At 32.3% G+C, this 144179-nt stretch overlaps 2 protein-coding genes across 2 annotated transcripts; one reads left to right on the forward strand and one right to left on the reverse strand.

Annotated features, from left to right (window-relative positions):
- Nucleotides 1-7519: 7519 nt before the first annotated feature.
- Nucleotides 7520-105264, forward strand: TECRL (trans-2,3-enoyl-CoA reductase like). The gene is made up of 12 exons (XM_030313783.1): nucleotides 7520-7817; nucleotides 33961-34012; nucleotides 61779-61823; nucleotides 67486-67589; nucleotides 77502-77617; nucleotides 81582-81687; nucleotides 82993-83065; nucleotides 87425-87468; nucleotides 99892-99949; nucleotides 103390-103475; nucleotides 104019-104064; nucleotides 104918-105264. Exons 1-12 carry the CDS (start codon nucleotides 7584-7586, stop codon nucleotides 105043-105045), a joined length of 1092 nt encoding a protein of 363 aa, XP_030169643.1. The 5' UTR covers nucleotides 7520-7583; the 3' UTR covers nucleotides 105046-105264.
- LOC115511683 (exosome complex component RRP43-like) lies at nucleotides 69238-70106 on the reverse strand (the record flags this gene model as incomplete). The annotated part of the gene is given in 3 exon segments (XM_032593030.1): nucleotides 69238-69464; nucleotides 69467-69676; nucleotides 69678-70106. Coding segments are annotated over 3 exon segments (780 nt in total), but the record flags the coding sequence as incomplete, so codon positions are not given.
- Nucleotides 105265-144179: the final 38915 nt, after the last annotated feature.

The following is a 144179-nucleotide window of genomic DNA, read 5'->3' on the forward strand; positions in this document are numbered from 1 at the left end:
TGCTTTTGAAAAGTGTGTATGTGTCTACCATTTTTCAGTCACAAGCATTGAATGTAAAAGTAAATAAGAGTCCCCTAGCTCTATATACTTGGCTATGTACCTGTATGTATGTAGTCATGAAAAGTGATACTGGGAAGCGATCAGGAACTTAGACTGGTTAGTGACCACTTTTTGACTATCACTTTGGTCAATTTACTTAAACTCTCTCTCTCTCTCTCTCAGTTTCTGCAATTAGGATAAAAACCACCCTATCCAGTTGCTATGTGGATAAGCATGGAGTACACTGCCTGGACCATAATAAGCCTGGCATGAATAAGCATTGGCTTTTATTCTGTGAATACCACCTACTTCAGCACTGATGTAACCTTTTCTAAGTAGATTAAATTATGTAAATATTCTGGTGTAAAATGCATCAAAATGAAAACAATATGACAATCCCACAGAATCATAAAATAAGATGGTGTTTCAAATATTGATAGTCAATCATTCTGCTCCCAGTTGAAAATGCACTTCAAACATCTCATTTTTAAGGATTTGTTTTACATGTGCATTTAAATGATAAGGATAGTTAATACCCTCACTCTGTACTGCCTCATTCTCATCTCTGTGATGTACTTTAGGTTTTCGTGAAGATCTATGAAACAAAAGAAGGGCACCTGCCTCAATCTCCCACCAGAATGAAAAAAGCAGCTGCATGTAATAAAAAATAAACAAACTGAGTTCTCAATTCTCACACTGAACCTTAAATTTTTGTGTGACCATGATTTCCCCACAACCTACCAAAGTAGAGGAAACAATAATTGTATAGGAATTGTTCAGTCCTTCTTTGAACTTTGAGGAAAAAAGGTCTATGGTCCACACCATTCCTGACAGAGAATTCGTGAAAGAAAGAGGCACACTTATGAGCTTGGCTCCCAAAATAAAGGGTGGCCTGTGTCACCACACATCACAGAACAACTGCAATCTTAAGACAAGCTCTGGGGAAGGACAGGCCTGAATGATCTGGAAACTCTCCAGGAATGATTCAAAGAACACAAGAGAGAGCCTAGCCAGCTGTCCTAATAAAAGCACAGTCTGCAATGAAGGGGAGTGAAGCAGAGCTGAAGTAATGACTGAAATTGAATGGTTTGTGATAAGTTTGTAATTTGTATTAATAATCCAAAGAAACATTTTAGTAAATAGTCATATCTAAATTTAAGAAAAATAAATAAATAAACACGGGGTGCCTGGGTGGCTCAGTCAGTTGAGCCACTGACCCTTGATTTCTGCTCAGGTTGTGATCCTGGGGTTGTGGGATTGAGCCCCACATAGGGCTCTGCACTGAGGGTGGGACCTGCTTGGGCTTTTCTCTCTCTCTCTCTCTCTCTCTCTCTCTCTCTCTCTCTCTCTTCCCTGCCCTTTCCTGCTCATGTGCACTCTCTCTCTCTCTTTCGCTAAAATAAAATTTTTAAAAATATAAATAAATAAATACATAAATACATAAATAAATACAATAAAGGTAAACAGAAATGCATAGTTTGCTTGAAACCATGAAATTAAATTGTATCCCCTCCTTTTCATTTTTCCTCTTCCATGGATGGATATTTTGATTTTACAAAAAATTTGAGCCTTGTACTCAAAAGATGAGACTTTGTTTTACCCAAATTTCTTTACAAAAATTAAATCTCAGACCAACGGATGTGCCTTTCAGAAAACCATTAATTTCACCATAGCACTTGGTGAAGTAGAGATATTTGTACTCCAGTCTGATTTAAGAGTAACATCACAGATTCACAAGCATTACTTAACTGTCCAGTAGTATTGTGAGGGAAAACTATTATGGAGATTCTATTTCTTCTTTTCTCTTATGGCTGATTTTAAACAGGAAACAGTCTTTTAACTATTATTTGGATACAGTGTACTGTTACTTTCAGGTGTGGAATTGAATGATTCATCACCCACATACTGGAATTTCAATTACAAAACTTGAAAGAAAGAAAAATCAATCAATCAATAAATATGACTTAGAAATCATAGTCATAAAAGTCATTTGAGAATGTACTCATTTTGTGAACGTTCGTTATAACTACTTTTGAGAGAGGTTACCTAGTGTAGCCAATATCACACAGCTCACTCTGGCAGAGTTAGAATAATACACATCTCTTTCTTTAATATCAGACCTCTTCCCCCTACATTTCACCCACACTGCCTTTTTGAATACAGCAACTAGGATTTATCTGTAATTTGAACTGATTCATTTATCATTATTTTTTTACTGATAATTGGTTTAGATCTGCTATCCTAATCTGTTGGTCAAAAATGTAAAATGGAAACTTCATAATAACACCTGCTTTGCTCTTATGTCCCTTTACTTCTATTATAAGTGATTTATTTCATGTGGCCAAAATAGTTTTTCAGTTACTATGTATATTTTTTCATTTATTATGTATTAGTTGAAATGTTAATATCAGTGGTTTCAGCCACTTAGTAGTTTCAGGACTTTCAGAAAATTTGTATAATAGATCAGGATATAAAATATTATTTTGGGAAAGTTCATATCCTCTGGGGAGTCAGAAAACAATTTATTTTTGTATTACTAAGGTTCTTCCTATCTGCTTTTGGCTTGCTGATTCAGAGCCCATTTCATAGTTCATTGGTATCACTAAAATTGGGAAAGTTGGAGAAAAAATAAGACCATATAAACTTCACAGGGGAAGAGTATAATATGCTTGCAGACATTTGTTGGTGTTAATGGAACTAGAACACTGCCTGTTACTGTGATTATTATGAATAAATTTCATTTTCCTGTGAACTAGTATTATAACTACTCAGGTTTAGAAAGGTAGAAGATAACATAGGGAAAATCCAGGTAATCTGTAGTTTAGTGATAACTTTTTAGATACCACACCAAAAGCATGATCCATGAATGAAGAAAAAAAAAAGATAAGTTGGGACTCACTGAAATTGAAAGCTTTTACCCTGCAAAAGATAATGTTAAGAGAGTGAGAAGGTGAGCCACAGACTGGAAGAAGATTTTTGGAAAACACGTATCTGATAAGGGACTTATATCTAAAATATACAAAGAGCTCTTAAAACTCAACAGTAAGAAGAAAAATTACAAATTGGACAAAAAACCTGAACAGACATTTCACCATAGAAGATATATAGATGGCAAATAAACATAAAAAAAGGTGCTCCCCAAAAATGTTTCACATTTGCCATTAGAAAATTGCATATTAAAACAATGACATACTATGTCTCACCTATTAAAATGGCCAAAATCAAAAACACTGACAACATCTTCATCAAATTCTGATAAAGAGATGGAGCAAGAGTAACTCTCATTTATTGCTGGTGGGAATGCAAAATCGTACAACCACTTTGGAAGGCAGTCTGATAGGGTCATATAAAGCTGAACATAGGCCTATCATTCCATCCAGGATTAATACGCCTAGTTACTTGCCTCAATAAATTAAAAATTATATTCACACAAAAACCTGAACATACATGTTTATAGCAGTAGCCAAGACGTCCTTCAATAAATGGATGAATAAATAAACTGTGGTATACCCATACACGAAGGGATTATTCACACACACACACACACACACACACACACACACACGAGACAGAGAGAGAGAGAGAGAGAGAGAGAGAAATCAAACTATGAAAAAGTGTGGAGGAAACTTAAAAGCCTACTGCCAAATGAAAAAAGCCACTCTCAAAATACTACATATTATATAATTTTAATTAATGATATTCTGGAAAAAGTGAAACTTTGAAGATAGCACCAAGATCAGTTGTGACCAATGGGTTTGGAACAGGGGAACAGTGGAGGTTGGAACTCAGGACATGTTCAAGTCAGTGAAGCTATTCTGTACGATCTTATCAAGGTGGAGACATGACTTTATACATTTGTCAAAACTCAAAGAACTGTAAAACACAAAGACTAAGTATGCACTTTAATTAATAAATATCTGTCAATATTGGTTCAGTTGTAGCAAAATTCCACACTAATGAAGAAATTGTGTTGCAGAAGAGGAAGAGTATATAGGAATTCTGCACATTCAATTATGTATTTTTTTCTGTAAACTAGAACTGCTCCAAAAAATTAGCCTGTTAATTGTTTAAAATAATCTAATATTTTAAAATGGTACTTCAAATGGAAAATATACTGAAATGGGTAACTTTCTGTCAAAAATGAATGAAAAATATGGAGGTAAAGAACAATAGTATCTTAACTCTTCTCCTTCACACTTTATTATAAATAAATGCAATTAGAATAAAGGTTCTGATTTGAGATTGCATCTTTTTGTAATCCTTTTTTTTCTATTTTAAATATATTTTAAATTGAAATCTAGTTCACAAAGTGATATTCTAGGTCTAGTATTAAACAAATATTAATTAAGGGTGTTATTTTTATTATGATCTATTTAGCAATAATCTTGTGAGAACACCATAGCAAATATAAATCACTTTATTTTTAAAACTACTTCCAAAATACATAATGAAATAATAAGTAGCATAATATCTAAAGTGATTTTTATTCTCTTCCAAAATTTTTAACTTGAGTGATTGACACAGATGAAAATATGAAAGTTTCTTATTTTAAATGTCTTTCACTTCCATTTTTCTCTTTATCTATTCCTTATTTTATGTGTTGGGATGGGTGTGTATTTATTTTATACTTTTCATTTTGGAGTAATTTTACAAAAACATTGAAAAGGAGGTACAGAGAGGTTTTTCTGTGTGTGTACTTTTACCCAGCTTCCCCTAATTTTAACATCTTAGATAGCAATGGTATATTCATCAAAATTCAGAAATTAGCATTGATAAAACACTATTAATTAATGTACAAATGTTATTCTTACTTCACAGGTTTTTCCACTGATTTCTTTTTCTGTTCCAGGAAAGAGGACACCATTGAATTTTTTAGTCATGTTACCACAGATTCTCTTTTGATCCGTTACAGTCTCTCAGTTTTTCCTTCTTTTTCAAATTCTTGAGAGTTTTTCAGAATAGTAAGTATTTTGTAGACTGTCTCTCAATTTGTGTTTGTCTTGATTTTTCTCAAGGTTAGACTGAGGAAGTGAACTTTTGGAAGAGTACCACAGAGGTGAAATGTCTTCACCTCGTGATATCATTGGGTACATGATATCACCATGACTTTTCATGGTGATCTTAAACTTGGCCTCTTGGTTAAAATGCTCTCTACCTTCCAGTTTTCACCTCCATAACATTTCTATTTTCCCTTCCATTCATTATTTTTGTAAGTGTGTCACTAAGTGAAATCCACATGCAGCAAGAGAGTATCTATATATACTATCTGGAATTCTTGTGTAAGGAAAACCCACCTTTTATCTTTATTTATTTATTTATCATTTATCCATAACAGTATGGACTCATGGATATTTATATTGTTCTTTGAGTTAGAATCCATTGTCATCAGCATTTATTTTCTTGCTTGTATTTTTCCAACTTTGGCAATGGGAGCTCTTTCAGTTCAACTCCCGTGTCTTTTAGACTACTCCTTTTTTTAAATAGAAACTATATCTGAAGAGACCTACAGGATATGTTTATGTCATTTTAGTATAAGACGGTAGTTTACCTGAGCATGCTATTAGCATCACCCCATTCTGCTACACCTTTAAGATACATTTACTGATGTTTGTTTAATATATATTTATTGGGCACCTAATGTGTACCAGACACTGTGCTAGGCACCGTAGATAGATAGATTAAGGGATGAGATCAGAAATATAATAAGGTGCTGATGATGCAGATCCTACAGACCTTTGCAGAGAACTTTGGAGTTTTTGTTACATAAAATAGAAAGACTCTGCAGTGTGTTGAGCAGATTATTGCAAGGTCTGCTTTTGCATAGAGCCTGATCAATCTAGCTGCTATATTAAAATGATAATAGATCGGTCAGTATTGACACAGAAAGACTAGTTTGGAAAAGCAACACAGGTGAGGTTGATGCTTTGAAGGTCGCTGTGGGATGGTGAGAAGACTGTTCTGGGTTTCTAATGGATTAGATCTGAGCTGTGGGAGAAAAGGGATGGAGTGTTGTGCAACTTGGGTGGTGAAATTGCACAACACGTGTGTATGTGTAACAGGCACACATATATATATTTTTGTCTTCTCTGTTTTTAAAATTTTTTTTCAACGTTTTTTATTTATTTTTGGGACAGAGAGAGACAGAGCATGAACGGGGGAGGGGCAGAGTGAGAGGGAGACACAGAATCGGAAACAGGCTCCAGGCTCTGAGCCATCAGCCCAGAGCCCGACGCGGGGCTCGAACTCACAGACCGCGAGATCATGACCTGGCTGATGTCGGACGCTTAACCGACTGCGCCACCCAGGCGCCCCTGTCTTCTCTGTTTTTAAAAGATTACATATTGAGTGTAATGGTTGTCTAGAATATGAAAATGATAACTGCACAATGTGTAAGTGGATCTTCATTGCATAATGTTTGGTCACAATTAAAAATCATTATGTTATTTTGTTTAATTATAACAGTAAATATTAGCCTCGTATATATATTCACTTCTCTATAATTTTAGCCACTTGACTCTTCATGTCTTCATTGTAAATAACATATCAGAATATTTTCCTGTAATATCCCTTTGAATCAGTGACAATATATTTTGGATATTTTTCAGTTGTTTCTTCACTAGATATATAGGTATCCAAGTGCTTTGAGTCTTTTCAACAAACCCCTCTTTCCAGGTTGTTTAACATTCTTCATTGTTTATAATGATAGTATTTGAATTTGTCATAACTTAGTGCTGTGGTAAATGTAATGTTTAGTATAAATTTTTTATATAAATTCAAAGATTTGCCAATAACATATAATGTTTAGAAATGTTAAAATGAGATTTACTTATTTTTCCTTAAGTTATAAAATTGCTTTCTACATATTCCAATCTCATGGATGATGTTCCATCTTTCTATTCCCTGTACAGTGAAGAATTCATCCTTTTTGTAACATATATATGTTTATTTGTATATATAATTTATATTATATTATATTGTGCTATATAACATTTAATATTTATATATTAAGTATATATTTATATATTTATATTTATTTATATCTATTTAAAACATGCCACAAATCTTTCTCTTAAGCAACACTTATAAAAAATTTTGTTATGTAATTATGTACTAGGTATTTTTTAATTTACCTATAAGATATCCCTATGCTAATTTTAAATACATCTAAATGTGAATGTGTCAATAATAATATATTTGTTTAAGGTGCATGCAGAATTCAGAGATAAAAACTCTGTCTATTCTTTTCTTGCTTTGGAATTTCAGATACTAGTGGCCATATTAAGAAGCAGAGATAAAAGGAGAAAGCAAGAAATAATTGGAATGCTGGTAAAGTAATCCTCTACACTGCAGCAATTTACAATAGTGTGTTATATATAGAAATAGATCAGTCATTGTTTTCAAGCCTGCTAAATAAAACTGAACTCTTGGAATGGCATGGCACTTGACCTTTCCTGGTTTCACCCGCAGTATTTAAACTGGTGCAAAGGGAACACACTGGCAAGTGTCTTCTGTTGACATGACAGATTCTCCTGGTAGTTCACACAATGTTCAAAAGGCACAAGTCCCTTGCTTCAGAACGCAAGAGAGAAATATTTTCCCGAGGAGCTACACGGTCCATCCTGAAGAATGACTTGAGAAACTTCCACTGTTTGTCGCATTTTGTGCTCTCAGCGGGCCCTCTAAAATCAATTCCAGTAGTTAAACATTCAAAAACTACGCACTTTGAGATTGAAGTACTTGATGCTCAAACAAGAAAGCAGATATGTATTGTGGATAAGGTAAGTTATATTTGTTCACTTAAATTTCTCTTATCTGCACCAAAGATTATTGGCCACTTGATTAAATGCTGACGAAGTTGTATCAAAACATGACTGTATCAAAACTGACTTTTAACGTTAGTTTTATGATGAGTAGGATAGATACTTCATATACTATTTCAGTGGAATATATTCATAGTCAGTTTAAATAGTAGCTAATTATTATGTCTGTTTTTTCTGTTAAGGTGGACCATTGTCGAGAGGTAAAATTTCCAGTGCTCAGCTTCTCAGCCTTCACAGCAAAATTTCCCTAGGTTTTTCTCTCTGTATACTTCATTACGTATTCAAATTATCATAGAGTTTATTAGTGTTCACAGAAAATAGCAAGCAAAAGGCGACAAACTTACTAAAAATGATATTTAGCATATATGATAGTCTAGTCATTTAAAAATTATTTAGAATTCATTGTCTTGAAAAATGAACATCTCACTTTTTATGGAAAGTTTACTTATTTCAAAATTACAGTGTTTAAATTCCTTAAAAAAAGTCTCGCTTAATATGTTGAACATTTTTATATTCACGTCAAAGATGTTTCATTCAGAAAAGATAAAATACATACTTCTTGGATAAGAAAATTAGCACATAAATATACGTGTACATCATGGATATACATATGTGTATACAATATTTCATCCATTGTCTGTTTTTCATTGGCTTGAAAGGTCACTAGCAGTTTAATTTATTGAGAAAGATTGACATTTTTTACAACAATATATTTTCATTTATTTTGCTATACAGACATGTCAAATAAGCTTTTTTCTATTGTTCTAAAAATAAAATTCAGTCACTGATTTCATTTAACTATACTCTAGCTATGTTTCTGGATAAGAGGGAGAGACAAAACTGTTCCTGCTTTTAATTGCAGAAGATCATACGTACTTTCTCACTTAGTAATTGTAAATCTATGACCAACCTATTAACTAGTAACAGTAACTTTTATTTACATATGGAAATAAAAGATAAAGAACTTTACAAGTTCATAAAGTTCATAAGTGGAGTGCAAGAGATTCAAAACTATTTGTATGGAATTCCAAATCACATTATTTTTCAATACTACCACTAGAGTCATATATAAATGAATATATATTGTGGTAATAGAATTTTAACATAAATTTCATGCATGTTGTAATTTACTTCTATTTTAATACCTCAATAAGGTTTTTGGGTTTTTTTTATATCATACAAGACTAATACAAGACTAAGAGAAAACAAAACAAAAAATCACCCAGAGGTTACTGATGTTTGTATTATTTCACTCTTAAAAATTTAAAACTCATCAGAAAAATACAATTAAATTAAAGGAAAGAAGGTAGTGAATGGATACTGAATTGGTCAAGGATTTTCAAAGATCAAGATTCTAAAATGAGACTGGCTTTTGTGTCCTTTCTGACTTGTGTCTAAACCTTGATGCAAAATCCATCTCAGAGTAATGAGAAACCACTAATGGGCTGCTAATTATTTTTTCCCATATATTTAAATTTTGATATTGAGATTGTATTTGAAGGTAAGACATGGGGGTTTACATTTTCAATTATTAATTAAATTGTGAAATAAATTAAGCATGCAGAAAGCCAATATTCTTTAGAGACAAAGATTTGGTTTAGGAATTTTGGTTTAAAGGCAGACAGTCTCTCTGCTGTCTTGTTACCCCTCCTTTGTGGTCTATTCAATAATCTTCTATCTCCTTTAAAAAGAAAAGGAATTTTGGTATAGAAATTTTGCTTACATTTCAGTAATTCTTGTAATTGCACTACCAGTAGCAAACCTTTAGGGAAACTCAGTAGGCCACATAGGGGATTATTTCTGGATTCCTCACCAGCCTTTATTGCACAATTAACACCAGATGATGTGGAAGTTAAAACATCCAAGTCTTTGACTTGTCAGTAAAACTGGATTTTGTTTTGTCTTGTTTTAGTTTGGTAGCTTGATAAATTGTCCCAACAATGCAAGACATTTAAAAGAAAAAAATCTGGATTAATTCACATTTTTTTGCTTCATGATTCCTAAAAGTTCAAATTTGTAAATATGAGAAAGATTGATTTTGTTTATTGTTCAGGATACTGTTTTGCCTAGACAAAGTAACAGCTATCTTAGCAGTAAGGTCATGTTAAGTGCCTTTCATTGTACTTGGCTCTACTCAACATACTAAATAAGTATTGCTTATGACAGTCCCTATCTTTCAGTAAGCACTGTGTTACAAAGCAGTAAAAGTTAAAAGTCACGGACGTTGGAATTAAATATATCTGGACCAAATCCCTGCTGCATCAATCTTATTTATCAAGGTGCAGAAAACTCGCTGACATGCTGATCACCAGGACCCTTATTTAGAAAATAGGTTAATAAAATCCGTATGTAAGCTTGGAATGAAAACTAAAAATAATATAGTTAACATATTTGTCATGATGCCTTGAACACAATGTATAAACTAATACATATATATATATATATTAGTTTTAATAGTCATTTGGAGAGATTAATGTGTATAAATGTAAAAGAAAAAATAAGTGATGAACCTTGTGATACTGGCAGAGTTTAAATTTGACTCCTTGATAATTGCCCATTGACATGATTTCTTATAATGCATAGATTAGATATAAATATTCAAATAGTTTGAGCAGAATATATGTATTTTAGTAATATATGCTGACCTCTAGTAGAAAGTTAGTTTTCATCTAGATACTATAATTTAAACTTCAATATAGACAATGTATCTACTAAAGATATTCATGAAACAAAAACATCAAAAGAATGCCTGGGATTAAAGAAAATATACTGAGTCATGTTCTTTTACTTAATATCACATACACATGTACATGCATGCACACATACACACACACATGCATGCATAGACACATGCCTGCATGCACACACACACACCCAAACAAGCAAAAACCTCTTGCCTTCACTATCTTCTCCAGCTTCTGCTTTATTTCTGTGATTACTTTCATCCTCTTCATATTGTCTATCCACATTTCTCTTTTCATTCGATCCTAAAACTACTCCATTTAGGCATTTGCCTCCATACCTTTTCAGTTTGATTTTGCCACAGCAAAAACTCCTTGCTAAAATCCAAAGGTCAATTCTAATGCTTTATCTTAGTGTATCAGCAACATTTGCCACTGATAGGCACTTCTTCCTCTTTTGCTATATGAGTTCAGGATAATAGACATATTTAAAAAAAAAAAAAACAAACTTATTTCATTGCTTCTCCATTTTCTCTTGCTGCTTCTTCATCATCTGACTTACTAGGTGTGGACTGTCACCAACTCAGTCATTGAAACTTCTCCCAATATTTACTCATTTACCTTTTTGAATCCCATAGCTTCAAATATTATCTATTGATGACTTATATATTATATGTAACTGTAGCTTATCTTTTTCTCCTCAACTGTCAATCCATTTATCTATGTATGCATACATCTCTGTATGTATCTCTATCTATCTATCTATCTATCTATCTATCTACATTTACCTATGCATCTATCTATGTATCTAGTTATGTATCTACCCACCCATCTATCTGGATGTTTACTAGGAATCTCAAACTTAGTATATCTAAAATTGAACACTTGGTCTTACCTCAAAATTTTATCACAGAGTTTCCGAAGTCAATAAGTGGCAACTGCATCCTTCGAATACCTCAAGTCAAACACTTAGAGGCATCATAACTCATATCTTAATCTCATACCCCACATATAATCCATCGTCTCAGTGATACTTTCAAATATATCCAAACTGACAAATTTTCACCACCTCTACTGCTAGCGCTCCTAAATCTTTCCTCTGTTTCCGTTCTTAGCACTTTCAGTATATTCCTTACATAGTAACTAGAGCTATCAGGTCAGATCATAACATTTGCTTCATAAAACTAGTCAGTGTCTTATTTGGGTCCACTTAATTGTCACTTTTTCTTTGGGAGAATTTGCTGACTACTTATTTAAAGTGGTAAAATCTGCCAACATTCTCTATTACCCTATCCTGTTCTATTTCTTTACTACAAGTTATTACCATTTAATATACTGTTTATTTTCCCTTTTTTTCATTTTGTTTATTATTTGGCCTACCCTGTTATTCCACCTTTGCAAAATCAGGGATCTGGTTTTGTTTTGTTATCATTCCTGTATCTGCAACATTTAGAACAAAGATAAGTGTTTAACCAAAATGTATTGAATAAATTATACCTGTTCAAAAGTTTTGTGGATTTCACAATGCACTCATATTTAGCAGTGATAGTTTTGGGGTGAAGGAGTAGGATATTTGAAAATACTTTTTACTGTTCTCTAAATCAAAATATCATTAAAATAAATATAAATATATTCACAGAGAAAGACATTTGATTAAACCATTTCACTAAATGCCCAAATTCTTCTGGGTTTTCTCCCGAGAAAGATGTATAGAATTTAACTTTGTATTAGTGTATAATTTACTGACCATCATATTCTGATTATAAAAAGCTAATAAGGTTTTTATAAGGCAGACAATACAGATGGGGCTATTTATTTAACTAATTTATTTATATCCCATATGTAAGTAAAATAATATGACTAATGTAGGATGAAAAGTTGGAGAGCTGGTAGCTGAATTAAAATGTAAATATCATTCTTGTTTTTATTGGAACATAAAAAATATATAAAAAATAATTTTTAAAACTTTAACAATGAGTTATTTTCAGTTGCTCACTATCCCTGTCTCACTTCTATTTTGTAAAATGTCAAAAGCTTATCTAGTGATATATTGATGGTTCAAGAGCACAGCAAGAACTTTAAAAGCTAGGATTGATAAATGTTCCCAATATCATCCCATACTTTTCTCTTTAATCTTTTCTCCAAGGAACTTGACCTCAAGAACCCTCTTTCTCCTATTATTTTATTTGCTTTATGTCAAAACTCTAAAAAGCATTTTAAAAACTACTTATAGGAGTGCACTTGTTGTGATGAGCACTGGGTGATGTATGGATTGTTGAATCACTATATTGTGCACCTGAAACTAATAGAACACTGTATGTATGTAAAAAAAAGACTGTATAAATAAAAGAAAGCACTCAGTAATTCTCCAAACCTTCTAATGATAAAAATATCAGTTTTAACCAGAAAATAGTAGAGAGAATTATAGGGTAGATAGACTAACTAAAAACTTCACTATTGATATTCTAGTTAGAAATTTTGAAAATACTTAATTTCTAATATTGTCATTTTTAATACTTTACCTTGGATGGCATGCAACTTAGCAAATATTTGTCTCCATTCATTTGAAAAAGGAGAATGGCATCTGTCTTAAAATATCGTCATGGCAGCTTTCACAATTTCATGTGTATAGAAATGACAAGATCTTTTTCTTCCACTCCTCTCCTTCTTCCTCTCCCTTCTCTTTTTTCATCCTCTTTCCTCCTCTATCCTTCCCCTCTTCCTTCCATCCTTGTCCCCGTTTTCTTTCCTTCCACCTCAGTCCCCTTCCTCCCATTTCTTCTTAGAGCATGTTATAATTGAAAGGGTATGAGCTTCGAATTCACATAGAATAGAATTTTAATATGAATCTGATTGATTTTACGTTTCCTTGGACATAATCCAATATCTCTGCCCTTTATTACAATTTTCCGTAAAAGGATTTAGATATTGTTATCCATCCGTTTATAAAGTAAGAACGGTGGTACAGAGATTTGAAATGAAGAACTTAGTGTGTATTAGAATCAAGCTTTGAACTGGCCAATATTTGTTCTGGGCTTTGCTCTTAACTGCCATACACTACCACCTGACATATACTAACGACTTTCATTAGCCCAAATTCTCACATTCTGTTTTCATTTCATGACTGGGACAGGACATCTGACTTCCCATACAGACAATATGTTTCAAGACAGAAATGCTATTTTCTTTTCTTTTTTCATTTATGGTTTCTCTCTCTCTCTCTCTCTCTCTCTCTCTCCTTCTCTCTCTCTCTCCTTTCTCTCTCTCTCCCTCTCTCCTTTCTCTCTCTCTCTCTATTTTTTCTTTCCCCTATGTTCATCTGTTTTGTTAGAGGTGCTATTTTTGAAGGATGTCTACTTCCCTTCCATTTGATACAAAAGAAAGTTCCAAAGTATTCTTCAGTTTTTTTATATACAGACATAAAATAACATTAATTAACATTCAAATCTAGAAATTAAAAATACCTTTGGAGTCTCTATAATAATAAATGAAGCAACAAACATGCACAAAGTGTTTATATCATTAAAAATTAAGAAATTAAAATGGATTATTCCTCCACAAAGAGGGGATTAATGTAGTCATTTTCTGTGAGTCCTGAAGAGCCTCAATGCCTACTCCTCTCTTTGCATACACTTCAGAATTCCATAATACAACATGCATGTCTTATTTCATAGAATCAGTGTATTTGATATTAATATATTTTAAATCATCTGCCCTTAGATTTCCCTCAGAAAAAGTAGTCCTACCATATTGAACAAATGCATACTGTCATGAGAAGAAATGTAGTGTAGAGGTTTATGCTCAGAAGTCAGACATACTTGTGTCTGCAGCTGAGCTTTGCAAATTATTAATATTTTATCATCTTAACATGTTACCTAACTACTCTGACTCTTGCTTTTCCATGTAAGGTAAATATCAAATCAAAATACAGTAAATATCTATCTTCCATGAGTATCTAGGACTTTTATATTTGTGAAATGTGCAAAATATACCACCATGTACCACATTATTGGTTTTCTGTAAATTAAAGCTGTATTTTAGATAATGGAAGTATGTAAGTAATATTATTATTCCATTGGCACAGGAAAATAATTGAATTAATACTTTTTGGCTGGGACTATGACAATTTAGTCATTATATAGTAACAAATATAAACTATTATGTGTATTCCTTTAAATTATGTCTACATTTTTCCATTTTCTAAATATATCACCATGTAAGAAAACCATTTTTGTTTATGGGCAAGCTATAAAGAAGATGTCATTTTATCTTCTGTAAAATACGAGATACAATGACACTCTTTTTAGAAGGTCAACATAGATGAATAAGTTTTAGAAGATGCATCTTGAAAGAAAAGAGTTGAAATTTACCAGATTCAGTGTTTCTCCAGCTCTATGTTTTGCCATCTTATAGTGACCATTTATTAACTCAATAGATATCTGCTAAGATATTTGTCTAGTTTTCTATTATATGTTTGAGATAATGCATTAACTCAAACAGATGCAATTCCTGTTCTCATAGATTCTATACTCTCCGGTGGAAGCCAAACACTGTACAAGTAATTTTAAGTGCAAAGATACCTACACAGTGAGAGGGGGGGAAATGGTAGTTTGGGATAGTAAACAAAGGGAGATAATCTGTGAAACAGCAGAATCTCCTTGGAGAAATTATGTTAATATGTGGCCCAGACAGTGGATAAGATGGAAGAGAAATAGGGGGATATGACAGATAAAGGAGGTAGAAAGAACAAGACTTGTTTGGTTGTGAAGAATGAAGGTTAGGGAGGATTCAAGTATGATGTTGAATTGCTGTTTAAACTACTGGGATCCTAAGAACAGTATAAGTTATGAAGTCCTTTATGTGTTTTTGTTTATTTGTTTGCTTGCTTTTCTTTCTTTTTCAAGTTTTTACTTGAATTCTAGTTAGTTAACATACAGTCTGATATTGGTTTCAGGTTTAGCATTGTTTGCTTTCTTATTTTTGGTGCAGACAAGTACAGAGGCAGGTAGAAAACAAGTACTCAGTTTTGCTCATTTTAAGTTAGAGATCTCCATGAAATACCCAAGAAGAAATAACTAGTAGGCATTTGGGTGTGAAGATGTAGGACTCAGGAGAGTGGTCATGATTCAATACGTTGACTTGGGAATTAGAAATGTGTAAGTGATCTTTGAAGCCATTACAGTATAGAAGAGAAAATTTCAAAAGAACAATATAATGAATAAAGGAAAGAACCAACTATAGAGGCCTGAGGAATTCCAATATGTAAAGATGTTAAATAAAGGGAGGTTTGAAAAGGAAACTAAGAGAAGTTTCCAGAAGGACAGCAGAAAGGTAACTGTTTCATCACAGAAGCCTAAGAAAGAATATTTGAGTGAGAAGGGAAAGATCAGTAGATGTGACTAAAAAGCACAAAGAAATACAATAAGTATCCCTTGAATTAAGTGGTATAATGCTCATGTTTAGTTTAATTAGATTGCTTTAGGTACAGTGATTTGGGGGAAACCCAGTCTAGAATGGGGATGACTGTCAATGGGTAACAAGAAATTTGACTTTCCTAGAAAAGCGTTCTTTTATAGGCAGCAAAAGTCTTGAAAAACTTAAGTGTTTCAAACTCTTCATTCTTCAACTCTATATTAACTCCTATGTAGTCCAATTCACATACTTTGGGTTACTGTTTACCCCTTCTTTATTACTCCATTTTTCATCAATCTATACTACTCACCAATCCCAAAATAATATTGTAATTTCCATTCCTTGAGTTTGGGTAAAATTTGATCCCTCTGCCTAGAGTGTTCTGTTACAATCTTCTGTCTAATTCACAACCATTCCTCATAATCAAACTGAAATGACAACTTCTTTGTGTGCCACTTATGATCTATAAGCAGATGTGTTATTTGTCCTAGAAACAGTTGATTGAAATTTCCACTATAGAAGTTATATAGTCTAGTCATTGGAAATGAGCATTTGTAAGCTATCTTGACAACTTGAGAGAGTAATTTTGTGTTTGTTCAAACAAATAATTTTTTAAATTAAAATTGTAAATAGTTCATCAGTATTTCATTTTTCTAGCAATTTATTTTCATTGTATTTTAAAAATGTATCATAGAATTTTTTTAAGAAGTGATGTTTTATCCTACATAGTTGGGAAGCATTGAACTAGAGGACATGGGAATGACCTAAATGCTATTATACAATAAATATGCTTTGGATGCAAAATTAGTACATGTCATATCGAGGCTCCTCTTGGATTTTGTTCTAAAAGTGTAGGTTCTTTACAGGTAAGATAAAATAATAATGCTCAAATATTTGCATTGTAAATATAGAAGAAAAATTATAGCTGAAATGACATGCTTTTAGATCAGTGAAAGTGAATAATATGGGAGTTTAACACAAATTATACACTAAGGTGGCTAGGGAAACGATACTTTACCATCTGATAGAGGTTTAAGCATGAGGATGAGAAATAAAGCTAAAGTGACTGGAAGGAGGCACCCAAAAGGATTTTATATATTTATATAACAATTGTTTATATATATATATATATATATATATATATATATATATATAACAATCAATTAGCAAAGGTGGGCTAGAAAGAACATCCCAGGAAGAATTAACATACTAAAAGTATTACAATCTCAGATTTCAAGATATACTACATAGCTGCAGCAGTCAAAACAGTAAGGCAATGGCACAAACATAAACACAAATCAATGGAACAGAACAGAGATCCCAGAAATAAGCCTATGACAAAGGAGGCAAGAATGTACAATGAGGAAAGGACAGTCTCTTCAATAAATGGTTTTGGAAAACTGAACAGCTGCATGCAGATTAATGAAACTGGACCACTTTCTCACACCATACACAGGAACAAACTCAAAATGGATTGAAGACCTAAATGTAAGACCTGAAAACATAAAACTCTTAGAAGAAAACATAAACAGTAAACTCTTGGACATTGGCCTTACCAATATTTTTTTTTTTTTTTGGATCTGTCTGCTCAGGCAAGGGAAACAATTAGGACTATACCAAACTAAAAAGCTTTGGCAACTGCCAGAGTCCAGCTCCAGCAGGTCCAGGGGTTCCTGAAGGAAGAACGACGTCGGTGAAAATAAAACAAAACTAAAATAAAAAACTAGAAAATAAAAAACTAAAATAAAAAACTAAAACTAGAATAAAAATGGACACAGACAACAGCAGTGTGTTGAACTGGCCGACTTATTGTAGTAAACGTGACATTATATATGCTAGTGATTTCCTTGTAACATATGTCATCTATGTTTTTCTAGCATTACCTAATTTTGAAAATGTTCCTGTGTGTAAACAACCTTTAAGAAATAACATGGCGATTTTCCCCTAACTTTCCCGCATACCCTTTGATTATAGATTCATTTCTTGCATTATTCGATTATGCATCTGTGTTTATCTATAATCTACAAAGCATTTGCTTTGCTGTTCTTGTGAAAGGACCTCCATTTCTCAACACCTCAAGTGGAACAGTTACAGGGACATGACCTCCCAACCACACGGGGCCAGAAGAACAATGTGTTTGCCTCGGTCCGAGGTGCCAGGAAGGGGCTGAAAAGGCCTTAGAAACCCATGCCTCATACATTCTCAGAGACACAATGCACCTAGGAACCAATGAACCATTCTGTACCTTAACCGACTAGGTTCAGTCATCATCTGAAATGCCTCCGGGGGGCCAGGTGGGGCTATGGGTTGAAGTCACCTGTGCCCAGAGATACACTCCTTAGTTGCTGGAGTGAGGCTTTCAAATCCTTATGTCTCTCCTTTACAGGCCCTCTTTGCTGGCAAATGCATGAGGCTATCCTTCCTGTAAGTAGAGGAGTCTCCATAGGGGATGGCAAGGGCTAAACGTAAGGCTGCACAATTTCTTGCGGAACCTTATTTTCTTCCCTAGTGGTTCTTTTCCCAGAGGGCCTGTCGAGGGCAATTCCCCAACAGACAATACCCCAGGTTGTTTTAAGGCCGAATTACCTAAAAGCGGGAGTGTAAGAAGCTTCCGTGTCGGTGGGCCACCTTGCAGTCACCAATCCGTCCACAGCCTGGGCTTTGCCACTCAGGCTGGGATAGCTCGGCTTCCAGCAGGCAACAAAACAAAAAGGCAACTTACTGAACGAAAGAAGATATATATAAATGATATATCAAAGAAAGGGTTAATATTCAAATACATAAAGAACTCCTACAATTCAATAACATAAAGCAAATAATCTGATTAAAATTGGTCAGAAGATCTTTTTCTCCCAAAGGAGCCATACAAATAGCCAACAAACACATGAAAATACGTTCAACATCACTAATCATCAGAGAAATGAAAATCAAAATCACAATAAGTTATCACCTCAAACCAGTCAGAATGGTCAGTATCAAAAGGACAAGAAATAAGAAATGTTGGTGAGGATATGGAAAACGGGAAACCCTCATGCATTATTTGTGGGAATTTAAATTGGTGCACCCACTGTAGAAAGTAGAAATTCCATACGATCCAGTAATTCTGCTATGGGGTATTTATCCAAAGAAAACAAAACACTAATTCACAAAAACATATGCTGTCCTATGTTTATTGCAGCATTATTTACAATAGCCAAGATCAGGAAGTGTCCATGAATAGATGAATGGATAAGGATGTTGTGTACACACGTACACACACACACACACACACACACACACACACACTGTAATAGTACTCAGCCATGAAAAAGAATGAAATCTTGGCATTTGCTGCAACAAGGATGAAGCTAGAGGGTATTATGCTGAGTGAAATAAGTGAGACAAAAATAAATGCCATGTGATTTAATTTATGAGAGGAATCTAAAAACAAAACAAAAGAAACAGAAACAGACTCATAAATTCAGAGAACAAATGTGGTTGTCACAGGGTAGGGGGATGGGCAAAACAGGTGAAGCAGATTACGATGTACAAACGTCTAGTTGTAAAATAAATAAGTCATAGGAATTAAAAGTACATCATAGGAAATATAGTTGATAACATTATAATAACTTTGTATGGTGACAGATAGTATTGATGCTTATTATGGTAATCATTTCATAATATATATAAATTGTCCAAATACTATGTTGTACACCAGAAACTAATATATATTGTATGTCAACTATACTTCAATTTATATACACATTACAAAACAATAGCATGAATGGTGTACAAAGAGCATCCCAGGAAGAAGAATTAGCATATTAAAGGCAAAGAAGCAGAACAGTAACAATAAGCCTTCTGGCCTACTGTAATTAAGTTCGTGATGTGATGTTGCAGAATGGAACAAACTGAGAATAGATAGTGTGGTTAGCACTGATGGTAGAGTCCCAGATGACTGCCTAGCATCTGGACTTTTTCTTTTCTTTCAGATCAGGGGGTAGTATTTGCCATTCAGCAAATTAAATCTGGTAACAATATGGAAGATAGAATGGGCAGTAGAGAGTCTGAAGACAGAGAGCTCCGTAAAACTGAGAAGCAAATCTCTTTTTAAGTTTATTTATTTAGAGGGGAAGAGAGAGCAGGTATGAACAAGCGAGCAGGGGAAGGTCAGAGAGGGAGAGAAAAAAAATCCCAAGCAGGTCCTGTGCTGTCAGCCCAGAGCCCAACACGTATGCTGGATCCCAGGAACCATGAGATTATGACCTGAGCCGAAATCAGGAGTTGGTCACTTAACTGACTGAGCCACCCAGGTGCCCCAAGAAGTAAATCTTTTGGGGAACTTACTCAGGACTGCCACATTTGGGAGGCAATGTAGTATCAAGGGCTCTGCTTAGGTTTTGAGGGTACTCAGCCACCCCGCACACTTAACCAGCTTGTGACTTTGGGCGATGTCCTTATTTTCTTTTCCCTTAAATTTTATGTGAGTTATCTCACTGGGGTCATCTGAACAAATACCATTGTCTAGTAGGTTTTTCCGTAAGGAAATATCTATGGCACAGAGCCTTGAATAAGTAGGACATTGCTAAACAAATTGAAATCTACAAATGTAATAATAACATAAAATTTGGGGGAACCTGGGTGACTCAGTCGGTTAAGCATTGGACTCTTGATTTTGGCTTAGGTCATGACCACGGTTCGTGAGTTTGAGCCCCACACGGGGCTTCAAGCTAACAGCGCAGAATCTACCTGGGATTCTCTCCCTCTCTCTCTGCCCCTCCTCTGCTCACTCTCTGTCTCTCTCTCAAATAAATAAACTTAAGTTTTTTAAAAATAATAATCTAAAAATGTTTCACATCATTTAAGTATGTTAAAAACTACAAAATAAAGGAAGGTTTAACAAAATTTTCAAAATGTAATAAAAGTATTGAAGTTATTTTTTTTTCTTTTGGTATGTGTATATAACTCATATTTGGAGAGTAAGTAAAATAATTCAAATAAAATATAAATCAAAGGACACATCTTTAGGACACCATGGAAACTTTAAGAAATATATATATATATATATATACACACACACATATATATATATGTATATATATATATATATATATATATATATACGCATTTATTTCTAATTTAAACTTTACTCGACAGGGGCGCCTGGGTGGCGCAGTCGGTTAAGTGTCCGACTTCAGCCAGGTCACGATCTCACGGTCCGTGAGTTCGAGCCCCGCGTCGGGCTCTGGGCTGATGGCTCAGAGCCTGGAGCCTGTTTCCGATTCTGTGTCTCCCTCTCTCTCTGCCCCTCCCCCGTTCATGCTCTGTCTCTCTCTGTCCCAAAAAAAAAAAAAAAAAAAAAAAATTAAAAAAAATAAATAAACTTTACTCGACAACACCCTTTTTGTAACAAAGCAGAATAATTATGCAATAAATATACTGTAGCTCCTATCAAATGTGGTTACAGTCCATGTAGGTTAGAAAAATGTACATATCCGGTACATTAGAATTGAATGTTGTATTAAAGGTAAAAGGAATATGATACTCCATTACTATTTTATTTCAGTTAAGTTTGGTTTAACAGGGATTTTGCTGTTTGAACTTGTAATGAATCAAGGCAATTTTCTGTATATAAACATGCTATGAATTTGTCAAATTAACCCATGGCAACCCATGGGTGCCAGATGGAGAGCCAAGGTTCAACAACAGACCATAAGAGGTATGAAAATAGAGAAGTCTATCACCCACAGGTTCTGGAGTAAGTATCTACAGGCTTCAAGGAGCCACATGGGGAGGTGAGGGAAGACAGGGTACAGAGAAAGACAGGACCTAAGGCATATGCCTTTAATAGGGTCTGTGAGTAGAGTGCTAGGGGGTTCCTGGACTAAGGCCAAATTAGCCAATTCAAACCAAAAGAGGGGGATTTTGGTAAGCCCCAAGGAAGCCTTATCTTAGGGGCACATAAAGAGAAGCCATTGGGAAACAGGGGAAACCGTTGGTCCGAAGGGCTGCCGTAAAGTCATATCAGAGTGCATATTTACTTAGGACTATGAGGGCTGCTATCCTGGGCAGGTCCTTGTCTGAGGGGCTAACGTCAGGTTAAGGTCACTGCAGGCTGCTTGGTCAAACAAAACAGATGGCAGAACAGCATTATCATGAAGTAGCTTAGCTAAATTCTTGATAAAACCTGCAGATGAACATAGTGTATTAGTTCTTATGAAGTTCATGATGAAGGAATTCTTAGTCTTTTCATGATCTAACAGTTCAAACAAACAAAAAAAATAAAGATTATGCTTACATAATGATGTGTTTCTGGGAAATAATTTTGGTTTGGTATTTGGTATGCTTCTCTTTGATTTTTTTTTTAAAGAAATTATATTTTAGGCATGTACCTTGTCCAGATTAACATTTTATAGTTACTTTTGGGTAGCCTGATAAAGAGCTATTAAAATCATCACATATCTCGTTGCTGTGATCTTAACGTTACTTAAGTGTAACATATTTTTCATCGCTCCTTTTATAGGCCTTCCCGCTCAGAATTATCTAGTAACAACCCTCTTTCTTGTACTATTACTCATAACATTAGTATTTAACAAATGAGCGGTAATTTAAGGCAACATTGAGAAATAAACATTCCACTTTTTGTTTTGTTTTTTAATTATCTAAAGGCTTCAGGGAAAGAAGTCTGAAGGTGCAATATCACAGATAGTGAAAACTGATACTGATATCATATAAAGCCTTTTAATATCCTCACAACACAAATTTGTGGGCACACATTTTTGCTTCTTAACAACACAGAATATAGCTGTGATGAAATTTATATTTTTGCTAGAATCAGTGCAATGACAGAATGTAAGTTCCATGCAGTCCCAAATTATATTATAAAAAGTCAGTAATCTTAGATTTATGTATGCTTATACTGTGTCTTACCTTCTGCTGTGAAAACTATGCTGTTTGCTTGGCTACATGATCAGACCTCAAAGGTTTGGAGAGGCAACCATTGTTTGAAAGTGATAGTACTCTTAAACTGTGTTCAATTGATCATTACATTCCCCTAAGAATATCTTGCAAGGACATTATCCTAGAACATCATCTGCCTTTCTCTTCCCTCCCTCCTTCTTTCTTTCCTTCCTTCCTTCCTTCCTTCCTTCCTTCCTTCCTTCCTTCCTTCCTTCCTTCCTTCCTGTTTTTGTTGTTTTTCATATACGTTGAAGAATATCGATCTTCCACTGTAATAAACCCTAGGAACACCAGCATGAAAAACAAATCAAACCAAACAAAATATGTTCTTTCCTCTTCAGACATTCGCTATAATTTGATGGATAATCACATGTAAATAGTCCAACACAAGATAATATAATACAAGCCAAAACAGAGGAATGAACAAGGTGCTGACTGAGTCCAAGGGGATGATGTTCTTTTTTACTGCAGAAATTGAGAGAGGCTTTAGAAACCTCCTCCAGTTATAAACAGACCTGGCACACTGACGGATCATCCTGAGGATATCTCTAACAGTAAAGGGCAATCTCCTAAAGTAGAAATTATCTCTTCTAAATGCCTTATATCCTCAGCTTTTCAGGCTTTAACAGAAGGCATATGGCTATAGAGACACCTCTAGAGAATTTAAGAAGGAAGGCAAAGATGAATTCTCTACTCACTTAACAGTTTTCAAATGTGCAAACTTTTCGGGTTTTGTAACATTAGTATGTTATATTTTATTAGTGGATTTTTAAACTGACAGTCATCAAATAATTTCCAATCCCCAGTGATCTACTGGGATTCAACTAAGTAACCTGAACCCACCGGTCACCACATAAAGCCTATGAATGTCACACTCATTTATTTTCCTATAAGAAGTTAGTTCCCTTTTAGAAAGATTTATTGTAAACTGCCTACTACATCTACATATAGAATATTTTATTTGAGAACTGATCTTACTCTTAAGTCAAGAATGTTGTACCTCTGCCTTCTTATAAACTCATCATTTTAACATCATTTTGTGTGAGGTGTAAATTATCATCTGTCTTTTTTCTTACTGCAGTTTAACTTTTCTTATCACACATTTTCACTGCCTCCAAAATAAACATTTAATATTACTTCATGTTTGGGTGGTTCTGACTTTGCAATTACTGGTTATTTGATTTCTTAAAAATAAAAATGTAATGTAATTATTCATTTCTTTTAGGAAAACATATGATGAATTTTTGGCTATGCAACTGAGTTTGTCGATACTGGTCTGTGCACCTTTGAATAATATTTTTATTATCTGCTTCTCATTAACTTTATTTAATAAAATCCATTTATAACCTGAACTTAATTTCATAAGGACTTTAACATAGAATCCTGAGACACTCAGATGAATGCTACTTCTTCGGAACAGATAGGAACATTCCAAAAAGCTTTCACTCTAAAATTCCTGAGAAACTGATTTTGCCTTAAGTTCTATTTCATGCAGAATTCTTTTAACTAGCCATTATAAGAAGAACACAAACAGCACGAACAGCCACAAACATTGAGCTCTTGACTATAAAAAATAAAATCTGCTTCATTTCAAAATGGGAAGAACAAATCAGGTGGGTTTTCTTTTTACAACTATAAAAAACAGATCCATAAATGTACTTATTTGTTTTTACTTTCAATCAGCATTTCTGGCATTACCCCGACACACTGTCTTTGTAGGCCTTTGTTGGTAATAGAATTCCTATGACTTAATGGCCCACGTATGTCATAATTTAAGTATGTAGGTACAATTTCACTAAAATTCCTAATTTTTTAGGCTATTTCTTTTTGATTGTGCTGTAATAGACAGAAACCTGGACTGACCACTTAGCTTTGCTTCTGCACACAATGACATGATACCTCTTCTGCCAGATTACATCTCTTCTAATTACCCACATCATCCACCATCACATTCATCCTAAGAGGAAGGACCAACACGTGGAGTCCTATCATACATAATGCATGGGTGACGGAATGTGCTATTTTTTCAGATGTGCCCCTGCTGTTGCCTCATGGTTATTCATTTGGGAGATTGAAGACACCACACTCAGCAAGTGATTGCAAGATGATCGAAGTGTCTCTATCAGTAGAGAATTCATGTGTGGAGCTAATTATTTAATGAGCTGACAGTGAAAGTTTTGCCTTAACACAGTTTATCATTCTGCTTCAATTCTCTGAAATTTCTCCCTATTTGTACTACATTCAAGTAATCAGTAAAATCATTTTATTCTATACATAATATATCCCCTCTCTGAACTTTACCATCCTACTTCAAATCGTCATCGCTTCTAACATACAGACTGATCTACAGATACACAATATATGATACACAATATAAGTAGCAAAACAGTAAATATAGTATAATTTGTATCACCTGTAATTATAGCCCATACATGTTCCACGGTATCACCAGATACTGAATTTGTAATTTGTTATTATAGATGAAATCATTTTATTTTTGCATTATCATTTTGTCACCTAGAGTCTGTTAAATTTACAGAAACCAGATCGATTCTTCTAAGAGTTACATCATGTCACTCCTCTGATGAAAACCCTCCAACAGCTACATATATCACTCAGAAGAAAATCCAAGCTACTCTTCCATATTCTAAAAGGTTATTCATTATCTTCCCACTCTCATCTCTCTCTCTGGTCATGCCTTTAACCAAGCTGTCCCTAACTCACTCTGCTCCAAACACATTGGCCTACTTGCTGTTTCTCAAATAATCTTGATATAGTGATCCCTCAGGGTCTGTGTCTTTGATGTTACCTCTGTCTGAAAGAATCTTCTTCCATCTATCTTCATAGTTTGCTTTGTAGCTTAAGCTTTTGCTCATAACTTTACCTCCCTATCAGAATCATGTTTCTTCTTTCCATCATTCTGATCTCTTACCTCTTTTATGTTTTTTTTCTTAGAATGTATCACCCTCAATGTATGACATATGTATTTCTTAATTGTCTGTCTCATTTCTTGAAAATTGGTTACAATTCAATATTAGTTCAGTGTGTGCCATTATGCCATAGTATTTTAGAAAGTATATTCAGGTGTAAGACTGCGTACATTTAACCCCTGCGTACATTTAATGTTTGCTTCTTATTGGCTGTGTGACAGGACACAGATCTCTTTTTCTTAATTTTTTTAATGCTTACTTATTTTTGAGAGAGAGAGAGACAGAGCACAGTGGAGTAGGGGTAGGGAGAGAGGGAAAAACAATTTGAAGCAGGCTCTAGGCTCTGAGCTGTCAGGACCGAGCCCAACACTGGGCTTGAACTCATGAGCCATGATATCATGACCTGAGCTGAAGTAGGTTGCTTAACCAACTGAGCCATCCAGGGGCTCCTAGAACACAGATCTCTTAACATTTGAGTGCATCAGTCTCCTCTCTGTCAAATGGGGATAACGGTACCTTACTCTGGGTTGTTAGGAATTTAAATGAGCAACTGTTTAGAAAAGTACCCAGTACATATAAGACACTATGTAAATGCTAGCTATTATTTTAACACAGAACTAGAGAAAGAGAAAGAGAGAGAGGTAGTTTTTTCACTCTGACACACACAAAGGTTACTGGTGCATAGTTGGTGCTCAATTAATATTTTTTTAAATGAAACAGCAAACTCCACACATATTTACCATATCATATTTGTTGTTAGCTTGGATCCTTTCTTTATTGCATTTTGTATTTCATGTTAATAAAATACAAATATGATTTGTATTTGTATAATGGATAATAATTGACTTGTTTTTAATTAACAATAATAAATATCTAAGCTATAATGCTTGGAATAAATATTATAAACTGATAGTTTATAAATAATAAATATTATAAACATGATAGTGAACATTTTGTCGAGTTTTTTTTTAACCCATATTAGTTAATTTATCAGTTGTATAGCTTTTGAAAGATGTTCATATTTCATGACCACAGTTTCCTAATTTTTTAGAAAGTCTGTGTCAGGGTACCTGGGTGGCTCAGGGGTTTGACTATCCAACTCTTGATTTCAGCTCAGGTCATGATTTCACAATTCTTGGGATGCGGGCGGCTCTGCACTAAGAATGCCCGGGGGGATGGGGACCTGCTTTAGATTCTCTCTCTCTCTCTCTCTCTCTCTCTCTCTGCCCCTGGTTACATGCATGTGCACACACTCTCTCTAAAACAAAACAAAAAAAAAATTCTCAGTGTCATTACTTCATAAGATTGTTTACAATGTTCCGGTGCCTCCGTGTATAGACCTTAAAGTAGTACCTACAATGGCAAATACTCATTACATTTTCCTCCAGCCCCTACCTTCACCTCTTCTATCTGCCTCCACTACGTGGTGTACCATGGTAAAGAATGAGATTTGAACCGGGCTATTTGCATTCAAAGTCCATTCTTGTACACTTGTTAGCGGTGTCACCCAGACAAATTACTTAAACACTTGGAGTCAAAGTTTTCTTATATGTAAAATGAAAATAATACTATTATATCTAAAGCCATAAAGATGGTGTGTGATTTAAATTATTGAAGAAAGGTAAAGGTCTTGGAATTGTGTTGGACTTTAATTGAGCATTCACTGATGTTACTTATGACGGCTAGCATTATTCCTAATGGCTTTCAAAGTTGTTTCTCCATTACATATGAATTTAAAACAAAAATGAGATAAGAGATTTAATTACAATATAGCACTAGCTAGCAAACACACTTCAGTGATGAAAAATGGTAATTTACATCAAAGTAATAGGGGATAGAATAACAAATAGTATATAGGAAATTGAAATTGACCTAAATTCTAGGTTTCAATAACATTCAGTTTCTTTGAGGTCCATAGTAGGACACTTTACGTCCAGGAGAGAAGTGGTACAACTACTACCCATATCATACTTTTTATCCCAGTTTCCTGGTGGATTTAATAACATTTTGTGTACACTTAAAATTGTCTTCATTGTGATTATAAATTATATGGTTGCCTTTTCTGCAACCATATTTAAGCCTGTGAGAAAAGTACCCTCTAAAAGCCTATATCCTGCATGACTACTTTTGAAAGAAATTGATAAAAGTTATTTTTTTAAAAATACTAGCTCTACAGTAATGGGGACAATGATGTTGTTAGAATCTGCCTTGGAAATAAGCAATGTTCCATATGATGTTGGCTTCATCAGTGTAGATCCCAGAGTGAGGAAAATGCACAGTAGACCCATCAGCCGGTCATAGTTGCCACTTTATACCATGAGGAACAGTGGCTAAGCTGCCTGCCATATTCAGTGGAAGAGAAATTTTGATTATTCTCTGCAGCCATGATTTTATGGACACTAGACACAGCGTGGCACATTGGTGATGGAGGTAATTTTATAATTCACATAACAAAATAGCTAATATTCTATGACAGTGTTAAATCACTATATTGTATACCTGAAGCTAATATAACACTGTATGTTGACTAACTAGAATTAAGAAAAAAAGAAAAAAAAAACAAAAAAAATTGAAAAAGAAACAAAATAGTTGATCTTACATTGATTTAACATCTCATGATATGGCTATTTTTATTTCTTTCATATGCTCAGAAAACTAATGTCTTGGTCAAGTATAGAAAGTATAGACCTTATGTGAAGAAGGGAAACTAAAATTATATTTCAAATCCTACCCCCCTTCCCCCCACACACTAAAGGGACCTGTATTTTCCAACTACTATTATATATACAGATATATGCAATACTATTTGAAATCTGTAATATATAACATATCTACATTTCTATATCTATACCTATCTATCAAGAGGGTAGATAGATAGATGAGGACACAGTGTGTGTATTTGGAATGTAAGGGACAGAGGACCAAATATTTGATAACCAGAAAGGTAAACTCTGGTAAATGTTAGTGTTGTTTATTAAGAACTTTGGCTCATTCTCAACACAGGAAATAGGTAAAATTAAATTTACCTACTTCTTCGAAGTAACTTATTTGTGCTGTGAAATGAAGGTGAAAGGCATGCATTTATTTCCTGAAGGAAGCTTTCAGAACATAATCTAATTTCACCACTTTTTTTTTTTTTTTAACTTCTGCTTTGGAAATAAGCAATGTTCCGTATGATGTCGGCTTTGTCAGTGTAGATCCCAGAGAGAGGAAAGTGCACAGTGGATCCATCAGCCGGTCTGTAATATACTGTGGTGTGTGTGAAAAATAAGCATGTGTTGTTCTAAACCACTATTTGTGGTGCAACCTATTTTGAAAGTATGTTCAATTAAACTTGAATTAAAATGAGTAAATCTTTTTAAAAAGATAATTTAAATAATAGAAATCATTTCTTGATTTTGTCAGTTCTTTATTAATGGTCATTTTATCATTAGAAAAACTTACAACAAAAATAAAGATTTTCTATGTCATTGTCATTTTTTTTCCTCTTCCACTTAAAGCTGTAAGGCGGGACTATATCAAACTTAGGGAAATCATCAACAAAATAAAAAGGCAATGTATGGAATGGAAGAAAACACTTGCAAACCACATATCCAATAAGAGGTTTATATACAAAAATATACAAGGAGTTCATACCACTCAAAGCAAAAGAACAAATAACCCGATATAAAAATGGGCAAAGCAGTTAAAAACAGGTATTTTTTTCCAAAGAAAACATATACATTGTCGACGGACACATGAAAAGATGCCCATCATCACTAATTATCAGGCAAATGCAAATTAAAACCACAATGAGATATCACCTTGGAACTGTTAAAATGGCTATCTTCACAAACACAAAAGATAGTAAGAGTTGGCCAGGATGTGCAGTGAAGGGAACCCTGAACCCTGTATGTATATATGATATAATGAAATATTTTCTACCAACCAAAAAAAGAAATTTTGTGATTTACAATGACATGGATAAAGCTGGAGGGCATTATGCTAAGTTAAATAAGCCAGACAGAGAAAGACAAATACTGTACGGTATTATTTATATATGGAATTTTAATTTTTTTTAACGTTTATTTTTGAGACAGAGAGAGACAGAGCATGAATGGGGGAGCGTCAGAGAGAGAGGGAGACACAGAATCCGAAACAGGCTCCAGGCTCTGAGCGGTCAGCACAGAGCCCGACGTGGGGCTCGAACTCACGGACCGCGAGATCATGACCTGAGCTGAAGTCGGCCGCTTAACCGATTGAGCCACCCAGGCGCCCCTATATATGGAATTTTAAAAAGTGAACTCATAGAACAGAGAGTAGAAAAGCTCTTGCCAGGAGCTGGGGCGACAGGTAGGGGAAATAAGGACAGATTGGTAAAAGGGTACAAAATTTCAGTTATATGATGAATAAAGTCAGAGAATCTTTTATATAACCTGAGGACTATAGCTGATGACCCCGTATCATGTAATTGAAATTAGCTAAGAGAGTAGAACTTAAATGTCCTCAGTAAAGACAAAAAAAAGTAAGCTGATACATGTGTTAATTATCTCAGTGGGGGTAATTCTTTAACAGTGTACAAGTATATCAAATCATTACGTGGTACATTTTATCTTACCATTTAATCTGTCAATTATACCTCAATACAGCTGAAAATTTTTAAATTAAAAATTTGTATTTTAGTTACAATCTGAAGATTACTTATTAGTAAAATAATATTTGTTTACTCTGAAAACTCCCTGTCCACTCTGAGTAAAATATATGAAATATATGCAAGTACCTATTCCATTTACTAATGTAAAACCTTCTAATGGAAATGCTTAGAGGCATATTTTGCACTTTCCTGAATCCACCAATCTAAAAATTGATTCTTTAGGCTAGTATTTTTTCTTAAGTCTCAAAAACCAGGGATGGAAAGCTCATGCCATTTAGCTACCCTGCACTAGATATCGTGTGTGTGTGTGTGTGTGTGTGTGTGTGTGGTGTGTGTGTGTTGTGTGTATTTTCATGCCTCAGCATCTATTCATTTCGATTCAGTTTATCTTTTATTCTGTTTTTCTGTGTCTTTACCGTTGGACACATTTCTTTTCTAAACAAAGTTTACTGACAAATTTTGGTTTGCACATTGCAATTACAGTCAAATGAATTTCAAAGAGGTTGTTGTTTTTCCTTCTCCCTTAATTTTCATTCTTTAAGCAGAATAAACAGTATTCTGAAGACATCTGTTCATTTCAAGGAGTTCCTGAGAAAGTAGCTGAAATATAGTTCTAAAAAGTAGCAATAGTACAAAAATAGGTTTTTTTGTGTGTGTGAAATAATGCAGTATCTTTGTAGGGGGCAAATTCAAACAAATCCTAGATTTCACTTGAACGTGAAAAGCTTTTTCCAACTAAGTCCATCAATTTAAATTGTTGGATAAAGGATAATGACCCAAAACTCAATCATGATCACTTGAAATTTAGAAATAAATATTTCATTCAACTAACAAACACCATTTACCTTGTCTACTTAACATTTTAAGATTAATTTTCTCTAATGAGAGAGAAACATTAATGAAGGGAATTTCAGGATTTCAGATGTTGGAATACTTATGTGTCCCATCTGCACAATCAATTGTGATTTATAAAAGGAATAAATTATTGTGATGATAGTTCATTCTTTTTAAGAGGTATTAAAACTAGCTAAAAAGTAGAAGTTATTATGAATAAACTTCCTGATGGAGCTACAGAGACATCAGTTTTAGTAATCAGAAAGTCTTATATGCTCTGTTAATTATCATCTTATCCTCTCTTTGTGCTCCGAGTGCAGCTGAAGGACTGGAGGAGTTGATCAAACACAGTCTTGTGGCTAATTGAGCATTGCTGTCTGGATCATTTAATAGTTAATTATTTTTTTTTCTTCTGTATTTGACTAAAATTGCTCCATATAGGGCAGTTCTCAAAGATTTATTCAAAATCAGCATTTTTCTAACATGTGAAAGTCAAATATAATTTTTAAAATTGAAAAGTAAACTACAAACTTGGTTAAAAGCTTGCAAAAAAATCCATTTCCACATGTAGGTTTCCTTCAGGAGAATATCATTTTAGTCTTGAAAATTTGCAAATTCAGAGAAAAAAATGCACATATCAAATTAGATTTTTACTTAAGTGATTACACTTGAAGGAAAGCATAGAAGTTTCCACGGAAATCTACTTGAGAAAGATTTCATTCCGAATTAAAAACCTTCTGTTTGGGGGACACCTGGTTGGCTCAATTGGTTGAGCCTCTGACTCTTGGTTTCAGATCAGGTTATGATCTCACAGTTTCCTGTGTTTGAGCCCAGATTCAGGCTTTGTGCTAGCACAGCCTGCTTGGGATTCTCTCTCTCTCTCTCTCTCTCTCTCTCTCTGTCCCTCCCCTGCTTACCCTGTCCCTGTCTTTCTCAAAATAAATAAATAAACTAAAAAAAAATCTGTTTCTATATGACTTTATACTTATAGCTTTATTTTTTATTTCAACAAAAGTGGCTTAAACTTTACTGTATGCTATCTGGTGCACTAAATGTTGAAACATAGACTAAAATAACACCGGGTCATTCTCTTCAAGGATGTGATTGTCGGAACAATCAGCCTGTAAACACAAGATCATATGCCTTCATAAAGTGATAGCAGAGCAACAACAAACTCTAATTGAGGAGCTATTGATCATGAAAATTATTTGTTTTTCCTTATTAGGCGGCCCTTGAAATGTGTGGTGGACAAGTATTAGTTACTCTAGAAAACAGTATGCGGATTTTAGGCATCCTTATCAGAGGAACCCAGGAAGCTGTGAGATAAAACAATGAACAATGTTAAAACAAAGCTCCATGTTTTATAAAATGTAATTCAAATATAAAAATTAAATTATCAAAATTAAAATGAAATATGATATATTCACGTGTATATTCATTGCCCTCTCTAAAAACTGGTTTACAAATATTTTCTATTATCTTCCAAGCAAAAGCAGTATTATAAAATATTTGAAATTTTCATACACACAGCTTCTGTAAGGGCTTTTGTTATATATAGCATATCCAAAATGGGGATTAATATCATCATTCAGTGATTAAATCTTAGAACTTTTTTATTTAGTGGATCATATACGTAGAAGAAATCAGAAAAAAAATTTCTATGAATAGTATAGGATACCATGGTTATAGGTGTATTAATCAGAGTGGATTATGGTAAAATAAATGCATTCCTTGTTATACATTTAATGTTTAATTAAATATTAAATATAATATAATGTTAATAAGAACTGCCTGGGGTATTATTATGGGCCACCCTTCATGCACTTTTATTTTTCACTTCACTTCTCAAAACAGCTATAAGATTTTAATGGAGCAATAAAACAAATCATTGACATAATATTCTATATGTGTTTTGAGAAAGGAAATATATTTTCTTATATGATCATGAATATGTCCTTTGCTGTAGACTTTGAAGTATTTTGGGTTTTTTTCATAAGGAACCAGATGCAGAGGGAAATTGGTTTGCAAGTTTGATGTGAACCAAGTCAGACAGTCAAAAAATGTGATGGCTTGAGGTGTTTAAATAGAACTCTCATCCTCATGAGTTTTGCAATTCTGATGAATCCAAATAATATATCTAACATGAATTTCGATGGACCTATAGCAATTTTGGTTGGGGTTTTAATAACATAACTAATGAGGGGGCTTGGGTAGGATTTTTTTTCTGATGATATGCTGAAATAAACATTTCCCTCTTTGCCCACATACATCAATTTCATATGCTGAAGCCCTCTGCTATATACCTTTTTACCTTCTATCTATCTTGTATATTTATCCATATTTTAATGGAGATTCTCATCAGTTTGGGAACCAGAAATTGAATATTATGGGCAGAGAAGATTAAAAAATATATTTTAGAGACAAACACTTGGATAAACTCATACAATACCACCATTATTGCTATGTACAAAAAAAAAATTAGGAAAAGGCATATTGACTCAATATTTCAAGGTTGTCAAAGCAGTAGTGACTAAAAAGCCAAACAAAACACACTAGTTATTTCATAATAATTTTACACTTTATTATTTTATGTTTGCTTCTCAAATATATAGCAAACAAATAGATCCTTTTTTTCTTACAATTCTTTCTATATGTTTTCTTTTTCTTTTCAGGTGATACAAACATCTACTATTCATGATGTTAAACAAAAATTCCACAAAGCATGTAAGTTTTATATATAATCTAGAATTTATGTTACAGTTTTCTCAATTTGGTTCAAATTTATCTGTAAAAATAAGTTCAATGTTATGATAGAAAGGGTGTATGGAAACCATAATTTTACATGAAATTCAGAAATAGTATGGTAAATACTTCTTGACTATAAATACTGCGTTTTCATATCTAACTCTCTTATCCACAATAGTTTTAGTTTTTCGCAAAATCATTTTCTCTTTTATATTTGAACATATTTATTAAAACAGAAAACATCCTATATATGAGAATTCTTAACTGATAAAAAGTATTTATATGTAAACAAAATACTGAACAAAAGTTTTACTGGGTGTGTTTATACTGGTCAAATCTATTCCACAAAGGAACTCTTTATACAATAAATTAAAATTATACTATTTAATTTTATTAATAGCTAAATTTACCTAATTAAAGGTTTCATTATTACTGGAAATATTTATATGAGGTTTGTTCAAATTCAGGTTTTATTTTTAAACCTTTCCAGTAAAGTTTACTCATAACTTAAACATAGTGAACATGTCTATAATTACTAGGAGGCACTTTTTATATACTCTAATTTTTTTTTTAAATTTTTTTTTTCAACGTTTATTTATTTTTGGGACAGAGAGAGACAGAGCATGAACAGGGGAGGGGCAGAGAGAGAGGGAGACACAGAATCGGAAACAGGCTCCAGGCTCTGAGCCATCAGCCCAGAGCCCGACGCGGGGCTCGAACTCACGGACCGCGAGATCGTGACCTGGCTGAAGTCGGACGCTTAACCGACTGCGCCACCCAGGCGCCCCTATATACTCTAATTTTAAAGCAGTTTTAGATTCATAGCAAAACTAAGCAGAAAATACAGAGTTCTTATATACCCTCAGGTGTCACACATGCACAGCCTCCCCCATCAACATTTCACATCAGAATAGGGTATTTGTTACAATCTGTGAGCCTACACTGACACCTCATTATTTCCCTAAGTCTGTAGTTTATATTAGAGTTCATCCTTCGTATTTTACACTGTGTGGTTTTTGCTAGTGAACATTTTCAATGTCTTGTATTTAGTTGAGCACTATTTCTTTTCTGAAAATATTCTTAAAGTTTACAATTTAATGCTTTAAGCTATTTAAAAATACCTTAGAGTAAAATAGGTAGAATTTTTAATAGGAATAGAAAGCATATACAGTATGGAATAGAATTATTTGAAATATGCTTAACCAGTTAAAAATTCAAGAAGGTAAGTTTTAATATTCACCACAAAGACATGTAAGGTTTGAGTATGCAGAAATAAGCCACAAAAGGATTATGGTAAGGAAAAGAGAACAGTGCAAAGTGCAAAGATTTGTCATGGAATTAATTTTCTAACTTGTAGCATGATAAAATTCCCTGTATATTTATGCTACTTCTAAATTATTGAAAAAATTCTCAAACTCCAAATTTGTGCCTTATCACCTACCATTATGTTAGCCATGTTATCCTGTTATTTACACAAGCATTTCTTTATTTATATATTAATGAATTTGTTTTGGGTTTTTCCTGTCTTCACATAAAATATAGATCTCAAACTAGTAATTGAACTTCCATCTTTGGAAATACTTAGACTAAACTTCTCTAATAAGGTGGTTTCAGAAAGTTTAGATTCTAGCAGTAAGTGAAAAGACACTTGAAAATGATGTTATTACTATAATGTAGAAAGTTGCAAGAAAAATGCTTGTATTTAAGTTAATAATAACAACATAATACATATATGATTTCTATTATTGTCTGGAAATGAAGAAAAGATTCAAAAGCTAATGCATGTGTAGAAGGAATGTGAAGTTATCTTGATTACTATTTTCTGATTCCTTTTATAATAGTCTATAATATATATAGACATAAATAACAGTTACTAGAAATGTTAAAATTTTTGAACCAGAAATTCTGTACTTACGTGGTCCAGAGCCTACTTCTAGTAATAAGTGAAGTTAAGTAGTTTATGAAAAATCTTAGAAATGTCCAGTATCAGAACTGGATAATTAAAAAATATGACAATAATGTGATTAGTTTTAATAGCTATATCAAGACTTGAGGATTTCTTGATGACTATTATTTTACTCGTTTTCCTAGGCATAGTTCTAATCTTTAACAACTTTATGTAAGCTGTGACTTTTTCACTTTTTAAAAATTACTGTTAATATCAAAAGTAGCCCATCACTTAAAAAAAATAATATTCAGTAATTTTGCATTTATTATATGTAGCCAACATGAAAAAATGCTCAACGTCACTAATTATGAAGGCAATGTAAATTATAACCACAATGTCATCACCTCATATCTCTCAGAATGGCTATTATCAAAAAGACAAGAAATAAAAAGTGTTGGTGAGGATTTAGGGTAAAGGGAACCCTCATGCCCTGTCGGTGGGAATGTAAACTGGTGTAGCAACTGTGGAAAATAATACGGAGGTTCTGTGAAAAATTAAAAATAGAAAAAATAGAAATACTCTATGATCCAATAATTCCACTTCTCTGTATTATCTAAATAAAAGTGCTAATTCAAAAAGATAAATGCACCCCTTTACACAGCATTATTTGTAATAGCCAAGATATGAGAGCATAAGTGTCCACCTAAGTATCCATCAGTAGATGATGGATAGAAAAGATATGCTACTCACATACACACTTACACACACACTTACACACACACTTACACACACACACACACTGAAATATTCCTCAGCCATTAAAAAAGAATATCCATTTGTAACAATGGTCTATTTATCTCTGGGTAGACCTAAAAAGAGTATTAAGCTAAGTGAAATAAGTCAGACAAAGACAAATACCATATGATTTCAGCATATGATTCACTTTAAAATCTAAAAACCTCGGGGCGCCTGGGTGGCTTGGTCGGTTGAGCGTCCGACTTTGGCTCAGGTCATGATCTCACCGTCCATGAGTTCGAGCCCCGCGTCGGGCTCTGTGCTGACAGCTCAGAGCCTGGAGCCTGTTTCAGATTCTGTGTCTCCCTCTCTCTCTGCCCCTCCCCTGTTCATGCTCTTTCTCTGTCTCAAAAATAAATAAACGTTAAAAAATTTAAAAAAAAATTATAAAAAAAAAATAAAATCTAAAAACCAAAACAAATGAACAAACACACCAAAACAGGAGACTCATAAATACAGAAAACAAACTGATGGTTGCCAGAGGGATGAACAAAATAGGCGAAAGAGATTAAGAGGTACAATCTTATATTTATGAAATAAATAAGACATGGGGATGTGGTATACAGCACAGGGAATAGTCAATAATATTGTAAAAACATTGTATGGTGACAGGTGGTAACTTTATATATTGTGATTATTTCATAATACATGTAATTATTGAGTCACTATGTTGTATACCTAAAGCTTATATAATATTATGTGTCAATCTTACTGAAATAAAAAAAAGAAATATAATATTCAAGCAATTTGCATTCATTATACTCTATTTCAAAAAAGTATTGGTCTTCAAGTTGTACAAAGCACAAAAACACAATTTTTGCTATATTACATTACAGAGAATTATCTGTTAGTCAATTAAATTGGACATTATGTTTAATATATTTACCAAATAATAAAAAGCAAGCAAAAAAGTGTTGCTAACACTAACAATTTTACAATGCTAAAAATGAAACAAAACAAAGTTATGTGTTGATTGCCTTAATATTTTATGTTTAACATATTTAAATTTTTTTGACGTTTATTTTCACAGACAAAGACAGAGTGTGAGTGGGGGCTGGGGGGGGTGTGGGGCAGAGAGAGGGAGACACAGAATCTGAAGCAGGCTCCAGGCTCTGAGCTGTCAGCACAGAGCCTGATGTGGGGCTTGAATCCATAAACCGTGAAATCATGACCTGAGCCGAAGACGGACGCTTACCCAACTGAGCCACTCAGGCACCCTTATTTAGCATATTTAAAACCCAATAACATTGAATACCTTATTTTCATAAATATATTCCAATAATAACAATCATATATATATATATGTGTGTGTGTATATATATATATATATATATATATATATAAAACTACAATTGTTAGATTTTTTTCAAACTTACTTCTTTACTTTCTGACACCGAATAAATTTTTTATTACAACACTTCTGATGGTGTTTATTTTTAGGCCCTGCAGTTATAATAGGAATTGCTAATCTTGTAAAGAAAAAACCAAACTCATCAGAGGAACTGGGTTTCCTGAGGGGAGAGTTCTCTTATATGTCTTTTATCTCTATTCTGTGTTCTCTTCGGTGTTTTGACTGATCTTGCTTTCTAGTCTCCCTATTATTTCTCTGACTTTGTGTCAACTTTACATTTTTCTTAGGTCTATTTTAAAATTTTCTTTACTGTGATTTTTTTGTCCTGTATATGACTATCTTTTCCTCTCCCAGGGTTTCTAATTTCTTAGTTCTGCTGTATTATAAGAGTCATGTTTTAGATTACCCTGGAGACAGTATGGCCCTCAGACTAGTGAAAGAAATATTGAATAGGGAGAAAATTACAATGCAAATATTAGCAGCAAGGTAAGAGGAAAAGAGGAATGGTTTCATGAAAAAGTGATTCTGATAAAACTTTCAATTACATATATGCACACACACAGTTATCTATTTCTTAATGCACAAAAATTCATGCAATGCCTCCGCTGCAATACTCCACTAGTCTTTCTTTACCTCCATACATTTCTTTACTCACATTTGTAATTATTGCTCTTGATTGTATCTTGAAGCCTCTCCTATAGAGTCTCAAATATCATGCTATATGTTGTGCTCCACTTACATATTTGAGACTCGTGCTCCACTTACTCTCATATTCTCACAAAGATTGTGTAGAAGAATTAAACCTTGTTGTTAAAGCTGAACTGAAAAATTAAGAATCATTCAAGGTCCAGGTGACACTCTGACTAAAACTATGTGAATATTTTCTAAGATTTCAAAGGATTAAAAAAAACCATCCATGTTAAAAACAAAACAAAACCCTATTACATAATCTGAGTAGCATTACCTTATTTCATGTTACTCAATTCAACAACTATTCCATGATTTCTTTATTTTAAGTTAAATTTAATTCTCTCTTGGGGTATAATATGACTTTATTAGAATAATTTTTAATATTTTATGTTCTAAAAAATAATAGAACTTACAAAAAGCCACAGCCAACTGTGTGTATACTAATGTAAATCTGTAATGATGTAATCCATATTGTAGATCTAATCAATTGACAAAGTATTTGCCAGAATGACAAGTAAATTCCAGTGGAAAAATTCTGCCTGAATGTTATAAGTTATTTTGTTATGCTTTATAATACTCAAAATTATTTAAGTTCCTGTAGTCTAGACCTCCATAGAAGTGAGATGTATGCAATAGTTATCATGGACAAAGCAGGAGATATATTAATAAAAATAATTTAAAGATTTGTCAAAGTAAAGGTCTAGTGAATACATTCTTTTGGAGCTGTATCATTACTTGTCTTAGGAAGGAAGCCAAGGAATCTAAACCAGAAATTAGAAAATACCATTGCCGTACAAAGTTGTATAAAGGTAGAATTTCATCTAAACAGCTTTTTTTTAAAGAAAAAAAATCTTTTTTTTCAAATTTTTAAAAACTTTTACTGATTTTGTAGTTAAAGGTGATTTGCAACCACAAGATAAGGTGCTCTGAAAGCTATTACAACATCATCCATAATCTCTAAAAAGAAACTAACCATCAACCACTTATTGTGAATGATGACTTCTATGATTGTTTGGTGGAGGTAAATACCATAATTACAATTAAGATGGATGAGACAAAAGCTCTCTAAAAATCTGATATACAAGGGAAGCCATTTTAGATTTCTTTTGAAGTCAATATGACTGTATACAAACTTTGTTTAAACAAAAAGCCTGATTTATGGCCCATCAAGCATCCATTGTCTACTTGCTTTGTAAATAAGTAGCCTAAAGGAAAACCATCTTGTCCTTAAGATAACAATCAGTCCTCTTACTCCCTGCATTCCTTGATGTTAACACTTGTGATTCCTGCCTATATGCTAATTTAAAAGCTTTTGAGCTTTTGCTAAAAAGTATGTAACTTTATAAAAATTCTTCCTTTTCTAGAACACTTTCTTCCCTGTGAAGAGCACGTTTCCCAGACCACTATTCTAACTTAGGGCAAATAAAGCTCTCTTTCTTATGTTTAGAGACTATAAAAAGTTCGTTCATTTTGTGTTGACACTGTTATGCCCAGAATTCATGATCCCCAAATACCGCCAGGGAGCCGAGTCCGATGTAAAAGCAAAAGAGCCTTTATTCGAGCTAGCTCCAGCTCAATCCCCTACCTGCATCGAGGCAGTGGTGAGATACCTGGGAGAGAGAGCGAGTTTCAAAAGGACAAAGGTTTTATTGGGGCCTAAGGGCAGTTGGTGAGGTAATGGCTGTGGCCTCAGCCAATTGGCTGGGGAAGGGTCTGAGTCCTGTTAGGCAAGTGAGTAGGCGGTTACTCAAAGGGAGGAGGCTGGTCACGGTGAAGGACACAGAACGAGATGGAGTTGGCCGGCGTAGGCCCGATCTTTCAGACACCAGTTTTAACATTGGGTGAGATATAAAATTCAGTGAATATCTGAAGAATATTGAATGTGATCCAATCTTTATGCAGTAACAAATCACATAACGTTCCCTAAATGTTTTTAACGTTACATCATAACTTGTATTTTCAAAGCTTATATCAAAGTTTGTACACAATTGACAAGAATAACCATGTAAAATTTTGATTCATGTGAGCATGTGTACAAATACTTGATGAATAGTTTCTTTCTAGATAATTCATCATAAATATTTTGGATTCTTATGTGAGACTAAAGTTTTAATACTTTTCTATTTTTTAAAAAAACTTCAAGTAGTAAATACTTTTTTAGTGTTTCTAGATCAGGTTTCTTTTGAAATTATCAAAATAAATTAGGATGTGTGATATTTTGTTTTATAATAAGAAATATATATTTGGTTTTCCTCCCAGTTTTTGGCACAGAGCCTCTATAACTGTCCCTTGATACTTAAAACCTCTATTTCTCCTTCAAATGAATGTCACTTTGTTAAATTTCATATTTTCTGTCAATGATTATAGCACCATTTATCGTTGTTCTTTGGACATTTGAATCCCTTTAAAAAAAATTGTTCATTAAGTTTAAATTTTCTCTTAGGCAGAGAATCCCTATTCTTTACCCCATGCTTGCTCATATCTCTTTATATCTTTAAATCTTTCTATCTTTAAAAAATTCTCTAGGGGCGCCTGGGTGGCTCAGTCAGTTAAGCCGACGACTTCGGCTGGGGTCATGATATCGCGGTCCTTGAGTTCAAGCCCCGCATCGGGCTCTGTGCTGACAGCTCAGAGCCTGGAGCCTGTTTCGGATTCTGCGTCTCTCTCTCTGACCCTCCCCTGTTCATGCTCTGTCTCTCTCTGTCTCAAAAATAAATAAACGTTAAAAAAAAATTTTTTTTTAAATATTCGCTAAATTATCAAGACATAAATGACTTTTTGTTCCATATGAGAATCCTTGATTTTTATACTCTCATTTTTAAGTTGAAATTATTATAGCTGATGTCACAGAGCTGTTGCTATCAAATATTGTGCTTTATAATATCTTTGGATGTCCTACTGTAGTTACCTTGCATTAACATTCATAATAAGAAAAATAAATATAGTTAACTTTTATGAAATAGTCACTTTGTTATGAATATCCTAAGATATTTCTGTGCAGCAAATATTTAAAAATATCACAGCAATTTTATGATCATCTTATAGTATTCTGATTTTCATTTTACAGATAAGTCTTTTTAAAAGATTAGATAACTTGCCTGTGGTCACATAGCTAATAAGTGGCAGAGCTGGAATTCAAACTCAGAAAATAGGGCTCTGTAACCTGTATTTGAACCACTAACCCCATCCATTGCCTCTTTTTTACTGAATCATGTTTTTAATTATTTTTTAGGCAGAAATTCGAATGATACTTCTTTATTTTACTTCAGAAATACTATTGTTAGTCCTCATTTGCAAAGAGGAACTAATTCAAGAGTTTGTTTTACAAATTATGTAATGAATAATATTGCTATAAGTCTAAGTATAGTTCACAATTGGCTATAAAAACTGAAATCTCTGGGTAATGTTACATGACACCATAAGATCGACTATGAAATTAAAAACAATGATTAATATGAGTAAGAAGAATGAATGCAAATATGGTTTGTAATTGCTAATGGAATTTTCTCCTGTGAGATTGATCTAAGAATTAGATCAATGATCTAAGAATTAGATCTAAAAGAAGTTTCTGAAAGAAAAATTAAGTCATTTTATCCATGACCTCTGTGTTATCTATTAGTTGACAATACCAAGTTTCAATGATGTTTATAATCCACTTGTCTCTGCAGTTCAGAGCCTGGGGAAGGAGGGGCAGGGGAAGAAGCAAGGGGAAGAAGCAAGGGCAGGGGAAGAAGCAAGAGAAAGAACAGTGGAATTAGCAGACCAATTGTAGTTTCAGCCACATGAAGGGATTTATTTGTGACAGTTGAAATGCATATAATTCTTTGCTGAAAGGCCAGGGAGATATAAACAATGCTAAACTTTGAAAGGTTCAAGGAGAATAACTCAAAACAAAGATAACACAGTAGAAGGATTTATGACACATCATATAGAATAATGAGTATTCTCTAGGCAATCTGAAGGAGCCTCCTGGACAAGGCTGTAGAATTCCCTGATCTCTCAATGAAAGAAGCTAGAAAAATGATAAATGTAACCAAGGGAAGAAGTGGCAGAATTTTTATCTTAAAAAAGCTCTCCACTCCTACCTCTATAAGTGGCTAACGTTCTTTTTCTAATAGTTTCTTCAGCAACAGAAATTATGAGCTTTATCAATAATTTAAATGAAGAAATGGAGTGATCTGGCAGATTATTCAGTCGAGTAACAGTCAATGTTGCATTTTGGGGAAGCTATGGGAATTAAGTGGCTATTTCACTTCTAGAAATCTAATCACCAAAGTCCAGTAAGACCCTTGGCCAGGGGGAGAAATACCACCATTGTTTTAATATTACATGTAGATTTCAAGATTGAGATAAGTTAATAAATTAATAAGTTAACATTGATGCTCTGGTCACTGAAGAACTTCTAACAAATTTGCCAAATGGCACACAAAAAATAGGTTATATGGACAAAAAAGGTCTTTCAGGTAACTGCATTCTTGATGAACCTCATACAAAATATTTCAGGAAAAGAATAAATTTTTATGAAATATATTTAACCCATTTAAAATTTAACAGGATTTTCAAAATATCTCCCCTTTATTTACCATACTGTATACATCATTTGACAATTTTATCCCACATATTGTTAATTTTCCTTCAGTAAAGAAAGAATTGTATAATTTGAAGCCAAATAATAACTTGGTAATTTAAAAAAAAAATTTGTTTCACAGAAAATGTTTTATAAGTTTCCACATGATTACCTCACAAAATAATAGTTTAAATTTTTTTGTATTTTCACTTTTAGCTTTAAGAAAAAATTTTTTTTACTACTTGAGTACCAAAAATTATTTCATTCAACTTAATTCAACAAATACTCATTAATAAATTTAAATGATCAGGTACTATGCTATACTACTAAAGATAATATTCATAGTGTAGCCATTGTCTAGTATGGTTTTTTGGCACACTAAAACACTATGTGTATGCACACAAACATATACACATACATACACAAATTGAATGACTTCCCAGAATTGATTAATGTTGAATTCATTAGTTAAAAATAATTAAAGTTTTATTTTACATTAATGTTAGTAAATGTTACTTTGTGTGTCCACACATGTTCTCTGGATTCTTAAAAGTAGTTGACAGGATATACCTTAACTTTCTTTCCTTTTAGTATATTTCAAAACAGTTTAACAACTTATATATGTTAATGGAGAGAAATGTCAGATCTTTAAAAAAACAAAAGTAATTCTGAAAGAAGATTGCTTCCCTAATCTTGAAATTTTAGAGAAATTGATGATTCATTTTCTGTTAAAGTGGCAGGTTGAGATTAAAAAAAAAAAAAAGAAACTAAAGAATGTATCATCTACCAATATATTAAGGGCTGCAAACATTTTGAGATAAAAATATTTTGAAAAGAAATATCTCAAGTCTATTCTATTATAGTGTATATAGGTACTATAAATCACAACGTGTAGTAATATATTGTTCAAAACATGGTTTTTAATGATACCTCGTTAATGTTTTCTATTATGAAATTCAACTAATGATATATAGAATAATATAATTTTGTTTTCTCTAACTGCCCGTGCTATATGTACCTCTCAATTTTTCTTTTTTTCTTTATTTTATTTTATTTTTTTTTTACTTAAGCCCATATTTTCTTTGTGGTTTCAATTCAAATCATAGTGTAAGCCACTGGCACATATCAATGTCCCAGGTGTTGAAAATAAACCTCTTCTTATTGTAACTACTTTAAAATACTCGTCAAATTTACATTGCTATATACTTAATATCATCAGAAACTCACATAAATGTTGAAAATTCAATTTACCTATGTGATGTATTACTGTTTGCAGAATCTTAGATCAAAGCGTTAGGAAGGGATGGCCATTTTGCCAGTCAAGGTTCATGTAATACAACTGTCATGACTAATACAATTCCTAAAGTGCATGAGGTATGATCCTGTCTGTAAACTGTTTTGTCTCTCATTATGGCACAACTTTTAAACCTGTGTATTGCTATGCAATGTCAGGGCTATATTGATTCATCTTTCATGACATGCTGATATTCCCAAAGCATGATATTATGAAATAGTTTTGTTGTATAATATGCAAACATCAAAATAGTTGGGTTAGCAATGTTGGAACTTGAGCAAGTGCCTACAATATAAATTCACCAAATATCAGAAGAGATAGATTATCTATAGCACATGATTGATTTCCAATTTATATTTGAATATGTGAGTGTGTGAAGAAATTTAAATTCAAAAGGAAACAGATATTGGGACAGTGAAATATCTGGACTGGTTAATATACTGTATAAGGGAATATTCTCAAAATGCGAAACCAGAAAGCACACACAGCACTAAAGCCACTGGTACAAAATCAAAGATCATCTTGCAAACTTTAATGCACAAGCAATGTTTTTTTTTTCTTTTTTTTCTTTTCCTTTATTTCTTCCTCTAAAAATTGTTTTGGCTAACCAAAAAAAAGTTGGTTAAATTGCAATCATTAGCAGGATTATAGATGAGTAATATAAAACAAGGGAATCTATGAATACATAGCTTACTCTTGTAGTATTAATCTCATTTCTGAGAAAATTTTCAGAAAGACATGGAATGCATCACAGTGGAATTTTATGTAAATGATCTAAAAACAAGCACATGAGCTTTTAAAATGGTTTATTAATGACACTTCATCATTACAAGGAAATGTCTAAAATGAGTTATTTGTGCTTATGTATTTTGTCACCTATCTAGCTGGTTTAAAAATATCTTTCACTTTTCAAATTTCATAAAATATGTCATATTCAAAGTTCCTCGGACCCTATTACAAATCCCTTGAAAATATAATCTCCATGTTAAATTCAGATGTGCTAAAATGTACCACAATGTTTTTATAATCCCAAAGATATTAATGTGCCAATTTCTCATTTTCATGTATTATTTTTTGTTTGATTTGTATGTACTTTGTTGGCAAAGCATCATATTCAATAAGTGAGATTATTTTAGCAAGATAACAATAGCTTCACTTTTTAATATAATAAAATAATAAACATACAAGATAAATTTCCAAAAATGCAAAATCTCACAAAGATTAAAGCATTAGCTTCCTAATATAAATGTTTTTAGTAAAGGCTAGAGATACTTTTCTATGCCTATATACACAATTTCACATATTTTTTTTTTATTTTTAAGTTTATTTATTTATTTTGTGAGGGAGAGGGAGCTTGAGAGAGGGCAGTAGCAGGGAGAGAGGGAGAGAGAATCTCAAGCAGGCTGCGTGCTGTCAGTACACAGCTCGACTCTGGGCTTGATCTCAAGAACCATAAGATCATGACCTGAGCTGAAATCAAGAGTCAGACACATAAATGACTGTGCCACCCAGGTGCCACCCCCCCCCCACAATTTCACATATCTTATACATTGGTCTCTAATAGCTTTTCCTATCAACATATTTTCTCAGTGTATTTTTGTGTAAATATATATTGACCTACATGATAAATATTACTGGAGATATACTTTTCTGTGGATGTGCAATACACATTTTCTGGATACACATTCTAATTGCTTCTATAATAAAGAAATATTATGCTTATTTATTCATCACTATTTGTTGAATGTTGAAAATATTTAGCAGACATTTAATATGTACCATGCATCAAGTTATTTATTGACCAGAATAATTCATGTTTGTAAAATTATTTAATTGTATTTGTAAGAATAATAGCAGGGAAAAAAATGCTGTTATAGAGAATAACCTCACTTCAAATCTTAACATGTATGTATTGCCAAATTTTCTCTCCTAATTTGTAGACTTAAAAGAGTACTTCAGAATTTTTCTTCCCTTTCCTAATTAGTACTGTATATTAACAAGTTAATAAGTTTTGATAATTGATGTATGGAAAAAAATAATTTAGCATTAGATTTCATTTGTTGAATCATTAGTGAATTAATTTTTTCATACTCTCCTTTGAGATTTTTATGTATTTTTTTCTGGAAATTGCCTGTTCATAGTGTTCACCCATATCTTGGACTACTTGGATGTTTTTGCTGTCTTAATAATATAGAAAATCTTTATGAATTAGTATATAGGTAACAAACACTTTTCACCATTTTTGGAAGAAAAATCAATTTTATAGATCCAAATTAATCAATTTTTTTATTTTATGTTTTCTGTTTTGTGACCTATTTGAGTATCATTTCATCCTCTAATCTTTGGAAATATTGATTTATGTTTTATTCAAATACTTGTAAGTTATAGTTTTATTTTTCACATAATTTTTTTAATATCTGTAATTGATCTTGGTAGAGGGGATGGAGTGAAGAATTCTCACCATTTTAATTATATTTTTTTGTTTATGATTTTAATTTCTGATCACATATCACGATTAGTGAAATTATATAGCTATTTTCTCCCTTTCTGATTTATTTTTATTATTTTATTCAGTGTTTTACAAAACAATATCTAAATATTAGGGAATTATTTCTACAATTAAAAATGTTTTTTGGTAATTTATCTGGTATCATGATTTCTCCATTCTTTCATTGACAATTTTGGTTAGATAACTTCTTGATATCTCTTTCATGTTTTGTTTGGGCCCATAAATTTGAATTCAAGGAGATTATGTTTTGTATATATTATAATCCACACATTTCTAAAATATGTTTATATTTCATTTTCCAGTAATGACTTTTTTAAGTCAATATTTATTTATTTACAGACCATTACAGTTTACTGTATAAATTGCCAAAAGCATGTAGTATTTTGTTTTCTCAAAAAGAAAAACAAAAGGAAGAAGAAGAAGAAGAAGAAGAAGAACAAGAAGAAGAAAAAGAAGGAGAAGAAGGAGAAGAAAAAGACACCAAAACAAAAACAAAATAACTCCAAAAGTAGATAGGTTAAAGTAGCATTTTGTAGGAATGAATGGAGATTTTAGTCTTTTTCACAAATTGGTTGCTTTCTTTTAGGCCGGTTCTCTAGCATCTCATGCTACTTTAAGATTACTATTGGCTCACTCCTAAAATCAATTTCTTCAGTGCTAAGTATTATACCTATGACATCCTAGAAGCTTGAATTTTCCCCGTGGTCAGAAATTTAATGTTTTCAGCCAAAAATATTAAATGCCTTTTGGAAAAACTAAATCCTGAGTCTGTGCACATTTTAGCAGTAGCAAAGGGTTAAGTAATAAATAAGAATACTACATATTGGAATTAAATGCAATGTCTGTTTAAAAAGAAAAAAAAAACAAGAAAATAAATGAGGATGACCTTCTGAAAATATGACAATATTGACCCTGCATGGCACTCTCATCTTCCCACCAGTTAGTTTAATGAATAATAATTCTTTCTTGAAACAGGTTAGGGTAAAATATCCCCAGAATAAATCCACATTATTAAAGATTTCAGTAATAGTCATCTAAGTGATAATAGGGTGGTAGTAGGTAGTATAAATGTATTTTGTGCATTTTAATATACATATACCTCATGTGTGTGTGTGATTATGTGTATGACATATAAAATATATATGTAGTTATTTTCTTAACTATAGAATATCTTAATTCCCTCTTACGGCATCTTTTGAGCCTAAAAGCTTAATGTTGTAATTTCCAAAAGGTACCTAAATAATCTAAAAAACTCAAAGGAAAAGATTTAATCTACAAAAAATATTTTAGATAGGCATTTCTATAGTATCATTTTGAGGTTGACCAATGTTTATCAAGTGAAATCCATATACTTTGTCACAATCCACAGTACATCATTTATCTAGTATACTTTTAAAATTTAAGCCATAAAGTTTTCTCTAACATGTAATCTCTACCTATTTTAAGATTCATGTCATTCTAGTATATTATCCTTCATTCTTCTTTGTTTTGTACTTACCTACCCTTTCTCTATTTTGAGAGATCTAATAAATTCTGGCTATTAGATTCCCCTTCATTTTAAGCCCCAGCATTACATTGAAAATTACATCTAAAATGATAATCCAATATGATACTTTCAAAACTACTTGCTTTTCCTGGAATTTTCACTTCCACTCTGCTTTAGCTACTTATCACTTATCCATGCCATGAGATTTGACATTAGTTATAACTGAATTTTAATATTTGAAACTAAACAAATCACTTGCCCATGTACCATTTTAAATATCTCACTGTTTTGCTCTAGGACTCACAGTTTCTGAAACTCAGAGAAATATAGTCTCTAAAACACTACCTTTCTTCTGATTTATCATCTAGATTAAAGTTTATGTTGTATATTATCTAAACTGCCCTTTTACTAGTTGATCCATATTTCTCCCTAGCTTAAAACTATTCCACACTTTACCTAAACTGCTCTCTTACAGGTTAATCCATAATAGACTTTTAGGTCCACGAGGCAATTCTCTCTCCAAATCCTTAGATTTACTCTTTTAAGTCTTTTTTTTTCTGTATCTTCAAATGTTGCCTAAAAATTATTTTACCAAGAATTTGCTAACTTACAAACCGCTTATAGCAATTCCATCACTCTTCCTTTCTCCATCACTTAGCCGTCACTTCAGAACACTCTTCTTTGTCCTTTTGCCAAGGACCTTCCTAAGGTCACTAGAGTTTCCCTTTTGCTAGAGCAGTGGATCATCTTTGGTCATGTGTAACCTGAACTCCCAGCTGCACTTGACTGGGTACACCATCCTGTTTGACTCCTTTGGTTTGATTCTAATTCTGTCCACTTGGTTCTAAGATCTAATTTCTTTGTCTTCTCTCTGACCTCTCATTCTCAGACTCTTTGAGGACTTCACATCATTGTTAGGTTTCTTAAAATCTGTCACTACTTAGATTCTGTCTGCGGCATTCTTCTCTTTTAATTCTACATTTTTTCCCCCTCTTTTGTTTGTGCTTTCAACAACTCCCATGGTTTTAAAATTAACACTAATAAATGAATGAAATGAAAGCTGTCTCTTTCCCAGAATTTTGACTCTATAATAAACAGCCAGTGTAGCATCTTAATATCTTGTATTTTTTTGCAGACACTTCAGCATTTTCATCAGAATTTTGACACATAAAACTGAGGGAATAGATTCAATCTGGAAACATTCAACTTTTTTTTTTGTTTGTTTTTGTTTTTGTTTTTTCCATATTCCAAGAATTTGTAAAGACTGAAATGAACTAACTCTTGGAACAATATAAAATGAATGTAGTTCATACTGAATTATTTTGCAATGTAAAAATGCCCAGGGTTTCTTAACATAGATGATTTTAAACTTCTCAACTGTTTATCTGACTCTGCTGAAATTGTTTTTGGACTTCTCAGTATTTGCCACAATTCGTTAATGAGAAACCGTATTCATCCTAACCGTTCTGTTTATATTTGAAGCTACTGGGTTTGGGAAATGGCAAGTTAATGTAAACTTGCCTAACTCTAAAATAAACAGAATATTTCAATAATAAGAGCAACTATTTGTGTATGTATATAGGTGTGTGGTACTATGCACATATGTGTGCATACAGCCATATTCTATTTATTAAAATCCTTGGATTGGGTGTTAAAATGTAGCTTTCTTTCTATTTCTTTTCAATTAAATGATTGACTGTTACTAAAAACAAATAGCAATTCTGTACAATTAGTATATCTGAAATTTGCACATTGCCTTCTCATAATCACAGTACAAGTCTCTGTAATTTTTATTCTAGATACCAATTATAGTTTTGGATATATTTCCTCACACATTGATCTGCTCTAGTATCTTATCCCTACTACCCTGGTACTTCCAGCATCAAGTTCAAGCTCCTCATGGCACATAAGGCCCTCATAATTTTTTCATACTCTATATGTATGTGGGTGGGTATGTTTCTTGGTGGCAGCGAAGAAAAATGTATTTAATAGATAATTTGAAGGGTGGGTGGGGAATGTTTTCTGAGTATTGTTCCTGTTAAATAACAACTACATTTTGACTATGAGATTATTTCTACTTGATTGTTTACTAGGCGTATCTATTTGTGACAAATAATCAGTTTATATAAATTCAGGAATGATATTAGCCTGATGTGGAATTTACAACTGTTCATACCTTTTTTTTTTCTGAGCATAGTATCATTTTGAACCAACCACCAATAGCAGTTTAATGCAGAAAACAACATGAACACATTACATTACAGGCAAATAGATACAATATCACAATATCTTTTTCTTACCTGACTCAATTTGCCCATGTGCTCTGCCTTGAAAGTGTCTATTGTCTTTTTCCACCTTATTATTCAGCTCTTGCAAATATTTCTTACATACAATTCCATCAACTTTTCTTTTACTTTATTAAAACAAGGTAAAGTCTCATTTTCCCGTTATTTATTTTTTTTTTTTTAAACACCTTTTCAGCTGTACTGGTATTTTTATTATGATCATTACTGGTATCTCTTAGTAAACACAATACAGAGTTGTACAGGTTTTAATACTCTGGTCCTAACTACTCTTCATACCTGTTATTTTCAGGGTATGATTTTGCAGAAAAGGTATTCCAAGAATGCAAATATCATTTGTTAGCGAAAATCTTTTATCTGTACAACTACAAGGTTTTATGTTTTCTTTTACAATTAAAGTTAACATAGGGCACCTGGGTGGCTCAGTCTTTTGAGGGGCCAACTTCAGCTCAGGTCATGATCTCATGGTTCGTGGGTTCCAGCCGCATGTGGGGCTCTGTGCTGACAGCTCAGGACCTGCAGCCTGCTTCGGACTATGTGTCTCCCTCTTTCTTCCCCACTCCTGCTCACGCTTTCTCTCTGTCTCTCTCTCAAAATTAAACATTTAAAATGTTAAAATTAAAGTTAACACATTGTGGGGGTGCCTGGGTGGCTCAGTTGTGTTTGACTCTTGATTTTGGCTCAGGTCATGATCTCAATGTCATGAGTTTGAGACCTGCATCAGACTCTGTGCTGGGCATGGAGACTACTTAACATTCTCTTTCTCTCTCTCTCTCTCCCCCTCTCTCCAAAAAAAATTAAAGTTAGTAAAACATTTTAAGGTAGTTTTTAATAGTTTCTGGTACTTCGCAAACATCTCATTTAACACTCACAACATCCCTATTAGATACTTTCGTTATATTTCTATTTCTTTAAATATTTTTGCTTAACAGATGAAAAAAATAAAATTCACAGAGTTAACTTGCCTAGGATAAATAAGATAGCCAGTAGATTTTCGCACCAAGAGTTAAGTCCAGACAGTGATTATCTACTTTGCAGTTAACTAGCAAAGGAATACTGAATTTTATGTAGGAAAAATGATTTATTATATAGTAACTAATTTCACATTTGATTGAATATGCATATATAACTTCTACTAATTCTTCTTCAATAAGAGGCCATATGTTTATTCAAATCCTATAAAATTCCTCTGTGCCTGGCAGTCTTCTAATTAACGCATATACAATGGTAATAAAAATGATTGCATCTGTCTGTTCTTATGGAGGTAGAAGCATCTTTAAGAGTGCATAAATAATTTTAGATAGGAAGACAAAAACAGGGTAATGAAAAAAAATAACTGGAAAATAATACTGGGATCTGCTGCATTGGATAGCAACAGGGAGATTCTCTCTGTACAGGAATCATCCAGAAACTCCGATTTAGACACCAACAATTGAATAATTCAGGGTTTAGTGTTTGCCAGGTAGTGAGAGAGAGGGAGAGTAGTGCAAAGTAGTAGATTTTTCATTAGTGTGTTTTTGGACCCTAGGATTGAGCCTAGAGAGGAATGGACATGTGGGAGAAATAATAACAATAATATGGTAATTGTTGGAAAATATTTGAAGAATCAAAGAATATTTCAGTTTAAAGTTATATTTAAATCACCAACAATAATAAATAAGTAATGGTGGATAGTGTGTTCTCCATGAGTGTTTTAAGTGGAAAGACCAGTCCATCATAGATGGCAACAAGAAGAAATAAAATTAGATAGTAAAGTCTGAATATATGAAATCGACAAGGAGAATGGAGAAAAATGTTTTGGAAACAGCATTTAAAGCAAGGAGGATTCCTTATACATTTTCATGCCCAAAATTGGATAAGTTTAATGTCAATAATAAATACTAGTTGAAAGATATGCAGAGAACTTTTCTATTGAAGTAAGAAGTTAGAGGGACTTTTTTGAGTGATTGATCATTTAGAAGGCTTTGCTGTTGACAGAGTAGGAGTGCCCTAAAATACATCAGGGGAGTATTAGAAGGCATGGAGAAGTGGACAATCAGGTCTGATTAGTGGCTGTGCAAAGCAAAATTGGGAGAAGTCTCATTGTGCTGGTGGATATACTTGGAGACTTGACAGCTGATGGTGTCCAATGTAAATGGGAATATAGGCATGATGATCAATGCTAGTAGTTTCTTAGAAGTTTAGTGGGTAATTTGCTGAACAAACTGGCTGTAAATTTAAGCCAGTGAAGATAACGAATCGGTCTGGTTATACTCTGCGTGTTCTCCGTGCCTCACATTATTCTTGCTTTATGCCTTGCATTTACTATGAAATTGGATTGTTACTTTATGCCTCTTGCTTTCATGCTCTCTTTTATTTTATAATTCTGAATATTTTTTATGCAGCTTTTAAATTTTCCATTTTTAGAACCATGTCTGTTTTCCTGAAGGAGACTTGCTTTGTGATTGCTGATTATACAGTGTGATAGCACTCTGTCTTTCTTATTTGAGCACTTTGTAATAGCAAATTCTTTAGCAGATGCATTTTCTTTTCAAGGTCAGCAAAATTATATTCATTGGTTGGTGCCAGTTTTACTGTTAAAACATTTTGTTGTTGTTGGGGTGAGATAGGAAATGGTTCTTTTATTTTTCAGATATATAAACACTATTCCACATTTCATATCTTACAGGCTTCCTTGATTCTGTTTTAACGTGATCACTTAATTATGTAGGTGGCATTTATAAGACTACAAAGAAATGGTTTACAAGGAAGAGAATGGCCCATTTAGTTTTAGTGAAGTACTGTACTGAATGGATCATTTCTAACAAATAGAACAACTCAACCAACAATATTAAATCAGCAGCCAATATTGTGGTACATAAGAGATTTATATAATATACTTGATGCTTATTTCTTATAAAAAAGGAAGTGGAATTCATGTGTCTGCCCTGTTGTTCAGGCTTGCTTATAGGATTGTATTGTTTGGAAAGACTATGGCAGTACTAAATAATAAAACATTATAAACAAAGTGGTAAGCAAAGTGTACAGGACATTCTGTCATGACATCATGTTTCCTATTTAGGATTCCATTACTTGGTTGACACGTCCTGTACTTTAATTTTATTTTGTACATATGAGAACTTTGTAATCAGAGCACATCTTTTGCCTGACAGGAAAAGAAAAAGTTGTATACTTTGGATACCAGATCAACTAATATATGTGGAAGTTATTAAGAGAAAGTTTGGCTTAATAGAAATAGGAAATTTTACTAATAAACTGTTCAAAGTTAAAAAAAATCCTTTTACCAAAATTTGAGATTGATCAATATTCCTACATTCTTCTGAAATAATCTAAGGTATTTAGAATGCTCTAGTCCAAAGAATGCTTTTCACTTTGTAATTATTGTTATACAGTATTTTGTTTCTGCATATACATATACACTATTATGACTGTTATCTATATTTTTATATAAATGAGTTATATAGATATTATGATATTTTTTATAGAATTATCCATATATATGTCAGTTACTGTACTGAATACTATTTAGTTTATCTTATCTCTTAGTCTTGGTACTTATTTATTTTTATGGAAGTTGATCCTTTAGATGTTTATCTACCAAAAGACAGAAAGGGTCTATAGAGTATAGGATTTCTTACTGTAATACTCCTTATTTTATGTTATCTTTACAAGATACTCCATTTAAAAACTATTTGTCCAATACCTTTTGTTGTTGCTATTTAGAAGTCTGCTGTCAGTTTAATTGCCACATGAAATATGGAAAAATATGAAAATATGTAAAGAAAATAGAAGACTCTGAATGAAACTATCTGCCTCCATAGATGATTTATTTTTTACTTCCTTGGGTAGGAGAGCTGGACCTTGGAGATTACAGATCACTTGAATCCAAACAGGGATTGAGATGATTCAAAATTCAGCTTCATTTCCTATAGGAACTGGTTTATTTCTGATTTGCCCTTATTTTACAATACTAATTGAAATATTGGGCTTTTACCAGGGTTTCTACTTTTCAATTGAGCATAAAGTCTGCTTTTTTGTCCCCTTAAACTTGTGAGTCTGTGGGAAGTCCTGTTCACCTCTTCTAGTACAAGCAGATATCCTTTGGGGAATGTGGCTCCGGTTGTTGGACTCAGTTTTCTGAGCTTCCCTTCCTGCTGGAGCTTGGCTTCATAATTATTCATTTTCTTACTTACTCTGTGGAGATTTTGATAAAATATTTTGCCATACTTTTCTAGTTGTCCTCAATAGGATGAATAAGAAAGAATATATAGTTTACCATTATAATTATAAAATTTTTTGCTTATGCTTGCGTATCCCTAATATATTGTCCAATTTTAGCCCCTATTCTTTTTTTCTCTTTTTCAATGTTCATTTATTTTGAGGGAGAGAGAGACAGAGTGTGAGTGGGGGAAAGGCAGAGAGAGAGGGGACACAGAATCTGAAGCAGGCTCCAGGCTCCAACCTGTCAGCACAGAGCATGATGCAGGGCTTGAACTCACAAACCACAAGATCATGACCTGAGCCAAAGTAGGATGCTTAACCGACTGAGTCCCCGAGGTGCCCCATAGCCCCTATTCTTTTAATCTGCTTTTCACATTTGATTAATCCTTTCATGTTTTTTACTTTCTGAGTAATTTCCTCTGGTCCATATTCCAAATGACTAATTCTCTCTTCTCCCTGGTCTAATTGGCTATACTATCATTCCATAATTTTTTATTACCAGGAATGAGTTGGTGATAAATTTGATTTCTTTCTTTTTAAAGTTTATTTATTTATTTTGAGAGAGAGAGAGACAGAGACAGAGACAGAGACAGAGACAAAGAGAGAGAGAAAGCACATGCACAAGTCGGGGAGGGGCAGAGAGAGAGGGAGAAAGAGAATCCCAAGTAGGCTCCACTCTTATCTGTGCAGAACCCTATGCAGGGCTCAATCCCACAAATTGTGAGATCATGACCTAAGCCTAAATCAAAAGTCTGATGATCAACCAATTGAGGCACCCAGGTGCCTCTGATAAATTTGATTTCTATAAAGTTTATTCATATTTGTCAAATAAGCTTCTATTTATATAAACAACTATAAATTATACAAACATATATACATATATTGCATAGTGTATTATATACTATAATCATATACACATACAATTCACTCTTTCTTTCAAATGGGTTACTACAAAGAACAGTTGATTTACTTTAATTTATAATGCTATGTTGTCTTAGAGCACCTGGCTGGCTCAATTGGTACAGGATGTGACTCTTCATCTTGGCGTTGTGAATTCAAGTGCTACCCTGATCATAGAGATTACTTAAAAAAAATAATGCTACATTTTCTTGAGGCTTATTACCTAAAGGTTTTGTTGACAGGTTTCATTATTTTTCAGACTACTTAGAATCTATTTTATAATAACTTGCATATATCAATTATTTGAAAATAAACCTTCTTTTCTTCTAACTCTCTGGAACTGTCATCTCCAAGATTGGCATTGATCACCACATGTGTATCTAGTGGCAGGTCACAGTGAACCAGCTTGTCAAATTTGCTTATTATTGTCTACATCCAGTTTTGGAATCTTGAGGAATTAAACTGAACCAAGTAGAAACTTGTAGACCTATATCTTTCTTGCACTAAACTCTTGAACAAAGCCAGCTCTGAATAGCATACTTCTCAGTATTATATTCTGCTTCTATTTATTCTTTGTACCATCTCACAACACCAACCACAAAGAAACCAGGATGTAAACAACAAAAATTGATCACCATTTTCTCCATTCCCAGAAGTCTCTATGGTCTACTATGGAGGTTTCATTACTTGAATTAAATTTCCTTAATTCTAAACTGTTCTCAGAACTTCTTCCTAGTGAGACTGGTGAAATCAAGAAAAGAGTAGGAGTAAGGCTGAGGTTTTACCTAGGGTCATAAGTGAGGACATAAGTGTTCTAGGTCATGAAGGATACTTAGTATTTCTGAAAAATTCTGCCAGTCATTTTTCTTCTAAATTTCTCTTTCAGCAATAATATAAACTTAGATTTCAGTTAAATATTTAATACTATCTGTAATCAAGAACTATCAATAATAATTTTTAACATCTTTCAAACTATACCATGCTAATAACTTGATGTATGCTTTAGTCTGTATGACCTATTAATTGGCTCTATATTTTCATATATACAAAGATAGAGTGGATTCTACTAGCAAGTCAAGAAGCAAACATTTCACTTATCTATTACCAATATTTAAAATTGTACCTCTAGAGGCACCTGAGTGGCTCAGTCAGGTAAGTGTCTGACTCTTGGTTTTGGGTCAGGTCATGATCTTGAGGTTCATAAGTATGAGTCCCACATTGGGCTCTGGGCTGACAGCTTGGAGTCTGCTTGGGAGTCTCTCCTCTCCCTCTCTCCCTCTGCCCCTAGCTTGCTTTCACTTGCTCTCTCTCAAAATAAATAAATAAACTTAAAAAAAAGGAATCTTTAAAAAAATAAAATAAAATAAAATTGTACCTCTAAAAATACAAGTGGAGCATTTTTATACTGTTGAACAACATCCAATAAGAGGAATTTAAATCATAATAAAAATGATGGCAAGTAACACAGTCTTACATTACAAGAAAGCAAACGCAGGCATCAGGCACATATTACTTGAGTGAATATGGCTGATGACATATTTTATGTGATATATATCCTATATAATTTGTATTACTGTTCTTCTTAATAATGCAAATTTAAAAATATTTATGAAGAAGTAAAATAATCAAATACTTTGAATCTGTTTAATCTTATGGAATTTAATTCAATCACTAGTTTTTCTTTCTATGTGAATGCTATATACAAATAGAAATTAATTTAGGAAATTGAAATTTTTTAGATTCTTGGATTTCAAAATTTTTTGACTATGAATCAGAATGTGAAATGCTTATTGGTCTTATAAAAATACAATGTATTTACAAAATTTAAAATATTGAATGAAAGTTCATGAAGTAATACTTAACCTATTTAGAGTTTATTCCAATATATTTTAATCAGTGTCATAATGATCCATCTCTACTTATTCTATTCTATTCTATTCTATTCTATTCTATTCTATTCTATTCTATTCTTTTTGTAATGCTAAGAATAATACTGATTCCTTTTTTCCAATTTACTAATGGGTCACAACCAGCAGTTTGGAAAACACTACCTTATTACAATAAGTATATTTAATAAGTATATTAAAATAAGTATATTTGAATTACATACTGAACTACATATATATCAAATCATATATATTACTCATTTAGAATGTTAATCCATTAGTGATATAAACACTTTCAATTATCAAGGAAAGAACTGTAAGTCATGGCTAAAATACAAAAAAAGTTACGCAAATCAAGTTATATATCTTGACAACTTTAGACACACAGATGCATTAGATCTCTTATGTTGTTGTAATTCATCTCTATGCCAGTTGTCTATCTTCAATGTACTAATACATTACAAATAATATTTTAGACTATTCATCCATGCTAAAAATCCTTATGCAACATATGTTCTTTATAATTTATGTTTATAAACTGTCTTTTTCTGCCATTCTTTGAACCTATTCCACCTCACCACAATAAGCACAGAACATTTCAGCAAATGTATGCTTTGCCCTTTGAAAAGGTGACTGAAACTAATCTAAAGACTTATATAGACAGTTAATAACTTTTTCACTAGGACACAATGTTCAAAGGTTATAACCTATAAATGCCAAGTTTATTTCATAAGTAGTTTTATAGCTTATCCATGCTGAGAGACTTGGGACGATATGGATTTCCCTGAAAGTGTTTAGAGCTTCTAACTTCTCTGATGAATCTTTGTGGATTCAACCATTATTCACTCATCTAGATCATAGACATATCTATGGGCTTCAAATGATAATTTTGCATTTCCACTATAGGAGGCATCATGAAATAACTATCAAAAGCAGTGTTTCATGTGAATGTTATTAAAATGGACAGAAATTGACAGCTTATGTTCACCCATCATAGGTGCTCAATGACTAATGTTCAATATAATTGGATTCCCATTAGCTTTGTATTTTCTCCAATACCCATATTGGAAACTCATTTAAACTTATAGAAGCCTCTGCTGTATGCATTTGCATCATATCTTCTTTGACAGCCAATTTTCACTAACAGTAATAAAAGTAAATATTTTAAAAGATTTTTCAGCAAATAATGTTAATACAAATTCCAGAACAAGTGCCTATATAAATAATAATTGTATTAGTAAATACAAAGAAAAGAAAGTGTCTTTATCTGCATATTTTCTAATTTAAAAAAATCAAATGCCAAAGTTAAATTTTGTGCCTGCTTATTTGTCATGCTATTACTGTTTGGTTTAAATATAATCCTAAATAATATTAAACTTGTGATTATAATTTTTGACGTATGAATTATTTGTCCAAGATAATGTACATGTATAAATTGTCTTTTACAGTAAATTTAGATAGAATTTATTGCAATAGTCTAGTTATGTTACATTATCATCACTCTTACTGCCACCTTTAAGAGTAATGTTTTGAAAACAAAAGAGCAATGTGGAATGTTCCTTTGTCAATATTCTTCTGTTAATTTATTACAAATCAAGTTAATTTGCTTAATATTGGATATTAAAGTTAAGAATTAAATTTTCAATACAAACTTTAAAATAATAACAATCATTTTAAGAGAAAATAATTATATTCTGGTAATTATGAGCCAATTTTTCCATTGTGGCTGTGTATAGTAAGTATGTTTTGATTTCCTTATCCAGGTAGAATTCTTTAGTAAACTATGTATTTATTCCTAACAGTAGTAAGAGAAGATACTAAATTAAAGTGATGTTCTGTTATGATCAATAGGCCCATAATTATTAAAAGTCAATAATACATATTATTCCAATTGTGTGCTTTACTCTTGATAAAGAAAATAACCCACTTTCAGGTGCCAATATTTTTTTAAAAATTTAATTTGGGGTTCCTGGGTGGCTCACTTGGTTAAGCGTCCAACTTTAGCTCAGGTCTTGCAGTCCGTGAGTTCGAGCCCCACGTCAGGCCCTGTGTTGACAGCTCAGAGCCTGCTTCGGATTCTATGTCTCCCTCTCTCTCTCTCTGCCCATCCCCTGCTCATGCTCTGTCTCTCTCACTCTCAAAAATGAATAAATGTTAAAAAAAATGTTAAAAAATTAATGAGATCAAAGTTCTTTAGTGTCAAATGAAGATGCTGAAGCATTTTGTTGAAGAATAACTTACTTAAAAGTGCATAAATTCTATGTCATATACCTTGGTACAGGTCGACAAATTGAACACATCTATGTAGCCAGTTCTTAAATTGAAAAACAGAAAATTATCACCAATAAGGCTCACATCATGCTTTCTTCCAGAACTATCCACTACTGCTCATCATCACACTGCAAGAGTAACTACTATCTCCATTTATGACACTGGATAACTTCTTTATGCACTTCCTAGGATCGAATCTGCTGTTCAATAGAAACTATTAGGTTTATTGGGGGAGGGGGTGATGCCTATTCATGTCTTCTGCCCATTTTTAGTTGCATTATTCATTTTTAAAAACTCCATTTAAATTCCATTTAGTTAGCATACGGTGTAATATTAGATTGACATGTACAATTTAGTGATTCAACACTTCCATACAACAGCTGGTACTCATCACTACAAGTATACTCCTTAATCCTCATCATCTATTTAACTCATCACTCTACCCCCCCTCCTCCCTGGCAACCATCAGTTTGTTATCTATAGTTAACAAGTCTGTTGCTTGCTTTGCCTCCCTTTATTTTAGCTTATGATTGTTTTGTTTGTTAAATTCTACATAGGAGTGAAGTTATATGGTATTTGCCTTTCTCTGACTGACTTATTTTACTTAGCATGATACTCTTAGCTCCATCCACATTGCTGCAAATGGAAATATTTCATTCTTTTTATGGTTGAGTAATATTCCATTGTATGTATATACTACTTCTTCTTTACCCATTCATCAGTTGATGGACACTTGGGCTGTTTCCATAATCTGACTATAGTAGACAATGCTGTTATATATAACATATCCATGTATCCCTTTGAATTAGTACTCTTGTGTACTTTGGGTAAATACCTAGTGATGCAATTGCTGGATCATAGAGTTAAAGATGTAAATGTGATACCTGAAACCGTGAAAATCTGAGAAGAACACGGGCAGTAACCTCTTTGACATTAGCTGTAGCAACTTCTTTCTGGATATGTCTCCTGAGTCAAAAGAAACAAAAGCAATAATGAACTATTGGGACTTCATCAAGATAAAAAATTGCACAGGGAAGGAAACAATCAACAAAACTAAAAGGAAACCAGTGGAATGGGAGAAGATATTTGCAAATAACATATCTGATAAAGGATTTGTATTCAAAATATGTAAAGAACTTATCAAACTCAACACCCAAAGATGAATAATCCAAATGAAAAATGGTCAGAAGACATGAATAGACATTTTTCCAAAGAAGACATCGAGATGGCTAACAGACATTTGAAAAGATGCTCAACATCACTCATCATCAGAGAAATGCAAATCAAAACCACAATGAGATATCACTGCACACCACTCAGAATGGCTAAAATTAACAACACAAGAAACAACAGGTGTTGCTGAAGATGTGGAGAAATGGGAACCCTCCTTGCACTGTTGGTGGGAATGCAAACTGATGCAGCCACTCTGGAGAACGATATGAAGTTTCCTCAAAAAAGTTAAAAATAGAACTACCCTATGACCCAGCGTTTGCACTCTAAGTATTTATCCAAAGAAACTATTGGATTTTAAACTGTGTTGACACTTGTGTTGACAACTAAATGCTATTATTTTTCATTGAACAGGTCCGAAGTGGTACCCTTCTAGAGTTGGCCTGCAGCTAGAACGAGGTAAGAAACAATTTCATTGATCTATTTATTTAATTTGGAATCCCTTTTCTCTCATCAATAGCTAATATTTATTTATCACTTACTAAATGACAGGCATTGTAATAAGTGCCGTAAATCAATTATATCAATTGATTCTCCCAATAAGCTAGTGCTCCATTTTTATGGATGAGGAATTTTAGTCTCAAGAAGATAATTTTCACATATTCACTGTCAACATGCATTGGATGCAGGATCTGAATTAACATCTTTCTATCTCTAAAAGTTTTACTGCTTTTTTCTCTCATCTTACTACCTCCTAATAGGTTCTCAGGGATACTGGTCAGCAATTTCTTTTTCTCTCTTTCTTTTTTTCTTTTTCTTTCTTTCTTTCTCTTATTTTCTACTTAAAGCAAAATAAATGAGGTAGTGAGGAGCAGAAATGAATTAATTTTAGGGAAAATATTATATCCAGTATTAAGCCTCAAGTTTCTCAAACTGTCAAATCCTATTTTCCATTCAGAAAATTTATAAATAGATACACTTAAAAGTTAGCTCTCTTAAGAATCATTGTAATTAACATTACATCAACTTGATCTTAAATTTGGACTTGTTCAAGAAGAGCTGTTATAAGTTTTAGAAAATACTTACTTGAAGTCAATTATAGTAAATCTACAATACACATCTGTTAAGGAATTTCAATCTCTAATTATTTTACACTGTAATGAACGGCCTTCTTTTTTTCTTCCTTGTACTTTCGCTAATATTCAGGCCATCTTTTCTCTCATATTACCATTACTCAAGGACAAATGATGATTTCTTTGGATCTAAGCTGTTGTGTTTGCTTTCATTGTTTCTTAGATATTACACCTTTCTTTGAAACCTCTATGCTGAAAACATAGGAATACATAGTATTCTTGGAAGTCACACTTTCCTGATGGTCCCAAATTCTTCCAAGCTCAAATGTCCAAGACAAATTCCTAGAGTCTAAAAGAGAAGACTCATTATCTTGTTTATTTTTGCCTCTGCAGAGCCTAATATATGCCGAGCATATAAATGTAGTTCAACACATAGATGCTAAGTAATATAAAATTATATAGTGATATTGTTTGCTGAACTTGACTAGTATATAATGTATATATATAATGACTAGTGAATATATATATATATATATATATATCTAGTATATATATATATAATGTATATATATAATGACTAGTATGTATATATATTATATAGTATAGTATATATATATAATGACTAGTATATAATGTATATATATAATGACTAGTATATAATGTATATATAACTCTAGAATGCCACAGGCATCAATGTAAAATATAACTCAGTTTGAAGAACACTATAAGGAATTGGAATTTCTGTTATTTCAACCTTCCTGGTGAATGTGACTTTTTACTTTCTCCTCACATGTATTTACTTGATTACTCCTCACATACATTTACAGGGTATAATCTAAATGAAATATAGCCATTAAGTGTCCTTGAATAAAAGTATGATGTCATATTTGAAAAAAAGAGTCAATTAATTTAGCAGGCTAAGCAAGATATGGTAGAAAGAAGTTGTTTGAAGTAATGCAGAATTTTAAACCTTTTACTTAACTATCTATAGGATCTTTTCTTTTGTAAAGGGGAGCTAATAAAGAACCAAACTTACGGTTTGGTTTTTGTTTTATAAGTGTTGAATAAGATTATGTTTATAAAGCACTATAATGGTTGGCATATGGTAGGTGCTTTATCAATCAGTTATAGCTGATTGATGTTATAGCTATTAGTATTAAGGAAATAAAACTTAACACTGAAACAAAGCAGGTCCTCAATATTTACCTATATTTCCTGCTAGAATATATTTGTCAGAATACTTGTACTGTGAGCAATGACATCATGTAAATTTAGTCTTTTACAGTTTCATCACATAAAAGACACCACAAAAACTAAAGAAAATAATAAACATTGCTTTTTGTGGGCAAAAGAGCAAATATTTATTTAGCTTGGGGGTTGTGCTGAGCTGAGCTGGACTTGGCCTTACTTGTGTAGGTTCACTCAATCAGCTGTCATCAGCTGGTAGGTTCTTGGTGACTGGTCTAGGTTGGTCATAACTTCAGCCAATCAAATCCTCTCCACTCTATGTGATTTCTCAGGCTTCAGTGGAATATTATGAGCTTGTTCTCATGGTGGAATCAGGGGTACAAACAAATGAATACAAGAACTCAAGGACTGTTTAGGCCCAGGCTTGGAAGTGTCACATGATCTTTGCCCTACATTCTGTTAGCTAAAGTGAGTGACTAGGCTAACCTATATTCAAGGAAGTGAGGAAATGGACACCAAGTCTTAATAAGAGATACTCGGGGCGCCTGGGTGGCGCAGTCGGTTAAGCGTCCGACTTCAGCCAGGTCACGATCTCGCGGTCCGTGAGTTCGAGCCCCGCGTCAGGCTCTGGGCTGATGGCTCGGAGCCTGGAGCCTGTTTCCGATTCTGTGTCTCCCTCTCTCTCTGCCCCTCCCCCGTTCATGCTCTGTCTCTCTCTGTCCCAAAATAAATAAACGTTGAAAAAAAAAAATTTTTTTTAATAAGAGATACTAAAACTCATATTGCAAATGGTGCAGATATGGGAATGGTAAAGAACTCTGATTTCTGTAATAAATGTCATACAAATTGGTAACTAAAATGTGTTCTCTCTTCTTACCTTGATTAATATACTTAATAATGTTCTGGAAGCACAGAGTTAAATTTCCAAGCCTTAAAATTATTGGATTTCTACAATAGAGAGGTGAAGAGTTAGCCCTGTCCTTCCCATTGCTGGCTCCAATCATCCACACCCTTTATACAACAGCTTTGAAAAACCCCTAGGTACATACCCTAGATTCTGGTCCACTTTGGGAAGAAATGCCCAAGAAAGATGATTTGTTTAAATTAATTTGGGCAGGAAATTCAGGGGCCTTAAGTGGCTGAAGCATGATATATGCTGAAACATGATACAGACAGCATCAGCTCCTGTTTTAGGCATATTTTCTTGGCCCTACATATTCCTCTCCCTTTGGAAAACATACATAGACATAGAACGCCCGGGGCAAAGTTCCTGGATTACTGAGTCTGTGTGGCATTATTAATGATATTCCTGGATTTTCTCGATTCCTTCTATTCAAATGTGATATTGATGGGACATTTAAAAAATATGCCAATAAAAAATAAAAATAATAAAAAATATTCCAATGCTCTGTTCCTTGAAGTCATCAAGTGATACAGGAATAGAAATGAACCCCCTCCTCAAAGGTGACAATACATAGATGTATGTTGTAAAGATGTTTTCAGCATTTTTTTTTGGTGTTACAAGGCTATCATATTCTTTTGTTCCAATTAACATTTCTTGTTGTCATACATGATTGTCAAGATATTATTGACCATTTTTATATCAGTCTTTACCTTGATCTATGTCGCATTAACTTCCTACTGCTGTGTAACAAATTAAAATTAACACTCATTTATTAGCTTGAAGATACAGTATGGTGGCTTCTCTGCTCAGAATATCACAAAGCTGATCAAGGTATTGGTTGAGCTGAATTCTCATCTCAAGACTTCTAGAAAATTCTATTTCCATCTTCATTCTTGTTTGAAGAATTCATGTTGTTTTGTGGTTGTATGACAGAGGTTCCTATTTCCTGGCTAGTTGTCACATCCTATAGGCCATTTCAGTTCCTAGAGACTATTTGCATTCTTGCCATGTGGCCCTCTCCATCTTCATTCCAGAAATCTTTCTAGTACTTTATTCCTAGTACTCTAGTACTTTGAACCTGAATTCCTTTCTCTTATCTATTCATGCAGATTTAAATAATACATGATTAACTCAGACTCACTTGAATAATCTCTCTTATGAAGCCACATAACATAACCTGATCAAGGGAATGATAGCCTATTGTATTCATATTGGATTTATCAAATACAATATTCAAAATTAGTATATATCAATTATATATTTTATCTTACTTTAAGATACCTGTAATTACAAATCAATGTATTGGATTCTGAAAATAATCTAAAATAGTCATAAACTAATATTCAATGTGTCTTGCAAAAAAGAGAATGAAATAACACTTTTCCATGACTGAGGATAATATAAATCACAAATAGATTAGCATAAAGAATAATATAAACAAAACAACAACAATGGCAATAATAATTGCATTATACTTATGAGATTAGTCTAGCTCTAGTGTATTTTCTGTATAGTACATCTTTGAATAAAATAAATTATATTTACCATTATCTCATTTATGAACATTTAAGTCTTTACAATGGTTTTGCAATTATAAATAATTCTAATAAGAATATCTTTGTATATATCTTTTAGTACACACATGCCAGACTTATCTAGTGTTTATTATTAAGAAGGGAACATTTCCTTTACATGTCTTCTAAGACATCGGTTCTGTTTATTTTCCTCCTATTTCATGAGAAACTCCAAGTAATCTTTGCTGTATGTTTCTCTTATTACTTTGAAAGCCTGGAGTGCTAGAAACCTGTCTTAGTTTCCATTCTTTTTCCAAACTGAATACATAAATAATCTCATCAAGCAGCGTGGCTTTAAATGTTAATGACTTTCAGATATCTACAGACATACTTACCCAACTGTCTATTTGAGAGTTCCTACTTGAATGTCTAATAAATATCACACACTTAACATGCCCTAACTTAAATCTTAATTTCCACCCCCAAATTATAATGCACCTAAATGCTCAGGCCAAAATCTAAGAGCTGTCTTTATTTCACTGATATACTCTCCTCTCAAGTTGAACCTGCTTTGTGTTCAAAACAGATCTAAAATTGATGCATTTTTAACATTTCTATCAGTGCCATCTTAATCTAAAAAGTCCCCTGCATGGGGCACCTGGGTGGCTCAGTCAATTAAGCATCCGACTTTGGCTCAGGTCATGATCTCGCAGTTCGTGGGTTCAAGCTCCACATTGGATTGTGTGCTGACAGCTCAGAGCCTGGAGCCTGCTTCAGATTCTGTGTCTCCCTCTCTCTCTGCCCCTCCCCCACTCATTCTCTCTCTCTCTCTCTCTCTCTCTCTCTCTCTCTCTCTCTCTCTCTTCTCTCTCTCTCTCTCTCAAAAATAAAGATAAAAAAAAAGTCCCCTGCTTGATGAATTTGAATTTTTCCTAAGTAATCTTGCTTCCCCTTCCTCCCGGTTTCCACACAGCATCCATAGAGATCTTCTAAAACATATATCATGTCACTCCACTAGTGCTTTGCGATGACCACTAAAATGTATTCACCCTACTAATTTATCATATAATAAAAGCATTTAGAGAACAGTTGACATCTATATCTACTGATACCCTAAATTATACTATAAAAATACCTTGTATTAGATTTGATTATGATATTATCTAATATTACATTTTCTCAGAACACAACAGGATAGTAGCGGATGGTGGTCTGAACTTTGTTTAGGTAGAGGTGGGAAACCACTGTACATTGAAAAATTGCTGATATCACTTATAAAATGGGTTTGTTCACATTTTATTTTACTTTATATATTCATAATACATTGAAATTTCTATGTATAATTTATCCTTTGCTTTTACATGTTTCACATTAAAAAATGTGTTTTTTTAAATGACTATACCTTGAAATTGTATTAAATTACTATCTCCTTATTATTTAAGGTGGGCCCTTTTTGAAGGACTACATAACCATTCAAAGCATTGCAACTTCCTCCATTGTCACTCTCTATTTTACAGACCTAGGTCAACAGGTCAGTTGGACTACAGTAAGTATCAGTTTAAAATACAATATGCATGTCCCACATTTTGATAGGACAATTGTTATTAAATAAATTCATACTGAAACTAAATACTATACTGAATAGTATATTAAGTTTTCCATGCTTACTAGGATTAGTGGCCAAAATTTTACACAAGAATTAGAGCAATGGAAATACTCGATTGGAAAAACGAGGGCAACTTGTTTTTTTAAGTGTCAATCTACCCTAGGACTGATGGTCCTATTTCTGCTTCCTCTATGCTGTTAGTTAAATGGTGTTTCTTTGGCTCTTCCTTCTAGGAACCTGGGGATATGAAGACTTTTGATATTGGAAAGAGAGGAGATAGGATATTCAATAAAAAATGTTCTAAGGCAAGGGGAAGACATTTTGGAAAATCAGAATGAAGTAATGAGACATCTTTGAGTTAGGAGATTGTGGCATACTTTTGGTTCTCCTTGAAGGAGGAGCTTTCAAAGTGGTGGCAGCTGAATCCAATGGCATTATAAGAATGAAAACTACATTAAAAGACACGTAGGACGGGGCGCCTGGGTGGCGCAGTCGGTTAAGCGTCCGACTTCAGCCAGGTCACGATCTCGCGGTCCGGGAGTTCGAGCCCCGCGTCAGGCTCTGGGCTGATGGCTCAGAGCCTGGAGCCTGTTTCCGATTCTGTGTCTCCCTCTCTCTCTGCCCCTCCCCCGTTCATGCTCTGTCTCTCTCTGTCCCAAAAATAAATAAAAAACGTGGAAAAAACAAAACAAAACAAAAAAGACACGTAGGACTGGAGTGCCTGGTTGGCTCAGTTGAGCATACGACTTTGTTCGGCTCAGGTCATGATTTTACACTCGTGGGTTCCAGTCCCACATCAGGCTCTGTGCTGACAGCTCAGAGCCTCGAGCCTGCTTCAGATTCTGTGTCTCCCTCTCTCTCTGACCCTCCCCTCTCCACACACTCTGTCTCTGTCTCTCTCAAAAATAAAAAAAAAAAAAACATTAAAAAAATTAAAAAAATGTTTTTTAATTGTTTATTTTTTGAGAGACAGAGAGAGACAGAGTATGAGTGGGGGAAGGGCAGAGAGAAAGGAAGACAGAATCTGGAGCAGGCTCCAGGCTCTGAGTAAGCTGTCAGCACAGTGCCTGACTCTGGGCTCAAACTCGCAAACAGCGAGATCATGACCCCAGCCAAAGTCAGACACTTAGCCAACTGAGCCACCCAGGTGCCCCTAAAAAAACATTTTAAAGACATGTAGGACTAAGAAACAGAGAACATACTTTAGCACTAGTTCACAAGCACTGAACTATTGATGAGTAGTGGAATAGATAGATGGAATAGCTTCAGTAGTAAGAGGAAATACTAGGGGATATTTAGTGATAGAGGCAGTAAAAGAGTTAATTTGATAAATAATTTTGATACTGATATACAAAGAATAGTACAATCATTCTATTTTTCTATTCAATTATTTTATATTTTTTAGAATTTTAAAGGTTTTCTGATTACACTCTATTCCATATTTGTGATGTGACTGCATTTTTAATATTTTCTGTATTAAGATAGCTTTCCTTTTTACCATCAACAACAATCAACATTCAACATTATCATCGGCAGTGCTTTAAGTTTTCCCTTTAGAGTTAAACATTCTTTTTTTTTTCCAGAAGAATGTAGTTTGATATTTATTTAGTATAAAAGGTTTGTGCACAGTGTAACAAATACAGTTTTTACAAATCCGTTTTCAAAATGTGGTGGTTATTTGGGTTTCATAGTCTTAATTACTTCATCCATTAGCTTTTTTACCTCTTTGTGTCTGCTAACCACTTGGCTCATACAGTCTGGAAGTTTAGCTCCATTCAGCCCACTTCCACCTGGTTTGTGAAGACAACATAGTTTTTTCCTTCCTCATCCATTACTACTGTTAAGGTTCTAGTTGCCAGATGTTCCTTCTCTCCAGTAGGGTCAACTATGAGCAGAGTGTCATCAAATACAGCAAAAGAAGTTGCAACTGGATGAGTTCTAATATTCACATAACTTTTCTTCTTTAAATTAACTTCTGCTAAGGCAGTTTCTTCATTTATAGTAACTTCTGGTAGCTGTACACTTTTTTAAAGCTGCTAACAAAGCAAATGTACAGGCATCCAAGATGTTCCCATCATAGTCAAGGCAAATGATATCACAGTACAGCACCCAAGAAAGCTTTCCTGGAGAAATGCATAAGTCCTCTTTCTGAATTATCTGTGTTTCAATGACATCTGCAATGAACTGGCTAGCCACTTGGGCCTCTTGCCCAGGAGGTCCAGACCGTAATCTCGAGGAACACAGACATGGTAGATCCACATTAGGAACAACATATCCTTTATCAGGGGCATCCGTTGGTGGTGCTGCAAATTCTGCCTTAATTCCACAAATTAGTGTAGTATTTCCCAGCTTCACTAACGTGGAACCATCTGCAGTACTAATTGAACCAATGTTGACACTTGTGGTTCTGAATTCACCAAGTTCTCCTCCATCTGGACGGCAGTGCTCATTCAATTTTCAAAATTATTCCAAACACAGGACAATTTATTCATTATTATTAATCCTCAAATAGAGAAATTCAAGTTTGCATTTATTACTTACAATATTGTCACATCTTTTGCTTTTCTAACAATCTCTCCTTTAATATATATTATTCCTAAATTTAGATCATTATTTATATTTTAGTGTTATTGGTTAAATAGTTGCTTTAGTTTTCAAAGTTTGTTGATTCAGTTTTGAGTACTAATTTGTTGTACAAAAACACTGTTTAGAATATTCTGAATCCTTGTGAAGTATAATATTTATAAAGAACCTATTAATGCATGCATTATGTAAGCAAAGGGTTTAATACTTAAATGTGTTATCAACAGACCTTTACTAAAGGAGATTTTAGACAAGCAGATTCTGATCTTCAAAGGTTAAAATATTCATAGCCTTTGTCCACATTTATGATGAAAAGGGAATTCTGTCTACAGAAGTTGTGTCAAGCCGAGTGGCATTAATGGTGAGTTCATTAAAAATTCCAGCTGCATCATTTGGATAAGCACTGAGCGGAGAAAGTGCTAAGGTGGAATTCTAGGACAATTGTACTAGAAAATTATAGCTTATTTGAGAGGAAAGTCATTTAGGTGACAAAGAGAACTCTGGAAATAGGATGAATATTTTTAAATCAACCCTATGGTTCACATAATCTTTTGCTCCAAATGAGTCAGTCCTATTAAATGCTAAAAATATACACATTACATTGCAATCACACCCACTTTATATCAAGTAAATTATACAATAAAAGCAATATTTTACTGCACCTAACATTCTTATACATTTATAAAACATTAAAATGTGCTCCTATAATAAAGGCATTATCATAGGGTTGGGTTTTGTTTTTGTTTTTTTGGTTTTTTTTAGAAACAGTCTCTTTACAAGGTCAAAATTAAGATTTTAATAATATTTTTCATCAAGTAAGAGTGTGCTGTCACAGATTATTGAGAAAATATTTGACTCATTGAACTTATTGAAAGACTTAGGATAAAAGATTAATATAATAATCCTCATTATATAGATCCGATTAACTAAATATCAAATTCACTTGTCACCATTTTTATGTTCATTCGTGTCTGTGCCTATACTTCTGTGTAATTTATCTCTTGGGAAGATTCAAGTATCTAAAACCACAATCAGATACAGAATTGTTCCATTGCCACAAAGAACTCTCTCATATTATCCCTCTATGTTTACACACTCTTTTCCCTAACCTGGAGCAACTACTGACCTGTTTTTCATTTCTATATTTTTGTCATGTGTCAAATGCTATAAATAGAATTAAACAGGTTCTTTTGTTAGATTGATGTTTAATTTTCTCTAAGTATAGTGCCTTTGGGATCCATTCTATCTGTTGCATATATCAATACTCAGTTTTTTTATTTTGAGTAGTATTTGGTTGTATGAATGTAGTAGTTTGTTTATCTATTCACCCACTGATGGACATTTGTTTATCTATTCACCCACTGATGGACATTTCAATATTTTGCTCTTACAAATAAAGCTGTTATCTATCTTTGTGTAGGTATGTGTATAAACATAAGTTTTCATTTATTTAGCACACACTTTTGAGTTTCAAAATTATCTTTTATATTCTAGATAAAGTCCTTTGCTAAGTGTTTTGCAAATGTTTTCCGTTTTTAGTTTGTCTTTTCAGTCCCTTAATGAGATTTTCTTTTTCTTTGCAAAATGTTTTCAATTTTAATGCAGTTTAAGTTGTCAATGATTTAAAGATCTTGTCTTTGCTGTCATAGGAAAGAACCCTTTGTTTTGCCCTAGGTCTGGGAGCTTTCTTCTATGTTTTCTTCTAGTGGTATAATAGTTTAATGTTTTACATTTTAATCATAGTCTATTTTTATTATAAAGGATATTGAATTTTATCACCAAACTTAATATTTTCTTTCAATTTGCTTCATGTGTTCTACAATCCTTTTGTTTTGTTTTTATTTTCCTTGCTCCATTTGGAATTAATTGTCATACTTTATTGTCTATTAGCCTTGCTGTTATTTTGGTTTCTTTTTTTACTAACTCTACTGGTTACCCAAGAGATTATAATGTATATCTTTTTTTTATATAATGTGTACTTTTAGATATTGAACATTCATATACATTGTTGAATTTAGGTTTGCTGATGTGAAGATATTTCATAGATAATGAATGACTTTATGACATTTGAGCTCTTCCTGACTCATCTTCTATTGTTGTGATATATTTTAATTTTCTAGGTACTTTTAAGTAAAAATCCACAACTATAATTTTTTTTTTAATTTTTAATGTTTATTTATTTTTGTGAGACAGAGAGAAACAGAGTGAGAATGGGTGAGGAGCAGAGGGAGAGGGATACAGAATCGGAAGCAGGCTCCAGGTTCTTAGCTATCAGCATAGGGCCTAACAGGGGGCTTGAACTGCCAAACCATGAGTTCATGACTTTAGCCAAAGTTGGACACTTAACCAACTGAGCCACCCAGGCACACCCCCAACTACTATAATTTTATATGGCCAATACTTATTTAGATTTATCAGTTTCACTGTAATTTAGTTAGTACCTCTAATGCTGCTCTTATAACTTTGATCATTATCATTCTTCCTGAAGAATATCTTTAGTAATTTACTCTAGTTCTGTTATATTCATTCTAAATATATTCATTTAACATTTATTCTGGAAAATACTTTTTACGGGAAAAAATAATTCCATATTGGCAGTTATATTTGTCTTCATTTCACAAAATTTCATTATTTTGATATTTGACTCCCTTGTTTCTAAAAGTCCACTACAGTCTTCTGAAATTAATGTGCCTTTTCTCTGGCTCATATGAAATTTGTCTTTTGTTTGATTATCACTGTCAGAAAATGATACAGTTATGATTGTTTCTGTTTATCCCGCTTTGGGTTTAGAGTGTAACCTGAGTCTTCTGTTTTGTATAAATATTTCATTTGAAAATTATCATAATCTCTTTAACAGTTGGTTTTCCATTATTCTCTTGTATTCTCCTGGGACACACACCCATTTCCATATTTTTCTTCTCAGAGGTTTCAACTATCTGCTAAAATTCTCAACTTTGGTTTTTATTTCTTTGAACATACAAAGATCATTTTTTAAATGTATGTGTCTGATAATTCTGTTATGTGGGTATTCAGTTTATCTGTTTCAAATCTGCTGTTTCTTTGGATTTGATTACATGTCTTTTTTTTATTAAATTTTTTTTAACGTTTATTTATTTTTGAGACAGAGAGAGACAGAGCATGAACAGGGGAGGGGCAGAGAGAGAGGGAGACGCAGAATCGGAAGCAGGCTCCAGGCTCTGAGCCATCAGCCCAGAGCCCAACGCGGGGGTCGAACTCCCGGATCCTGAGATCATGACCTGAGCTGAAGTCAGACGCTTAACTGACTGAACCACCCAGGCGCCCCTGATTACATGTCTTTACTCCTGTTACACCCTTACATTTCTGACCTAGTGCAGAAAAATGTGTATGAAAAACTTCTAAAGATAACTTGAGGCATAGAATGATATTAACTTCTTTTCAAAGTGACTTATTTTCCTGCAGAAGAACTAATGACGTTATTTGGTCTAGGTCATCTTAATCCAATTGATGATTGAAATGATCTCAGGCTGAGCTCTAGCACCTATAAAGACAGATCTACTCCTGCTTCATCATTGTTCCTAGAGTGTAACTCTTCTAGGTCTCAACCCAAAACCTGGAGATTTTATAAGGCTATCTCTCTTTGAAAAATGCCAACCAACAATTTTTGTCCTTCCATTCTCCGGCACCCTCAAAAAATTTAGTCTTCTTTCCAGGGTGCTATCAGACTTCATATCCTAAGGGCTCCTGGATGGTTCAGTCAGTTAAGCGGCTGACTTCGGCTCAGGTCGTGATCTCATGGTTCATGGGTTCAAACCCCTCATAGGGCTCTGTGCTGCCAGCTCAGAGGCTGGAGCCTGCTTCAGATTCTCTGTCTCCCCCTCTCTGCCCCTCCCTCTCTCTCCCTCTCTCTCTCTCTCTCTCTCAAAAATAAACATTTAAAAACAAAACAAAACAAAAAGACATATCCTCACATCCTATATTCAATCACTATTCCAGAGTCCTGATTAAAATATCTTGGCTTTCTAATTCTTCAATGACTCAGTAGCTCTTTGAACACTGAAAAATATTTTGATCAATTTATCTTGCTGATCTCATTACAGTGTTTATTTGAATAACCTAGAATAAAACTCTCCATTACATATTATTCATATAATGGTTAAATTAAGAGAAAAACTTCTTTAAGTATTATATTAGCTTCAATACTTCTCATTCAGTAAAAAGTGATATTACTATTGGGAAATGCTCTCATAATTTTAATAGCTCTCCCATCATTAGAAGGTTAAGGTCAACACTACTTTATTTTGTCAGTAATTTTCAACAACTATGAAATGTGCAATTTATTTTGTTTTCAACTGGCAACTGAATTTTTTTTTTAAGTTTATTTATTTGTGAGACAGAGAGAGACAGAGCATGAACGGGGGAGGGTCAGAGAGAGGGAGACACAGAATCCGAAACAGGCTCCAGGCTCTGAGTGGTCAGCACAGAGCCCGACGCGGGCGTCGAACTTCCGGACGGCGAGATCATGACCTGAGCCGAAGTTGGCCGCTTAACCGACTGAGCCACCCAGGCGCCCCTCAACTGAAATTTTAAAAAAAGATATGAAGTCCACAGTATCCTAATAATAATAAGGCTAAAAAGTTTTTTTTTTCAAGAGAGAATGAAATGCATTAAGCATAATCTAAGCACAAAGATTCTAATCAATTTGCAACAATTGCAGCTGTGTGTTTCAATTTATATTTCTAAAACAGCTTATTGTCTTCCTCCTTTTTCAATTTAGACATATCCCAAGTTGAATATTCCACATAAGTTCCAAAAACAAATCTCAATTACCTAGCTTTCCTAGTATCATTGAATTTTACATTTTGAGCCATACATTAGTTCAATACAGTGAATGAACATTCTATAAAGCAAAAGCAAGAAAATGATATTGGAAACAAGTTGGAATTTAAAAGTAGTGTGTGTGTGTGTGTGTGTGTGTGTGTGCGTGCGTCTTCAAAGTAAAAAAAAAAAGATATCTGCTTATTTTGAATATATAATTTCCACTAAATTTTGGTTTATAGTGGACTTCCTAGTCTTTGTAAATTCATCTGATTTGCTCGGCCTTATAAGCAGCACATTTATTTGTTTCTTTGGCTTTGGTTTTGAATTTGTTCTTGTTTAGTAGGAGAAGAAAAAATCCTTTTTCAGAAGTGTGTCTAATTATTATTTTTCTCTATCTGGCTCTTTATTTATTCTGAAACTACTTTTTTATTACTTTCTAGGTTTAATAAAACACCTCTCTTCCTTTTTTTTTTCTACTTGCACCCAAATAGACTTTTTTTTTAAAATGCATTGTCCAAAAATTATTCTTATCATTCTCTAATGCTTTCAGGTCAGGGTACAGCCTTCATACTTTGGTACTATTTTAACCCCCATGTTTCAGGTGCACAATATTTGTGATAAAATATTGGGCATCCTAGAACATATTACTGTAAGCTAGCAGATTCTCCTGATTTATTTTTAGGGTATGATGGAGATAAAACTGTAGTTTAATTTCCTGATTCCAAGAAACTTCATATTTGTGATAGCATTTTTATTAACTTAATAAAGAGTGACATATGATCAAGGTTAACTATTGTTCATAACATTTTTCATTACTGATATATTACTGGAAGACTTGCTCAAAGTTGACCTGACTAGATCAGATGGCATTGAAATAAATATTTTGAATATTTTGTTTTAATAGAACAATTATTCTAATTATTCTGGAATATTAACCAGACTCTATTATCAGACATTCAAAAGTGGTAAACATTTTTTTCTTTACATTTGAATAATCAGGCATGTTGTATGCCATAAATTAATATAGTCCATCAGTAAAGGGTTTGCTTGATACTGAATTTGTCAGATGTTGCATGTTACCCTCATATAAAAGTCTTTTTTGGCTAATGAGATGATAAATACTGTTAAATGAAAAAAAATCTAAACAAACCTACATATATAAATATTTATACATATTTAAATATTTATATATATGTATATATAGTTCTATATATAATTATGAACATATACATATTATAAAGATGAAGTTACATAAAATTCTCACAAGAGATAACAACAATTTTTAATCAATGTGCACACCTGTATATTTGAGTAAAACATGTGCAGCTTTACATTTTCTTTCTTAGAAAATGATGAAAATTGGCAAAAACAAAGCAAAGCAGTAATGGCAGTTGAATTTATCATTGTCATGTTTGTATCCTTTCTCTTTGAACACTCAGAGGTAAATTATTTTCCTTTTTCTCTCTGAAATTCCAGAGTGACTTTAATCTTGTTTTAGCATCAAAACAAAACCAAATAATGGACAGTTACAAGATTTAGAAAACTATCAGAAAAATAGTCAGCTGGTGAAACTTCATGCAATCAAACAGCCTTGTTTCCACTTATCTTTCCAAATCTTATGATTATTTCTCTATAGATCAGATATCTCTCTCCACATATATGGTTGACTCTCAGTTTCAGAATTCAGAAGGCAATCCTTTTAACTACCTACTTAGACTCATTAGAATCAAGGTCTAAAATTTCCAAAAGAGAGAACTAAATTATTTCTATTTGAATCAGTGTCAAATCAATTGAATTCAAGATGACACAGCCATATGAAGATTAAAAAAAAAAAAAAAAGATACTGTAGCCAATTCCATTCAGCGACAGAGACAGTTTACATAGAAGATGGAATATATTTGGAACTGAGGAGACACAAAGAAATAGGTTTATAATGGTTTGATTAGCTAAATAAAAACTCCTTTGTGAAGAAATCATTACATTAAATTCAACATTTTTATTTTATTATTATTTTTTTTAATGTTTATTTATTTTTGAGAGAAAGAGAGAGAGAGACAGAGTGTGAGCAGGAGAGGGGCAGAGAGAGAGGGAGACATAGAATCTGAAGTGGGCTCCAGGCTCTGAGCTGTCAGAACAGATCCCGACGCGGGGCTCAAACCCACGAGCTGTGAGATCATGACCTGAGCCAAAGTCGGACACTCAACCGACTGAGCCACCCAGGTGCCCCAATATTTTTATTTTAAATTCACCATTGATAATTGTTCTTTCCTTAAGTCTTGACTAGTTCTTCCAAGGAAGACTTCTTGTTAATTTTGTTAGCACACAGTCTAATACATTTTAAATAATAGATAATGCTACCTATCCAATTTACCAGTTCATTCAGTAGGCTGCCGGTGGACATGCTTATTATGTTTACATGGAAATCTTAATAACATTCTATTATTTTTTATTTATATCACCTTCTTTCAGGTATTTTTGGCTGAATACACAGGACCTTTGCTGATATATCTCCTCTTTTATTTGAGGATCCCATACATATATGACATGAAAGAGAGCTCTAGAAGATTGCGCCACCCAGTGGTACAGTAAGTAATACGTATCATATCTATAGGTTAGGAGGAGATAAAACTAGCACACAGATATTAAGGTTGTTTATAAGCTCAAAGAGGATGACAGTTATAGAAATATATTTTAAGTAACTTTAAATAATGTATACTCACCAACTTGCAAATTTATATACAAAGAACTATTAAATATACCTTAAAGTGGAGGTAATATAAGTTCATAATGATCATAGTAGGAGAAATCTGGAAATTTAAAAATATCACAAAAAGGTTAAGATTATAAAGTGGAGAGGTCATATATAGGGCTGAAGATGTAATAGTAAATAAAATATAATAAAATACATACTTCTCTAAAAATATGGGCAAAATTTGTAGGAAAGAAACAATGACACTTAAAGGAAAAAAATAAGTTTACTTTTTTTTTAATATTCGTTTATTATTTTGAGAGAAAGACAGAACCCGAGTGGGGGAGGGGCAGACAGAGGCAGAGACACAATCTGAAGCAGGCTCCAGGCCATGAGCTGTCAGCACAGAGCCCAACACGGGGGCTCAAACCCACGGACTGTGAGATCATGACCTGAGCCAAGTCGGACACTTAACTAAGCCACCCAGGCACTCCCCCCAAAAAAGTTTTATAAGTTAACTTTAGTTGGTCAAAATCCAAAATTAAATTTTACTTTAAAGTGAAAAGTAAAAATAAGGTACACAAAGGATGAGGGCAGTTATCAAAGCAGAATATATAACATACTGTGAAAATAATCTTTGTCTCTCTGTCTATCTCTGTCTGTCTCTGTATTTCTCTCAGCTTACTACCAAATTAAAGAGAAAGAATAATTATTCAAGATGCTAAACTGAGATGTAGTGTTAGCAATTTGTTAAGAAAAGAAAAAAAAGAACCTGATTTAATGACTAAACTCTAAGTGAAAAGAGGAACAAAATTTAAGGAAAGCCTAAATTCAGGGGAGCCTGGGTGGCTCGGTCATTTGAGCATCTGACTCGTAATTTCGGTTCAGGTCATGATCTCACAGTTTGTGAGATTGAGCACCACCTGGGGCTCTGCTCTGACAGCGTGAAGCCTGCTTGGGATCCTTTCTCTCCCTCTCTCTGTTCTTGCCCAACTCACACATGCTCTCCCTTTCTCTCTCTCTCCCTTCCTCTCTCTCTGTCTCAAAATAAATCAACTTAAAAAAAAATAAGCAAAATTGAGGTCATAGGAATACTAGAAGATAGAGAGTGATTTCACTTCTGACTTTCTCATCTCAAATCAAGCTTTCCCTTACCCTTCATTTCTGTGCCACAGCCACACTGGTCTTTCTTGTCCTGATACCTACCATGTTCCCTTTCTCACAAGGACATTTACACATGCTATCCTTCTTCTCCCATCCCAATTACTTATTTCTTCTTTCTTATTTAAACTTCAAAAAAAGTTCAGTATTTCTTACTCTGGGTGGCCATTCCTATTCTTTGTATGACAAGCATGCTACTGAAATGTTCTTCCTTTATGCAATTTATTACTTTAAAATTATATGTTCACATAATCACTTGTTTGTATCTTTCCCTCTACAAAGTTCTATGATGGGTCTACTTTCATGTTCAGTTTAGCTTCACTGTTTAACATGACCTGGTTTACAAGAAGTACTCAGTAAAAGTGTTTTGAATGATTAGAAGGATGAACCAATTACAAACATATTTATTTTACATTGGGCACTTTTAGATTATAAAAGAGAAGAACCTAACTTGGATGGGAGTTCTGAGCTGGCTTTTCTAAGAAAGTGGCATATCAACCATTTTCTTTGTTTTCTGGAAGGATGAGTCAGATTTTAACTAGCAAATCTTCATGTGGAAATTATTTGTGGTACAAAGAAATTTGGTGATTTGTAGGAGCAGAAAAATAAGTGAACTAATTTAACCATGGCTTGAACTAAAATTTCTTATTTAGTGATCTGCTACATAGCTGGGCATAACCTCACTTTATGCTTTCTTATAAAATGGAAAATTTTCTCACTCAAGGATTTATAGAAATACTCCTAACAAAGAACCAACAAGGTAGGAAAGATACTGATTCCCTCATCAATCCTTTAAGCTCACAAGACATCTTCCTAAATTAGAACTTTACTTTTATTTTTCTTACTGTCTAGAAAGCTCTGCCCCCAGATATCCACACTTGTTTTCTCACTTCTCACAGAATTCGTCTGTTATTCATAGATATACGCACATAGAACATGCCCCTCTCCTGATAGATGCAAACTTATATTTTTATGAATTAATGAATAATAATAAATTCCCTGGGATTTAGCCAGGTTGATTTGTGTTTGTTTTCCCTAAAGTCACTGATATCATTAACCAGAAATCATTAATTCATTTTGTTAAAATAAACTCCCGGGGGAGACTCAATGTTTGATTTTACATAGAGTAAATGACATGATCTTTATGTTCAAACTTTATTGGCTTAAGTATGCAATTCTTGATCCATATTGATTATCTTGAATAGAAGTCAGTTTTTGAAATTTATGATTTTAACAAATGCAGTACAGATTTTAATGGAAATATATTTTAAGCATAAGCAAGAATATATATTTCTGTAAATCACATCTGACATTTACTTTTAAAATAATAGTTTTATAAATGGCAAGAGAGATGTTAACTTAGAACAACAGCAACAAATACTCAAAGAGATAAACAAGACATTACAATTTGTTAGGTAGGCAAAAACCAAACATAAAACCAACTAAACAAAACAAAAAAGCTGGGGCGCCTGGATGGCGCAGTCGGTTAAGCGGCCGACTTCAGCCAGGTCACGATCTCGCGGTCTGTGAGTTCGAGCCCCGCGTCAGGCTCTGGGCTGATGGCTCAGAGCCTGGAGCCTGTTTCCGATTCTGTGTCTCCCTCTCTCTCTGCCCCTCCCCCGTTCATGCTCTGTCTCTCTCTGTCCCAAAAATAAATAAACGTTGAACAAAAAAAATTTAAAAAAAAAAAAAAAAAAAAAAAAAAAAGCTGTCCTGACTCCATAAAAAATGAAGTTCAAACTTTTTCAATGTGTGGTTCTTGTTGAAGGAAAACCAAACAATGAAAAAGTTATTCTGAATATTATAAAATGTCAAATGAAGTCTAAGTAGGTTTTGGATATTTTTAAAACTTGTACATTTTCCCCTCTGACACCCATTAGTTTGTTCTCTGCATTTACAGGTCTGATTCTGCTTTTTGTGTGTTTGTTTATTCATTTGTTTTGTTGTGTTTTTGTTTTCATTTATTTTTTTTTTAAGATTCCACAGAGTGAAATCATGTGGTATTTGTTTTTCCCAATCTGACTTATTTCACTTAGCATAATAGCGTAGGTCTATCCATGTAGTAGCAAGTGGCAGAGGGGAAGGGGAGAAAGCGGGGGGGGGGAGGGCAAAATGGGTTAAGTAGAGAGGGAGACACAGGCTTCCAGTTACAGAATAAACATGTCACAGGAGTAATAGGCACAGTATAAAGAATATAGTCAATGATATTGTAATAGCATTGTATGATGATAGATGACAGCTATATTTGTGGTGAGCATAGCATAATGCATAAACTTGTTAAATCACCATGTTGTACACCCGAAATTAATATAACATTGTATGTCAACCATACTAAAACAAAACAAAAGTGTACATTTTCTGCTTCATTTTTGAGGTATTTTGATATAAGTCCATCTATAGTTTTATGTATTCTTGGGGTAGGTGTGAGCATATAGCTTACGACTGGTATTATAAAATATTTTGAGTGTCATCAGAAGTAAACTTATAGAGAGTGTTGTAATAGTACTTTTATTGTGAAATAAATTTAGAAATTTTCTAGCATAACAATATTGAAATAAACATTAATGTTTGATTAGTAGAAACATTTCCTAATAAATATTGTAGCAAACTAAATAAAAATAAATAATAAAACGTCTTATACAGAAGGCAAGCCAGACCTTGGAAGTGAATTTAATGTTCATTTTTTATCTTCTTTCTAGTGTGGCTTGCTTCTGTCATTGTATACACTATATCCGCTATCTTTTGGAAACCTTATTTGTCCATAAAGTTTCTGCAGGACATACACCTTTGAAAAATTTGATAAAGGTGGGATTGATATGTTTTGTCATTTTAATTACTATTGAGAAATTTTGTGTATTGGGTCATCCGTAAAATAATGCAATCATCTTTATTTCCCTTATGCTTAGATTCTTCCGTTCAACTGTATCAGCACATCATAAACCTCTGCTCCTGAAATGCCACTTCCTCCATGACCTTTTTCACTGGAGCTGCCCTCAACCAATGACCCTACATAAAAGATTTGCCATGTCCTTTATGTTACAGGCCACATATGCTCAGGCACATTTGATTTTGGAAGTACTTAGCATTGAATTCAGACTCTTTAAGTGCCACTTGAAGAGGAGGGATGCCATATATGAACCTTTGTGTAAATATAGGTCTGTGTGACCTATATTTGAAATGATGAAACTACATTCTGTATTGATGACAGTTGTCAGTGTGATGACAGTGTCTTTGCTCTTCCAAAAATGGTGAATGCAGGAGTTAATAACCATCCCATCAAAGAGCTGTCAAGAAAATGGGAAGTTTTATGAAATATTAAAGTGGAAATGTACATGATATAACATACTGCAATTCAATTTTCCAGTACTAATTCCAATTTAATATTGACTTTCAATAGGAAGTATTTCCTTATTGAAGATTTCCTGGGTTTTTTTTTTTGGCGAATACCTGTTTTGTAAAAATTTCAACAAGCTATTCTATTGTTGTCATTGTATTAAAACAATAAACCCTAAAACTCTTAGAAACCTCAAAACTCATTTAGACTAGCTGCTTCTATTCTGCAGAAGACATTAAGATTTATCATATCAGTACAAGATCAGTATTATAGCCTAGGACTTTTAAAACTAGGACATTTCCCTTTATATTCTATCAAGACAGGTTTTACTAATGATTAAACAACTCATTATTTTATTCATTTACTGATGGAAAATGAATATTAATGTATTTTATGTAATACATTATTATTTTATGCTTTCATTCATATATATTACTTGATATGACAAAACCACTCTTGAAAGATATTTTTAAAATATATTGTTACATTTGTCTTATATCCTAAATTCCCATTTATATTAATAAGGATTGAGCAAAGTAATGCATTTCCTTAGTGGTATCAAATAGTTACTTGTAAAATGCTACTTCATTGGGTGTGGAAGTGTTTCATTTATCTGGCTTAGAACATTTATACCATTTTTCATATTAAAAAAAGCTGCAGTTTGGCATATAAATATATGGGATGATTTCAAATGAAATGATAGATTTTATATATATATATATATATATATATATATATATATATATACCCTAACTTTTATTATGTTTTATTTTCAGGGCTGTGCCTTTTATTGGGGATTTACTTCTTGGATTGCCTACTATATTAATCACCCACAGTATACACCACCATGTATGTATGATTTCTTTCTAATTAAATCCATACTAAATTGCCAACATCAAGACTCTCTTCTAAACTACACAGAAGCTATGAAACATGGTACACTTAAAAAATAAGCAAATAATGAAAAAAATGTCAATTTTAAGTTGCTTCTGTATAATGCTCCATTAAATTTTTATGTATACTTAAAGACCATTTTGACATTGGTTTATTTTCTTTCCATAGGAACTCTAACAAATATATGAGTTGGTTGTAAATCTCCAAAGTGACAGATAGTAAAAATGAAAGGGTGAAGATTAAAAAGAAAAATTCTGTATCATCACACAATCACATGAAATCAACTATCAGGATTTAAAAAATAAACAATTAATATAAATATGTAGTTAAAATATTAAATATAATTCAGTAAGAAGCAATTTGTTTCTTTAACATACTATTTTCTATTTATAACTTTATAAAATATCCTGGCCATTGACTCAGCTGAAGCAATTTGGTGGAAAGCACAATGGACCAAACCTAAATTCTCAGTTCCTAAAACTGGAGGGAAATAGCTGTACCGAACAAAGAATTCCATTTCTTTTATTTACTCTGGACTTTTCTCTCCTCAGCTTTTACTGCAGCTCACAAGGCACACACGGGGTTCTAGTGAGAAAGGGCTGAGGTTTCAAATTTAATTGATAATTATTTTTTGTGATCTATTTCTGGTGTTGTTAAAGTTTGAAATAAATAGAAATGAATAGAGTATTCAAGCTTCATTTTAGATTTTACAAAATCAGTTAAACTGTCTTAATATATACTTGAAGTACCAACACAGAGTCTTTGTTAAGATCAAGAAATCTAGTCGAGCTTGCTAAGAGTATATCATTGCAATGTTCAAAACTTTAATTCTTCTAAATACTAGCGACTATGAATATTGAAGAAAGAAATTTCCTAACATCTTATAACTCTGATACTTAAAGGTATGTTATCAGAATATTTACCTACTAACTTTAGAACATTAACAGATAGATACTTTTGCTCCATAGTATATTTAAGAAGAGGAGACTCTGAAAAATGTTACATTCACATATGGGATACAAAATAGAGGCTGATTGTTATTAACATATGTAAAGTATTTATTGAAAAGGAAATGCTTGTCAAGAAATGTAAAAATGCCATTAAGAAACATTATGATGTGTTAATAGTCCCTATTATAGATTAGGAAAATGAGACCCTGAAAGTCTAATTTTACTGGCTCAAGACTCTCAAATGCATAAGGTGTAAGTAGGAATCAAATTCTGTGAACATATATATAGCCCTATAATGCTGATCCCAGCTGGAAAGTGAATATCATGAGAATATTTTCATGAGAATATCATGAGAATACCTTGAGAATATCAAGAGAAGCCCTATTCTCAACAAATTTGACTGCATAACATTAATGGCATCTGTACATTTACACACATTAAATAAAACACAACATATTATTATGTATTTCTGACACATATACCATTAAGGAGGTCATTTTTCTTACTTCTCAAAAATACTTGAAAGTAAACAGGAAAAAAATTGTCATAATTGAAAACTGCCCAATGGCAGGCATATTCCATTAACTGCAAACTGTATGCATATGTTCAGAAAATTCAATACATATGTTTAGTATCAGCAGCTAGCAAGGAAAAATGGCCTTTGTAAAAATTCTAAATGTGAAATATTATAAAAATTATAAAAATATTACAGAAAATTTTAATGATGGCTAGATTTTTTTCTGGGAAGTTTGTTTCAAGTTATACTATCTGTAAGTTTGCTTACTGGAAATAAACATTTAAAATATTTAAAAATTATACTCTCTGTCCCAGTACCTGTTTTAATCATACAGTTATTTATTCTCATTAAAAAATGAAAACAAGGTATATGTTCTGAACCCCTCTCTTGTGTATGTTAGTATCTATTCATTTTCTAAATCAGAGTGCAATCATGTACTCAGACAGTCCTTCCTGATCTCCTCCATTAAAATAAATCCTTCATTTTAGCTCTTACATTCAATACTATATAGGTCTTTCTTAGTAACACTTACCAGGATTGCAAACTTCCATTTGTTATCTTGTGATTATTATTTGTTTCCTTGTCAGACAATAATTTTTATTAAGATAAGAGTTGCTTTTGGCTTAAGTTTAATTGATTTATCACAAGTACATAGTATAGTGCCTATCATATAAATTCTTAATAGGTATTGTTGAATTAATAAAATTTTGTCTAATAGTAGGTACAAATAAAAAAATATTTTGATTTAGCTATAGAAGAATGTTTAATTATATGGCAAATGTGCTTAGTTATATGGCAAAGAGATATTAAAGAATAATTGATTATAAGAATGTTTTATCACATACTATAAAAAGTATAGAGAAAATATGTATATTTCCAAGGGAAAATCTGAATTTTAATAGATTTACAATGGATAATGGGATTTTTATGCATTTTATTTCTCTTTGTACTTTTATCTATTTCCCAAATTTTCTGCATTAATGTATTTTTTTCATAATTAGATACATGTACTTTATAAAAACAAAATCTCCAATAATTATACATGTTTTATATATGAATATACACATATATATTCATACATAAATACTTATATAACTTTTGACTATATTATACTTTCAAATTTCTAGCCCATGGAAATAGAACTTCTATAAATGTCTTACAAAGAAAGATGTTTGAAGTTGTATTACTTATCATACATAAAATTAAAGTTACACTAATTATGCAGCAATTAGATAATATTTAATGTTTAGAGCTAGCCATATTACACATTATAATGCATATGCTGTCATAGCTTTTACAATGAATGCTTAATAGTATTGGAAAAGTCTTTAAATATATCCTTATAAAATATGCAAGATTAAAATGAGACATTATATTTTTTATTTGTAAATGTGTTTACATAAATACAATTTATATGTACACACCCTCACATAAATCTAGAAAAAATGCAACTATTAATACAGCTGATGAGCTTATCAGAAAATTTTATTTTTAGTACTTTTTTATATTACAACTTTTCTGCCATCAGAAAGATGACTTTAAGATACTATTTTAAATTCTAATTTATTAATTACTCATATATGATTTGGGAACTGATATAATCTATATTTTTCTTTAAGATGAGAACATTAAATCTTACCTCATATATTTGTTTATAGATGATAAATATAAAATACTTAAAATATTACCTATTATAAAACATCAATGAAAAAAATTATTATTAGCATGTCTCTTTTTGTTGTTAAACATTAAAAAACAAGACATATGATCAAATGCAATCATATATTAGGCCGTATGATATGTATGTATTTATTTATTTATAAAGGAATCATTTTCCTTTTCATTTAAATTTTAGTTAATATACAGTGCAATACTGGTTTGAGAAGTAAAATTCAGTAATTCATCACTTACGTACAATACCCAGTGCTCATCACATGTGCCCTTTTTAATACCCTTTAACCATCTAGCCCATCTCCCACCCACCTCCCTCTGTCAACCCTGTTTGTTTTCTATCATTGAGTTCCTTGTAGTGTTTCCCTTTCTTCTCTTCCCCCCTTATTATATGTTGATCTGTTTTGTTTCTTAAATTCCACATATGAGTGAAATCATATGACATTTGTTTTTCTCTGATTGACTTACTTCGCTTGGCATAATACATTCTGACTAAAAGGGTAAAAGATCTGTACTCTGAAAACCATAGAATACTTACGAAAGATTTTGAAGAGGACACAAAGAAATGGAAAAACATTCCATGCTTATGGATTAGAAGAACAAATATTTTTAAAATGCCTATACTACCTAAAGCAATCTGCACATTTAATGAAATCCCTATCAAGATACCACCAGCATTTTTCACAGAACAAACTAGAACAAACAATCCTTAAATCTGTATGGAACCACAAAGACTCTGAATAGCTAAAACAATCCTGAAAATGAAAAACAAAACTGGAGACATCATGATTCCAGATTTTAAGCTAGATTACAAAGCTGTAGTCATCAAGACAGTATGGTACTGGCACAGAAACACACATACATCAATGATGTGCTTTTAAAGTGACAAATGAGAAATTAAATCTGCCTTCAAAGAATTTTATAATACCAATTAAAAGTAGATTCCATTTGTATTCTAAATATCATTAGGTAACTAGAAGAAAAGTTCATGTGGAAAGCAAAAATATTTCATTCTTTTAAACTTCAAATGTATTACCCCAAAAGGTCAATTATATACAGCATAGTACTTTGGATTAGAGGATAGTAATATCCAATAAACACTGCTTCAATTATGTTTATAGCAAGACAATCCAAAATGTGAATGCATGCATTACATCTTCTTTTCCTACTTTCTAGCATTTGGAAACCGGCAAGTCACACTATCTGCTATCAATTTTTTGGTATGTATTATTTATATTTTTTACTATTCATGCTCTAATTGAAGTGTTATTAAAAATGCAAAACAAATATTTGAGGATTTGCCATGTACAAAATATGATATCTTTTTATATTATGTAATTAATGCTATTAAGTGAAGTAGGTCAAACAACTTCCCAAAATCAAGCCATTAGCTCTCTAAATCATTTTTTTTTAGTTCTCTAAATCTTTTAAGTTTATTTATTTACTTTTACAAGAGAGAGAGAAAGCGCTCACATATGTGCAAACTTGTGCCCAAGAGGGGAAGGACAGAGAGAGAGACAGATTCCCAAGCAGGCTCCATGCTGTCAGCGCAAAGCCTGACATGGAGCATGATCCCACCAGTCGTGAGATCCTGACCTGAGCGGAAGTCAAGAGTCAGGCGCTTAACTGACTGAGCCTCCCAGGCACCCCAAATCTCTAAATATTTTAATCAAAATGTTCTACTTAACTATAAAGAATGATTAGAATTTTTGAAGTATAGTAAACTTTGAAAAAAAATCATACTTAGTAGTTCTTCCTATTGTCTGCACACTTATAAACCCCTAACAGCAAAAAGTTTTACGAATCTAAAAGATGAACATTTAAAAAACACTTTGGTGGGGTGCCTGGGTGGCTCAGTCCATTAAGCTTCTGACTTCCACTCAGGTCATGATCTTGCAGTTTGTGAGTTTCAGCTCCATGGCAGGCTCTGTGCTGACAGCTCAGAGCCTGGAGCCCACTTCAGATTCTATGTGTCTCTCTCTTTGCCCCTGCCCCACTCACTCTTGGTCTCTCTCTCTCTCTCTCAAAAATACATAAGCATTAAAAATGTTAAAAAATAATAATAATAAAATTTAAAAAATAAAAAAACACTTTGGCATAATTGTTAATTAACTAATTCTGAATGAAAACAAAATCTGCTTTTTTGAATGAATTACAGATCTTTTCTAATTGTTTTCAATCCAGTTATTTAGATAAATCTGTTTAACTTTACATATGCATTGTTTGGATTGGGTACACATCCATCTGAGCACAAAAGATTATTTAGTTTTTCTGTAATGCATTATTTATGAGACACATATTTTACTTCATATACCATATAATTCCACCATATAACCTATACTTTTATTCTTTGTTCATGTTCTTCCTCATTCCTGTCCTTGATAGATTAACTCTCATGATTCCTGTCCCTGATGTATTGATAAATTCCCGTGATTCATATATGTCTACATCCTTTGTGAAGTTTGTATTAGACAACTTACACTCCCACATTCATACAAGGCACAAATGACACACCGCACTTTGTTAAAAGGTCTCATGTAAACCTGGGTGTGTGTGTGTGTGTGCGTGTGTGTGTGTGTGCGTATTTTAATTAATAGTTTAGATAATAAGGTTCTCTACTTGTTGGCTGTGGTGGGGGCATGTCATGCTTTAATATATTTAACACCTGGTCTTGCACATAGTAGAAATACTACTTTCTTGAGTGAATAACAAAAACTATTTCTTTATTTATAATTTCTTTTTTTAATATTTATTTATTTTTGAGAGAGAGAGAGTGGGGGGTAAGGGGAGGGAAAAAGGGGGACAGATTATCTGAAGTGGGTTCTGTGCTAACGTCAAAGAACCCAATGCAGGGCTTGACCTCACAAACCTGAGATAATGACCTGAGCCAAAGTTGGACGCTTAACCGACAGCCACTCAGGAGTCCCCTCTTTATTCGTAATTTCTTAAGGGAATGTATTAGAAGTATATCACCACCTTTTAATTTTCCACATGTTTATATTATTCATAGATAGTAGGGCTTCAGTTTATTTACTTTGATGCCTTTATTGCTAATCTACATTGTACCAAATCTAATGATCTCTGTATATTAACTACTCAGTAAATTTGAGCAAATGGAAGAATTAACTAGTGGATAAACAAAACAATAACCACATATTTGGTTTTTATTTTGATATATTTTTAACTTCATGTATGATTATTTCTCTCATATTTCTTCTCCTTATGATGTTAACCACTATACAAGAGTTTTGCAACTTGGTTTCCGTTATTTCTGTGTAAATATTTACACATTTCCCATTTATATAATATTATTGATTCTTTCCTTTTTTCAAATGTGGTATAGCCATGAATCCGTGGCTCTAGTATAAAATAAAATTTGTTTTAAAAAAGTTACAGCTTTTTAAAAATGTCATAACAATTATAATATTTTAGTGTAAAAAAGGTATAATTGGAAACAAGCAAAATTCTAATAGTTTGCACTATACATTTTTTCCCAGGATTTTTAAAGATGCTGCCTCCTAATTAAGCTACTAGTGTTCAATCTTCACACATTCTTTTATTAATAAATGTTTCTTTATACATTTCACATGGGGAGAAAATAAGAAGGAGGAGAATTAGGCAAGTCTTATAATTTTATCATAGTTGCTGTCTTATAAGGGCCAAGGTCTCAAAATAAATAGTGATAGATAGTAGCATTGTCTAAGTCCAATATAGACAGTAGGTAAATACAATGACTTTAATTCCACATTTCTAAGCACATAACAAACATTGACTATCTCAATCCTAGACTTAAATTAAGATAAAAAGAAACATCTGTGTTTTCAATTATAGATGGTATTATCTGAGAAAACCTTGTTTAACAGTCAAAATTTTGAATTTTGTCTATTCTGTTGCAAGTAGACATTTAGAAATAAGGTAGAGGGGCCACTGGGACTCTCTTAACATTATAAATTGTGATGGCAAATTAAAAAGGCCTGCTAGCCCTGGTATTTCCTAATAATGTTGGATGCAGGCAAAACACATTTATTTTTCACAAATAAAATATGATATTAAGATGTAAGTTAGGAAACTGATTCTAATACAGAATGTAATAAAAACTGAGTTGTTTGAGTTTGCACATTTATCACCTAAATTGAAGATACCTACCATATCACTGTGAGCATAACATTCTGTATTTCAAGGTTAATTTTCTTCATTCATAATAAATGAATGCCTAAGTGTGTGCCTTTCACATATATCACAAAAATGTATATGCAAATGGTTTGGAAAGAAAAGCATCTTTTTTTTCTTAAAGAGTTTAATTTTACGTAATCTCTGCACCCAACATGAGCTTCCAACTTGTAACCCTGAGATCAAAAGTTGAATGCTCTATTGACTGAGCCAGCCAAGTGCCCCAAAAGCACATATTTTTAAGTCAAGTGCATCTAAAATTATATTATAGTAAGATTATCAGTATATATTATAATTAATTACTATTATGTGAAGAAACTCAGGGGGAATTCATAGGCCAGTCTTGTATAATATAAAGTCTAACCAGAAAATGCCTATCTTAATTCCAAGTGCTAATTTTTCTGCAAATGTTTGCAAAATTTCCTGTTCTTCATTTATTGATATATGTACCCTCTTAATCTAAGAAAAAATGCTTTATTCATTTAAAGTTGAATTTGCTTCTGTTGTGTAGAGCCACATTATCACCTGGCTAGAAGACAATGTATGAGAACTATGTTCAATAAGGTCATAATTAATTCTTAATGACTTATGTATGAATCAGGCATTTTGTGGACTATTAACAATTATGATTTTCTCTTCTGCTCCCGCCTTCTGTTTTTTTTTCTACTGCCATTCTGTTTTCTAATATATGAAGCAAAATATACTGTAAGCAAAACAACACACTTTACAATGAACACTTAAAACATTCCAAAGTAGAGTATAATTCCTTTTAGAAACTCTTTGATTTTTGTGAGTTTTGCCATGCTTATATTATATTCTGAGAAGTATTTTACCACCTCCCTCTCTGTGTAAATTCTTTCTGACTTTCAATGTGTCTTTGTTCTCTCAAATATGTTCTGAAATCACAAAATCTATAAGGGAAAAAAACCAAACAAGTAGAATCAAAATTAGGCAAATTTATAAAGGCATCATAATATTTTTCTCCACAACTTTTAGATCTTTGTTTTTATGCTAGAAATAATGTGGACATACACTATAACCCAGTATCTTCATATTTCTATGACCTCTCTTCATTCTCTGAACTCAAGTCCACCCACAAAGAAACAAAATCACTATTGCAAAACAAAATATATTCTATAATTTTTAATATTTTGCTATTTTATAAATAATATTCCTGTTTTCTTTATCCTCTCTTTTTCTCAGTTTAGTTTTACTCTCCAGGAGCAGTTACAGTTCATCAATTCTTTGTACATTGAGCACTTCACCAGAAGAGGAATTTTTTCTCCTGAATTTCTTACTGTCTTCAACAACGTAGGAAATGAGAGAATAGATAACATATAAGACATGGTTTGCAAAACACTGAAAATCACTCTACTTCCTGTTTTGCTCTCTGTGTCTTCAGTCTCACCATTAGTTATCCAGTCATTTAGGTTAATTTTTTTTTTATTAAAATGAAAATATTCTTGGAGAGGTAATAAATTATGCTCTTCTCAAGCAGTCACAACTTCACTTGTAACACTGAACCAAGAAGGACCTTGGGCATAGAACAGTAATTTTTGATTAGGAGAGAGGGTGCTGGGAACACTATCTATCATAGCATATATCATAGCAAGGCTGGAGGAGAGTGGGGCCATGCAATGGGAACTGCAGTAAGGCCAGGAAACTGCTTGAATGTTTGGTATTTGTGGGGGGAAGATAAATAAGGGATGAAAAGTGTGCCAAAGGTAATGCTTTTATTCTCAGCATCGTGCTCAGGTTTCTTTGTGACAGTTTTTTCTATCTTTTGCTTACTGTTGATAGACAGTTATAGACACCAATAAAAAAGATTCACATTACTTTTTTACTGAAGACTTAAAATATAGGACTCTACCTTTTCTCATCATTTGTCAATTTAATTTCCTCACAAATCCCCTCAAGTATCTAAGATACCTAATAACATAAATAGGAATCAACTTTATACGCAAATTTGGCTGGAGTTACTACTGCTTCTTAAATAATTTGTTTAGAAACTAGTTTTGAAAATAATAATGTAAAATTAATGGAAATTGATTTTATTATAATTTGTTATAATTATCATTTATGTTTTAGCTAAAACTGACTTACTTCTAAAAACAGTAATAATTTAAGTTAAAAACAGCAACTACTATAATGATAAAATATATCATTGCTAAAATATATACAATCAAAGCTAATATATAAAAATTTCTGAAAAAATAATAATCATAAATGTATTTTTAATAATCATTTACCACCTAGTCAATATTTATGAAGTATCTTTTTTAAAATTTTACTCTATGATGCTATTTTTATACTATATTCTTTACCATATGTGCATATTCTTGTCTTATACAATATTTCATGAAAGCTCTATGGATTAAAAAAATAATTCAGGGACCCCCAGAAATGTGATAATGAGATAGACCACAGAAACAAAGTAACCTATTTTTAAACACTAAATTTTAAATCAAATACTTTGAGTTATAATTTTGAGTGAAAATATCATCTCTTATAATGAGTTTTGTACAATAAAATATTAGTTTCATGCAACAAATAAATTCATAAAATAACTACTAAAATTTACTTTTCATACCCTGTAATAATATAAATACAATATCTGAACTTTTGTTTAGAACTCTACAGTTACTCGTTTTCAAAAGTGAAATTTATTGGTTAGAGCAAAGACAATACAATAGAACAAAATAGTCATAATAAAATGATGCTAGGACAACTAGATACACACACACACACACACACACAATATCAATCCAGACACAGACCTATACCCTTCACAAAAATTAACTCAAAATGGATCACAGACTTAAGTGCAAAATGCAAAACCATAAAACTCTTAGGAGTTAGCATAAGAGAAAATCTAGATGACTTTAGGTACCACGATGACTTTTTCGATAAAACACTAACAAATGATCCAAGAAGAATATAACCAATAAGCTAGACTTCATTAATATTAAAAACGAATGATCTCCAAAAGACAATATCAAGAGAATGGGAAGAAAAGCATAGACCTGGAAAAAAATATTTGCCAAAGACACATTTTATAAAAGATAATTATCTGGAATATATAATGGATACTTAAAATGCAAGAATAAGAAAATAAACAGCTGAATTCAAAAATGACACCTTACCAAAGAAGATATACAGATAGTAAATAGCACACAAAAAGATGCTCCAAATCATATGCTATCAGGGAAATGCAAATTGAAATGAGATAGCACTACAAACTGATTAGAATGGCCAAGAATCTAGAGCACTGATGGCACCAAATGATGACAAGGATGAGGGACAACAGCGACTCTCATTCATTGCTATGGGAATGCAAAATGATCCAGCCCCTTTGGGAAGCAGCTTGGCGGTTTCTTAAATACACTTTTACTGTACTATCCAACAATTGTGCTCCTTGTTTACCCAAAGGAATTAGAAGCTTATGACTACACAAAACCCTACAAATGGATGTTTATAGCAGTTTCATTCATAATTGCCCAAACTTGGAAGCAACTAAGCCAAAGCAGGTGAATGGATAAACTACGACACATCCAGATAATGGAATATTATTCAGTGCTAAAAAGTAATGAGCTGTGAAGTAATGAGAGGACATGGGGAAAGATTAAAGGAATATTAATTAATAAAAGGAGCCATTTTGTAAAGGCTAAATACTGTATGATTCCATACAGATTACATTTTGGAAAAGGCAAAACTGTGGAAACAGTAACAAGATCAGTGGTTGTCAAGGATTGAAGAGAGAAATGAACGGCAAGAGTGCAGAGAATTTTTAGGACAGTAAAATACTCTGCATGATACCATAATGATGGATATATGGCAATATACATTTGTCCAAACTTAGAATGTACAAACAACATCAAGAGTGAGCCATATAATGCAAACCATGAACTTTGGATGATTATAATGTGTTATTGTGGTTCATCAGGTGTGACAAATGTACCACTCTGGTGGAGGATATTGATAATGGGAGAGCTTATACATATACTGTAGCAGGGAGTACATGAAAAATCTTTGCACCTTCCCCTGGATTTTGCTATAAATGTTAAACTGCTCTAAAAAAAGTCTTAATGAAAAAAAGTATCATTTAGTATATATATTTTCTGATAAATCCATAATTAACATATTGGATATATTTACTCTGGAATACAATACATGTTATCCTTTCTTATATAAATGTATATAAATGAGTTTCATAATAAAAATAGAGATTAGGAGTTGAAATAAATTATTAGAATATTATGATATAATTTATATTGTGATATAATAAATATAAATATATTTATAATATAAATTTATATAATTTATATTGTGATATAAATTATCATGTTATAAAACCTATGCTAAAACAGTATAATATTGGCTTGTATTATCAAATATCATGTCTGTGTGAATATATTTTATCCCTAAGAGTAGAAACTAACTTCTCAAGCTTATAATAGTTGATACATATCACAGATGAAGCTTTCCATAATTATATAGTGATCCAATATTTCCCTTGAAATATTAAGATAAAATAAATAAGACACAACTTATAATAATAATACTTACTAGAAATAGAAAAGTTAAGAGCTGAAATGCAAAACACACCTGATTATCAGTGTTAGAAACACTTTAGCAGATTCTATTTTTTAATTGTATTAATAAAATGACCATTACATTGCTCAAATGATAAACTTACATCTGCCAATAACTAATAATAATGATAACATATATAACATATATGAAACTTTGGGAAGAACAGATATAGACAGAAATAATCATTTTAATTCCTATAAAAATATTACTACATCACAGAATAAAGATTACTGACTTTTACAGTGGAAACCAAAATAATTTTACTAAGACAAAATACACAGTCTATTTGATGGCTACAAATTCTATATTAGGATGTTTAGAGTTTGTTCCCTAGGTGCATAATTTTCACTTATATAAATAGAGAATGCTTCACTTGATGAAGCTTTCAAGAAAGAACATTACAGAAATTAGCAACACAAGAAACAACAGATGTTGTTGAGGATGTGGAGGAAGGGGAACTCTCTTACACTGTTGGTGGGAATGCAAACTGGGGCAGCCACTCTGGAGAACAGTATGGATTTCCTCAAAAAGATAAAAATAGAACTACTCTATGATCTAGCAATTGCACTGTTAGGTATTTACCCAAAGGATACAAAAATACTGATTTGAAGGGGCACATGCACCCTGATGCTTATAACAACATTATCAACAATAGCCAGATTATGGAAAGAGCCCAAACATTCATCAACTGATAAATCGATAAAGAAGATGTTGTATACATCCACCCCCCCCACACACAATGGAATATTACTCAGCAATCGAAAAGAATGAAATCTTGCCATTTGCAAAAATGTGAATTGAGCTAAAGTATATTATACTGAGTGAAATAGCCAGAGAAAGATAAATGCTATATGATTTAAATCATATGTGGAATTTAAGAAATAGAACAGATGAACATAGGGGAAAGACTCTTAACTCCAGAGACAACAAACTGAAGGTTCCTGGCAGGGAGATGGGAGGGGGATGGGCTAAATAAGTGATGGGTATTAAGGAGGGCACTTGTGATGAGCATTGGGTGTTATATGTAAGTGATGAATCACTAAATTCTATTCCTGAAACCAATATTACACTATATGTTAACTAACTAGAATGTAAATAAAAACTTTAAAAAAAAGTGGATCTCTGCAAGTTGGCCTTCTTCTAGACATTGGTCATAGGCATCTTTACCATAATGACAACATGCTATGGACTGAGGTACAGTACCGAGTAGTAAACAAGAAGCATCTTTACTACTGAAATTCCATATATTCTGATCCAATCATGTCTTTCAATATGGAAACAGTGGGATTTAATGGTGAATATTTTGATAAAAATTTGGACAACCACACTTCTGATACAGTAACTAAAAAGTCCTTTATGAGCTATTAATTTGATACTTCCCTGCCCCATATGCATATTGTTAAATATTTCTTAAGGTCTATATATTTATCTTTAAGTTTTTATTTAAAGTCCAGTTAGTTAACATACAATGTAATATTAGTTTCAGGAGTACAACACAGTAATTCAACACTTACATTACCCAGTGCTCATCACAAGTGCACTCCTAAATTCCATCACCTATTTCACCCATCCCACATTGTTAAATATTTAGTAATACTAATTAAAAATAAAATTGAAATGTCAAAGAACTGAGAATACTGAGGGTGCTGAAAAAATAAAAGTGTTTCCATTTACTTCCTAAATCAAAACATTCAAGGAAAAGATTATTTTCTCATGTAAACACTGTGATACTTTCAATTAGCTGACAAATTTATTTTTATACTTATCAATATAATGTTAACGCTCAAGAGGAAAATGGATTATTGAATCACTAACACCCTATTATTCATATAGTATGACGCAACATATAGTCAAGCTACTCAATAAAGATTATATGAAACAAGCAAAAATAAATTTTTTTTAGATTTACTTTAAGCAACACATATACTTCCAAATGAAAGTACATTTGAATTTTCATTATTTACTCTTCTAAAATTCTTTTGCAATTAAAACAATATATCCAGGGAAGTCAAAAAACATTAACTATGGTAAAAACCCAAAGAGCATAAAATTTACTATCTTACCCATTTTTAGTGCACAACTCAGTAGTGTTAAGTGTATCCACATTGTTGTGCACAAACTCCTAGTGACTTTTAAAATCTAGGTCATCTTGTTCTTTGTAAGTAAGGTGATTCTGGCAATGCCCCTGAGTTGCTGATCTCTCTGTGAATGTGTCTGGAAAATATAAACTTATTTTTTAATTAAACTTTTTGAAAGAAGGTAACATTGTTCCAAATTATCAATTTGTATATGAGCAAATCAAATGAAATATTTTGAAACTCATTTGTTCTACTACTATAATGCAGGAAAACTGCTTCTTCTTGCACGTTATTATTTAAATATAATTTTTTTCTTAAAATATCTGGACAATGTTTCCTTGGCATTTTTCTTATGTTCCTGTGTACTTATTATCTACAATGTCTTTACCATCGGTGTTACGTAGGAATCATACACAGTTCATAGTAGATTGCATCTGTATGTTTTGCTACATAAGATAATTTAAATTTTAAGTAACATGAAAATCAAACCTAATGATAGCAACTTCCTCAAGCTTTATTTATGAAATTGTTGTGTTAACATATAATGTGCCAAATGAATACATCTAATTTAGAAAAGAATCAATCCAGGAGAAATGTATAAATCATACTGAAAAATGTTCCAGTGTTTCACATTTAATGTGCTTCTGAAATTTTATTTGGTAATAGAACCGTATATTGAGTTTTATAGCACTGACTGAATTTTCTAATCTTACTCAGCCGGATCCAAGAGGAAATTATATCAACCACTTCTATTTAGGGCACCACTTCTATATAGTGGACTCATTCATTCTTCAGAATTTTAAACCCAGTGCTTAAGGTGAAAATTGAAAATAGTCACATTGCTCTTTAAAATCCATTATGGAGTTGCTAAGTTGATGATAAGCTAAGTATGTCTAGGCATATGGATATAGCTGATGTGTTTTTTCATTTTTCTCTCTCCACCCCTGGAATGTATATAGATCTGCATTTCATCGGTAGACAGCAATGGACTAGTTGGCTTATTTACAACTTTTTTTAATCCCCTTCTTTTATTTTTCTTATTTCAGTATGTTATATGTTTTATTTTGGGGCTGGGCCCTTCACGGGGCACATAATCTTAAATTATGGCATTAGTTACAGCTATTCTAGTGGTCTGACTGAAGCCTAAAAGCTCTTTTTTCCATGGCCTATACTTTGGGTAGAAGATTGATGTTTCCATATTTAGCTGTAAAAGTAAGAAGGAGAAAATATTTTGATGGTTGAATAAGTATAAAATATTGAGAATCAAAAAGTGAATACATTTCACCAGAAGAAAATCCATATTTCTAAAATATAATTTGTTTACAAAGATTTGCTAAGGTAATTTGCTTATTAATACTACTTTTATCATATATTCCATTGTATGTTTGGCACTGTGAGTGATGAAAACTGAGTATGACATTCTATTTGACTGAAAGATGAGCAAAGGTATTAAGATCAAACAAATATAACAAATTATTAATTTGGTAATTATATGTTTTGTAGTGTAGCCAATGTGTGACACAGAAATTTAGAGAAGATCAATCAATGTAGGATCATTCTCTGGAGAAGTTTTTAACTGATGATATTGGTAACTAAAATTATCATAATTTTATTGGGCAATTAATATGTCAGACACTGGATTTCATTTAATCATCCTCAAATAATCATCATGAGATAGGAAGTAATATTTGCATTTAGGTGAAGAAATGAAATTTCAAATGTCTTAATCACGTAATCTCTAATAAGTAAGTTAAAATATGTGCTTTTTGAACACAAATTAGTCCAACAAAAGTCCACACTCTTAACCACATTCACCTACAAATAAGTTCAACTATAAAATTATTATCTGAAAATGTGAAATTCAACTTTGATTCCTAATGATAACTTGAGAAACTAGGAGCTTCTTCTACAATTACAAAATGTGAATAAATCGATACAGAAATTGTTGAAAAGAACAAAATCAGATATATTTTAAGAGATTAATAGCATTAAAGACACTGAGTTAAAAACATGCTCAATTATGGAATATATTATAGTAAAACTTTGGATGACCCTAAACGATAAAGGTTTTGAATAACAATCTGTTATTAATACCATAGTATTTAAATGTTGAATACACACTTTGTGTTAATCAGATAAGGCATGTAACTTCTGGGAATACATGTTGCAAATTGGGAACATTATTAGCCCTCCCCAACCCCTCTCCAAAGATGTTAGTAACACAAGCTTCTTAGAGGGTCATAGTGGCCTATTTACAGGGACATGTGGAGTGTGCATGATCAAGGCGCCAGATGACAGACAAGCAGCAAGTGTCTTGGTGGGACAGTACCTCTTACAATAAATTTTCTAAACTGAACTGAATCCACCTGGGAATCACACTACCACCCTTGAAGTAGTGCTGCTGTGCTAATGAATTTAGAACATGTTAACCTATGCCAAATCTATCTTTCCCGACGTGACTTACCTCTTCATAGCATGCAAACTTGACCTACTAAAACAAGTACAAAGCATATAGTCAGCAATGCCTGATTAACAAGGAAATTTGAACCTAGTTATCAAAAGGTGTGAATAATATCTTCAAAGTTTCTACCTCAATGTGACTCATTATGTTAACTCAATATATATTCAACAGCTTTTTTTATTGTTATAATACAACATGTCCTCTTCTTGCAATTAGAGTAATAATATGTCTCTTGGATCTTTGGAATTAATATATTACATGGACATTAGTATATATAGAGAGAATACAATTTTTAAAGAGGAACAGGTATACCACAGTGAAAACTTTTAAATGTTTTACAGATTTGTGAAGCTGGAAATCATTTCATCAATGTAATTTTGTCTCATCCTAATCACACAGGTTAGTCCCTTTTTCTCTTTATCTTCTCTAGTGTGAGTTAATCTAGTGTGATGTTAATTATTACTTTCAAAGCCTTAAGTGAACACTTTTTTAAAGCAATAGTTGGAAACATTTAAGACAATATGCCCCAAGGCTAGCCCCTTTATGCCTAAGTTTTTCAAATACTTGAACTAAATCATATTTCCTAATAATGGTTTCTCTAAAATGAAGTATGCATGACCTCCTCAGAACAAATGGTAACCTCACTTAAATATATGAAAAAATAAAGAGATATTACTAATAAAGGCAATATAAAATTCAGTGATACAGATCTAATTTCTTAACTCTCAATCTTGATCTAATTTGCATTATAATGGACACAATCTCACTATATTTCAATTGACTTCTTAAGCTTTTTTCTAATAAAAGTGATCATTGTTTAGCAAATACAGTAGCTATAAAAAAATAGCAATGCCTAGGAGGACATTTTGAATTCAGTAGTTAGTTAAAAAAAATTTTTTTTAAATTTACACTGTTTATCTAAAGCTCTTCTTGGTAAATCAGTCCTGTCATTCAGGTTTAATTATATGTAAGGATTCACGCTGTTTTTTGTACATGATACATGATTATATTATACTTTCAAATAACAATGGTCAACATTTGGATTTCATTTTGTTATCAATCTCGCTGAAAATATAAACGTGTATTTGTCTCAAGTATGTTTTAATATCTACCTGAATGTCTTAACATTTTCTTGCCTTGCATATTTCTGGCAGTCTGGTGAAATATTTTCCAGAATAATACTTACACATATAGAATTAAAAAGGAAATTTATTATGTTGGTATATTTGTGAATGTATAAAAAAGCCAAAATATATAACATTTTTATTACATTACATAATCCTGTGATAACTACTCAACTTCTTGAGTATTGATGAACATATAGAGATAGAGATAGATACATAGATATCTAAAATAACTATAATATGATTTGAAAATATCTGTACTCTCTCTTGCTGAAAAATGTTAACAGATTAATGCCAGTACTATAGTGGTTTACTGTCTGCTTTTGCCTTACAGTAGAGCCTGCATTTAATTAAATGGTTGGATGCCATTTTTATCTTATCTATATTCATGATTTACTGAGTTCTCTTTGGATGTATTTGAAGCCTAAAAGTTCTGATAGTCTGATTTGTTTTTGTGTAGAAACACAATACAGTCCTATAAAAATACTAACATTACCAAAGTTATGAATATCACTAATTTTAGTCTTGACTATGAACCCTTAACAACATTACCTTGCTCAAGTTTCTTCATCTTGCCTGGATTCTGGTATCATTATATGAAAATGAAAATTTCAGGGGTTCCTGGGTGGCTCAATTGGCTGGGTGTCCCATTTTCAATTTTGACTCAAGTCATGATCTCATGGTTTGTAGGATTGAGCACCTCCTAGGGCTCTGTGCTGACTCCACGGAGCCTACTTGGGACTCTCTCTGTCCCTCCTGTGCACTCTCTCTCTCTCTCAAAATAAATGAATAAACATTTAAAAAATAAAGAAAATGAAAATTTTTAAATCATCATATTTCTAAAGTCAAATGTAACTTTGGAATTGTTCAAATGAAAAAAACCTTTTTTTTTTTTCTTCAGGGTTCACTCCGCCTTTAATCTTGCTTGTATGTTGCTCTTGAGAAATCAGAAATCTAATCTTCTCTTCTTTGTTTATTGACTTGGTCTTTTTGCCTTCAGACTCAAAAGAATTTTTCCTTATCACTACATCTATTAATTTTGTGAGGTGTGTCTCAGAGTTGATCATTTCAGGTCAGTTTTCCCAGATACATGATGTAATTTTCCAGGACACTGATTCATGTCCCTTTTTTTAGTACCAGAAAGTTTTGTAATTTAAAATTTGTTTTGTTGCTTTGTGGACTGGGTCAGGGGGTAAATTGTATATGTATTATATTTTATATCTTATATGTCTATCACTTTCTATTTTTTTCCTTCTTGTTTGCTTGTTTTGGCTGGTTTTGTTCATCTACTTAGTATCCCCTATTCTAGTGAACATTCTACTGTTAGGAAAATTGAAATGTCTATTTTACTGAGATGATTTTTTTTTCTTTTTCTACAATTTCTTTCTTGAGTTCAATCAACTCTCATCTTTTCTTTTTTTCTTCCTGCTTTGGCCATATCTATTTTGAGTTTGGGAATTCCCTTTTTTTTTTAAGTTTATTTAGTTATTGTGATAAAGAGAAAGAGAGAGCACTCACACATGCGCATGAGCAGGGTGGGGGCACAGAGCAAGGGAAAAAAAGAATCCCTAGCAGGCTTTGCATTGTCAGCGCTAGAGCCTGATGCTGGGCTCCATCTCACAGGTTTGTGAGATCACGATGTGAGCTGCAAGCAAGAGTCCAGGGCTTAATAGACTGAGCCACCCAGGTGCTCCCTCAATTATTTTTCTTTTGATGAATATATGGGCATTACACAAAGACATTTACATGAATGTTATCAAGAGAATATGATATTAAATGGCATATGTATTTATCTTTATTTTGAAATGAGCAGTATGTGAAATCTGTACAGTACCTAATATATTTTTTGTTGATATTTTAACAATAGATACAACTCTGAAAACAACATACTGGCATTTCATTATGACTTTAGAATTATAACTAAAAGAGATTAGTTGATGTGTTATCCAATTAAACTTGTTATGGAGAATAAACAGTAATTTTATAATTCATATTTACTTTTGTAAATGTCACAGCTCAAAGTTCAACTTGAAATCATTTTAATATGCTATCTAAAATATTTCTTGAACAAAATTAAAAGGCAAAGAATCACAAAAATCAAGTGACAATATGCTAAGTATAATGAAAATTGTAAATAACAACCCTGATTGCTGAGCAGAAATAATTTATGTGGTATTTCTGAATATTAACTATGCTGATATTCATTGTAATCCTCTTATGAGAGATTTTTCACATTTTTCTGATATAAATGACATCCTTAAAAAATTCCTTTTGGATTTTCACTAATTAAATAGAAAGGGAGGTTTGAAGTATTAAACAATCTCAACCAAAAATATCTTCTTTGACACTAAAAGAGAAGAGGCATGCAATTGTTAAAGCATATTTACTAATTGTAGTATGTAATTCAGCTGCAACTATTATGATATGCAAAATAACATTTTTGTATTAAATTTTAAAGAACTGATTATCATGGTATATTGTATAAATGTATGGCAACATAGCTGTAGACATAGAAAATTACAGGTATATTGTTTGAGTCAAAAGGCCATAGCATTTGAAACTGGGACTCTTCTGAGTAATTTGGGAAGTTGGTTCTATAAATAATTGATGACATTTTATGTGGTGTAAGTTGTTTTAGGGGATTTAGAATTATATAATACATATATGATTAAATTGCAGTATGTACCATCATTGATATTTTATTCTTTCTAAAAGGAGTTAATGCCTGTTTTCCAAGTCCAAATTATAACCCCTTCACATGGATGTTTTTTCTGGTTTCATGTCCTAACTACACCTATGAGGTATGCTATTTATGTATGTAAATAATTAAACTTTATTCTATGAGAAACTAAATGCATGTGTTTCTATATTTACAAGTATTAAAGTTTAACATATATAATTATACAGAGGATTTATCTGTATATATAGGCATAGACAGAGATATAAATTATGATATAGATTCAATTCGAGTTATAGGCATGGGAAATTGGAACATTTACGTAAACTACAATTTTCCCTGCAGAAAATGAATATCTTTCCATATATATATTTTTAAACAAAATTTTATAATTTTCATATAAAATGTCTTGAGATGTTTCAGGATTCTGTTTTTTATCAAAGTTTTTGGAACAATGTCTTTCATTTCTTATTTTATGAATATGATGCTGTTTATGGGATTCTTTATGATTATCATAATTAACAACAAAATCTTTATTTGGGGAAAATGTATTTCTACCAGTAGTTTTTCTATCGTGTTTTAAGCTTCACATTACCTATTTAAAACCACAAATGAAAAATTTCTAGATTAATCACAGTATTTATTAATTTATGCTTTAATATAACAGATTGGATCATGGATTAGTTTCACTGTCATGACACAAACACTGCCAGGTAAGACCTTGGTTATTTGACATTTAAGTAAATGCTCTTTTAGGATAAGTGATTTCTGAGAACAAGTTTCTGTAGTGCTAAAGTTTGACATTTTTGCAAAAGGATTTTTTTGCTTTCATTTTTATCTTTATTTTGGATATTTTTAGCAGCATTAAAATATATTGCAACAAAAATCTCTAGGTACTTACGGCTTAATGTAGCCCCCAAAAATTAATTAAGCAAAAAGGATTTACTCATAAGAAGTTGTGTTAATAATGCACTTCACTTGAAAATCTCTTTTATGATGAATATAGGCATATGTATGTGTTATGTCCTTCAAGTGTTCATGAATGTCTCTGAATGGAAGGCTGGGAGCATGAGTGTGTAATCTCAAATGCTGGGCATTTTAACACACATAAGAAAGTTAAATTGCATTGAACTTCATGTATTGGAAAGTATATGGATTACATCCATTTCACACATTATTTATTTCACTATTCAAAATTTTTAAATCATAATTTTTGTGGTTTGCCATATGCATGTGTGTAGACGTATATTATCTGCATATAGAAAACTATTATTGAACAATTCAAAGACATAACAATTCCTTATTTGGAAATACTTTGTGGCAGTGGGATATAAAAAATGTGGATTGTTTTGAACTCTGCTATATACTTTCTATGTTTCTTCAACTACGCAATAAATATGGATGAACATATATTATGCTAAGCAATTAATATGAGTAAAGAAAATTGATATAGAAGTATGAACCATTTGAGAAATATTTTAAGAGCTACATAAGTTTTTTTCCCAGTATAACTGGGTATATTGATCATAGAAATAAGAAAGGATAATTATTTCTTTTTTCTTCTAGTTGGGATTTTTACACTTCTGATGAGTATCCAGATGTCTTTGTGGGCACAAAAGAAGCATAAGATTTATTTGAAGAAATTCAATTCTTATATGCATAGAAAATCAGCCATGATTCCATTCATACTGTAGTAAAAATAACTTATCTCATGTATATAAAAATAGTATATAAATTCACTAAATCAAACTTGGTCAATAGTTGACTATTATGTAATGGAAATTCAAAACAAACAGTACTTTTATTGAATAAAAATATTAAATGGTAGATTCTAGCTAACTTTAGAGTAATAAACTTGAGGCAAATAAAAAGTAGAAACTGTAGATATGACTAATAAAAGATACATCCAAATATTTTCAAGGGATTGGTCTTTGAACAAGATTTTCTTACTTCATTAAATGTTTCATAATACTATCTGCTTAAGACAATTAAAATATCTGAATTATAAACTAAAAATTTGTGATTTTAAATCACCTGAATTTTACACATTTTGATGGTAATTTATTATTTTCTTTATTGTTTAGCATGTTATTGAAAAATATAATATGTCACAGTAGTATTTCAATTTCTAGTGAAAATTCTACCAATATTAAAAGTGAAACATAATTTCTCATGAATCATATTTATTTATTCATACATACATTGTATGTTGTCATTCTGAAACTATAATTATTAAAAATATCTTCTAGACATTATTTACTAAATCATTTGAATATATACTTTGTATCAAAATATATATTTATATTTACATATAAATTATATTTATATGTAAATATATATTGAATTATGTATACTTCAAATGGACTATATGTGATGACAATACATTGGAAATTTTTTTAAATTAAGAGTGGAAATATTTTTTGCTTTATTTTTACATATTTAAATTCCTATGTCCTCTCAAACCTTGTTTGCATATATGTAAGTATGTATGTGACTATGCATATATATTTTGACAAAGATATGACTGATGTTATAAAAATCAAGTACACATTAGTTAAAAATTTTAAAGAAATTCTGAGTTTCCTTATTTTTAAACTGGGATTTTTTAGATTGGTTAATTTCTGCAGCGTTCTAAGTTTTACATAATCAAAATATTCTAATTAAAGTTCTTAGATTATATACATATTTGTAAAATGTTCTTGGTAAATGTAGGTATATATACCTTCTGTGGGTGTTTATCATTAATATATGTAGCAAATTATTCAAGAAATAACAAAAGCACCATTTGAAAAGCTCTGTTATCTTCCCTAAATATATAGTATTAAAATATCTCAGAGGAAGACACATAGCTTTAATTACCTAATACCTATTCAGCAAAATATCATGGACTCATTTGAAGGTATTAACAGTAGGTACTATGAATTAAACCACATACACTGAATGCATCTACGTTATCAACCACCTGTGATAATCATCCCTTGTTGAAAGACAAAGAGTAGTTTATGTTTTCTTAACTGGATTCAGACTGATGCCAACTCAGGAACTTTGCATATTCTTATAGGATTAGAAGATCTTTTTTTTTTTTTTTTTTTTTAACGTTTATTTATTTTTGGGACAGAGAGAGACAGAGCATGAACGGGGGAGGGGCAGAGAGAGAGGGAGACACAGAATCAGAAACAGGCTCCAGGCTCTGAGCCATCAGCCCAGAGCCTGACGTGGGGCTCGAACTCACAGACCGCGAGATCGTGACCTGGCTGAAGTCGGACGCTTAACCGACTGCGCCACCCAGGCGCCCCAGAAGATCTTTGACCAATAATTGCACTACTACGCATTTACCCAAAGAATATAAGAACACTAATTCAAAGGGATACATATACTCTTTTGTTTCCGCAGCATTATTTACAATAACCAAGGTATGAAACAACCCAAATGTCCATTGATTGCTGAATAAAGATGTGGTATATACATACAATGGAATACTCTTCAGCCATAGCAAAGAGTGAAATCGTCCAATTTGCAATGACATGGATGGAGATAAGGGTATTATGCTAAGTGAAATAAGTTAGTCAGAGAAAGACATACCATATGATTTCAATCCTATTGGGGCTTTAAGAATGGGGGGGGGGAGAGACATAGAGAGAGAGAGAAACAGACTCCTAATTATAGAGAACAATCTGATGGTTATGGAATGGGATAGGCTAAGTAGATGATGGGGACTAAGAGGTGCACTTGTCATGATGAGCACAGGGTAATGTATGGAACTGTTGAATTATTATATTGTACACCTGAAACTAATATAACACTGTATGTTAACTATCTGGAATTAAAATTTAAAAAAAAAACTTAAAACAAAACAAAATACTTCCATTTTTATTACCCTAGGATTTCAAAGCAGGCCATAGGATTTGTCCTTAGTGGACAAGAATAATAATTGTTCTAAGTGGATCAGTAGCTCAGCAGTCACACTGTTGCTCCTAAAGTCTTCTCAAAGGTGAGCAGATATGTTGCCTCAGCAAATAGGATACTGCACAAATGAGATGTTCAAGCAGCTAAGTTTAATCGGAGAAAAACTTTTGAAAATAAAAAAATTTATGCAGGTACAATATGTCTTAGCTTTTATTTCTATATTTGGCAAATGGAAACACGTAAAATCATGTAAAAACATGTAAAATTTCTTCTTTGATAACTGACAGAGCAATATAGAATTGCCTACCAACCCTTCATGATTAATAAAAACAACATAAAAATAGCATTCTAAGTTATATTTTCATGGCTATTCCAAAGTAATGTATAATTTCTCCAAATGTCCTCTACTTTCTGATTTAACAATCTAAAAAATAATTATGGACATTAAACAAAATCACAATAATTTGTTTATATAATATGCTGTCCCAAATATGTTTCTTTATACCATAGTCTCCCTGAGTGTCAAAATTCTTACCTTATAAGTAAAATACACTTACATCATCAAATTCTGAAATTCTTGTGTATTTTCAACAATAGTGATTTTTTTTTGTCAAGGTGAAGATTCTGGGAATATAAAAAACTTATACATTCCCTGCTTTCATAAAAAAAGGACAAAAGAGGCCCTATTTCTGATTTGAATGAGGTATGTATATACATGATATCTTCATATAAGTGATGTGAGTTTGGTCAAGGAGTTTTGTAGTTTGGGAAATGGACACATTTAATGCTATCAGTAGCTATATCAATTGGGAAATAATTCTAAGATGTTGCCACTTCACAACCAACTTTTCATAATCCATTTATTGATGAATTTGTTAAAAAACTGTCAGCTGTGGGCAATCATAAGAGGAAAAAACGGGAATATGTAGTTTCTGCTTTTTATATAGTTTACATATTTAGGACATAACAATTCATTAAAAATACTTAGTAGAATTAATTGAAATTAATTAAAATAAACATACTAAAAATATTATCTTTGTTTTATTCTTTTATTTACTGGGCTGTTTGGATATAAAGGAATGGACATTACCTCAACCTGTAAATTCCTGTTCAAATTTTGGAACTGGGAACCTGATTAACATGATCTGTCTTCTCTCAGGCCACTTCTCTATTACAATATCTTAAAATGCATATTCTTTCCATTTCTATCACTTTTGCAGAACATACCATTTCTAAAAACAAAGCAAACACCCCTAAAGTCTGAACCTAAAATATATCATGAGGGTTATAAATCTTTTTTTCTGAGAAATACATAGATCTATAAATTTGTGTCCAATGATATCTTTATAGATTGGGTTATTTACTGGTTTATTTGGTATTTTATAACTCCTCCGACACATCTAGATATAAATCAGTTTACAGGGTCTTTAGGAGAATGAATCTATGCAAAGTAGACTAGACCAGATTGGGCAATGAGTCTCATGTAACGTGTCCCTCCATCAAAAATAGAACTTACTATATCTTCATTAATAAAGGCCTCATTCAAAACAAAGGCTGGAAATAAACTTAAGCAGGGGTTCAAAAATATAATCACGGATTTCAGCTTCTATTGTCCAGATCATTTAATAAAATGATTATTATGGTCCCTACCAAACTATAGCTTTGCACCTTCCATTTGGAGTGTTTAAGAATGGTAGCCAATAATATATTTAAATTTATGAATGTAATTAATCTTATGAAAGTAAATAAATTAACATCAGAGTTTTCAGACTTCACTTAATCTAATAATTCCTCTAATAGCTGCTTTTTTTAAATAATTCTGGAATAATACTTTCTCTGATCCCAAATAAAATTTTGCAAATACTGTTTCTAAAATACCACATCTTTATCTCTCACACATTTCTTATAAAAAGTAGCTAGAGAAAGAAAATAATCAGAGGAAAAACAACAAAATTTAAATCAGCTGCTATATGCTACTCCATATTATCACAGCATGCCTCTATTCCCCACTCCTCATCATGTCTACCTCAAGCTGCTATTTTAAAGGTGTTTTTGGTTTGTTTGCATGTGTTTTTAAAAAATGTTTTGGCTAATTTTGAATAAAAATAGACCTGTAGTTCATTTTTTCTTTTAGCAAGTTTTGTGTAAACAAAGTTATTCTCTGACTCATACACACACGCAAACACACACACACACACACATACACACAGAAATTTTAAACAATATTTCTTAAGAGAAATACTATGTTGTGTCAAATAATTTTTAAATAAATTAAGCATATTCTTATTTTTTAAAATATGCATGTTTTATCTTTTCTATAGAAATGTTAAGTCTAATGTCTAAGAATAGTAAATATTAAAATTCAATGTTGTAGTTGAATATCTTGTATACTGACATTTAATCTACAGTAACTAAATGCATTTTGAAGATATTTTAAGTTCAATTTTAAGTAACTGGCATTCAGAACATGTTAAGTTTTAGCAGCTGATATATTTCAGTTAAAATATTTGTTCTCATAAGATGAAATACAATGACCTGTGAATCAGTAGTAAGGGTTCTTTATATTTTTATTTTAATAAAAAAGAAAACCTTTATATTGCTCCTGGATATTAAAGGTGATTACAGGAAACGTTACTTTATAAGCACAATTAAAGGCATTTATGCAGCTTTTGCATAATGATAATAATTAAAAACCATTTATTTTAAAGGCTGCTTAAAAGTTAATTTTCACCCAGGTGCATATTGAAGCCTATAATTAGCCTTTCTTCAGAGGAGGTTTGGTTGAGGAAACACATAAAGGCATTTCCAAAGGCAGAAGTTCACTGCTAAAATGGGATTTTGGTTTTTAACTTTAGTTTGATAATGGTGCTTAAAATATGTGAGAACAAATGCTCCGAAATACTTTAAAAAATGAATCTATAATCATCCCAGATTGATTTCATTGAGAAGACATATAGAAGACCTATTTTCATTTAATTTGTTTGGGAAATGAAGTCCCATAAGACTGCTACCTGGAAAATTTTATTATTTACAACAAATATAAGAAATTTTCAAAACAATTACAAAGCATAATTTCCTATGTATCTCATCATTCTACTGGGCTGGAAATCAATGCTATTTCTATAATAAATTCTCACTTAACAATTCATTCTTCCTCTACTAGTGATGTCCTACTTACTATCCATTCACCAGATGGTGCATGTTCCGAAAGCTCTCTCATATTTCCAGACAGAATCTCCAAGTAGAGGTAATCATTACACTTGACCTAGTTGCTAATTTTCAATACAGAATACAATAGTATATATAATCCCAATAAGGACTTTTTAAATCCAAGTACTGATACTTTAAGAAGTTTATAGAAATAAAAAAGTAATTTAGGATTTATTATTGTGAAATATCTGACACTAGCTGAAGTTTGTTTACTTATTTCTTTTTTTAAAAAATGAGTCATTCTTTTGTTGTATAATTTTTTTAATGTTTATTCATATTGAGAGAAAGAGAGAGAGAGAAAGAGAGAGAGAGAAAGAGAGAGAGAGAAAGAGAGAGAGAGAGAGAGAGAGAATGAATGAGCAGAGGAGGGGCAGAAAGAGAGGGAGAGAGAATCTCCCAATCAGGCTCCATGCCCAGCACAGAGCCAGGCATGGGGTTTGATCTTATAATCATGAGATAATGATTTGAGACAAAATCAGGAGTCAGATGCTTAAGTGACTGAGCTCCCCAGACACCCCTGTTTACCTGTTTAAATATGAGTTTTCCTATCCATAAAATAAGACATTAGAGATAAATAACCTAGAATATCCTTTCCTAATATTCTTATAGAAAATTGTTGATGATTCAAATCATTGTCAATTCTTATTGTTTTCAAAAACTATATATCATAAAATCCATGTTTGAATTATATGATCAATGTTTACTTTTTATATAGCATAATTTCTACTAATTTGTTAAATGTATTTATTAGTATGAGGTATCCAAAAAGCAGGTCTGAATGTTCCTAAATGAAATAAACATGATTTCTTCTTTCTTGGAGCTTTCTATTTGAGGTATAAAATTAGAATATAACAATTAAATAAATGAGTGGCAAACTAATTTTAGACTATGATCAATGATGTAAGGAAATGAATTATGTGCTATGACAAAGTTAAGTAATAATATGAGGGGTAAAATGAGGAAGATGGTGTGATCAAGAATTTACTCTGTAAGGGGATGACCTTTTAGCAGACACTCAGAGTATTTAGATAGGTGAAGGATTGGAGAAAGAATATTTTACACAAATGGAATTGACATGTATAAGGTATGGGGACAGGAAAAACTTGGTTTGCTTGAAGATCAGTAAGCCATCCAGTATAGATGGAGTGTACTTGGAGAAAGAGTCATACACATTGAGTTTGGAGAAATATCCTGGATTTTAAAGGTGATTACAGCAAATGTTACCTTATAAGCACAATTAAAGGCATTTATGCAGCTTTTGCATAATGATAATAATTAAAAACCGTTTATTTTAAAGGCTGCTTTAAATAGTGATACAGAAATAGTGAATATACATGTCATGTATGGCCCATAGGCCAGTCTAAATCTTATACTACTTGGTATATTATTGTAGAAAATTCAATTCTGCTATAGAATATAAGGATGTATGTATTAAAGGAGACACATAAAGAAATTCCATCAAGGTAATTTCCAAGAGGATAATATTAAGATTTTATTCCAACTGAAAGAAAAAAATATGCAAGGCATAAATAAATAAATATAATGTGATCTGATATACTTTTTTAAAGTTTTTATTTATTTATTTATTTATTTATTTATTTATTTATTTATTTATTTAGAGAGGGAGAGAGAGAATCCCTAGCAGGCTCCCCGCTGTCAGCGCAGAGCCCAAGGTGGCGCTCGATCCCACAAACTATGAGATCATGACCTGAGTTGGTCGCTTAATCGACTGGACCACCCAGGTGTCCCAGTGATCTGATATACTTTTAAAAATAGCTCATTCTGTTTCTTATGTGAAAAAAAAATGTGTGGATAAAGAGATGACACAGGAGAACATTTAGAAGAAGCCAGTAATATCCAAAGGGAGAAATGCTTAGCTGCTACAGGATGCTCTGGGTCTTGCTTTTGTGTTACAGAGAATGTCTATAGAACATTCTAGATTCCAGGAAAGAGTTGGGATGAAGGCATGGTGGGTCTAGATTTCGAATCTTAAGTCCTTTTATTGGCCTGAATAAACAAACCCAAACCATTACAGTGTCAATAAGTCTAACCTCTTTGTGTGTGTGTACACACATAAAGAACAAGAGCTTCCCATGCCCTTTGACATTCTTGCATTTGCCAAGCATGTCCCTGAATGACATCCTTAGTTAGAATATGGAGAACTTTATCAAAGCCTATGAGGCTGCACAATGCATCTTTGGATGCATCTAACAAGTGGATCTACCAAATCAATCCACTCTAAATCATGAAGTACTATATAGCTTCAAAATATGTGTTCTAGGGGCACCTGGGTGGCTCAGTCGGTTAAGCATCCAATATTGGCTCAGGTCATGATCTCACAGTTTGTGGGTTCAAGCCCCGCATCGGGATCTGTGCTGATAGTTCAGAGCTTGGAGCCTGCCTTGGATTCTGTGTCTCCCTCTCTCTCTGGTCCTCCCTCATTCATGCTCTGTCTCTCTCTTTCTCTTAAAATAGATTTTAAAAGTTAAAAAAATTAAAAAAAATAAAATATATATTCTATGAATTTTAATTGGCATAATTAAACTCTCAAATGAAAACTTAAATAAGTAAAATAGAATGTACAAATGGATACTTTATGTAAACCTGTAGGCATTTTACATCACTAAAGTAAAATAAATAACCTGTAGGCATTTTACATCACTAAAGTAAAATAATAAATAAATAAATAAATAAATAAATAAAACGCTAAAGATGATAAGATCCAACTTATATATTAAGTAATAATATAAAACAAGAATACCACAAAAAATGTATTAACATATTCACAATTGTTTTGGATTAGGAGGATTAAAACTTTTTTCTTTCTATTGTCCTATGCTTTCCAGATTGTTTTCCATGTACAAGTATGGTTTATTTCACTATAAATTATGAAGTAAATAATTTATTAAACAAACCAGATTCTTTATAAGCTGGTTCCTCCATTTTTTTCTCTAGTGTCATTTCCAAATATATTTCCTTATACTCTATGTGTTCAAATAATCACTAATCAACTTATCACATATTGAACTTTTCAAGTGACTAAGTTTCTGCATACATTCTTTATTTTACAATATGAACTCTTTTAAAGATTTTTAGTTTATATTGAAATTATCTTTATATATATATATATATATATATATATACACACACACACACGTATATACACACACATACATATATATGTATACCCAAAATGATACATTATTCTAAGTATAATGAATTTTTCAAACTAAGTATATATAGATTATCAGAAACAGAATGTTACCAGCAGCTTTCCAAGTCCCCAACCCAACCCCCTCCTCATGCAACTTTGTTATCACTAACCTCTCTAAAACTAGTGTGACTTCTAATAGCACAAATTAATTTTGCAAGTTTTGTGATTCACTCCTGTGTCTGTTTTTCTTTACTCAAATCATACAAGTTTAATAAATACTGTTACATGTATTTTTGTATATTTTTCTTCTACTTAAGGTGTGTGATACCTTCATCCTTTTTGATATTTTTTATCGGTTTTAATTTTCATGGGCATTTAGGTAAATTCTGACTTTAGATTATCACAAATAGTGTAGTTATGAACGTATTAGTACTTTTTTGGATAAATATATATAGGCCTATTAAGTATGTACCTCACAGCTGACTTGCTGTGTCATGGGTAGGTTTATTTTTCAGTTTTAGTAAATACTGTCACAAAGTCCGTTCTTCCAACACGCGGTGTTTTCCATTTTTCATTTGGTCGGGTATATATTGATATATCACTATACATTTAATTTGCATTTTTCTCATGGCTAAAGAAGTTAAGCACTTTTCATATGCTTAATAGTCAAATGGGTATCCTGTTTTGTAAACTGCTATTTGTCTTTTACCCAAAAAGATTGTTGAATTTTCTTTCTTATTGATATATAGAAAATCTTCAGGGATTAAGTTGTTGAGTTCCTTGTTTTATATGCATCTACCTTCGCCATTGTCTCCTTCATTTACTTCTCTATGGATCTATGAACTAACAAATATGTTCTCTTGTTCTGTGAGTTGCTTTTCTAGTCCTTCAATGCATATTTTAATAGTAATGTTAGCATTAATATAGTCTAATCATTTTTCTTGTATAGTTATTGCCTTTTGTGTCTTTTTAAATGCTCTCATCCAAGGTCACCTATGTTCACTATGCTCTGGAACTGATGCTTTTGTGTTCAGGGTTAGATAGAGGTCAAAATCCATTTATATTGTATAGTCAGGGTCCTAAAAGTGTTTATAAAGAAAAAATTTGCCCATCACCTTTTAGTTTTATAAATTGAGTGTTTATGTTAAGTCTATGTTAGGGGTTTACAAATATATCCCATTAGTCAGGCTTAGGCTGTTTGGGTTTGGGTTTAACCTTGCACTAATTTTACCTTGGCATTATTTAATGACATTTCCTGGTGGCATTTGTCCTACCTCTTCACATTTCTTCATCTTCTTAAACACTATTTTGTTTATATTTGGGCCATTACATTTTTATTTGAATTTTAGAGCCACTTTGTAAATTAAAAACTCTCTTGGGATTCAAATAGGAATTATATTGAATTTATAGATTAATTGAAGGAAAATTGATCTTTGCAATATTGGGTTTTACAATTCACAATCTCTCAATTTATTCAGTCTTTACTTTCTATCAATAAAATCATTTCCATGTAGAGATATTTACATATTTCATTAGATTTATTAACAGATCTTTTTATCACTATTTTAAATTATAACTTTTTAATCTTCTACATGTCAGGTTTAAAAAAATTATTGCCTTCAAAAATTTGCCGCATTATTTCTAATAGTTTTCTGAAGAAAATTCGGATTTTTCAGCAATGTAACTGTATAATGTGCAAATATTTTTGATTTTTCCCTAATAATTATATACATGTACATATGTGTGTATATACATTCTCAGTACAGTAGTGTATGAAATAATGAGAGATAATTTGCATTTTTACATCAGAGAAACATCAATGTTTTATCACTGATTATTAGGTTTCCTTTAGGTTTTTGTAGGTGTTCCTTATCAAATTATGGAGTATTCCTTCTATATTTTGTTTGTTAAATATTTATAATTGTCAAAGAGGAAAAATTTCCTCTACAATTCAATGTCCTTCTAGCTGAGCTAAGAATCAAATTGATATGAAACAGATTAACAGGAGAAAATAAAATTTAACAGCAAACATATGGGGAATCCACACAGACATAGAAATTCCAAAGACAGTCAACAAGACTTCTATGAGCTTTGGAAAGGGGTAGAGGATCTGAGGATACAAAGGAGAGAAAGATCATTAGCAGGAGATGAAAAGAGATGTTTGGAAACCAAAGTTGCCCTATTATGTAGATAAGTTTCTTATCTTATAAGGAGCAATTTCTGTCAATAGCTCTCTTCCTGGTAACAAGCAGGTAATTAAGGGGGAGGTATAGAGTTTTTCCTGAAACTGCTGAGTTTTGATTGCTTCTAACTCAAACTAGTGTTCTTGCCAAAGTGGCTCATCTTGGGACTGCCTGCCCTTGGCACCTACAAGATGGAGTATTGAGTTTTCTCAAATGGTTTTTTTCATCTATTGTAATGATCACATTTTTTTTCTTCTTATTCTTTAGGGTTTTTTTCCCATTCTTTTTTCTAACTTCCTCAGAATGGAGTTCAAATAATTTTTAACATTTTAAATTTTATAACAAATGTTCCACTAACCATAGCTTTTGATGTATCTCCAAAGTTTTGATATATCACTCATTTACCATTTTACATTTTAGTAAGAATACATTGTAATTTATGTTTTTCTAATTTGACTCATGGATTATTTAAGAGTAAACTTTTAGTCTCTCAGAATTTGAGATTTCTTTTATTTTTGAAAGTTGATGAGACTTTGTTACACAGCATATGGTCGAATTTGGTAAATTCCTGTACACTCAAAAAATATGAATGTTGCAATATGTGCACATTTTATATAAGCTTACTAGACTTTCATGAATTTCAGTCCTTTGCATATTTAAAAATGCACAATGCATTATTGATATATAATAAGCTATTACATAAGCTATTATTGATATACATAAGCTATTAACATTGACTTATTTGCATATGTGAAATTTGTATGTATTACTGAAAAAAACCCTCAAATTTTAGTAGGAACTTCAATTGCTCTTATGATGAACCCAAACATATGCAAAACCATCTTCTATAAGTTCTACATTTAAACATTTTAAAACATGGGTCTATTTTGGTAATATCTATGAGGCTCACTTTCCTTAGCTATTCACTATCACAGTAATTTATGCTTTATACAATGATGGGGATAAAATAGGGTAACATTTTAATTTTTTGGTGTATGGCTAAAATTATAATGCTAATCTCTGTTAATTTTCCCAATAGAATTGAAAGGGAACACAAAGGTCATTTGACATGAAACCCTTGGGCTCCTGGGTGGCTCAGTCAGTTAAATGTCTGACAAGGTTTTGCGTTTGAGCCCACGTTGGGCTCTGTGCTGAGTGCAGACCCTAGATCCTGCTTTGGATTCTGTGTCCACCTCGCTCCCTCTCTGCCCCTCCCCAGCTAGCACTCTGTCTCTCAAAAACAAATAAACATTGAAATGAAATCCTTGTTTGGGTTTATGGAGAAAAGTATACAGTGTGATGGGACAATTCGGTTAACACGAAATAACTGATGAGGTGGAGGAATTTTTGAAGTATGCATAGAATAAAGAAATGATTTTTAGAAAGGAAAATTCACTAATGACTTGCATTGGCTTTTCCAAATGATGTAACAACAAAACAGAAAACCCTTTCCTAAATAACAACATGAACTTCAAAGTACAGAATAAAATCAACAAGTGTAAAAAAATGAAATTTGACCAAATAAAATTGATAAGACTGTTTTTCTTTTCATTGACAACACAGCAGGTTTAAGTTTGAAGTTTGTCATTTATATATGTGAACTGCTTGAGACTGAGTTTAGTTTTTTACTTTTAATGAAGGAATCGATAAATTTGCAATTCTTACAGGAAAGAGGATTAAAAATCCTAATCCATCCCTAAGATCTCAGAAAGACTTGATAGGGCAAAACTATGACGGAGTATATTATATATAAGAATTTGATTACCAAAATATAAAGAAATATATTCACAGTATTTTAGTTTGTTATTATTTTATTCCAATGAATCTAGGACATAAGTCACAAACCATGCTAAATTGTACAACATAGTTTGCAACTGAAAATTAAACATTAGCTTTTGATACCATTTTAGAGCTCTTTTGGGAATTCAGGCATTCAGTGATCTCTAGGCCACACAGTCCATATGCAGTGGCTGTTAATTATAGCAACATTCTCTCTGCTGATCTAGGAACTTTCTAAAACATTCTCCATATGCTCCAAAGAACAATTTGTCTTCTATTTGGACTCTAATTAAAATTTTAAAAATACCTAAAATTTCAGCATATGAAGTTAAGTTTGTGTGTATGTACTTGTGTGTATAATAGGTGTATGTCCTATTTATGTTTAACTGATTTAGAGCACCAAACTATGTATCTTGAAGGTTATTTCTTAAAAGTATGTCATAAATTACTCTTTTCTCTATATTTTGTGGTTCTTAATGTTCATATTCTGTGACATTATTAAAACTACTCCTAGTCAATATAATGTTTTCAACAAAATGGATAGAGTGACATATGTCATATGCTTATATAGATTTCTCTCTCCCTTGTTTAAATCCATTAAGAGGATCTCTCTCAATACTAGAATTAAGATTAAGCTGGTCAGCTTCATTTTGTTTTGGTTTGGTTTTGATTTTTTTTTGTTTTTTTTTTCAACTTTATTGAGATATAATGGAAATATAACATTGTGTAGGTTTAGGTATACATGTGGTGATTTGGTACACATATATGCTTTAAAGTGATTATCAGCATAAAGTTAACATATCCATCACCTCACATAATAACTTTCATGTGTGTATGGTAAGAACATTTAAGATTTATTCTCATAGACTTTCAACAGCAAGGTGGTTGCTTTGATATGTAGGGTTCTCTATTATTGGGCCATAAGTATTTCAATTTCCCACTCAGCCAAAATAATCACTTACATTTCCTTGATCATAATATAATATTTCTAATATGTCTGCTTTCCTTCATGCATTGTACCTACTTGTAATAAATTTGATCTCATCCCAATTCTTTCTAATACCCAAGACCTAACTCAAAGTTTATCATCTCCAGAAATTCTTTTCCAAAACTTTTTTCCTCTAGTAAGTTTTATATTTTCCTTCTCTCTTCCCCTAATGTCATGTGTATGTATATCTATTTTACTTTTGTAGTCAAAATCATGGAAATAGAGTTAGGCAGACAAGACTTCAAATTGTATTCTCATATTTATTAAATGTGTGATATTTGATAAGACTCAGATTTTTAGGTCTCAGTAAAATAAGGACAATAATGTTTAAATCATAGCGAAGTAATTAGCCCAGTTTCTGGTCTATAATAAATAAATGATAGCTTTACCAGTTTTATTACCATGATTTCAGATATATTGTTAACTTAATCAAAGTACTTCCCTCAGGTATTAGAGAATATCTTTCAGAACAGGAACCATGGGATTTTCATCAGTCTATCTAAACTCTAGCACACTGTATGGAATGGCTACTCAAGAAGTGTTCAGTTAAGAGGATTTGCTCTCTATGTTCTCAAATGTGAATTTCAACCTTCTGTTTCTTTGTTTGCCAATAGCAGAAACAAATAACTTCTAAAATTAATTACTCTACAGTCCGGTGTAGTTATTTACAAATACAGATTCTTTAATTCTTTAATTCTGTGAGAAGAGATAAAAGTGCATAGGCTTAAAAAGAAAGTAATATAAAGACAAAACATTTAAAGACAAAATTAAATTAGCTAAGTAGAGGTAAATTTCTCATATGTAACAAAAGAATAATAATAAAAACCTATTCAACTGGATTATTGTGACATATAAGAATGTACTTTTAGTTACTTTTCCAATATAATTGCTTCATGTGACTTTCTGATATATTTCAAGTCACTTGTTAAAAGTTGTTATTAACAACTTAATTTTAACTCAGGATGACTTTTCACACCCCAACTGATATTTTTATGATTCAGCATTATGTATCTAGTATCATCTTTGAGTTATTATCTTGTTCTAAACATTATTTAGAACTAGGTAGATTCAAACTAATTAAATACACAAGTAAATGCACAAATAAACAAATGTAAATTTTAGTATTATTTTTTTACTGCTAAAAGACTAAAATCGTAAGAACTAATCAAAGAACGTAAGTCAGTTATATAAACACTTTTCTGGAATCAAGGTGAGAGTTTACTTGTTCTTATTCAATATCTGTCAAAATTAGGTTGATTTGCCTGTGTATAACTTGGTGTCTTCTATAAGACACAGCCACGTTAATTTACTTCAATAAATTAATTTTACCGCTATCTTGTAGTCTTCATGAAGGTGTGGTTTGGATATAAAGCTACTGTAAAATATTACATTCCATAAGGATTACTATTTAAAAATTTATATATGAATACTAAATCTAATACATACAAAATTATGCTTAAATTAGTAGTAAATACTAAATTAGCTTTTAAAACTATACTTAGCATTTACTAAATTTAGACTTTAAATATGATAAGGATAATAATTTAGAAATTATAGGCCAATAAGCTGGTTCCAGTGGACCTGAAATTAATTATGGGGTATATAAAAATAGACACATACAATCAATAAAGATTTTAAGATATTTTTCTATTAATATTTAATAGTCATGCAAAACCACTTCAAAAATTGTGTTTAAAATTTCAAGGGGGTGGGGAATCTCAGTAACCATGAATTTTTCATTTGCAAAAACTCGCCAAACTACATAATTCATAAATACCAACAACAGACAAATGATAAGTATTCAGTGAAAATGATATTCTATGTGGTACCACTATGCAATTTTACTTTGGCTTTTCACTCTACGAATGAAAAGTTCTTTTACATACCTCTAACCTTTGCCAGTCTCTGGCCACTTTCCAAATTTTTACAGACTATCCTACTAAACTGATTGTTTCTGTGCTGGATATTGAGAATACAATGTCCAATGTCATTCCATGACAACAGATGTTGATTAGACTCTAAGTTCTCATTTCTACTCACTCTAGGCTCCTGCATTAACTTGATCATTTGCATATTTCTCACCAGTGTATCCTCTGTGAGTTCAGAGAATCTTCTGTTTATTTTTGTGTGTGTGTGCATTTTTAGCATTTGAATATATGTAATCTCTTAATAAAGTAACCTCATTACTATCTAACAATGTTTCACTAAGAAAAAAAGAATAAAGGGGCACATTACTTTTTTGGCTTTTTTTATATTTTGTTTTAAATAGCTGTTTCTTACTGCCAGCAGATTCTCCACATCTGTGATTAAGTAGAGGTAAGTGTATATATATATATATATATATATATATATATACACACACATATATACATACATATATATACATATATGTACATATACATATATATATATACATATATATATAAAAGTGTTAAGACTCTGATATAATTACTTGTCATGATTAAGCATTTATAACTCAATTAACATATAGATTTAAGGTTAACTTAAATGTAAGTGAAAATAATGATCTGTCTTCTAGTAGTACCAGCCTTTGAGTCAACTAAACAGAACAATATGGATCCAAATTAAATATTCAAAATGTCTCTTGAAGGTGTTTGTCTAATCCTACTTTTACCAGCCTTCTTCATCATTACAATTAAATGTGTTTATATATATGCACACATGCACACATGTATACGTGTTTATCCCCAAATGAACAAAATCATAAAGCTACGAAATCACCTTTGAAGATAAATTGAGCTGATAACTTCTCTATGAAACTTTCCATAACCTGACGCTCTCCTATACTCTCTTCTCACAAGTTGTGGATGTTTCTTATATACTTATTCTCTATTATACTTAAACATACTCTATTATATCAGTTGATACACCATACATCATATTATAAGTACTTACCTTCTTGCCTTAATAGATAGTATATTCTATGTATTTCTTGCAGGCAAGAATCAAGACTTAATCATACTTATATGTGTAGTCATGAGCAAATATATAAGAACACTGCAAGGGTTCAATCAACAGATTACACACCAGTAAGCGCTCAGTTTTAGAGGTCTTTCTTTTTTTCTTTATCTCTTTTTTTTTTTTTAATTAGGGATACTGACTCTAGAGTTGCTAATGTGAAATGAGTTTCTATTCTACAATAGTATATAATTCAGATAAATTATGTTTTTTTAGCAACTGCTACATAGGGAAAATTTCAGTTTTAAAAGACTGACAATTGGACTGCCATTCAGTGATTATTAACACAAACTGGTCACTTCCATCTACTTGAACTTGATTCATGAAAAAACATTAAATCTGGTCATGTGCAACAGGCTACTGAGAAATGCAGAGCAAAGCAAGCAGTTTTATATTGAGGACTATAAAAACATATATTATGTGAGAAAAAAATCTTAAAATTTTCATACTTCTAGTGCGAGTATAGAGGATGATCACATTGCTTCTACATTGTTATTTGCAAATAATAAATTATAAAACATTATACTTCTTTGTCATCTTCTTGAATGATAACAAGAAGTTTGTCCCTGAGAAACACAGAGAACAATACTTTTTCAGATATTTCAAAGAATGGAAATAAAATTTTATTTCTCAGAGCACTCAAATATCTTATTGACATATACAATCTACAGATAATTTATAACATAGGAAAAAAATTACAGCAGTAAAAAATAGACAAAAGATAACAGTCCCTTATGGGGTTCTTCTTTGTATTAAATACACTACTGGGCAGGGGATATACTAGGCAGGTTGCTAAAATGTTAAAATAGTAGTATATATTTGTGATATTGAATGGAAAAGCAAGACAGCATTAAAGTTAAACTTCAATATAATTGCTAATTCAACATTTTGTGTCAGAAATTAGTGATACAGAATTGAAATGTTAGATGAAATTAGATGAATACGTATATATATATATTTCTACTTATATCAGTGATTAACATAACATATTCCATTTTTGGAGCTTTGGTTCATTTTGTGTGTGTGTGTGTGTGTGTGTGTGTGTGTGTGTGTGTGTTTTGAGTCTTTCTGACTCTTTCATTGCATGGAAGTGCTTTTTTTTTTTTATCAAGAATGATGGTGGAAATGTCAAGATAGAATTGACACAGCTTTATTGATAAAATATATGTACATTAGAACTAATTAGTTCTCCCTTTAGTCCACTGAATCACATAGTTTCTCTTAAGGACAGGAAGACTTAAAAATCAAGAGAATATGTTTAAGAAATAAATGAAAAAAGGGGTCTGTGGGTGGCTCAGTTAAACATCCAATTCTTGGTTTCGGCTCAGGTCATGATCTCACAGTTTGGGAGGTTGAGGGCCTCATGGGGTTCTATATTGAGAGCCCAGAGCCTGCTTGGTATTCTCTCTCTCCTTCTCTTCCCCCTGCACTAGCACTTTTGCTCTCTCTCACTCTCTCTTTCTCAAAATAAATAAAATTAAAGAAAAGAAATAAATGAAGATGTATTTAGTCTTCTGTATTAACAAAGAAACCTAACTGAAAAAGCAGTACCACTTAATATAACTTTAAAAAAACATTATAAAAGACCTGAATATGAACATCCAAGAAGCTCAATGAATTCCATGTAGGATTATTTCAAAGAGACTCATACCCAAACACATTATAATCAAGTAGTGGAAAGACAAAGAGAGAATCTTTAAAACAGCAAGAGAGAGGTGACATCCTATACAAAAGATGATCCTCAATAATATTATCAGTAGATTTCTCATCAGCAACTTTGGAAGCCAGAAGTCAGTGGGCTGATATATTTGAAGGGGAAAAACAAACATGAAACAAACAAAAAACCAAAAAACACAAAAACTGTCAAGAATTGTATAGCTAGCAAAAGTGTCCTTCAAAAATGATGGAGAGATGAAGATATCCCTAGATAAAGAAAAGTTGAGAGAGTTTGTTATCGCTAGAGTTTGGTCCTGAAAGAAATTATAAAGGTATTCTTGCAGGTTGTAATGAAAGGACATTGAACAGTAACTAAAAGTGATATAAAGAAATTAAAATATCGGTAAAAGTAATACACAGGCAATTATAAAAGCTAGCATTATTGTAATGATAGTTCATAACACAGGTTTTGGTTTTATTCATGATTTAAGAGACTAATACATTTAAAAAATATTAGTCTAGAAGCTAGTATTATTGTAACTGTGGGTTGTGACTACTTATTTTATGTTGTAATAATTTAAGAGATTAATGCATTAAAAACATAAATTTATGAAAAAAACGTAACTATGATTTCAGACACACAATGTGCAAAGATGTAATTTTGTGACATCAATAACTGAAAAAAAGTGGGAACAGAGCTTTAAATGAGCAGGTTTTATGTTATTGAAATTAAGCTGGTATAAATTTAAATAAGTGTTATAATGTTAGGATGTTAAATATAATCCTCATGGTAACCCAGATATAAAGAGTTATAGAATATACACAAAAGTAAATGAGAAGAAATTTAAACCTTTTCAATATAAAATATCAGCTTAACACAAAACAGACAGTAATGAAGGAAATGAGGGACAATATAAGCTATAAGACATCTAGAAAATAAATAGAAAAATGACAAAACTAATTTTCCTCTTATCAGTAAGTAGTTTTAATATAATTGGATTAAACTTTCTAGCCAAAAGACAGCTATTGGCAGAATAGAGAAGAAATCTGAGCTAGCTATATGTTGTCTACAAGAGAGCCACTTTAGATCTTAGGATGCAAATAAGTTGAAAGTGAAGGTTGGAAAAGATATTCAATGCAAATAGTAACCAAAAGAGAGCAGGTATGATTATACTAATATAATACAAATATACTTTAAATTTAAACAAAGTTTGTAAGAGGAGAAAAAAAGACATATAAATAAAAAGTCCCATACGTCAAGAAGATATAACAATTATAAACATTTATGTCTCAACAAACAATCAAATAAGAAGCAAAAATTCACAGAATTAAAGAAATAAATTGATATTTCCACAATTGTTACAGACTTCAATATCCCATTTTTAATAATGAACAACTAGACACAAGATAAGGAAATGAAGAACCCAAATAACACAATAAACTAACTAGAATTAGCACATATAGGACACTGTATCTGTCAGGGAAGAAGATCCAGCTACCAATCCCAGGTGAGTATACCCATTGTGTGGAAAATGTGAAAATCATGACAATGTCAACCATCAGAAGTAGGAGTTCACAGACACTGGTCCACTGCATATTCTACAGCATTGCAGCTGCCAAAGAGGACTCACCATGTATATCACTAGTTGGAACAGCACTTTACTTACAGAAAGGAGAAGAAATAAAAGATCAGTGTCTGTAGTATATGCAGGTCTCCCATGGCCACCAGGCCTGTCTGATAGCCCACTCAGGGTGATGGACTGCATGCACCCTTCTTGTAAAACAGGTGAAGATCCTATTCCCCTCCACCATAAGGGCAGATATACTGCAGGGGCTGGCCAAATGCCATACAATGCATACTATTAAGCAACAAAAGAATTTTACTGTGTACTGAGAACAGGGCAAAATTTTCTTCTAATGAGAAAGAAGAATATATGGGCAAGCAGCTGATGGCCACTCGGCATCCATTTGGGGGAATGTCCCAGACTCCAGACACTGATTCCTCCACACTATCCAACAACAGAATACATTCTTCTCAAGTGCACATGGGACATTCACCAGAATATGCATACATTAGGTCACAAATTGTGTCTCTAAATACTTTAAAAGATCAGATCTTTTGATCTTTTCTGATCACATAGATTGAAGTTAGAAATCAATAGCAGAAGGAAAACTGGAAATTTTAAAAATTTGTGGAAATTAAACAATGCACTCTTAAATAATCAATGGGTCAAGGAAATCACAAGATAAATTAGAAAATGCTAGATAAACGATAACAAAAACACAATATACCAAACTTACGGGATGCAGCAAAAGTGCTAAGGGGGAAATTTAAAGCTACAAACACAGATCTAAAAAAACAAGAAAGATCTCAAGTCAACAATCTAACTTTACAACTTAAGGAACAAGAGAAACTCAAACTCGAAGCTAGCAGAAACAAGGAAATATTAAAGATCAGAAATAAGTAAAATAGAGGACAGAAAAATACAAAAATCAATGAAACCAAAAATTGGTTCTTCAAAAGATCAACAAAATTAACAAAATTTTCACTAGATTGACTATGAAATAGGAGATTCAACTTGTTAAAATCAGAAATGTAAGTGGAGACATTACTACCAATTCTATAGAAATGAAGGATTTATATAAGAATTTGTACTATGAAAAATTATAAGCCAAAAAAAAATTGAATAATCTGGATAAAATGGACACAGTTCTAGAAACACAATTTTTTCAAGGCTGAATCATGAAGAAATAAAAATTCTGAATAGACCTATAACTAGTAATGAGATTGAATCAGTAATTAGAAGTCTCCTAACAAAGAAAAGTCCAGGACATGACTGCTTCATTTAAGAATTCTACCAAACATTTAAAGAACTAATATTTCTTCTTAAAATTTCAAAAAAAAAAAAAAAAGTGGAGAATGCTTCCTAACTCATCTTATGAAACCAAATTTACCCTGATACCAAAGCCAGACAAAGGCACTATCAGGAAACTACAGACTAATATCCCTTGTGGATATTGATTCAAAAATCCTGAAAGAAAGAAAAGAAAAGAAAAGAAAAGAAAAGAAAAGAAAAGAAAAGAAAGAAGAAAGAAAAGAAAAGAAAAGAAAAGAAAAGAAAAGAAAAGAAAGAAGAAAGAAAACAAATACAACATTATATTAAAAAGACTATATACCATAATTACATTAGATTTATTCCTGGAATATAAGAATGGCTTAACAAACAAAAATTAACCAATGTAATATACCACATTAACAGAAGAAAAATAAAAACATGATCATTTCTATTATTTCAATTGATGCAGAAAAAAACATTTGACAAAATCCAACACCATTTATGATAAAACACTCAACAAATTATGTATTACAAGGAAATTACCTTAACATAATAAAATCCATATATAAAAAATCCACAAAGAATTTATATTTGGTGTTGAAAAACTGAAAACTTTCCTCTAAGATCAGGAACAAGGCAAGTGTACCAGCTTTGCCACTTCTATTAAACATAGCACTGGAAGACCCTGCCAGAACAATTAGGCAAGAAAAGGAAATAATAGGCATCCAAATTGGAAAGAAAAAGTAAAGTAACCTCTTTTCACATATAATATGATTTTATATGTAGAAATTCCTAAAGATTCCACAAAATAGTGTTAGAATCAATAAATGAATTCAGCAAATTAGCGGGATTACAATGTCAATGCTAAAAAATCAGTTGCACTTCTATATACAAACAATGAACAATCTGAAAAGGATAGTAAGAAAACAACTCTAGGGGCGCCTGGGTGGCCCAGTCTGCTGAGCATGTGACTCTTGATTTCAGCTCAGATCATGATCCCAGGGTTGTGGGATTAAGCCCTGGTCAAGCTCCATGATGAATGTGGAGTCTGTTTGAGATTCATACTCTCTCTCCTTCTGCCCCTTTCCCCCACTCACACTGTCTCTCCCTCTCTCTCTCTCTAAAATAAAAAGAAAAGAAGAGAAAACTGCATTTAAAAAAAGCATTGAAAAATAAAATTAACTTAACCAAGCAGGCAAAAGACATGTGTGATGAAAACTACAAAACATTGCTGAAATAAATTAAAGAAGACATAAATAAATGGTAACACATCCCATGTTTATGGATTGGAAAACTTAATATTTTTAAGATCTTATTACTACTCCAAAGTGATCTACAGATTTAATGCAATGTCTATCAAAATCCCAAAGATTTTTTTTGCAGAAACAGAAAAAAACATTCTAAGATCAATATAAAATCTCCAGATACCCCAAATAGCCATAACAATAATTAAAAAGAAGAACAAAATTGGAAGGCTCATAATTCCTGATTTTAAAATTTCTACACTACAGAAATATAAGCAGTGTACTACTGGAATAGACATATAGACCAATGGAATAGAATAAAGAACCCATAAATAAATTCTCATATATGGTCACATGAGTTTTGATGATGTCTCAAGATCATTTACTGGGGAAAGGATAGTCTTTTCAACAAACAACACTAAGAAAATTGGATATTCCAATTTTAAGATTTCCAATTCCTAAAAACATAAAGTTGGACCATTATCTATCACTATATAAAAAAAATTAACTCATAACAAATCAAAGTCCTGAATATAAGACCTAAAACTATGAAACTCTTAAAAGAACACTTAGGACCAAAAATTCAGAACATTGAATTTGGCAATGGTTACATGGATATGACAATAAAACACAGTCAACAAAAGAAAAAATAGATAAATTGTACTTCAAGAAGCTTAAGAATGTTTTGTGCATCAAAGGACACTATCAACAGAGTAAAAAGATAATCTATGAAATGGGACAACATATTTCAAAATCATAGATCTAATAAGGCATCAATTTTCAGACCATATCAAGAACTCCTAAAATTGAATTTCCAAAAATAAACAGCTTGATTCAAAAATGGGCACAGGGCTTGAGTAGACTTTTCTTCAAAAAATATTGCATGTGGCAGATAAGCCCAGGAAAAGGTACTCAATATCACAAATTATTAGGGAAATACAGATCAAACCTATAATAGTTACCATCTCACACCCATTAAGATAACTACTACAAAAGCAAAATAAAACAGAAAATAAATGTTGACAAGAATGTGAAGAGACTGAAACTCTTGCAAACTATTGTAGGAATGTAAAATGATACAGCTTCTATATGAAAAAAAATAATGGTTCCTCAAAAATTAAGAATAGGGTTACCCTGTGAGCCAACAATTGCATTTCTGGGTATAGCCATAAGCATTGAAAGCAAGGTCTCAAAGAGATATTTGTACAGCCATGTTCTTAGTAGCATTATTCATAGCAACTAAAATGTGGAAACAACCCAAATGGGCAGATGAATGGATAAGCAAAATATCATTTACATACATAAACTAAAATACTATTCAGCACTAAAAAGGAAGAAAATTGTCACATATGTTATAATATGCATTAACCTTAAAGACATTATAGTAAGTGAATAAACCATTCTCAAGAAGATAAATACTATATAATTCTATTTAAATAAAGTACTTAGAGTAGTTTAAATCATAAAAAGTAGAATGGTGGTTTCCAGGGGCTAGGTGGATAAGAGAATGAGGAGTTATTGTTCAGTGGGTATAGAGTTCTAGGTGTGCAACATGAAATGAGTTCTGGTAATTTCTGATGGTACTGATTACACAACAGTTTGAATGTAGTAACGTTACATCTGTACACTTTAAATGGTTAAGATGGCAAATTTTATATTCTTTGTATTTTATCTTAATTAAAATGGGAAAAATGAATGAAAATGCCCAATTGGGATAAGGATAATGGAAAAATAATATAATCATTAGTCATGTGACATTCAATTTAGTCCCTTCAGAAGGTAATAGACATTATGTTTTAAAGAAGCTCTGAGCATTAAAGAACATATTTAAGGAAACCCAATGCAGAGCTATAACACTGAAATATCAGAAGTTAGCTAAGTATTCAATAAAGTGAAAGTTCAATAAATTATAGTGTACTCACTAAATTAACAAAGCATAAATTTTTCATGAAAACTACATAGACTATGAAAAGTACTTTAGCTGTGCAACTTAATTTATTGTTTTAAATTTGCATTCAAGAAGTTCATTCTCTTTAGTGGACAGTTCTATGACTTTTGATAAATATATAAAATCATGTAACATATGCCATCACAATCAAGATACAAAATAGTTCCATCATGCAAAAAAATTCTGTTATCCTTCTCCTTGATTCAACCACTCCACTTATCCTCAAACCATGGAAAGCAGGATGTTCTCTGTCACTATAATTTTAACTTTTACAGAATGTCAAATGGAATCATAATATGTACACTTTCGAGTCTGACTTCTTTCACTTGTAATGCATTTGAAATTCATCTATGTTGATTTGTTTATCAATAGTTCATTCCTCTTTATTGCTGAATAGTATTCCATTTATTATTTCATGTACAGTAATTCATGTATAGTATTCCATGTATTATTTCATAGTAGGTTATCATTCAACAGTTGAAGGATATTTCAGCTTCCAGTTTTGATGTTATGGTTCCTTGTATGAAAAGAATCAGGGTAATTTAGTCAGGATTTGAAGGGTGTCATACTTGAGATTATAACACTTTCTAATTCCTATCTCATTATCAGATTCTCAGACACAGGTAACTCTGAAATTAGGGAAAAACACTAAAATGGAAAGCAAAATTTTTAATTTACTTAATGTTATACTTCAATAAAGTTAATTTTTGCATATATTTTTCATAAATAAAATGAGACTTTTGAACTGAATCAGTTTTTAAAGATTGAGGTTCCTCCTCCCCCAAAATCTTATGTTACTTAAAGATTGAGGTTCCTCCTCCCCCAAATCTTATGTTACTCTTAGTAAGTTAAAAAAAAAAACAACAATATAATCATAGGGATAATTTTTCTTGGTTTTCTATTAAAAATTAAATCAGGTATCTAAAAAGTATTATAAAACAATTAAAATATTCTCCATTTTCCCTTAAAAGGCTCAAAAAAGAGGAACTGCATCGTGAGATGCACCCATGGAAAAGCACCCAAATATCCTCTTTATCATTTCTTTTTTCTTTTTTTCAATGTTTATTTCTTTTGAGAGAGAGAGAGTAAGAACATGTTGAGTGGGGAAGGGACAGAGAATCCCAAGAAGGCTTTGCCCTGTCAGTGCATAGCCCAACACAGGGCTTTATCTCACGTGGGACCATGATGTGAGCCAAAATCAAGAGTCAATGCTTAACCGACTGAGTCACAACTGCATTTATTTTTTCAAAGGCTTATTTATAATGGTAGATCCTCTCACACAAAATCACTTTCATCTTCTCTTTTTTCCATATTTTAGATCTACTTTTTTTCTTCAATAAGTAGATATAGTTTAAAATGTAAATCAGTTTAGATGTTCAATTTTTGTATTCATTAATATAATCAATGCTCATAGCTTCTGCCTTGCAATAGTAAACCATGATTCTCAAAAGTCTTAAATTAAAGACAACAAAAAAATCTTAAGAGAGTTATTCCAGTAAAGGTGATCTAGAAGCACATTCTAACTGACCATAATGGATGACAAAGAGAAGAGATATAATGATTTCCACCTCTTATATTTGTAATTCTTGTCTGTAGGTGTTTTGTATTATATTTGTATTTATTAATCTTAATCACTGAGGCTTACTTTTAAATATATTTTGATGGAAGTATCTTCCTCATTAGCATTTTTATATTACTTTAATAGCATTGACAATTGTAGCTAAATATATTTCTAAATACAAACGTTCATTTGTGCTATTTCACTGAAAAAAGGTGTTGATTCTTCTGGTATGAAATATATAAATGAAAGGAAAATGAACCTCCATAATTAAAATTTCTACACATTTAATAGGGAATATATAGTCAAATGTTGCAATATAGTTAAAATCTAACAGAAGTTATGTTCTTTTTCAGCAGACCATCTCAGTTTGGAAGCACTTACATATTTATTTCACATCAGAAGATTGATACCTCTGATATACCTCTACTGGAGTCTTTATTTTTCTGTCTTGTTCTATAACACTGAAGAGTAGATCATCCACCAATTATAAAATTTAGCAAGTCCTGTTCTTAGGTCAATCCAATAAGCCTGAAGGATAAAGATCGGTTCTCTGCTTCATTAGCATGAGACATCATAACTCTGTGTTCATTGTATATTATTGATTCAAGTACACAGGCCCAGATTCTGCTCAAATAAATTCACTTGGTAGTTGAAGTGAAAATATCTGATGGTTGAAATTGACCTTAGATGTTTAATAGCTTGGGTCCTCTGAGGGGGTCATCAACACTCATTATTACTTCCTATTCAAACCATTATCCTGATCAATGCGGTATTGTTCTTATGATTCACTTGCTGGATGTTTCTTGAAACTGAAATCATAGCATTTTCAAGCTAGAAGAGATTTTACAAATGATAAAACTAAAGGTACAGGAAGGTTAACCATCTTTTCTTCTATTCACTCTTTTGAAACTGGATCCTATTTTATTTTTAATTTGAATGTGTTATAAGGATAATTAGAAATATGCCCTATTAGCTCTCTTCTAGCCTAACCCAGACCTATTTGCTAGATGAGCAGGCTCCAAAGACTTGACATCATGGTTTAAAAATACTCTGAAGGAGAAAGCCATCTAAACAACAAAATCAATCAAGCAGCCAACAAAACCTTGTTGGGGCTTTTACAAATGGCATATAGTAAAAAAGAAAAACAACAGTTGGTGCTCTGGTACAGACCTTTGAAAAGCTTGATTACATCACAACACTGACAACAAGTTTTTGTAGCTGTCCTGTATCACAGGGTCACATGTCATTATTAGAAACATAATGAAAAATTCTGTCTTACAATATATTCATTTATCACATAATGTTATTGATTGATTTTAGCAAATAATATAGGTCTGCTGTCATTTCTTTTAAATATTATTCAATACCTTTCTGCATGTGATATGAAAATTGTCTTTAAATGTTAATTTAAAGGCTTTAAATCCAGAAACAGAATAATTTTGAGTTCAAGTTACCAAAATCGAGTTGAAACATAGAGAAAAATTAGAAGTTATTTCAGTCATAAAGTTATAGCAATCATTTTTCTATAACTGATAAGTTTGACTCATGGTTCCATTTTTTAATCTACTGATATCAATCTGCAGACTTTTTTTTCCTAAAAGAAAAAAAAATGGCATGAGCAATTGTGCATATGATTTCAGAGGATTTAAGGACGCTAAAATATGTCCATGTATCTCAGTGAACTTCAGATTAAAAATATCTGCACGAATTGAATTCAAAGATGGAAGTATCATTATTTACTCGGGAAGAAGGATGACATTCACTTTAATGCCTAAAATTTAAGCTCAGTGTAATTGAACAATCAACAGCTGTAGTTGACTGATAGTGCTTTAAATTTTTTAATAATGTCACGTCACATGGAGGGAAAAAAAAACAAATCCTCTTAACCAGTCACCATTCAAAGTCAAAACATAGGAATATAAATATTCAGTAGTATTTTAACTCTCATGTATAATTAAGAATGGATTTTGTAACTCGAAATGTAATTCTCTCAGGGAAGTATGTCATATTACTCAAGATTCACATTAGGAATATTTGTAGATTAATATTTTTATTGTTGAGTGGCAAAAATAACATATGTGGATTTAAACCAAGTGATGATCTACTTTAAGTTAAGCAGTTCGGTTATGGTAGGAGAAAGGAACAGCTGGTTGTCAGCAGTGTTTACTGTGACTTTAACAGACCACAGCAGCTACAGAATGCAGTCTTAATGAAGGAGAAGCTCTAAAGCCGCCTGTGGAAAGAATTACAAATGTTTCAGGAATGCCACAGTAATTTGTTTTCTTCTATGGGTAACCAAATAAATCTGAGATTTCATTGCCTAAAAGAGGTGAAGTCCACAAGATGTGAATGTTAACAAATTCTTCAGGCTCTTTGAACACTAGTTTCATTTATTCTTTCTATTTTTCACTCCGTAAGTGCTGTATTATTAGCATGGAGCAAAGGGAATAAATCCTTACAATTGTTTGACAAGCTAAAGTTCAGTACTGTGGGGCCGCATCAATTTGAATTTCATGTACCACTATTTCCCTTGACATTTCACCATAGGGGGATCCCACACATTTACCAGGCTTCCATAATAAGTACAGGAGGATATTTGGAGCATATAATGAGTGGATACACACGAGATTGTGAGAATTTAAGTCAATGTAATTTGTCAATTGATATGTGGAATTAGACTTTAATTGGAAATGAGTATTTCAAAAGTAGAAGTGTAGTATCTGCGTTATTTAGTGTCAGAAGAAAGACACATGTGTGTCAGAAATTAGGACATAATGAATGACTAAGGCAGGAAAGTGTAATAAAATATGCTTTAGCACACAGCAGTTTTGTGAATTTTGAAATAGAGTAGAATCCAAAGTAGAAGAGATTCTCAGATTCTTCTCTTTTTAGTTGTTTCAACATGATTCTATAAACCACAGTTTAGCAAACAGTGATCCATAGAGCAATTCTGGTCTATTAACAGTTATTTGTTGTTGTTGTTGTTTACATTTCATTAGATCACAGTGACAGTCATTTATTCATGTACTGTCTATGGCTGATTTAGTATTGCACTTGCAGGGTTGAATTTCTGCAACAGAGATTATAAAGGCCTACAAACTTTAAAAGATTCATTATCTGACCCTTTACAAAAAAAAGTTTACTAGCCCCACTGCATGAAAATCATGAAAGGTTTAATTCACATTGTTTGATTTGTGGATTTCTTTAAGATCTCTTATTTAACCATATAGCCTCTAATATAAGCCAGAGAGGTAAAAACAAATTTATATTTGTCATAGATATTTTAATACAGTAAATGATAAATTAATAGTTGCATTAGAGTTTAATCAGGACAATAGAACTACCAAAAATTTTGTCAGATTAAAGAGATTGCTATAGAAATTAGAATTTACATGAACGTGAAAGGAACTGGGTAAGTGAAAGTCAGAAAGGTGAGGATTGAAAGAGAAGCTACAATCACTGTCAATAACAGCCTCAGTCACTGCAGTCAGGCAGAGTTGAGCTTCAAGGGAAATCCTAAAAGTCATACATAGCTGGCTGTCAGGTGAAACCATCAAGGGCAAACTGGTAGAGATTGGTGGAATTTGCTGCCTTTAAAGACACTTGTGTGAAGGGCTTGTCAGTTGACTTGGGTCCACTCCTGGTTGCCTGGGGCCAGTACTTTGGGATACTCCCTGGATTCTGGAATCTGCTGTAAACCTCTGTTTCTCTCTCAACCTGATCTGCTCCTGAGATCTTTAGAAAGTAATGGTTTCTTTATTTCTGACTGTCAATTCTTATCAATTCCAGCTTATAAATATACATGAAAAAGAAATATGGGAAACAGAGTTTCCAGTTTTAGCTAAATTAACAACTATAGATTATGCTCAGAGATTCTGTGAGCCAGCAATTTGGACAAGGCACAGCAGGAAAGATTGGTCTCTGCTCCACTTGGCATCTTCTGCTGAAGTTTAAAGACCAAGAGGTGGAATCATCTGAAAACATATTCGCTTACAAGTCTGGTGTTTGGTGCTGGGAAACCCAAAAGAGCTAAGAACTAGGGCTGCTGAACCTCCTTAGGCATCTTTATTTCACAGTATTTGGACTTTTTACATGTCAGCTCAGGTGTCCAATGGTACCTTTCATAAGAATAAGAAGTCAGGTGGAAGCTTTATGATTTTTATAACCAAGCTTCAGAACTGCTTATCATAACTTTGCCATCCTCTATTAACATGAACAGTCGCAAGCTTTTGCTGAGATTGAAGGGGAGCAAAACGAAGACCACACCTCTTGTTGGGAGCAGAGTCAATCACATTGTCAGGGGGCACATATTTCTTCAACCCAGTTTGGAAAGCAAAACCTGCCACATTTTTAAAAAATGGTCATTCTTTCTGTAACTTCCTAACAAGTAAATTTAAATTTACTTTTTAGACTTTCTAATTTTTTGGTATCACCACTCAAGACTAAACTCACCTCATGGAACAGCTCAAATTATTTTAAAATTTGATTGTTTCTTGTGTGCATCATGACATATTTACAGATATAAATTTCCAGAACTGTAAATTTTCCTCAGAGCACAGCTTATAGTATTTTACAATTTGATACTCTTTAACTTACTCTTTAACTTATGCAATTATGTTTATAAGTTTCTAAATGTACAATTATGTTTTACATTTTTCTTTCTTCATTATTATCTGCCCAAATTTTGTTGTGGTCACAACATGTAATTTACTAATATGATTTAAGTTTATGAACTTTTTTAAATGATCCAGCTTGTTCTGAATTTATATAAATAACTTTTGTATGCTTAAAAAGAATGTGCATTCTTAGTTGTTGATTTTATTTTTTTAATACGCAGACACATTCGACAAATTATGTTAATTATGTTGTTTAAACTGATTCATAAAATATGATTGGTATCTTCTATATCCTGAGAATTGGTGTTTATGTTTGGAAAATGTGAATTAAGAACATAGACACAAATCCCACCTCCCAATGAGCTTGTATTCTATAAAGACAAAAAAGGAATAATTAACATAATAACTAACTAAATAACTAAGTAAGTATAAATTAGAAATAATAAGTCACATGAGAGAAAAATGAGGAATGAGTATTATTGACATCTGTTGGTGTGGTGATGTTGATGGATTGCAACACTATATAAGGTGATTAAGGTTGGACTCGTTGACAAACAACTTTTGTGTACAGATATCATTGATGTAAGGGAATGAGCCAAGTATATATCTTTTTCCAGTCAGAGGAAACATACAATACAAATTCACTTATTTGGGAAGATCCCTGGCCATTTTGAGAACTAGCAAGCTGGAGAAAGGTAATCAAATTTGAGTGAGAGTAGTAACAGCTGAAGTCAGAGAAAGTACATGAAGCTAGACAGTTTTGTAAGATTTTGGCTTCTACTCACAGGAAATGGTGAGTTATGACATGATCTGCTTTCTGTTTTCATAGTATTACTCCACTCTATTGAGAATGGACTTGGTAGAAGGAGGCAGTTATTAGTTAAGTGCAGGAGTCCATGCAGAAATGATGGTGAGTAAAACCACGGTCCTAGAAACGGAGATAGAGATGAGTGGCTAGGTTCTGAATATATTTTGAAGATAGATAGTGGACTATTCTGTCAATAGGACTGGGTTTGAGAAAAAAAGAAAGAATAATAAAGTAGGACTCTGATAATTTTGGCTTCGTCAATAATAAGGATGATATAATTAAGGAAGGACTACAGATATAGAATATTTCAGAAAACACCAGTGGTTCAGTATGGATTATTAAGTTTTTGATGACAATTAGATATCCAGACAGTAACAGAGATACCTAGTAGGAAAAGTCTGGAGTTTAGAAGAGAGATATGGTCAAGAGATACACAACTGTGACAATATGTAGATAGCATTTTATGGCAAGAGACCAAATAGAGTTTACCAAGATAATATTTGTAAATAGAAAAAGGAACTTCTTAATTCTAGGATACCCCAGTGACTAAAAAAACCATGAAATGATTCAGCAAAGAAAATTAAGTAGTTCTCAGTAAAATAATGCCAAGAAAAAAAAAAGAGAGAGAGAGCATGTAGTTTCTTATAAGCCAAGTAAAGAAAATATCAACTCAACTTGTCAATGTTAAATGTTGCTGCTTATGGATTAAAAACAAAACAAAACAAAACAAAACAAACAAACAATGATGAGAACTAAAAACATACTGTTTTATTTCTTTGGCAATTCCTGTGTGACATATGAGTATAGAAATTTCTGTCTTGTTTCTTTTTCTATCAAATTATAAGATTCTTATTAAAAACTGAGAACAAACAGGGTTGATGGGGGTTGGGAGGGAGAGGGGGGTGGGTAATGAGTATTGAGGAGGGCACCTGTTGGGATGAGCACTAGATGTTGTATGGAAACCAATTTGACAATAAATTTCATATTTAAAAAAAAATAATAAAATAACTCAGTGGGATCTTTCACTCTGTTAGAGGAGAAGCAAATAAACCCTGGCACCATGTAAAAAAAAGAAATTATTATTATGAAAATATTCAAGCATTTACTAAAGTTGAAAGAATTTTATAGTGAGCACATATAAAGCCACACCCTAGATTTGTCATAAACATTTAGCTATACACATTTGTTAAACATGCATCAATTTTAGGAACTCCATATAAATGGAAACACACAGTATTGCTCTATGCAAAAAGCTTATCTCAGTCAGCATAAGATTTTGAGAGTCTTTCAGTTTGCTGTGTATTTTGTGTAAACATACTTCAATCTTCTATTGTTGGATACCAAAGTTGTTTCCAGGATTTGGATATTAAAAGAAAGCTTCTGTAGAAATCTATGGAATACTTTTTCCATTTTCTTGGGTAACTACGCAAGAGTGGAACTGCTGGATCAAAGTGTGGATTTCACAAGAAATGTTTAAATGTTCATGCTCAGTTTTATAAGAAGTTAAAATTTTTCCTAAAGAGGTGGTAATTTCTACACACCCACCAATAATCTATGAAATATCCAGTTGTTTTACATCTTTACCACGTTAGTAATTCTGGTGGATGTGAGGTGGCATTTCATTATGGTCTTAAGATACATTGCCTAGGGGCACCTGGGTGGCTCAGTTGGTAAGCGTGAGACTTCAGCTCAAGTCTGAGCTCCCTGTCCATGAGTTGGAGCCCCGCGTTGGGCTCTCTGCTGACAGCTCCCAGCCTGGAGCCTGTATCAGATTCTGGGTCTCCCTCTCTCTCTGCCCCTCCCCTGCTTGCTCTCTCTCTCTCTCTCTCTCTCTCTCTCTCTCATAAATAAACATTTATATATCTATATAATCTATATATAAAGGTATTAATACTTTGATATAATCTATTATACATATAGATAATATGTAAATATATGAATGATTACTTCCATAAGTTCTCTAGAAAAACTTTATACATCTCCTAATCATAAAGATCATATCTTATCTTTTACTTTGAAAGCATTGTGGCTAATTTACAATTAAATTAATCTCAGGGTGCCTGGGTGGCTTAGTCAGTTAAGCTTCAGACTCTTGATTTCAGCTCAGGTCATGAAGTCATGGTTCATGGGATCAGACCCCCTGTCAAGCTCTGTGCTGACAGTGCAGAGCTTACTTAGGATTCTCTCTATCCCTCTCTCTCTGTCCCTTTCCCACTAGAGCTTGCTCTCTCTCTCCCTCTCTCAAAATAAATAAACTTAAAACAAGTATTCTCAAAATTATGTTTTGTGTATAGTTTGAAGTATGGTCAAATTTTTATTTTATTTATTTTTTGTATGTTTTTTCCTCTGTGGGTACCCCGTTATGCCAGCACAGTTGTTGAAAAGGTGTTCCTTTCTTCAATGGATTGATTTGGTGCCCTTGTTAAAAATCAAATGATTGTAAATGTGAGAATCTATTCCAGGGTTCTCTATTCTAGCTTACTGATTTCCTTATTATCTTCATGTCAATACCATTCTGTTTTGATTTATAAAATAGTTTTACAATAAGATTTGAGGTCAGAAAATATACTGTTCCTTTTATCATTATAAACACTGTTCCCTTTGTCTCAGAAACTACTTTTTGTGTTGGAAGTTTATTTTATCTGATATTAAGGTAGCCATTCCATCTTTCTTATTCTTTTGGTTTGTATGGTATAGAATTTTCCTTCAATTTATTTTCAAATCATGTTTCTTTATATTTAAAAGGGATTTATCATACATAGAACATAGAACTTAATTTTTTGTCCATTCTAACAATTTTCGTTTCACTAACATTAAATGAAATTGTTACTATGGCTATATTTACATCTACTATTTTTGTTTAATTTCCTTTGTTAATCCCCCTTAGTTTTTGCTTCTATTCCTCCTTTCCTGCCTTTTTTGTTATTTTAGAGTTCCTTTTTAGTTTTTTTATACTTATGCCTATTTGGTGCTTATTATTATTGTTTGCTTTAAGTATTACAATATATATCCTTAGTTTTGCATAATACACTTCATTAAGTTATTCTACTTTCTGTGAAATAAAGGTACCTTGCCACTGTATAGATCCATATTCCAATCTCACTGTGTTTTATGCTACCTAGATCATGTGCATTAGATCCATATATAGTATACTATTAAATTTGCTTTGAAAGGACATGTGCATATTAGGGGAACTAAGAGGAGAAAAAATATCTTTTATCTCTACCATGATACATGCTATTTCTGATGCTGTTCATTCATTCCTGGAGATTTAATTTTGCCTCTGACACAATTTCCCTTCATTTGAAGAATGTCCTCAGCATTTCTTATACGGCACATCTGCTGGAGATGAATTCTCTTGATTTCCTTTCATCTGAAAATGTCTTTATTTCTCCTTAATTCTTGGTTGACATTTTGGCTTGAATCTCATTTTTTTCTGTGTTTTCTGTTATCCCCCCAACCCCTTCGTAGGCTCATTTCAGTGTGTTCCATGCTTGCATGTTTCAAGGGTCAATTAGAAGCTTGAGCAGAGTTTACAAAGCAGATTGTGGGCTCAACATTGATGGCTTTCCTTTCCTAAACTTACTCAATTCCAGAGGCCATCGTTACCTAAATTCCTTCTTTTGTTCTTAGGCCAGAACAGAATCTGTGCAATATCAGAATCTTATCTCTTCCATACAGGGCTGTGGCTGAGACCTAATTTCAGGCTGAAAATCAAAGAAAAATAGAAATTCTCCCCATGATGATTTTGTTTTGAAATTTTATTTTTATATATGCATAACAGTTTATTGAGATATAATTCTCAACCATAATGTCCACCTTTTCAAAATACATAATTTAGCAGTTTCCAGGATACTGACAGAATTGTATAATCAACACCTCCATCTAAGTTTAGAGTATTTTCATCATCCCCCAAATAACTTCCTTGTACCCATTAGCAGCCATTCTTCATCCATCCTTCTTAGATAGCATTCCAGAAATTGTCAACTTTGGTTCACACTCCAAACCTTCAAGGTAGTTCTAATTGTTTTTGTATTCAACTCAGACTTTTTTTTTCTTTCAGGTTTTTATTTAAATTCCAATTAGTTAACATAGGGTGTAATATTAATTTCAGTTGTAGAATTTAGTGATTCATCATTTATATACAACACTCAGTGGTCATCATAAGTGTCCTCCTTAATACCTATTACCCATTTAACCCATCCCCCTGCCCCTCCAGACTTTGAGTTACTCTGTGAGGGATAGCTGATCCATTAGGCATTTGTTTATACATATCAGATGATGACGAATTGCTCTCCACATCAATTTTTCTTAATAACTTAAATCTTATTACATACAAGTTATGTATTATTATCTTATAAACATATGAGTTTATACTGCTCCATCTTCCCTAAATTATTTTTCTCTTACCTAATAACTTTATTATTAACATTTTGTCTATAGAAGCAAATATTTATATTTACATAGCCATATAAGCCTTGTTTTTTATTAATATTTGACTAAAATATTCTTAAATCTTTTTAATTTCAACTTTTCATGATTTTTACCTTTAGGTGTGGATATATATACTAGCCAGAATACAGCTGCATTTTTCCCCCTAATTAGCAACCATTGTCTTCACTTTAATGCATTCCTGCATTTAGCCCATTTATAATCACAGTAAAACATATTTATACTGGTTTCCATCATTCTAATTTTTCCATTGTCTATTTTGTGCACTATTTGCCCATTTCCTTTTTTTGATGAGTTATAGTTTCAGTTTGGAGGTTGATTTCTTTGTTATTTAAATTTTTCGATTTCTAGTTTGAAATTTATGCTCTATACACTTCCTTTTGTACTGTGAAACTTGAAATTTTCAGGAATTTTACAAATAACAAATGTAAAGAGAGATGATGATATCTTGATTCTTCTAATAAATAATAAAGTGACCTTAGAACACATTAATTTTTATCACTCCCCCTCACATACTTATTTCTTTGAGAACTTAAGTTTTTCCTTTTAAGCATCTAAATTAGACAAACCTACTGTTATCATTTTAGATAGTGTTTCATTTAAATAGACATATATGCATGCTATGTAATGTTTTTCTGCATTTGTTCTTGCCTCTTAAGCTTGAAATTATCTTCCTTCACTCTGAAATGCATCTTTAGAAACTGCTTTATGAAAGTCATTTGTGCTCTATGCTCTCAACTAGCATCGACTGTTTCTTCTTCTGTCTTTCAGCATCATAAATAATATCTTATTCTCACATTTTCTGATTAGTTTAAGCATGACTTCATATTTTTAGCTTGTTTTCTTTTGTTGTAAACTTTTTAAGTCCTTTGTGTATTATATTCCATTACGTGGTCTTTAAGTCACTCAACTATTTCATACATTTAGTCATTGATCTCTTGTCATTTTCATACAGTGCAATTATTTTCAGTCTGTCTTATGTTCATAAAATTTATCACTGTGCCCTACAGTGAACAAAATCACTGTTATAATTAAACCCTTCATTTTTATTCCATCACTTATACTCATAAAGAATTATTTGTGAGACCCTTTTGCACAACTATGTCACAAAATATTCTTCTACTTTTTTATTGTTTTTCACATTTACGATCTACCTTTAATTTGTAATTTCACTTATATTTGTAGCGTTCTGAGAAATTTAATTTTTTTTGGTTGTTTGGATTTACTCACTTTTAGCCATTCTTCCTAGCCATCATATACTGTATTTTTCTATTACACGATAGTGAAAATTATACCATGTATTTATTTCCTTTTTTTCCTATTGGCTGTGCCAAGGTCATGTCTATATTACTAATCTTTTCAAAGATTCTAAATTTGGCTTTATTAGATTTCTTCACTTTTTCTCTCCTCTATTTTATTTATTCCTGCTTTCTTTTGTTTCTGTTTTTTGCCTTTTTTCAAAAGTGTATTCAAATTCCAGTTAGTTAACATATAGTGTAATATTACTTTCAGGTGTACACTATGGTAATACAACACTTCCACACAAACCCAGTGCTCATCACAAGTGCAGTCTTTAAGCCCCATCACCTGTTTAACCCATCCCCCACCCAATTCCCTTCTGATAACTATCACTTTGTTCTCTATAGTTAAGAGTCTGTTTCTTGGTTTGCCTCTCTCTTTCTCTCCTTTACCTCCCCATTGCTCATTTGTTTTCTTTCTTAAATTCCACATGAGTGAATTCATATGGTATTTTTCTTTCCCTGACTGACTTATTTTGCTTAGCGTAATACTTTCTCATTCCATAAATGTCATTGGAAATGTCAAGATTTCATTTTTTATGGCTGAATAATATCTCATTGTGTATATATATGTATGTGTCTTATGTATGTGTATATATACACAATGATATCTCATTGTGTATATATATGTATGTGTCTTATGTATGTGTATGTATATACACATACATATATATGTGTGTGTGTGTGTGTGTGTGTGTGTGTGTATATACACACCACATCCTCACATCCTTATCCATTCATCATTTGATGACACTTGAGCTTTTTCCATAATTTGGCATTGTAGATAATGCTGCCATAAACATTGGGTGTATGTGCCCTTTGAGAATTTTTGTATTCTTTGGGAAATACCTAGTAGTGCAATTGCTGGATCATAGGGTTAAAGACCTAAATGTGCGACCTAAAACCATAAAAATCCTAGAGGAGAACACAGGCAGTAATCTTTTTGACATCGACCATAGCCAACTTCTTTGTAGTTATGTCTCTGAGGCAAGGGAAACTAAAGCAAAAATAAACTGTTGGGACTTCATCAAAATAAAAAGTTTCTGCACAGCAAAGAAACAATCAACAAAACTAAAGGCAACCTATGGAATGGGAGAAGATATTAGCAAATGACATATCAGATAAAAGGTATCTAAAATACACAAAGAACTTATAAAACCCAACACCCCCAAAAATGAATAATTCAATTAAAAATGGGCAGAAGACATGAATAGACATTATTCCGAAGAAGATACCCAGATGGCCAATAGACACATGAAAAGATGCTCACCATTACTGATCATCAAGGAACTACAAATCAAAGCTACAACGAGATAATCGTCTCACACCTGTCAGAATGGATAAAATCAACAAAACAAGAAGCAACAGGTGTTGACAAGAATGTGGAGAAAGGGGATCCCTCTTACACATTTGGTGGGAATGCAAACTGGTGCAGCCACAGTGGAAAACAGTATGGAGGTTCCTCAAAAGGTTAACAATAGAACTACCCTATTATCCTGCCTTTGTCTTTAACATCACTTTCTCCTTCTTTTGGAGTTCCTGAGATACTCTTTTTTTTTTTCCAATTTACTAAGTTGACTCTTTAGCTCACCAATTTATAAACGTATCTGATTACTACTAAATTTATATTAAGTTATTTTATCTAAATTCTGATTTAGTTTTCTCTCATGAATTTATTAAGTAAACTATTGAAGTAGAATTGAATTGTATTGTAGTATGAATTTATTAAGTAAACTATTTTCTGTAGATAACATATCTACAGAAAATTAGGTGAATTATTAGAGCACATTCAGTGCAGTTTCAAAGAGTGAAAATACTCTTGTAAGCATCCTATAGCTCAAGATATAAAATCATCTGCATCTCAGAAGGCTGGACCATACCATTTCCTACCCCCAAATTGTTCAAGTTCCCATCAGTGTTAGATTTGTCTGTTTTTGAACTTTTTCTGTCCTAATAACTAAAAAGCTTAACAATGAAAAATCAACAACTGTCTTAGGTCTGTAAAAGAAATGAGGACACAGGGCAGGCAAACCACTGTCCTCAAGACTGATCAAATAGGTGAAAACAGGGAGCCATGGTTTGCTGGAGCAGAGACTCACAAGCAGAAACCACAGAAACCAGCGTAAGGGTAGGAAAACCTGAAATATAATGACAAACTGTTGGAGGCTTATGGCAGGTGAGTCTGAGAGTTAAACATTCCATGGGTAGC

The sequence above is a fragment of the Lynx canadensis genome, chromosome B1 (genome assembly GCF_007474595.2).
Source record: "Lynx canadensis isolate LIC74 chromosome B1, mLynCan4.pri.v2, whole genome shotgun sequence".
Taxonomy (NCBI): domain Eukaryota; kingdom Metazoa; phylum Chordata; class Mammalia; order Carnivora; family Felidae; genus Lynx; species Lynx canadensis.

Coding starts and splice junctions, on each gene's coding strand:
- TECRL (XM_030313783.1), top strand. CDS start 7,584: ATGTTCAAAAGGCACAAGTCCCTTGCTTCAGAACGCAAGAGAGAAATA. Junction 34,013..61,778: donor ACAAAAATTCCACAAAGCAT/GTAAGTTTTATA, acceptor TTCATTGAACAG/GTCCGAAGTGGTACCCTTCT. Junction 77,618..81,581: donor TTGCGCCACCCAGTGGTACA/GTAAGTAATACG, acceptor TCTTCTTTCTAG/TGTGGCTTGCTTCTGTCATT.